Source organism: Ursus americanus, chromosome 28 (assembly GCF_024610735.1).
Source record: "Ursus americanus isolate L20-20 chromosome 28, mUrsAme1.1.p, whole genome shotgun sequence".
Taxonomy (NCBI): Eukaryota; Metazoa; Chordata; class Mammalia; order Carnivora; family Ursidae; genus Ursus; species Ursus americanus.
In genome coordinates this window covers 5,047,078-5,190,057 of record NC_142154.1, presented here as the reverse complement: position 1 = coordinate 5,190,057, position 142,980 = coordinate 5,047,078, and the positions used below count along the sequence as shown (strand labels likewise).

The 142,980-nt window shown below is 47.4% G+C and overlaps 3 protein-coding genes and 1 pseudogene across 3 annotated transcripts in view; 1 reads left to right on the top strand and 3 right to left on the bottom strand.

Annotated features, from left to right (window-relative positions):
• FES (FES proto-oncogene, tyrosine kinase) overlaps nt 1–4,803 on the bottom strand; it is a 9,747-nt gene extending 4,944 nt beyond the window's left edge. Inside the window, exons 1-7 of the mRNA XM_045813109.2 lie at nt 4,522–4,803; nt 3,864–4,079; nt 3,518–3,691; nt 2,069–2,165; nt 1,759–1,942; nt 276–413; nt 83–202 (exon numbers count right to left, since the gene is read on the bottom strand). Coding sequence (XP_045669065.1) covers nt 83–202; nt 276–413; nt 1,759–1,942; nt 2,069–2,165; nt 3,518–3,691; nt 3,864–4,070 — 920 coding nt within the window. The 5' untranslated portion in view covers nt 4,071–4,079; nt 4,522–4,803. The remainder of the gene's footprint in view (nt 1–82; nt 203–275; nt 414–1,758; nt 1,943–2,068; nt 2,166–3,517; nt 3,692–3,863; nt 4,080–4,521) is intronic.
• Nucleotides 4,804–5,520: 717 nt separating this feature from the next.
• FURIN (furin, paired basic amino acid cleaving enzyme) lies at nt 5,521–16,985 on the bottom strand. The gene is made up of 16 exons (XM_045813073.2): nt 16,725–16,985; nt 12,860–13,197; nt 12,371–12,469; nt 12,186–12,281; nt 11,718–11,846; nt 11,533–11,609; nt 11,199–11,287; nt 10,528–10,700; nt 9,932–10,144; nt 9,378–9,478; nt 9,153–9,256; nt 8,947–9,064; nt 8,659–8,838; nt 8,114–8,238; nt 7,886–7,996; nt 5,521–7,687 (listed from the first exon to the last, which is right to left on the bottom strand). Exons 2-16 carry the CDS (start codon nt 13,034–13,036, stop codon nt 7,098–7,100), a joined length of 2,382 nt encoding a protein of 793 aa, XP_045669029.1. The 5' UTR covers nt 13,037–13,197; nt 16,725–16,985; the 3' UTR covers nt 5,521–7,097.
• A 35,653-nt stretch (nt 16,986–52,638) lies between these two features.
• Nucleotides 52,639–138,660, bottom strand: BLM (BLM RecQ like helicase). Its single transcript, XM_045813102.2, has 22 exons — nt 138,564–138,660; nt 113,889–113,990; nt 112,181–112,881; nt 110,926–111,085; nt 107,906–108,024; nt 104,374–104,506; nt 103,381–104,084; nt 101,450–101,641; nt 99,018–99,136; nt 98,004–98,117; nt 94,747–94,845; nt 94,398–94,546; nt 83,054–83,160; nt 81,024–81,184; nt 75,468–75,663; nt 72,298–72,488; nt 68,461–68,608; nt 61,591–61,790; nt 60,942–61,134; nt 58,083–58,205; nt 55,769–55,967; nt 52,639–53,002 (listed from the first exon to the last, which is right to left on the bottom strand). Exons 2-22 carry the CDS (start codon nt 113,984–113,986, stop codon nt 52,825–52,827), a joined length of 4,284 nt encoding a protein of 1,427 aa, XP_045669058.1. The 5' UTR covers nt 113,987–113,990; nt 138,564–138,660; the 3' UTR covers nt 52,639–52,824.
• Nucleotides 118,087–118,577, top strand: LOC123802383 (elongin-C pseudogene; annotated as a pseudogene).
• Nucleotides 138,661–142,980: the final 4,320 nt, after the last annotated feature.

Here is a 142,980-nt window from a genome sequence, read left to right as displayed (position 1 = left end):
GCTCTGCAGAGACGGCGTCCGCCCCTGGCCACCCCCGGCCGCCCCGGCCCAGAGCCCGGCCCAGTGCCCAGCCCGCACGCACGTGTGCTGCACGCTCTCCACGGTCAGCTCGTTGAGCTGCAGCTCCCCCGGCTCCAGCGGTTCGCCCTCCTCGAGCAGGGACTCATCAAAGGTGACACAGGGTGGGATGTCAGGTGCAGACCTTCAGGGGGACGGTGTGCCGTCAGTGAACAGGCCAGAAACCCGGTGCCCAGCAGGAGCAAGGAGGGGCTTACCCATACTGCCGCAGGAAGCCTTGGTACTCGGTCTCGGGCTGGATGCGGGCCACAGCTGCAGCCATCTCCAGGTGAATGGCCGCCACCTCGTCCTGCACCAGGCTGCTAATCTCCAGGTACTCCTGCAGGATCTCCTTCCTGCCCCCAGACAGGAGCCCTGGTCAATGGGGCCTCGGGCTGGGTTGGGTTGGGCGGCACGGGGCCCCTGACGCCGGGTTTGGAGGAGTCAGCCCGGGGGGCGGACCCTCCCCCTCCCCCTCATCATTTGCCAGCCAAGTGACCACAGGCAAGTGACTCAATGTCTCCCTTATCTCTGCTTCCTGGTGTGTATAATGGGGACGCTGGAGTTGTGATAAGGACCCAGTGACAGAACATGGGGTGTACATGAACGGCTCAGTAAATGGGAGCACAGGTGCGCCTGTCCCGGGCAGCCAGCCCCACGGCGGGGGCTCTGGGTTCCAATGTGCTGCGGGCCCTACACTTACATGTCCAGTCCCAGGCCCTCCCCGAGCTCCAGCTTCACGCAGCCACGCACCTACGCAAACGTCCTGCTCGATGTCCCTTAGACACCCTAACTCCATGAATTGAAACACGAACCCCTGTTCTTGTCTCCCGAACCCGTTTCTCCCCTACCTGTCCCAGTAAGTTAGCAGGAACTCCATCTTCCCTGGACTCCATCTCACACCTCACCCCACCTTGGCAGTGCACCCAGGACCTAGCACCCTGGCCCAGCGGTCTGCGGTCTGCACTCCTGAAACAGCCCTCGGCCTGGTCCCCTCAAGTCTCTTCTCAACACAGCAGCACCCACGTCCTCACAACAGCCTGCTGGCCCCTCCAGCACCCAGCAGCACCCCAAGCCCTGGACCCTGCCAGCCTTGCGTCCGCCTCTGCCTTCCCCTCCCCCTGCCTGGGCTACACTGGCTGCGCTGCTGCTCCCGGATTTCAGGCACTCTCCCACCCCAGGGGCTACGCACCTGCCCTTCTCTTTCTGGAAGGGTGTTTCTCCAACCATCCCCCCTCCCCCAACTCGGTTTGCTCTGGTACCTCTGAGGCTTTTCCAGAGCACTCTACTGAAAGCTGTCCCTCCTCCCCGCCCGCCTCGCCGCCCCTGCCTTCCCATCGCCTTTCCTTGTCTGATTTTTCTCCATAGCACTTACTGCCTCACATGTGCTACCCACGGAAGTTGCTCTCTTTTCTCTCTCCAGCACCATGAAAGATCCTAGAGGACAGATGCTTTCGCCTCCATTGTCCCCTGCCGTACCCCAGAGCCTAGAGCGGCGATCCATAAACACAAGGAAACCTCACAATCGGGACCCTGGAATAACGTGACCCGGATAGAAGCTGACAGGCTCCAAACCTTGGCCCAGAGCCCGTTCTCCTGTGACTGCGCGGCCGCTGTCACAGGCCTAGATTTTCTGGACTGGGCCTCTGGGCCCGGCAGGTCTGTGGGGCTGCGGAGGGGTGACCAGGGCAGCACGCTTACAGGATGCAGGCCATCTCCTGGTGCAGGTCCTGCAGCGACTGCAGCAGGCCCGGGAGCATGAGCTGGTGGTGGTGCTGGTGGTGCAGCTGCGCGGCCCGCACGCCCAGCACGTAGCGGTTGTGGTGCGCAAAGAGCTTCCACAGGCTCCGCACGTACTTGTCCTTGGCCTTGTCGCGGTCCTTGTCTGCCCGGGATGAGAGGGGCTGTGGGTGACGGCACAGAGGCCTGGCAGGTCCCTCTCCCTGGGCCCCTGTGGACAGGTCAGGGCTGGCTCGGGAGGCCCTCTCTTCCAGGAAGGGAAGCCACACACCTTTGCTGGCCTCCTGGTACTTGCGCCTGGCCTGGGCGCTGTCCCGCGCCAGGACTCGGTACTGGCTCTTCAGCTTCTCGATGTCCTGGTTGTGGGTCTGGGGAGAGAGGAGGGGCTGGTGTGGGGGAGCGGGTCCCCGGGGGCGCAGGACAATTCTGCCCGAGGTGAAGCCCTGCACGGGTCCCGCCATCTTGGCAGGCCGCGCATCTAAGTCTGTCCTCCAAGAAGCGCCTGGAGGCCTCTGGGGCCCAACCTCTGTGGCTGAAGTGAGATCAGAGGAACTGGCTTAAGGACAGGCCCCTGGGGGAGACAGAGCGGTGGGCTGGGCAGGCTACACCTGGCCCTCCTTGACCTGGAGTGGCATCTGGTGGCAGGTAGGCCCCAGCCTCAGGCATGTGTGGCCTGGGCTTGGTTTAACGCTCTCTTGATGCCATCTTGAAACTCTTCATAATTTTTTGACAAGAGGCCCTGCATTTACACGTTGCACCAAGTCCTGCAAATTCTGTTCCTGGTGGCAGGAACAATGGAGGGTCAAGAGCAAAGTTCTTAACCCAGTTCCCCTGTTTATGCACTGGAATCCTTTGGGTAAGTTCCATCCCTTTCCTCTAAACTTTAGTTTCCCAGTCGGTATAACAACTTAATGGAAAGATGAGATGAACTTCTCAAAGGGCCAGATGGTAAGCACTTTAGGCTCATACAGCCTCTGTTGAAATCACTCAGCTCTGCCACTACAGCTCTGTAAGAGCCACGGGTAATAGGAAAACGAACAACTGGGCATGGCTGGGTTCCAGTAAAAGTACCCCCTAAAAGCAGGTGCTTTTAGGAACAGTAGATGCGCTTCTGGGGAGCGCGCCGGAGGGCAGACAGTGGCCAGCAGGGGCCGCTGTGGGTCCGCGGGAAGGCTGCGTTTGGCGCAGGTGGAAGGGGTGTGGTGCAGGGGTGCTGACCAGCACAGAATCCAGAGGCTGAGCAGCCAGCCAAACAGCTCCGATCACTCAGCCACTAGCCCGAGCAGCAGGGCAGGGCTCAAAGGCAGGCGGGCGGACTTCACACCTCTGTGTCAGCGGGCCACACTGCTGCCTTGCGAGGAGCCTGCCTAGGCCAACAGCAGACAGACTAACCCCGACTCCTCTCACGGGCCCCAGAGCCGGCCGGCGCAGGGTGGGAGGTGGGTCACAGATCCTGCGTGCTTCGCAGACAATGGCTGCATCACTCACCTTGACTCCCAGCACTTTACTTGGGCACAAGGTTAGGTGATAGCAAATGCAAGGAGAGGCCTTGCTACAGGCCAGCCCACATGCCGGGAGGAGGGACGGAAGCTGGGGCAGGCCTGCGGTCAGGGACTTGCACTTCCCCCCGTGAATCCAGGGGCTCTTGTGCAAAACCAGCCCCTTCTGTGTCAGCCTTCGGGCAGCACTGGCCAGGTGGAGCCCAGGGCCGCCTGCCCACCTTGCTGAGCTCCTGCTGCAGCTGCTGCCACTGCTCGCTGTAGGTCTTGCGCAGCTGCTGCCGCTCCCGGATCAGCAGGCCCAGCTTGCTCAGGGGCCCTGAGTTCAGATCCTCCGCGTGCTGCCTCAGCAACCGGCTCAGGCCCTCCGTCTGGCTGGTGATCTCTGCCCAGGACTGTATGACACGGGGCAGGCGAGACAGGGAGTGGGGGACAATGGCTCCCTAGCCCGGGTCTGCCAATTCTCCAACCCTCCCCAGTGGGCTCCGGGAAAAGAAGGGGGCGGGCAGATAGAGCTGACACCACAGGAAGGGGACGAGGAGGCCTAGGGTCCCACAGAAGCCCCACCTGACTGATGGGGCTATTGGGGCTGATGCCCCGGCCTCCGCTGTCCTGCAGGGACATGTGGTGCAGCAGCCCTGCGTATTCCCTGTCGCTCTTGACACGCTGGGCCATCCACTTCCTCATGCCCTCCAAGAGCCGCAGCTCAGCCTCCTGCATCTGCTGCACTGCCCCGTGGCCCTGGGGGCTGCACAGCTCCGAAGAGAAGCCCATGGTGCCGTCCTGGGGACAGAGAGAGGAGAGCCCACCACTGGGGAAGGCAGCAGCTGGAGGCGGAGGGGCCAGCTGGGGAGGCTGGGGGCTGCCCCCCAAAGAGGAGCTGCAGACAGACAGGAGGTGGGGTCCTGTCCTGCTGGAATGCAGCCATAGGTCCAAAACGGCAACTTGGCCTGGGACGGGCCCTCACCGCTTCCCGTGTCCGGGCCAAGGCCTGGCGCCAGGGGACCCCTCCCTCCCCAGGCCCTCCACCCAGGCACCCTGCCCAGGGGCTCCGCGTGCCCAGGACCCTCCACCGGGCTCCAGGCAGCCACAGCTCGAGCCGGGCCCCTGCCCTGCCACGCGCGCCCCACCCGGGGGGGTGTCCCCCTCTCCGCACCCCTGGCCGTGGCCGCCCCCCACTTCCCCGCGCCCGCCCGCGCCTCCTGGGGCTCGGGGCGGGAGTTACCCGCGCAGGCAGCTGCTCCGGGGCTGCCGAGGACGCCTCCGGTACGACTCCGGTCCGACTGCGGCCCGGGCGACCCTGGCCAGTTCCTGCTTCGGCTTCCTCCTGCCGCGGTTTCAGTTGGCCGGCCGGGGCGGGCCCGGCGAGGGGAAGGGGCGGGCGGCAGGGCCGGCGCCCCCGACGCCTGCCGGCCCCCCTGCCCAGCGCGCCGCGCGGCCGCGGAAACGGAAGGGAGGAGGGGGCCGGGGAAGAATGGCCGCGCGGAGAGCCGCCTGCCCGCGCCCCCAGGGCCTGGGCAGCGCCCGGGAGCGCGGGGAAGCGGCCGCGGCGCGGCGGGGGCCTGGCGCCCGGCCAGAGCGGCCCAGAAGGGGAAGGGGAAAGCCTGCTGCAGGCCTCCCCACCCCATCGGATTCCCCAAGGAGAGCTCAGGCGCCAGCCAACATTTGAATAAAATTTCCAAGTAAATATCCCCGAGGAGAGGCCTCCTTCTCAGGCACGGTCTGGGGAACCGGCCACCACTCCCCGGGCCCGAGGCAGGGGCTTCCTGTCCCGAGGGAAGCCGGGGCCAGCGGAGGGGCTGGGGTGGGGGAGGGGACAGGTATGGAGTTTCCTGACTGGACCTCGGCCAGCAACAACCACCTATCTTGGTTCGGTCAGGCCCCGCCATAGACCTCAGCCCTACAGCCAAGGGAGATCCTGAGCAAGGGGGACCACCCTATTGGAGACCAGGCCTGTGGGGGTGGGAGCTCTCTGCTTGTCCTACTCTTGGTGCTCCCACGTTCCACGCCCTGGGGCTTGTCCCCAGCTGCTGCCTCCTTCCACAGCCCACTGCTCCCCCAAGGAGGCCCTAGAACTCGGTGGGAGACAGCCTTTAGAGTCCTGACTTGGGCCTACCTACAGGCAAGCGGCAAGCGGGACATCAACTGGCCCCAATCCCCGCCCCCATCCCGGATGCAGTCCCAGGGTCCTCGGAAGAACAACATCACCACGCTGGAGATCAGGCCTGGTTTGCATAGTCTGCACATTTAATCACTTTAAAACCTCTAACATTATCTCGTGTCCATTAAATAGAACCAACAATGCTGGGCCTGTTTAAATTACAAGAAAAAAAAAAAATCACTGGGCACCAACCCAGTATCTTACAAAATCAGCCAGGCTGGCCACAAGGGTGGGGGGATGGGAGAGGAGGGGACACCCCTGGGCAGGTGGCTGGGTGCCAGGAAGGGCTAGGGGAGAGAAAGAAAAGAGGACTCCCAGATGGGAGGGGACTGATTGTCCTAATGGGAGGGGTGCAAAAGGCACGTCAGAAGAGGGGGACTTAAGGGGGCAGAACAGGTCAGTGCTTTCTCCACAAGGGCACAGTGTTGGAGGGGGCTCAGGGCCACCACCTGCCCACCCCTGGCACTTGGAGAACCAGTGACCCACGAGCCCTTGGCACGATGAGCCCCATCTGAAACACGGATGACAGCCTGCCCCTCCCACCACGATCCCCTTTTCTAGGGCCCACCCCTTGCCCGCCTGCCTCTTCAGGACTTGGGGCTCAACTCCTCCTCACTCCTCAGCAACATGCTGCAGCCCCCCACACCTCAGGGCCAGGGTAGCTGGGGGAACAGCAGAGTGGACAGTGGGTCTGGGAAGGTGGGTGGTCCAGCTGCTACCCCCATTAAAAATACAAAAAAAAAAAAAAATCAGCATCTAAAGTGAAATAATCACAAAGTGAAAATATATCCTCAAACAGCCCCTGAGATCCCCACAGGGGAAAGCAGCATCGGGTGGGAGGTGGGAGAGGCCGGCTGGGCCACCGTCCCTCCCCACCACCCACCCAGGGGCTCCGGGACTGTGAGTGCCAACAGCCCAGGCAGCCCCGGGCTCAGAAAACAGGGACTTGGGCCCTGGCGGGAGGGGAGGGGGCCCGAGAAGGTAGGGTGGTCAGGACACCAGCACGGGGCTCGGTCAGGCCAGCCACGCTCGGCGGGCAGCCAGCTGTGGTGGAGGTGGGCAAAGGGACACACACTTGCGTGCGCACGTGTGCGCACCCTGGAAGCACCTGCCTTGCCTTGGTCCCTTCCTTTGATCACCGCTTCCTCAAGAGGCTCACCAGACGTGGGGGACAGGGTCGGGGATACAAAAGCCCTTGGAGAGGTGGCCTCCTCCTTCAAATACCCCCTAGGCCAGCCTCCCTGCTGCCTGGATGGGGACCATTATTGCTTTAGAGGAACAGGGAAGGGACAAGAGCTGCAGCCCGGGTCAGGAATCCCAAAAGAGAAGGGCTGACCCTCTTCACTCCGCAGGGAACTCCGGCTGGGGCCTGGACCTTGGAAAGCTGCCCTAAAGGTTCCACTCCTTTCTCCACATGGAAGGGGTGCTGGAGGTGGGGTGAGGCCCTCCCCGGTTCCCCAGCTGGTCCTGGGCCCCACCTCAGGCAGCCAGGGGGCCCAAAGGTAGGGTGGGAAGCCGTTTCTGCCCCTCTCGCCTCCCAGCTGGGGTCCAAACCCAGTCCCGAGATAAAAAAATACTTTGGTGAATTAAAAAGTGCCCAAGGAGGGGATGGGCTTGAAGGGGCAGGCAGTAGGCGCTCGTCAAAGGGCGCTCTGGTCTTTGATAAAGGCGGTCCTCTCGCCCCGGCCCTCGTCCTCTTCTGAGTCAGATGGGCACTCTTCCTGCCAGGCTTCGGGGGGCAGCCCCTTGTAGGAGATGAGGCCACGGTCCATGGTGTACACCTTCACCCCCCGGAAGCTGAAGCCGGAGCGCAGCTGCAGGACCAGGAAGACAGTGACGAAGACGAGCACGATGAAGGCGCAGCTGAGGCCGGCCACCACCTCGGGCAGGTGTGAGGGCAGCAGCCCTGCCCGCGGCCGGGGCTCCGCTTCCACCTCTGCGGGCGGCCGCGGCGGCTGCTGCTGGGGCGACTCGCGGCTGCTCTGGCTCTGCCGGGAGCACGTCTGCTCCACAGGGTCCAGGGAGGCATGGCTGGGGCAGCTGAGGCAGTCTGTGGGGGCCAGCCCCTGGCAGGTGGCACATGAGCTGTGGCAGGGCGCGCAGACGCTGGCCCGGATGATCTCCACGTCGTTCTCGGTGCTATAGTGCGTATCGAGGACTTGGGGAGTGAAGCCTGGCGGGCAGTGCTGGACACAGCTCTTCTGGTGCAGGGAGAAGCCTTCCTCGCACACTGCGGGCACGGGGGAGGAGGGGGGTGTCAGCCACGCAGGCGTGGCGGCCCCGAACAGCCTCCAGCCCCAGAACGGTGGTCAGCCCCGGGTCTCTTCCAACCCTGTTCCTCCTAGCCCTGGGCTTCAGGAGAGGTCCCCTCTGTGAGCCATCCCCCCAGACCTCAGGTCCCCAAACCCCAACAGCAACCACTACTGACCCACACAGGCCTGGCTGGTCGTGAGGGTCTTGCAGCCACTGCTCTCAGGAGGTGTGTGCGGCCCCTCAGGGGCCGTGCCATACAGCACGAGGGTGAACTTGGTCAGTGTCCCTATTCCAGGGTGGGGGGAGGAGGCAGGAGTTAGGGAGCACTGGCACCGCTCCTGGAACCCCAGAGCCCGCCAGCTCCCTTCCTTGTCCCCCCTTAGTCCTCAAACATCCCCGGTACCATAGTTGTTGGCTTCGCTGGTGTTTTCGATTTCCAGGACCCACTCGCCAGAGGGGTCCTCATCCCAGGAATGGGTTGTCATGAAGGCCCAGTCATTAAACCCATCTGCGGAGTAGTCGTGTGGCCTGGGGGAGGAGGGTGCCCATGGCTGTCAGAGGCCTCTGGGAGACCCCAGCCAGGGGACACCAAGGCCACAACACGTGGACCATACCCCTCCCCCAGTGCAGAGCCAACCCCACTGGGCTGGAAATGCCTGTAGCTGTTGTTTCCCAGTAGGCCAGACGTTCTCAAGCAGAAGATTCTGGAAACGTGCAAGGTGCTTGCTACATGCGAGAAGGCACACTACTGGCATGTAATGAGTAGAAGCCAGGGGTGGGACAGTCTCTTAGGGCAAAACCATCCCTCTTAAGTGCCAACAGCATCCCCACCAAAAAGAACATGGTGGCCACTAAGACTCAGTGCCAAGTCCAGGAGGTTATGAGTGCACGAATGAATGTGTGTGAGTGTGAGGGACAGGACCAGCTGGCAGGGGAGGGGGCAGGTACCTGGCAGCCAGCAGGGTGGAGCGGGTGCCCATGGGGCTGACCAGGTGGATGGCCAGGTCGCCACGGCGATTGTAGGACAGGGTGAGGCGGGCCTGCGCGTGCTCCAGCCGTGTGATGTGGCTGGGCTCCCCCAGGCAGGCGGTCACCGTCTTCCGCACCTCCAGCCGCTTCCCGATGTCCCTGTGCAGACAGCAGGGACGCTCTGCCACCCTGGCCAGGAGGGAGGGGCCGTACCCCCTGCGAGCCTCAGGCCCCACCCACCCCTCCCAGCCTGAGTCCAGGCCTCACTTGGGTTCAGTGAGGATGTCGATGATGCATTTCCTCTGGGGGGGCACCGTCGTCCAGTTCTGGGCCAGGGTCACCATAGCACCTGCGTCCAACAGCCCGTAGCCATACGAATGGCTCACTGCAGGGCAGGGAAGGTGGGGTCAGCTGGGAAGCAGAGGGCCCCCCACCCTCCCCCGGCCCTGCACACGGGGCCACCCTGTCCTCACCTTTCCGGCCCACACCATTGGTGGCCCAGTCGTTAGCATTGAGGTGGGCGGGCTTTGAGGTCTGTACCACCAGGTGCTGCATGTCCCGCCAGGTGAGGTTCTTACTGCAAAGACAGGAGGGAGAGGCCGGGGCTCAGGCTCCTTAGAGAAAAGCTGGAGGTCAAGGGCTGCCCTGCAGGGGGCGCTGGTGGGGACAAGGTTGCTTCTCAGCCCCCACGGACTTACTTGGCTTCCAGAGTGAGAGCAATGATGCCGGCTGCCAAGGGGGCAGAGGCCGAGGTGCCCGTGTGCGACTCGGTACACTTCTGCCGCAAGTCCGTGGTCACCTACCAGGAGAACAGTGTGTTGGGCCTGTGCTGGGGGAGGGACTAGAGGGCCCACCTGCCTGCCCCTGCTCTGCCCACAGGCCCAGAGCACCAACAGATGGCAGGGGAGCCAGGGCCAGGACACCTCGGCCCAGCTGCTGCCTTGCTTACTGGCTGTGAACAGGCCAATGCCTGGCCCTCTCTAGGCCTCAGTTTCCTAAGGCACGAGGGATTAAACTCCAGGTTGGAACCATTCAGAGCCATGCACATCTTTAGAAAGAATCTGCACTTCTCAGGGGCTTCAGACAGCCCTGCGGCCCCATTCCCAGTCTCAGAGAGCCCCCGGCTCCCGTTCCACGACGTCTGGGACACCATCCCCCAGCCACATGTGGTCCGGGAAGCAGGCCCCCCTGCCCCGGGGGCAGAGCCAGCAAGCAGCCCCGGCTCCCCCTCCCACCCCAGAGCGGGACTCACGATCTGCTTCTCGTTCTGGTTGCCGCTGCTGTAGGTGGTGGCCAGTGTGGACGAGCAGGCCTCGCTGTACCAGGGCACATTGCCGAGCTGCGTGGCGCTGCTGATGGACAGCGTGTAGATGCTGTTGGTGTAGCCGTCACAGTTGCAGCTGTCGTGTTCCCGGCCCCCGTTCCCCGAGGCCCACACAAAGATGGAGCCCAGCCCCCCGCGGCCCTGCGGACAGAGCGGGCCAGGGTCACTCGCAGACAGGGCGCGGGGGAGGCCTAGCGGGAGGGTGCTGCTGGGGCTCCACCCCTAAGGGCCCCTCATCCACACGTGCCGCCCTACTCTGCACCCTGTGAGACCCCCACTTCGTCGGGCACTTGTGCAAGTCTGTCTGTCTGTGCCGAGCCACAGACCCGGGCTGCTAACAAAATGCCCAGACTGGTGGCTGCAGGGGCTGGAACGATGGGTGATTTTCACTTATTTTTCTCTTTTGCTACCAGTCTAGTCCATTAACATTTTAATAGATAAGCCTTGTATAAAATTAAGGTGTAACACAAGAATAAACAGGAACAGAAACACATAGAAGAAACGGCCCGCTCCCCCCCGCACACCTGGCTAACCCCCCGGAAGAAGGCCTCCTCGGCGAGGCGGGCAGGCCCATCCACGGTCTTGCCATCGTCCTCGGGGCCCCAGCTGGCGCTGTAGATGTGGATGTGGTTGGGGTTCAGGCCCAGCGAGCGAGCCTCCACCGCGTCCGTCACCTCGCCGTCCAGCATGCGCACCCCTGGCCGCGGAGGGGGGTGAGGAGAGGGATGCTGCGTGGGTCCAGCTGCCAGGGGCACCCCCCAAAGCATACCCAGTCCTGCCCCCAGAGAATGCGCAGGGGAAGGCAGAGGCCGGTGCTGGGGAGCCCGGAGCCCCTAACCCCGGGCCTGCTTCTGCCTCTCCAGGACAAGGGCCGGAAGGGAGAACGAGAACACACCCTGCCCTCAACCACACAGCCTGGCTTGGAACAAGCCTCTGGGTTCCCTAGGGAGCGTGGCCATCAAGGCCTGCCACGCAAGGACTCAGAGGGGGCGGTGGGGACTCAGGGAGTGCTAAGAAGCCCTCACCCTGCCCCACGGCACAAGTGCCTCAGCTCTGAGTTGTCAAGAAGCCTCTAAGGAACAACCACGTGGCCAAACGGAGCCACGGTGCGAAAGTGACAGGCACTGGCCGGATGGGAGAAAATCCCACCCGCAGGGCCCTGCCCACAGGCAGGGTGGCCAAGGCCCGCACCCACCTCCAATGCGGGCGTTGTAGGCCACGCCCACACCACAGACACCGTTGTTGGCCACCGCCGCCACCTCGCCCGCGCACCGCGTACCATGCCTGCCGGGGCCAAGAGCACAGCATTAGTGGTGGACAGAGCACGGCAGGCGCAGCCTAGCACACCCCTCCGGCCACGACCTCGGTCCTCTCCCACGCTCTCCGCTCTACGGTCAGCAGGGGTGCTGACCGGAGCTGCAGCACGACTACGGGAAAGGCAGCCTACTGGGGGGGCGGGTCTTCCCCGGGCTCCACCCTGCTTCCTCATGGAGAAGGAAGGCAGGGGCCTGGGACCTGCCATCGCTTACCTGTTGTCATTCATCTGTGTGTACCGAGGCTGGGGGTCGGGGTCCTGGTCGTTGACGTCGAAGCTGGCCCCAGGGTCCTGGAGAGGACACGGCCATCGTCAGGAACAGTCTGACCACAGTGGCAGACCAGCACCGCCCTGAGACAGCCCTCACCAGGATCACTGCCTCCCTCCCCACCTCCTCACATAATTGCCTGCCAAGTCTGGGTGGTTCTTCTCGATGCCATCGTCCAGAATGGAGACCACAATGCCATGCCCCGTGTAGCCCTGAGCCCAGGCCTCCTTCACGTTCAGGTCCCGCTGGGTGACGCCGGACTGCAGAGACACCCGCCCCATCACCCCAGCACTTACAAGATGTGGTTGGCTGTGTGAGGTTAGGGGTACCCTGAAGAATCCCTTCACCACCCCCCAAAACCTCTTTCTCCACCTGCCCCTGCAGTGTCGTCCCTGGTTGCCTGGGCTCCATGGGAGCGTGAAGAACTCTGGAAGGGCAACCCCCAGGCTTAGCAGGAAGGGGCAGGGAGAGAGTGCTCGGCAGAGAGAAAGAAGGATGAGGGGAGGCCTCCACGTCAGCCTCCCCCTCCCACCGGAGCCCTCAGTGGCCAGATGGATGCCGCTGGGGAGGAGGACCCATGACCCGAGGAGGCCACGTACCAGGTACCACTGCTGGGGAAATTTGGGGTCCGTGGGCTCCTGATATACATCCCGTTTGGTCCTTCGCTTTGCCACCTGCTGCTCCAGCCACTGCACCTGCGAGGGAGTGAGGGGGAGCCGGTGTGGGTGGAGGAGGAGAGTGGGAAGGGAAGGGTGGCAGCGAGAGGGGCTGGGGCCGCACTCACTTGAGGCTCCCTCTGCAGCCGGCTGTGCCGCGGGTGGTGAGGCGACAGCGACCGCTTTGTCACTGCTCGATGCCAGAAGTGGTAATAGTCGCCGAAGATCTGCAACAGAGCAGGGAGACTGAGCTGGGCTTTCCATCTGTCAGTCCCCGGAGAGGCAGCGGACGGGGGTGGACAAGCGGCTGCAAGGGGAGGCTCATGACGCCAGGGGGTGGTGGGGCATGTGCTCCCTGCCCAGGACCCAGCCAGGAGGTGCAGGGGACGGAGAGGGACTCACCCTCCCTGGCATAGTCTTGTCCTCCGAACAACCTATGTCGGAAGCCCAAGGGCAGGACAAACCACCGCTCCCATTCCCCTAGCCACCCAGAACATGCCTCCTACCCAGATGGCCCTGAGAAGATAAGCCCACGGTCCCGGTCCCTGAACCCCTGCCCTTGCTGACCCCACCCCCTGGCAATGGAGCATAGACCAGCAGGCAGGCAGCGCACCTACCTGGCCCAAGTTGAGGAAGCCATGCTTGCGTGCCAGGCTGTCAGCCACGGCGGGGCCTCCGGGAATGTGCACAGCCCAGGTGTTGGTGTAGACCTTCTGGGCACGGGCGTCGGCTGCCAGCAGGACCAAGGCTCCTGCCGCTGCTACCACCCATAGCAACCAGGGCCTCAGCTCCATGGGGGGTGACAGGTGGCCGGGACCCCGGAGCCCCTGTCTCCTTGGCCTGGTCACAGGGCCTCGGCTCCCTCGTGCCTGCTCACTGCCTGTGGCCCGTGGCTGACTGGCGGGGGCATGGGGCCGAGCAGGGCAGGGCTGTGAGGGGAGGAGTGCCGCCGGCTCTGAGGGGAACAAGGGAGGAAGAGGGGGAGACAGTCAGTCCCTCCCCAGCCATGTGCTGAAGCTGCCTTCCCACCTCCATGGCTCAATCTAGGCCTGAAAAGGGTCCCTGGAAAGAGAATCCAGCCCCCCCAAGGTCAGCCAGCCAGCCAGATGGACCCCCCCTCCACACACACACACACACACACACACACACACACACACGGCTCCTAAGTCTCTCTCCACACAAGAATACGGAAGTGGGATGAAGAGTATCGGGCTTGAGTCATCCAAAATCAGAAACAACAACAGAATAAATGTTCACCACAATCCAAGTAAAAAAGAGATGGGTTATAAAGCAGTATGTACACATGACCCCATTTTGTTTTTAAAGAACTATTTTTACATGTGTATTTATATATAACCACAAAACAAAATCTGGAAGGACACATGCTAAAACGTTAACGATTCTCTCAAGATGGTGACGATTATGAATAACTGTTATTTTCTTGTGTCATTGTATATTTTCCAAATTACCTAGGTATATTTTATAAAATGTTGGCTTTTCAAAGTTTTTTAATGGGTGGTGTCTATGCAGCTCACCAGGGGATCCTGGTTCAGCAAAGCAGACCCAGCCATAGGGAGTTACCTGCCAAGACCCACAGCCCTATGGGAAGAAACAGTGGGTGACCCGAGGAGGGATGGGGCTTTGGGGGCTGAGCATAGAGGATCCCAGGGCTTCACCTCCCTCCCGGGCAGACCCCAGAGTGCTGGCCATCAGCAAAGTCAGGGGCCCAGACTCTTTTTAGGCTGTTTCCTGGGAAACACTGGGGCCACCCAGCCCTGCCCAGGCCTGGGCGCAGGGGCCCCCAGCAGCCCCCCTGCACTCCACGCCCACCAGCCTTGCGTAATCTGAGCCCTGGGCAGCCAGGGCAAACACTGGCTGCTGAGCCAGGAGCGCCAAGGTGAGGCTGAATCAATAGTCTGCGTGTTGTTTTTCCTCCTTCAGCAAACAGACAGCGGGACCTCTCTGCCCGGGGCCACATAACTGTCCCCACATAGGGCCCCTGACTAACCCGAAGCCAAGCCCCTGGGGTGGGGAGAAGCTGGGGGAGGCCCCAGTGGGGCTGCCAGAGGTCCTGTCTCTGTCCTGTCCTGTCTCAGTGCCAAGCTCAGTGAGCAGAGAGCCTGCCCACAGGGCCCCGGATGCCCCCACCGCTCCCAGACCCAAAGGAGGCCACTCTGCCAGACGGCAAAAACGAAGCTTCCCAGCTCACCCAGACCGTGGGCAGCTGGGCAGGCGGGCTCGCCACTGGGAAACCTTGCCCCTCCAGGGGCTACCCTCGGCCACAGCCAGCCTCACTGGCCACTCCTACTGCAGTCCCACCCTGCAGGCTGGGAGGGACTCAACACACAATTCCCAGGGTATTTTCAGTTTACACCAAAATAACCTGACAGCTGATGGCAGGAGGCATCCACAATACGGCTCCTCCTCACCCTGAATGGGGCAGAGTCCATGGGGCTCCAGGATGGGCCCATGATGCCTTGGGCGTCCAAGTTCCAGAAAGCCAGTCTTAGCAATGGCTGGGTGGCCCTAGGGTGTGAAGGGACCCCAAGCCTCTCAGAGGATGTGGGGCCCTGAGGGCAGAGCCACAAAGGAACAAGGCCCCTTCTGCCCACTGCAACAGCCGCCTCTTGGGTCCAGATGGCAAGTAAAGCTGCCCCGGACCACAGTGCTGTGAGCCCTGCCGAAGCCCCCAAATCAAGATGGGCTCATCTGGGTCTAGCCCGGGTTCCGGCACATGGTGAATGGAGCTGCAGCTGCTAGGCGTTAAAGGTGATTAACCAACTATTTAATTACCCTGCTGCACCCAAAAAGAAAGCCAGCTTCAGGCACAACCCAACAATCCCCCAAGAAAGGGCCTGCCTCCCTCTGCCCAGCATCCCTTGCCACGGGGAGCTGTGGATATGGCTTCCGAAGAGCCCCGAAGCCCCCAGACAGCCCTACCTCAGCATCCTGGATGAGGGAAGATTTCCCACCCCCCTCTCTCCCAAAAGAGCAGGCGCTGAGAACAATGAATGAATGGGCTTCTCCCCGCCCCCATCCCAGACTCTGACTCACCCTATGAGTCCCAGTTCAGCTTAACTGCCCCCCCACCCCACTTGCTGTATTTCTAGCCTCCTGTGATGCCCCCTCATATGGGACTGGGCTCTGGGCTGCAGCCACACAGAGAGAGCAGGGAGTGCTCTTCCTGGCTGTGTTCTTAGGCAAAGTCCTTTCTCCAGAGGTCCCAGGAACCTCCGACACAGAGAGCCGCTCCGAAGCCTCAAACTGAACCTACCCCCGGCCGGGCTGCTGAGGGTCTGGTGTGGACAAGACCCAGTCTCTCCTTCCAGAAGAGACACCAAGCCAGGTCTTGCTATGGGCACTGAGAGGCTCCCCTGAAATTCTGATTTCCCCTCTGCTCAACTACTCATGTGCTGGGTGATCTCAAACAAGTTACTTCCTCTCTCTGGGCCTCAGTTTCCTTGGTGGTAAAAACTGCTAGATCTGAGATTTTCAAACTTTTTTTTTAAAGCCACATAATCCTTTTTAAAAAAAAATCAAATCTTACGTGAAAGCCCCATATAGGAAACAGTAAAATTTGGGCTGCTCTGGCTGAGACACGTCAAGCTTGGCTACTCTCATGCGCTGTGTCCACACCTGGCCAGCAGCTGCCCAGCCCTCACTAGGCCACATCACCTGGGTTCCCCTCACACTTCCCAAGTCAAAAATAGAATTCCAACACCTCCCCGGCAGAGGGTCTGCACCCCACCCCCCACCCCGGGCACGCGGATAGCAGGTACAGATCAGACAAGTGACTGCTGTCAGACCTGTCTGGCAAGCAGGGAGCCCCGCAGTCCAGCCACCCCACGGGGGCAGCAGGGGCCTGGGCCAGGCCTCGGCGGGAGGCAGCCCGAGCACCTCCCTGAGCCAGCCTCCCGGAGCCCGGGGAACCCGCACCTGAGTCTCGGTCGCCCAGGTGTGCGGGCGGGGGCGAGGCCGGGCCGGGAATAATCCCCTCCGCCCGGCGACCAGCCGTTCCTCCCCTCCCCGGCCGCGGAGTGGGCGAGCCGGCGGCGGCCCCCGGCGGCGAGGCGGGAGCACCCGGCGCCTCTGGAATTCTCTCCCCATCCCGCCCCCAGCGGGGGCCCCGCGGACGCTTCCTGAGGTCAGAGGGCTCGCCCCGGCCCCAAGCGGAAAAGTACCGGCACGGGCAGGGGTCGGGGGCCGAGCCAGGCCCGGCGCGCTCAGGTGGGCTGCAGGGCGCCCTTCCTGCTCCCCGCGGCTCCACCCTCGGGCCGGCCCCCGAGCCAGTTCCGAACACCGGGCGGGCAGCCGGGGCCTGGGGGCCCGGGTCAGGACGGCCCCGACCCTCCCCCGCCGGGGCGCCGGGGCCGCGGAGCCCGCTCCCGGGACACAGCGGCCCAGTTCGGCCGGCTCTCTCCGGGCCCGGCGCCCCCGCGCCCCGGCGCGCTGCCTCCCCGGGCCGCGCGCCCTCCTGCTTACCCGAGGGAGCCCGGGCGGGTAACTTTTCCAGGCGAGCGCCGCGGCGGCTCGGGCGCCCCTCGGCCGAGCGGAGAGCCCGGCGGCGGGGGGCCTGGGCTCGGCGCCGTCCCCGCGCCCAGCAGCAGCGTCACCGCGCGGAGGCGGGGAGGCGCGGCGGGCGGCCTCGGCCCGGCCCGCGACCAGGGGCAGGGCTCGGCCTGGGCTCCGGCTCCAGAGCGGGCGGGGGCAGCGGCCGGGCCCCGGCGACGCTGCTTGTTTACTCCCGTCGCTGTCAGCGGCTGCGGCGGCCCGGGCTCCTCCTCCTCCGCCGCCGCGCCCCTCCCCCTCGCGGCGCCACCTCCGCGCTCCCAGCCCGCCGCCGCCGCCGCCGGTCCACCGCCCATGCCGCCCGCGCCCCGGCCGGCGTTCGGAGCCGGAGCTGCGCGCGCCCAGAGCGCGGGGCCCCGAGCCCAGGCCCTGCGGCCTTCTGGGGCGCCCGCTGCCTCCGGCTCCCGGTAGGGGCAGGTAGAAAGTGGGGCCGGAGATCCCAAAGCCCTGGCGGCCGCCCGGCGCGTCCCCACACTTCCATCCCCCACCCCCGCCCCAGCCCGGCTGCCCGCGCCCCCGGCTCTAAGCGCCCCGAGCTCCCGGGGCAGGCGGCAGTGGAGACCCGAACTCGGAACCCTCGGCTCTGGCTGCCAAGGGCTTGAGGAGGCACTCCGAGCTGTGTCGGCTGGATTGTGGGGGAGCCGGCCCTCTCCCCCTCCCCCCAACCCCCACGACTGCCCCATTCCTGAGCCAGGAATTTGGGCATGACCCAGTTAAGTGTCCAGGTGTGACCGACCTGGGGTAGCTCCCCCTGAGGACAGACTTCAGGCGGGGCACACCTTCCCAAGGCCTACTGTTAGAGGAGTCACGACTGTTTGCATCTATATAGACAGGTGGATAAGCTGAACCAGCAGCCCACGCCTTTTACTTTTTTTTTACTTTTTTTTTTTTTTTAAACACCAACCGCGAGCCAGGCACCGGGACAGTCACTTTACATTACCTCCTTCTTAAGTACATTATTTAATCCACATAATCCTTCCTAGCTGACATTATTAATCCCATTTTACAGATAAGAAAACTGAGGAGCACAAAGTTAAATAATTTGCCCAAGGTCCCCTAACTAGCAGGCCTCAGAGCCTGGACGAAATCTGGGGCTTTGGCAGAGCCTGAATCCAAGCTACTTGCAATATACCAACGGGCTCCTCTCCCTCCCTGGGTCCCTGCCCTAGAAAACGTCTGTGCTACTTGGCTGAGGCTGCCACTGCTTGAGCTGAGAAAGAAAAGAGGGGAAATGTGGCCAAGAGCTCCCCGGGTTGGGTTATTCCAAGGTCGTAGAGCAGTCTCTGCCCATCCCTTCCTGCTCCCGGTGAAATTACCTGGTGCCACAGTATTATCCTGTGGTGTCCTGATCACTGGGGGTAGTGACAACACCGAACACTGCCCAGGGCTCACCATGAGCCAGGCGTTATCCTCGGCTCTTTCCCATGTGTTAACTCACTTCTTCCTCCCCACAAACCCCCCAGGTGGGTACAATACATTTTCCTGTAGCACCTTTTATGTAGCACTGTCTACATTTTACAGAAGAGGAAACTGAGGCCCAGAGAGGTCAAGTAATATCCCTAAGGTCGCTGGGTGGTAAGTTGACTGGCAAGCCCAGGTTCAGATCCCCGTGGCACTTTTTCATACTCCGCCACCTTAGACAAGTACTTCGTCCCGAGAGCCTCGATTTAGTCCTCAGAAAAGTGGACATGGTCCTCAACGAATGCGATGAGGTACCGCTGGGACACCCTTTCAGATGCTGCAGAAGCTGGGAACTCGGGTTAGAATGTGGGGTCCCGAAAGTCGGGCTGGGAGCTAAGTCTGGTTCGCTCTCACAAGAAGCTGAGACTCCTAGGGGCCACCCTGGGGTAGCCCCACCAGCGGCAGCAGCCACATTTGGGAGAACAATGGCTGTGCAGTCAGACTGAGGCAGGAAGTGAGTCATGGTTCTTCCTCGGTCTATGAGCATTGAGGGGAAATTGGGACAGGGCTAGCCCCACCTAGGCTCGGAGTCCCCTAGTGCCCTTCCCACTTGTCCTCTGGCCTAGAAGAAAGGTCAGTGCAGAAAGAGCAATCCTGGTGGCCTGTAGGTGCCCCACCCATCCCGGAGCCTGGCCCCAGGGGAGCTGCAGCGGGTCTCGGGGAGGAGGGGCTAGCCCGTCTCCGAGGGCCGCCCCCCCCCCCCCCCCCGCAGGCCCGGCCTCTCCAATCCCACCTTCGCCAGGAGGTGGAATTCTTTGCCCTGAGTTGCTCAGAGGCGCATCACTGCAGGGGAGGAGAGGGAGGAGGACTGTGCGAGTGAGCACCTGCCCTTACTTTGCCCAGAGCATCTTGACCTTTGTCCCTCTCCTATTTGGGTGTCACAATCGTACAACAGTTTTCTTTGCTAAAATGAATTTGGAAGCCACTCTCCTGGAGACGAGACCCCTCCTGGAGGAGAGAATCCCACCTTGCCACAGCTGGTGACAGCCCACTCTTCCTTTATCGGCCCAAAACAAGGCCTGGGGGCATGTGTTGTTCTTTTGATCACACCCAAACATTTACATGAGGCCTTAACGCCTGAGGGAGCTAAGCTGCCGGTGAAGCCCAGGCTTCCCCGCCCCCACTTAGGGCCTTAAGAGCCCAAGGGTCTTTGTATCCGTTTATCAGTTTTGCACAGCAGTTGATAAGATGGTGGCACCACGTGACAGAAGCTTGGAGCAGGAAGGCCTGGGGGTGGGGAGCAGGGCCTGATGGGGTAAGGCCCGAGGGATGAAGGGGCTGTGAAGGGGTTCCCACCTTCCCAGCAAGGCTCTGGGAGGAAGGATCCAGCCAGCCAGGCCTCTCTTTATCTTCGAATTGGGGTGAATCTGCAAGTTTCCTGAGGGCAACCACCATCCTGTGTCTACGTCCACCCAGGCCCTCCCATGTTCCCTGAGTGCTGGGGGGGGCGGTCCTCTTCGCCCCAAATCTCTTCCCTGCTCTCGGGCACCTCAGAGCCCTCCACAGCAGCACCCACAACTGGTTTTAATCAAACCCATTCGTGCGTGCATGGAAGGGCCCAAGACAAAATGTAATTGGTACTTTCTCTGAAAGGGTGGGATTTGAGAGCTTTTTTTGTTTTCTTCCTTTTGGCTTACCTGCGTTTTCAGGAATGTCTACAGTAACTTTTCTAATAAAATAATTAAACCTTGAAGCCATGCAAAATTGAATAAAGCATGCCCATACTTCACCAGCGAGCGCCAGAACACCCGGAGTCCATCCTGAGCGCCTCCACCTGCCCACCGTCCATCCTGAGCGCCTCCACCTGCCCACCGGGGCAACAGCCAGGCTCCTCCTATCTGCTCACAGGGCAGGGCCTATCCAGTTCTGGCTAAACCACTTTGGAAAAACCTCCTTTATACGACAGGCAAACCCGGTGTCTGTGGGTGTGGGGAGGAGCCAGAAATGATTGGGTGCTGACATCTGGTCACGCTGGGACAGAATCCCAGCACGGCCAGCCCTCCTCATTTTCCCAGTTATCGGGGTGGGTCTGCGCTTACCTTTGCCTTCTGGTCTGCCCCATGCCCAAGTCATTTACCGGTTTAATGGCTTCCCTTCGCCCGCTTTGTGTCTTCTTCCTTGCCTTCAGTGCCCAGCCAGTGTTACCCACAGTTGGGCAGCCGATAGGTGCTTTGGATGCAGTCTAGCCTGGTAGACATTCATTGAGCACCTGCTGCATGCTCGGGGGGCTGGGGGCCTGGTGCCTGAGTGCTGAGTCCCTTAGAGCTTGTCCTCAGGAAGCCAGTGACCACCTCTGCTAGGGTTGGAAGGAGGTGCCTGTGAGGACACCAGTGTCCCCGAAAATCTGCACCCTCTTGCGGCCTTGCAGCTCCAACAAACCCCTGCCCTTCCTTCTTCCTCTTGATCCAGAAAAGTAAAACAGTCCATTTTCATGACTTCTTGTTGAGTTTTCCAATCAGTTTGTCATCATCCAGAATGGTGTTTCTCAACGTCAGCACTATTGGCCACTTGGGCCACCAGATCATTCTCTTTTGGGGGGGGTGGGTACGGTCCTGTGTATGTAGGATGTTTAGCAATATCCCTGATCTCTAAACACTAGGTGCCAGGAGCACCACCGGCCCATCATGACAACCAAAAAAAATATCCCCAGACATTGCCTAATGTTCTGGGGGGATGGGGGCAGAGTCGCCCCCAGCAGAGAGCCACCGGTCCAGAGTGAGGAAGGGAACGGTGCAGAAGGCAGTGGGAGCGCCTGGTGAGAGGCAGCAGGAGATGCTGCGGGAACTATGCACCCAGACAGCAAGCAGCAAGGGGGAAAACAGCCAAGCCCCAAGCCGCCGCACGGCAGCGCAACAGTGGGGCCAGTTAGTGTCGGGGGCAAACAGTCCCAGTGTCTCTGCAGCATCTCTTCCAGTGACATTCGTGATAACGCCGAACACAGGTAAGGAACCACTGCAGCGAGCACACTGCTTCCTAGGGTCAGGGAGGCAGCTTTGCCTTAAATACATATTTAGAAACAGACCTGTAGCTGCTTGGGGAGGAGGGGCCGGGAGGGGCGGGAGGAAACTTTTGGGAGCGATGGACAGACTTCTTCATTATCTTGATTGTGTGGAGGGTTCATGGGTGTGTACAGAGGTCAAATGGATCAAGTTGTGTCCTTTAAATACATGCAGTTTATAGTGTGTCAATCATATCTCGATTCATCTGTTTTTAAAATGTATTTGTTTAAAGTGTTAGTGCTTGAAAGGCATTATTTTGAAAATTTACTAACATGCAGTAGCCTGTTTCTTGACTGTGACAGATAAATTGGGGGTACTTAAGATCAATGTGGTACTTAAGAAGAAAACAGAAAAAGAGAAGAGGATCGAGGGCCTCAAGGCCGGCCTAAGAAAGGAGGGAAAGCCCGCGTGAAGCCCGCGAGAGCCACTCCCCCGGCTCAGGGGAAGCGCTGGAGTTTTCCCTTGGATGATGTGATCAAACCAACGTGTCTGGAACCGAATTATCAGGGGCTTGGGGAAATGAAATGACAAATGTAGTGCTGGCTGCCAGGAAGGGAACAGATGATTCTGGACCTTACAGGCTCCTCCACTAACTTTAATCCCTAAAACAAACATTGCTGGGGAGAAAGTTAATACCGGAGGAGGGCGGGCCCTATCGCTCAATGGCGCACAGCACACACGGGGAGCAGACAGCCCTTACGGGGGCCACCTGCCCACTAAAGGCACCAGCGCTAGTGCCCAAGGGGGTGCACTTGGCAGGGTGGGCTGCTGGAGATGCCCAGGAGGGAGAGCCTTTGCAAACAATGAGGGGCTGCAGAGCTTTTTAGCTGATGGAGACATCCAACCAAGGTTTCGAGAACCTGTGAGTGAGGCCGGGGAGCGAGGAGAGGACTCAGGTGAGGCTAAGGTACTGGGACCATGAAACCCTGTTTGTGGAGGGTTTACTGTGCACCAGGTGTTCATACATTTGTTCCTTAGACATCGATCGAGCACCTGCTGGTGCAGGACCCCCTCCAGTGCTCTAGTTGTGGTAAGGGAGGCAGACAGCAGGTAGGTAAGCCAGGTTATAAGACAAGTTCAGATCACTGTAAGTACTCTGGAACACAAATAATAAAGAGGGTAATGTGGTAGTACCTGGAGGAAGGTGACGGCTGCTGTCCCTAGGGTGGTCAGGGAAGGCCTCTTGGAGGAGGTGATATTTGAGCCAAGGTTCAAGAATGAGGCAGTGATGAGGAGATCTGGAGGAAGGGTGCCCCAGGCCAAGGAAACCGGGAGGTCACAGGCCTGGGAGTGAGCTTGTGGGCTTGGAAAGCAGACACTTTGGGAGTAGCCAGAGCAGAAGAGATGAGATGGGAGGGGAGGTCAGGGCTAGGTCATGGAGCACGGCAGCAGGCCAGTCAGGGTGTTGAATTGAATTCTCAGAGCACTGGACAGGTTTCGGAAAATGTTACTAATTTACCTTTTTGCAAGGTTCTCTATGATGGGGAGAAGACATGTAAGGGGTAAGAGTGGGAGCCCCACAAAAGCCCTATGCGGGAGGCACCGTGAATGACCCTCCCATGTTACCTGTGGGGTAGGGGACTGCCTTGGGGAAGTTGAGTGACTTTCATAACTTGGTAAGCGGGTCTGTGGGCTCCTCACCTTGAGAAACCAGCACCCCTGCAGGCCAAGAACTGGCCAGGGTTGCCAGGCCTGGGGTCCTACTGCCGCGCTGCTTGGGTGGGCTCAGGTACATCTTCCCAAACCGCACCTATGTGGGCGTCCTAGCAAGTGACTGGGCAACAGGGTTGCTTTGAGTGAATGCCTGAAAGCCACAGGATGCTGGTTCGCTAATTCCGTGATGGGGCTAAGCGCTTTGTGGGCGTTGCTTGATTTAGGCTCGGAACACCCCTGAGGCAGGCTCTGTTATTATCCCCATTTTACAGATTAGGAAACTGAGGTCCAGACAGCTTGCTGGGAGTCACAGTTAGGAAGAGGGAGACCCACGAATTGAACCTGGGGACCCGTAACGGAAAGCCCACATTCTTAAACCACTCAGCTCTCTGCCTCTAGGAGAGGGCGAACCACGGCTGAATCAGAAGCCAGTTCCCTCAGGCGTCATGCTGCAGGCTGCTGGGCCGTGATTCACCTTTGACTCTTCCGTGGACAAGGCCACTCGCCCGCATCCTCCCAGAAGTCGTTGATGCCGTCTCTGTAACGTGCGCCCTGCTGCACCGCTGACCCGCCCTGCCCCCACACACACCTTGCGGGAGGCCTTCCAGGTGTGCTGGTTATCCGTCCAGATCCAGCTCTGAAGGCCCCCTGGGCAAATTACGTCACCTCCTGGGGCCCCAGGTCCCTCCTCTGTAAAATGGGATAAAAATCTACCCAGCGCATCAGGTGATGCCCGTAAAGTGCTCAGCACGGCCGGAATCGATTGCCTTTGTGATTAAGTGGCCTCCTCCTTCCTTCCCAGGCAGGAATGCTTTCCGGATGTTACCACACTGGCCTAAAACCAGGCCTTTGGGCACGAAATCTCTGCCCTCACTTCACCTCTTCTGGGGCTGTCAGACTTTTTCTTCTTCCCTAGACAGGAGAGTTGCTAGCCTCCTCGCACTGCTGTCTGTGCTCAAAGCAGCCTTGGGTGTGGTCTGGGCCCTGGGTGGCCCACGAGGTGACTTGGACCCATTCTGCAAGCTACCTGCTCCTTTGACCTCTTATCTCTGGGGTCAGAGACCGGCAGACAGTCTTCCTGACTTGTTCACATCATGACACGCAGAATATGTGGGCAGCCCGCTGGGGCAAATGGACCAGGCTGATTGGGGCTGGCGGGGCCTTGCTGGCAGCTGTCACCCCGCATCCCGATGCCTGCTTGGGGGCTGGGGGCTGTAGGAGCCATTAGGCACACTAGAGGACAGAACTTTCTAAGGGGCACCTGGCGGGCTGGCCACATGGGGGACAGGCGGCTACACCGTCTCCCGGCACCGGCCACGGCATCGTGCTTTCTGGGATCGCTCGTCAGAGAGCCCTGCCAGGGCTAATCTTCCTGACCTTCTCGTTGTTTAGACAGAAGGAGTACTTCCAGATAGTGTTCTAGGAAGATAGTTCTCCTGGGAAGCAATAGGGCTCGTTATCAGCAACAGTGTGCCTCGAATCCGAGCCTTGTACCTGCCCTTTACGGGAGACAGACGCTTGCGGCCTCCCCAGTGCCGACTGAGGTGTGCTATTTTGTTCTATTAGGTGTACGTTTCCTGTCGCAGTTCTTACGCAGCCATCCACCCAAAATGATTCAAAGGTCAACACTATACAGAAAAATACACACAAAGCGATCCTACCTCTGCCCCTTCTGTACGGCCCTCCTCCACACCTGAGCACCAGTTTCTGTTAGATCTGATTCATCCTTCCAGTGTTTCTTTCTGAAAAAAAAAAAAATAGACATACACATACACGTTCATCTTTCTTTCCATGTGTATTCTTGTATTCCCCCCTTCTTATCAAAAGGTAGCATACAATTTGTTTTTTACTTAGCAATACATTCTGGAGAAACATAATAAAAACAAACAAAACTACAAACCCAGTACAATTCCAAATGAACATTCGTCTTAAGGGAAGGATGATGTTGTCTGGCTGAAACCAATCACCGCTTGCGGGGACGGGGGACTGACCAATGAGAGCAGCGCTCCTTTCGGGTTTGAGATGCCTCCGCGCGCTGCCATGTGCGGGGGATGACTCAGTGCTCCCACTACTCTTCTCTATTTGAATTACTGCAGTACTTCTGTTTACACAGTGGGCTGTTACATCACTCGGCCTTCCCTTGGCTTCAACGCATCATTTACGCATTAAATCCGCCTCTGTTCTTTTCTTGTTAGCCAGCAGCAATTAAAAAGGACTGCTTGATGCCAACACCGTCATGAACACAAGTGCAAACTCGGGCAGTGAAATCCTGTGTCAACAGTAGATTGTAAGGTGGTCAGGCTGACAGTAACCATGATGAAAATAATCACAGTGGCCAACACTTACCGAGTACTTGCTGTGTGTTCACGGTGCTAGTGCTTTTACATGCGGGGTCACTTGTAATCCTCCAAACAGCTCTGTAAAGGAAGCACTACCCATTTTAAGATGAGCACATTTGGTCCTACAGGGATTAAATAACTTTCTCAGGGTCACATACATGTACAGGAAGTGGTGAACCCATGTCACTGACCCCCAGTGACCACTCTAAGGGCTGGAGGCCAGGGCAGGGACCTTACTAAGCTCTTTGACATCAGATCCTGGCCATAACTGCTCACCTTGGCCAGACCCTGCTGGGCTGGGCTAGGCAGGATATGCCAGAGCTGGAGCAGAGGGCAAAAGGGGAACATGGGGGTCACAGTCCGCGGTGGGACCTGGACTCCCAAGGGACCCTCTCCCGGAAGTCCTGGGTAAGAACGTGTGCCGAGCCTGTGACCCTGCTTCCTCTCTCTCAGTATGAAAGCGATCCAACACAAGCCAAAAATACCATTTAGAAGAAAACGATCTATGTCTGTGACTGTAACAATGACACGTTGTCAGGTCCTGGCGGAGGACTGAGTTCTAAATGTTCCTGTGGAGTCCCTGGCCAGCTCTGCTGGGCTGGGGCACGGCTGGGGCCAGGCAGTACTTAAGATAAAAGTGCAGACTCTATGGCCATCACCTCCCCATGGCCTTCTATTTACCCCGACTCCTGCCCTGCCTCACTTCACCTCCTACCCCTCTGCTGCCTCACTGCCTGTTTGTTCTTTCCGTGTCCTGGGCCTGACCTTGCTCACCGTAGCCCCGGGTCCAGGAGAGAAGGTGGTCAGGTTGGCCTGGAGCCAGAAGCCTCCGCCCAAGCCTAGGGACCAGGCCACAGGGCATGTCTGAGCAGCACAGGCTCCCTGGCAACAGGCAGCAATAGTCTGATGATGAAGAAGATGACCCAGTGGAGTCCCCTCCTCAGTCCCCACCCAGGGTGGGTGGGGGTTTGGCCCTGAAGGATCAGGACCCTCAGGGCCAAGCAGGCTGCTGGGGCTGACTCACTGGAAGGTTCACATAATGAAAGCCTGGGCCCTCTCCATGTCTAGGTATTCCCACTGTCTGCCCAAAACTCTCTTCCGGGGAGGGTCCTGGGAGGCAGCCAGGGAGGGTACCAGTCCACGCCCACCTTTGCACCCATCCTCAGATCCAGGCCTGAGAACACGGACACCCTCCCCAAGTGCCTACTAGGCCCAAGGAAGCCCAGCCCTTTCTGTGAAGCCTCTTACCAAATTACATAGTAATTTGGTTTCCATTTTCCTACATCAATACAATTGCTTATAAAACTAAGTTACCCTGTCTCTTCGGCTCCACGTGACATGCCAGGCACTGTTGGAGTTCCAGAAATGTCGGTGCCATCATCAGTTCCCAGCGTCGTCTTCACTTGGCTCGCCATCATTGGATCTGGGTGTTCTTTTCATCTGGGTTGGAGCTTCTGCTGGAATCCAACCCTTTCCTTTTTAAAAAAACTGGCTCCTTGCATTACCAAAGCCATACGTCTGCAAGCACCATCTACTCTACCCCTGGGCCTTCCTGAGCCCGTCTCATTTCCCATCGTTCTCCACCCGGCTCATTTGGCTCCAGCACACTGGTCTCCCTATTTCTCGGTCCCTCCAATAGCACTGCTATCTCAGGGCCTTTGCACTGGCCATTTTACCTAGACTTCTCTTGCAAGACACCCACGTGCCCTGGCCTGGTCGTCTCGTGCAGGACTTTGCTCAAACATCGCCTTCACTGCCTGCACTATGTTAAAATGCAAATGTAACACTCCCATCCCCCTTTCCTTGTTTCATTTTTTCCTCCATAGCACTTCTCAACATCGGACAGACTCTGTCTTCTCTTTACGTGTTTGTTTGTTGCCTTTTCTCCCCCCATTGGATTGTCAGCTCTACGAGGGTGGGATTTTTGTCTGTTTTTGTTCACTGTTTGTCCCCAGTGGCTACAACAGTGCTGGCACGTAGTAGGCACGCCATTAATTCGTTGAATGAATGGTTTCACTGTAGGAAACTTGAATCTACATAAAGACACAAAGAAGAAATAAAAGATGCCTTGAATTTCCAATCCTTCCAACAGAGCTCCTCGTCTTCGGAGGCATTTAAGTGGAAACTGAGCATCTGTGTGGTGAGGAGTTGTGGAAGGGATGTGGGCGCTGGGTGGAGGTGGGACTCCTCCTCTCAGGAAGATTTTGGGGATCCTGCAAAATGCTTTCCACCACTCGAAGGCATTCTCTGCAAATTTAGAGCCACTGAGCAGCGCAGGACTTTTCCTTTGGTCCTCAGCACTGGGTGGGGAGCCCTATGACCTAGAAGGCTTGGGGAACAGGGTGGAGTGGAATCACCTATCACAGCCAAACAAGACTGTCCCAGGAGGAAATGCAACAGAGACCTGCAAAACAGTGACAAAGGTGGGGTGAAGCCAATCCAGACACTGACGGGCCTGACTGATTTGAGGAATGTCGGGCTGTCCCTACATTGCCAGACACGTCCCAACTACCAGCCACAATGTCTGGAGTTCCATCATTAGAGAGACTTAAGTTTCTGCTTTTAAAATGCACTCCTGGGAGGGTCACGCGTTCTGCCACGTCGGCCACGTAAGCCAGGTCCAAGTTTGCACGTCAGCCCCGAATGGGTCATGAGGCAGTGTGAGATTTGGTCATGGGCACATTTAGAAGCAGGGGCGCTGCCAGGAAAGAGAGCAGCCTGAAAGCCCTGTTCTCCAGGACAGGAGTCCCCAGAATTGAAGAGCTCAAAGACAGCAGTGTGACCTCACAGGTCACCCCGGGTGCAGGTACTGGAGTGAGTTATCTGGGACAGGAAGTGGCTATGAGAGGCAGGAACCAATGCAAAATCCCCTCTCAACAGCTGCGTAATTTCTCCAAGGAGTTTGTCTTCACAGAAATGGGGTTATTGGGGCACGTCACTTGTGGGGAGCATTTGGGGAACTCCTTGAGGGCTCACTTGGGACAAGACACTTGGGGGATCACAGGTATGGCAAACACACAGCACTACCACTGCTACCACTGCTCTTTCCTTGCCCATGGCAGACATTGCTAATCCAGCACCACCCAGCTGCGGAACCCTCCTCTCTACCGTGGTCCAGACAGTCACTGCTAATCTATCGGCAGTCACACATGAGGTGAAACGTAACAGCTATCGCTGGTGGAAGGGCCATCCCTTGGGTGGGGGAAGGTGGGGAGCAAAAGAAATGTCTTCACCATGCCTGCCCCTTGAGATTCATAGGATTAGGATTCCTCAGATGAGGAAACCAAGGTTTAGGGAGGAGTGAGACCTGGCCAAGGTCATACTGGACACTAGTAGGGAGAGATGGGTCTGGAGCTCTGGTCTCCCGGCTCCTCACCTGGAAGCTGTCATCTGTGACTGGACAGTTGGTCCAGGAGACAGAGCGCACGCATATGTCCCCATGCTCACATGCCCAGCGAAAAAAGCTGTTCTAGCCCGTCATGTCACCCAGTGCAGAGAATGTGAAATCCCCGGGTGCTTAGGTTGACCTTATAAAATCTGGACTTTCTGGGCAGATGCTGGGGAGGGCCCATGCCTGGAACATGGCTGCTGTCTGGATAGGTCCATTTGAGCCTTAGTCCCTGGCCTGTATCTGGGGCAAACTCCCCAGTACCCTCAGGCAGAGGGAGCTGGGCCGCGTCCAGGGCACAAGACTTGCTTTAGGATGGTTGCCGTCCTGAGCAGACCATCTCTGCTCCCTTGGCCTCGGATGCCTGATCCATCAGTGAGGACGCTGACCTGTGACTTCACTTTGCCGAGGCTCAGTTTCTTCATCCATTAAATGGGGATAATGATACCTCCCTCCTGGGATGTCATAAGAAAGGGATGAACTAATCCTATAAAGTGCTTGGCACAATGCCCTGCACACAGCAGGTGCAGAGGGAGGGCAGCTGGAATGACCTGAGGACTTTTCCGGCTGCCAGAGCCCAGCCCGTGACCTACACCTTCCTGTGGGAAACAGGCCATCTCACACTGGCTCTGCGGTCACCAGAACTAACACAGCTTGGCCAAGCTTGGAGAGTGAGAAAATTGATTTCTTCTGGACTTGGGGAAGGGCAAGAGGGAAGACAGTGCCTTCTGTCTGCAGGAGTCCCCAAACAGCTGGCCCAGGTGCCCACGTTCTGTGGTGGGAGCTGCAGACAGAGGGCCCCTTCCATTCACGGAGGGAACTCCCGTGTGGCCGAATGGCTGGGGACTGGGCAGGCAGATCAGTGAATCTCCTGTTTGGAAGCCGGTTCTGGCAAAGAGAGGGTGTCACTCTGCCTACCTCTGACTTCCCAAGAGCTCGTCCCCAGTGACCTCACTCCCGCGTGCCCACCAACATCATACAGGTGATGCTGGGGGATGGGGCCTTGGGTGCCACTGGGTGGAAGAAGGAAGAGCTGGGTTTGCCATGTCGCTAGTGTTTGAAAACACAAATGTGGCCTGTACCGTAATTTTCAAAGAAAAAAAAGGACCTGGTTATAAAACAGTACGTGTAAATGAAGTTTACATCCTCACACTGAGCACAACTAGAAGGGAATGCGCCGACAGGCTGAGAGCGGTTGTCCCAGGTGATGGGCCAGAGGCTGGATTTCTAGCTTCTTCCTGGTGCCTTTCAAACTTTTTGACTGTGAACATCAATTGCTTTTATCGTCAGAATAGCAACAACAAACCCCAGTACCGTGAAGTGATGTCACGAAGCCTATGGTTTAGGCCCCGGCAGCGAGCAGAGGGCAGACTTGCTCAAGCAGCCCCCTACCCCCAGGGAGCTGGGCCAGGTCGGCTCCTTGGCTCCTCGGGGATGGTGAGATCTGTTCTCTGGCCCTCAGGCTGGGGGGGGGGGGGCAGAGCGCACCTCCTCCCTCTTGCTTGGGGATCAGATCCAGTCCTCTCTCATCCCCCAGTCCCGAAGGTGGCAGAGGTCCTGCCAGCCGCTGATCTGGCTCCCGGAGCTCTGGTTTTGGCCCACATCCACCAGGGGGCCGGACTCCCCGCCTGCCGGGAACTGGGCCAGGTGGAAGGACATGGTAACAGGCCCCAGTGACGTCTCCCCCACTTCCTTTTACCTGCCCCACTGCGTTTGCTGCTGAGTCAGGGTCCCTTTCGGGACTGACCAAAGGATGTGGCATGACACAGCAGGATGTGGCGATGCTCTGGGCGGTCCCGGAGGGCTCGGCAAGACGTCCCAAGGAAAATGAGAGCGAGAGCAGAGACATGGGGTGCCTGGGCAGCTCCGTCGCTGGGTGGCTGCCTTCGGCTCAGGTCATGATCACAGGGTTCCCGGATCGAGCCCTGCTTTGGGCTCCCTGCTCAGCGAAGAGTCTGCTTCCCCTCCTCTCCTGCCCTTCCCCTGGCTCATGCTCTTTTCCTTTCTGTCAAATAAGTAAAATCTTTAAAAAAGAACTCAAGGACCTTGGCCACAGGTCTGCTCCCCAGACCCTCACATCTGTGTGTGCATTGGCCTGAGCGTTCCCCGTGCTCCTAGCGCAGCCCGTGAGGTAAGTGTTGGCAAACGCCAACCCCTGTTTCCAGCTCCTCCTGTTTCCTCGCTTCTACTCTAGAGACCTCAACGAGCTTCCGGAGGTTTTCAAAGGGAGTTAGGTGCTCTTGGCATTGTGAGGGGGTAATTCTTCATGTACAATTGTTCCCTGCGTTGCAATGGCCCCCTTCCACCAGATGCCCAATCACTGTGACGACCTGAAATGTCTCCCCACCCTCCATTTCCAAACACTCCCCAGATGCTTAACCGACTGAGCCATCCAGGCATCCCATGAAGAGATTTTCTAAGAGAAGGGACAAAGATCCTCTGTCTGAGCTCCCAAACCAACACCAGCAGCCACACGCATCTGGGCTTTTCCAGATGAGAAAAACACAGCTACTGTCCTGCCAGAGCTACTGAGGGTTGGGTCCTCCGTTACCTGAAGACTAACGCGTTCCTAACGTCTGCATGTGGGGAAACAGAGACACAGAGAGACTGAGTCACTCACCCAAGGTCTCTTGCCCGGTAAGGAGCGGAGGCAGGATTCATACTGGGACACAGGTAACCACTGAGCTAAGTGGACTCTGAGTGCCCCTGGGACTTTCGGCCTCAGTTTGCACACACGTGCCTGAGTGCACTTTCTTTTCCCTGAGGGGAGGGTTCATTGTTTCCATCAGATTCTCAAAGGGTCCACAATTGAATGAGAGCCCTACTCCCTTTATGTTTTTGTCCCACTCATGTTACAGGTAATAAAAGGGAAGCCCCAAGTAGGAGAGTGACTTGCCACATTGGCGACCAAGCAGAGATGATCAATGGACCTCACCAGAAATTCTGTCCCCTCCCCCTGCCCCTCGTCACAAAGGCTTAGACTAGCGCAGCAGCCTCCCCGTCCGCCTCCCTGCCTCTTGTTCGCCCTGCACGGCACACGCCTGAGAGGCTCCTACCCAGTGCCTGCCGTGACTCTGCCCCAACTCATTCCAGCTCAAAATACTAGTATTTTCCTATGCCTACTGTTGACAAACGGCCACAGAAGTCTTTTCAGTCGCACGTGGTCTGAAACCTTGCTGTGCCCCACAGGTGGAGGCCATGTTCCTTCTCCTTGAACCCGAGCAGGCCTTCGTGGCTGCCTTGACAAAGAAGCCTGGGTGGCAAGGGTTGCTGCCCTGTGCCTCCACAGCCAGGTCATAAAGATGGTAACACCTCGGCCTCTCTCTCTCCCGCCCCCCCACCCCTCCTCAGTCTCTCCTGAACTTTGAACCCATTGCCACGGTGCAAGGAAGTCCCTGGCAGGGCCTCGCGGAGACTCTGGCCAAAATCTCTGCCGATCGATCAGCCCACGGAAGCGAAGGGCCTTCAGGATTCCAGCCTCTGCTCACGAGTCTTCCAGCTGAGGCCCCAGGTGTGGTGGGGCAGGCAGAGCTGTCTCCTCTGGTGGGCCCTGTCCAGATTCTTGAGGCCAGTAACAGTTGTTACTCCCTTGAACAGGAGACCCCTGCAGGCTTGGGCTCAGGAGTCAGGAGCCACGGGGGCTGTCGGGGGCTTTGGAGTAGGGGAGCGCAGTGACCACGGCGCTGGCCAGGAGAGGAGAGGGACCTTCCCGATCTCCTACCCCAGCCATGTCTGAGGATGGGGTCCACATGGTAGAGGCAGCTTTTTTGTTTTTTGAAAGAAGGGGGGGTGGAGGGAGAGGGAGAAGCAGGCTCCGCTCTGAGCAGGGAGCCCAACATGGGGCTCGATCCCAGGACCCTGGGATCATGACCTGAGCTGAAGGCAGACACTTAACTGACTGAGCCACCCAGGCACCCCTTTTGTTTCTTTTACTTTCTGCCAGTCTGAGGGGGGAGACAGAGTATCTTGCTGTTATTTCAACTTGGATTTCTCTGGAACTAGCAAGGGAGAACATCATTTCTTCTATGGTCATTGGCCTTACCGGTTTCTTTTCCCGTGAGGTGTTTGCTCACAGCTTATGCTGAATTTTCTGTTGGGTTGGTTGTCTGTCTTTTTGATTTGCAGAAGTCCTCTACGTATCCTGGACACCAATCTCCTGCTGGTTGTATGTATGGCAAATACCTCCTCCCAGATTGTGGGCATATCTTATCATCTTGGTTATGGCATATTTTGTCGAAGATTTGAATGTAAATGTTATCAGGCTCATTTAATATTTTCCTTTACGGCTGATACTTTTTATACCTGGGATTTTCTTCCTCATCAAGAGGCACCACGGGACTTTCCAAGTTGCCGGCTGTGTCCTATTTCTTGGCTCCAGCGCTGGGGACAAAGCTGGGTTCGCTTTGTGAAATGCTACTGACCTGGGCATGCGTGATGTGCACTTTCCTTTATGCACGTTATAATTAACAAAAAGTTTATTTAAAAAAAGAAACCATTCCTTACCCTGAGGTCATAAAAATATTCTCCTAGATTTTCTTCTAAATGTATTAAACTTTCGTTATTCACAGTTAAGCCTCGAATCCACCTGGAGCTGTGTGTGTGGTGTTAGGTGGGGATCTAATTTTACTTTCTCCATATGGGTCACCACGTGTCCCAGCGCCATTTATAAAAGTCTCTTCCCCACGTGGGTGACGCCTCTCTGTCACGTAGCAAGTTCTCATTGACGCACAGTTGTGTCTCTGAGCCCTTCTTCTGTTCCCTTCATCTCTTCGTAGCCTGATGCCGAAGCTGGTTTAACAAGCTTTAGTATCTGGTAGGATCCAGTGGAGGACGTGAAGGCAGGAAATGGTATAGTCAGTGAGACACGGTGACAACGACCTCCGAGGAGTGGAGCGTGGATTTTAGAGGCCAAGGCCGCAGGCTTAGGAGTCTGGGTGCTGCTGCTTTGGTGTCCAAGCAGGAGGGGAGCAGCCTGGCCGTGGGTGGGGGCTGGGAAGTGGGCTAAGGTTGGATGTGTAGGGGAGGTAAGCTGGACAGGATTTGCTGTGGATCAGAAATATTAGGATCGAAGACGACGCGTTAATTTTTGGCCAGAGGATGGTGGTGCCGTTTGTTGAGCTGGGAAGGGCTGGGGTGAAGCTGACAGGTAGGCCTTGGAGAGAGTGCCCTGATGAATGGCTGAATGAAGGTGGGAAGGGTGGGGGTGAAGCCGTCCCACCTCCTGCGACCTTTGCATCCTCGGGGAGGATGAAGGACCACCCTCTTTGTTTTACACAATTTGCTGTTTTAGGGAACCTGTGTCATAACTCCTCAAACACTACTGTCACCGCTGTTGCGGGGGAGAGGGGCACGTTTCCTACCTGTGTGGTGGTACCTCCCCTGCAAATTCCGGCTCAGGGCCGGGCCTCCCAGACTTCTGGTCCCAGGACACTGGCTCTTGGAAGGCTTCCAGTCCCACAGAGGCCCGAGGCGGCGTCGGGGAAGGACAGGAGCAGGCCCCGGTAGGCTGTGGGTCTGGCTCCATCACGTGCCTCCCTCCTCAGTTACAGAGGTGGCCTCGGTGCTTCTCCAGGTTATTTTGGGAGCCTGTGCTATTTGCCGGGAGGAAGCAAGGAGCCCTTGGCTTCACCTGGGTGTGAAGGAAGCAAGCGCCTTGGTGGAGAGGCTGACGGCCTCAGAGGCCCTGTTCGTGGGTGGGGGCTCAGACCTGGGCGTTTTCAACCAGATCATTGCTCTGTTTACAGTCTGCTGCTGGCTCATCGTCCCCAGCTGTGATGAAAACACCTTTAGTTCATAAAACGTGGAAATTACATCTGAGCACTCAAGCTGAGTCACTTCTCTGAGCAAGCCTTCAGCTGGGGCAACATTTTTGGCCAGGCCCGGGGTGGGGCTCTGTGTGGGTCTGGGTTTTGCCCGTGGACAGCCCCAGGTGGCCTGGCAGGTCCGCTCAATCCTCAGAGCACGGGCTTCCTTCACTGAATCAAGGCCCGTTTTAAGCCCCTTCTTTGTTTTGTCGCCAGGGTGGCTGACTAGAAGGGAGGGACCCCTGGGGCCTCAAGTCCTCAGGCAGCTCAGGGAATATACAGAGTGGTGAGGCCTGGCACGGAGGACAGGGGTAGGGAGGACCTCAGCTGGTGGGGGAGAAGGCCAGGCTGGGTCTGGGGCCAGCCTTGTCCAAGAGCCGGGGAGCCCTCGGCCTGAGGCGCTGTCCTTCCCACCACAACCAGAGGTGACTTTCAGACTGGAGCCCTTCATGGTTTTTGGACGGGAAGGAGGAAGGAGGGCGGTACAGAAGAAACCAGTCTTTACTAAGCACCTACTTCATGCCAAGCCCTTGGCTAGCTCGTTCTTCCGCCTCGTGGCTGGTCCAAGAACCTTGGCCCCTTGCCAGCTGCAGGACCTTGGGCCAGTGACTTCACCTCCTGCGTGTTCTATCCTCGTCTGCCTTATCTTCCTCTTCCGGCCTCAGAGCCGCTGTGACGGTCAAGCGAGATGGTACAAAGACAAGTCAATAAATGGGTTTATATAAATAAATACTGATATGGCTCACATTTATTGAGTACGGACTGTACCAGGCTCCATGATGCACATTTTTCTCGCAGAAACTCACGGAACCCTCCCAGCAACTTTGAGCTGAGCTCTCTTTTTAGTCCCACTTTACAGATGAAGAAACTGAGGTACAGAGACATCGGGTCACCTGTGGAAGGCCACGGGCGCTCTAATGCCAGGACTAGCACCCTGACACAGGCAATAGTAATTTATGTGATATTACATAAACCCAGGCAGGTGCTTTAAGTTGGTCTTTCTCAATGTGAATTCTCTAGAACCCTCATTTCTTCTTCATTTGGAAAAGTTGCTTCACCGGGGTGCCTGGGTGGCTCTGTTGGCGAAGTGTCTGCCTTCAGCTCAGGTTGTGATCCTGGGGTTCTGGGATTGAGTCCCATGTAGGGCTCCCTGCTCAAAGGGGAGTCTGCTTCTCTCTCTGCCCCTCCCCCCTGCTCAGTCTCTCTCTCTCTCTCCCTCTCAAATAAATAAAATCTTTTAAAAAAATAAAAAGTTGCTTCATCATCAGATAAGCATGGAAAACACTGGAACATTGCATTCTCCTTCTAAGACATTCACTGGGAACTTTGATACAGTAAAGGCTCCCGGAAGTGCTGCAGTTAAAAGGCAAAAAGCAGACAACCCGTTTGTGTTTAACCCAGCATTTCTGAGCTTGTTTGCTCTCAGAGCCTTATTTCTGAGGAGCCCTTATTAAGATCAAGCCTGAAACCTAAGCATTTATTCCCTAAGCCTGCATGCAGGCCTTTGCCTGTCTTATGGGGGCACCCCACAGACCACCCTGCTTCCAGGGCCCTGTGTTTCTCCTTTGTTCTATCATTCGTTCACCTATTTCACATGCCTTGACTTCTTCTTCTTCTTTTTTTTAAAAGATTTTATTTATTTATTTGAGAGAGAGAGAGTGGGGTTGGGGGGAGAGGGGCAGGCAGAGGCAGAAGCAGGCTCCCCGCTGAGCAAGGAGCCCATCATGGGGCTCGATTCCAGGACCCTGGGATTATGACCGGAGCCGAAGGCAGACGCTTCACCGATGGAGCCGCCCAGGCGTACCACGCCTTGACTTCTCACTGGCATTATGAGGGTAAAGACGTGACTTTGGCTTTAAGAATCTTATTAAGACGGACAGGGGAGACAGAACAGTGTGATCAGAAGTTCAAGGGCCTGTGGGGGGGGCGGTGCCTGGGTGGCTCAGGTCAAGATCCCAGGGTCCTGGGATCAAGACCCGCATCGGGCTCCCTGCTCCACTGGGAGCCTGCTTCCTCCTCTCCCACTCCCCCTGCTTGTGTTCCCTCTCTCGCCTGGTGTCCCTCTGTCAAATAAATAAATAAATAAATCTTAAAAAAAAAAAAAAGTTCAAGGGCCTGGGGAAACCTGGTGGATAGCACCCACCCGCTCTGGGAACTGGGGGCGGGGAGGTGCCTCCTGGACAGGATGTGGGCTCAGTTGCCAGGTGAAGGACTTTGGGTGGTCAGGTCAGGGATGCAGGAAAACATCTGAACATCTGTGGAAAAGCGATGTGTTATCTAGACTCTAGGGGACACCTCCTGGATTATCTGATTCCATTCTATGAAGGCTATTTTACAACTCTGCAAATTGTAGATAAGTGATGCAGAACTATTCTTATCTATAGGCCTGAGGACTCTGACTCGTCCCGGAGAAAACCAACCCACCTCCCGCCCCCGTTTTGTCTTCATTTGCACACTCCTGATCAGTAAATGCATCTGTTCTTCAAATTCTCTGTGTACTGGTAATAAATAATATGTGCCTGGTTCTCTCACTGATTTAGGAGTTTAATAAACTTTTAAAAGATTTTATTTATTAGACAGAGAGCGTGCACAAGCAGGGGGAGCTGCAGAGAGAAGCAGGCTCCCCACTGAACAGGAAGCCTAACATGGGGCGGCTTGACTGGAGGACCCCAGAATTATGACCTGAGCCTAAGGCAGACGCTCAACCGACAGAGCCACCCAGGCGCCCCAGAATTTAATAAACTTTAACACATGTTCATTTATGTATGACAGCCATGATTCTACCTCTTTTTAAAAGGGTAGTAAGAGGCTCCCTGGGCAGAGAGATGCATGTGCCAAGACCTGGAGGCTTGCTCTCAGCACCATGCATTGAGTAACAGGTACCCTGACCCGGATCCTTACCAGAGCAGACAATCCGGAGCCCCTAATTTTTCAGCCCCTACTCATGAAGGGTGGCGGCAGCTGGGGTAAAATGAAAACAGCTGGTGATCAATTGTCAGGTGCTGATGTGGCTATGCCCCTGGGGATGGCATGACTCGGTGTCACCTTGATTGGTGTGTTTACAGGGGAGCTAAATGCACTTTGCCGTGGAATCTATCACATCACAGACACTGCAATTGAAGCAGGTGCTCCTCCCTAACAGGGAGCCCAGAGGGAACCCCTCTGCTCCCCAAGCTCTGCTTCCTTGTTGGATTTGCATGACCACCCACCCAGACCTGCTATGTGCCTTCTGCAGTTAGAGCTGGAGCCCAGCACTGCCCTCCCACCCACCCACCAGCCAAACAAAGCTCCTGGCAAAAGGAAAGCCTGTTGGGGTTCCTGGGCAGTCTCTCCGGGGAATCCACACTTGGGAGCCCACTGGCTCTGGAGGGACGGTTTGGGTCCGTCCCTGGCGAGGGGCCCTCCTTGAGTGAGGCCCAGCATCCCATGTGTGGGGCCTCGCAGAGCCCTTGGAGGGTTTCTCCTACCCATGGCCACGTGCAAAGGGATGTAGGACAAGGGCAGCCCTTGCGGCCCTGCTTGGCTTAGCAAACAGCTGGAAATAACCTGCGTGCCCAACAGTCGGGGAGCAGTGATCCTGGGCATCTGTTCAGTGGAGTCCCCAGAGCCCTTAGAAAGAACGAGGAGGTTCCTCGGAGGGTCCTCATACAGGAAGGGCAGCTCCTGCGCTCCCCCCCAACTCTGGTGCAGGCACCTGGCCCATCCCCCACCCCAGCCAGGTGCCCCGTGTCCTTCAGAGTGCCCCCTCCAGCCACACTCAGCGCCCCTGGCCTGGCACTGAGGTGGGCCAGAGAAGTGAGGTGGAAGATGGCAAACTGCGGAGCCGGGGGCGGCTACGAATCCCAGCTGTGTGGCCTTGAGTGACCCAGCCACCACTCTTTGGCTCAGTGTCCCCCTCTGTGGAGTGGGGACGGTTTACCGACCTCGAAGGTGAGATGAACACCTGGCCCGCACAGCAGGTTTTCAGTAAAGGTGACTATGACTTGAGTTCTGCCCGGTGGGAACTATGGGGGTGCAGACTCGGGGAGGTGCCCTGAGTCGTCTGCTGGGAGGAGACATGCCCTGCCTGTCACGGGCTCCGTGTGAGGGTTCCGGGCGTTGAGCTGTGGCTCCCCAGGCCGCCCCCACAGCAGACGACGTGCCCCTGAGAGGAAGAGTTCTGCCAGTTTCTGAGGGAGGAGGCGCATCAGGTGACATGGCGGTTGACAGCCGCAGCCCTCACCCTCGCCTGCCCTGAGATTCACCCGGCCCTGCTCGCGGTGGGGGTGACCTCAGCTCCCCACGGGTGCTGAAGTCGCTGGCTCCATGAACCGACTGTATGATCTGGGGGAGTTCTGCGGGAGCTGGTGGACACTGGGGCCGGGGCCTCCTGGGCTCTGGGGGACGGGGTGGGGGGGCTGAGAAGGGGGCTCCCGCTGGGCCTGGCGGCAAGGGACCCAGCCCATCCAGAATCCTCAAAGTGCGTGACCCCACGGCCCCCCCAGACTTTCAGCTGGCTCCACAAACCTAGGCTTCTTTTCCAGTTAACTTTTTATTACTTTCCTTCCCTTGCTGACGTGGTGATTCCTCCTTTCACTTCCCCATGCCTCTTCACACTCACTGTCATTCTTTGAACAAACCTTAAAAGTGCATACTATGTTCTTTATTCCTTTCAAGGACCCCATGAGGAAGAGTTTACCATGTCCCTATTTTTTGGATGAGGAAACAGCCAGTGAGGACAAGAGCCCTGCTGGTAAGAGGTGAAGGCCCAGACTCACCCGCATACCTTCCTGCCTCTTGTCGCCGGGCCTTCGCAGGTCACTGGGCCGCAGGAATGAGCAGAGCCACACTGGCCCGTGGGGCGTTCACAGCCAGTGGCAGGGGCCTGACCTGTAGGGTTGGGAGTACGTCAGGAAAGGCTTCCAGAGGAGGAGACCTGGGATCTGGGGTGAAGGAAGGAGGGTGGGAAAGGGATTCCGGGGTCAGTGGGGCTAGAGTGAGGGTGCAAATGGAAAACGGCAGGAGTCAGGGCTCTGCTTAGGTGAGAGTAGATGAGGGTGTTGGAGTCAGCTGGGGTTCAGGGGCTTCCAAGGCAGCAGGGAGGAGGGCTTTGATTGGCAGACATGTCCCAGACACTTGTCAAGGCTAGGCTGGGCCCCCAACTGCCTGGGTCCAGTGCCAGCTAGAATGCGCACCTGTCAGGACGCCTGGGTGGCTCAGTTGGTTAAGTGTCTGCCTTCGGCTCAGGTCATGATCCCAGGGTCCTGGGATCAAGTCCCACATTAGGCTCTTTGCTCAGTGGAGAGCCTGCTTCTCCCTCTGCCCCTCCCCCTATTCGTGTGCGCACACGCGTGCTCTCTCTCTCACAAATAAATAAAATCTTAAAAAAAAAAAAAAAAGAATGGGCATCTGTCCCACGGGCTTAGGATCCCACAGCAGGGACAGGAACCCCTGGCAAGGGGTACTTGGGAGACAAGCTCAAGGGTTCTTCCAGGCAAGAGAGGCTGAATTCCTTGGGGAGTGGCTCTCCTCTTCAGCTCTTCGCAGGATTCAGCTGCCTGGGGTGGGACCTGCAGAGACTCTGGGTCCTCACACTGCTTCCTGAGAACCTTATTTATACTAAAGTGTCAATGGCTCATATGAAATGTAGCAGTACTCAACTCTGTCTAGAAGAATCATCTGAGAGGTGTGTGTGCTTTTATAAAAATAACACTTGCTCATTCTCAAACAAAACAAAACGAGTGATACAAGAAAGTACAAAGAAGGAAGCAGCAACCTACCCACCCCCATTAGAAGGGCAGCTTCCTGAGGGCAGGGTATTTTCTGTTCTCTGCTGTCCTCCCAGCGCCTAGAACTTCCTGGCACGAAGTGGATGCTTAATACAGCCCACTGTCCAGCGCTCATATCTGGGGGATGCCATCTATACACACAGAACTTTGGAGAGGTAAAGAGCTGTCGGTAGACAGAAAGGTAAGTAGGTCCAAATAATTTTAAAAGATGGGATCGTACCACACCTGCTAGATTTAAAACTAAAAGTAATTTTACTTGAGTTGAACAGGAAAAAAAAAAAACCTAAAAAATTGCTGAATCTTAGATAAGTTTTTACTTTCCACAGAGGTATTCGTTCATGATGAATTTGTCTCATGTTAAGAAAAAAAAAAGATGAAATTCATCAAGAGATTGGAGTCTTGGGGAAAAACAAGAAATGCTTCACTTGGGCAGGAGCCCTCATTCCTCGAGATGAAAAAGGTGATCACCTGCCTTACCCGTCTTCCCTCCGTTCCTAACTCTGACTCTAGTATTTTCCCTTTGTCAAGGTTTCTAACGCTCAGATTCTGCTCTGCAGACACAATTCTCCTAGTAGCTCATCTTAGTCCTGTATTCCAATGGATTCCATTCCTTTTTAAAGCACATTTTGTCCTGGATTTTGCATTTGGAGTCATCTCCTGGTTGTACCAGGAAAAGTGGGGAAAGACTTTGAAATGGCACCCCCGCCCCTGAAAACAGCCTACGGGAGGGAGGGGTCCTGTATTTACGGACCTGTGACTTTCATCATCTTGGAGCAAGTCTAAGTTGTAGAAAACTTAGGGCAACGCAAATGGTTCTTGTTCAGAGACATGCAAACAAATTTTGTGCTGTGGATTGCCGCCACGTTAGGGCAACGCAAATGGTTCTTGTTCAGAGACATGCAAACGAATTTTGTGCTGTGGATTGCCGCCCGTGGCTCTTGTCGGTTATGTACGTGTATGTACATTCATTTCGGGACTCCTTAGCTGCCTGTTTATATGTACTTGTTCTAATTTTCATTTAAACCAGTTGGAACATATTACTTGTTCCCTAATTACTTAACGAGTTAAATAAAATTTTTGACATGTGTTCATTTTATGTTGTAGGAGAGTCATGATTTTACCCTTAAAAAAAATGGACCCTTTTAACTTTCGGCTAGATTTTCATTGCTGAATAGTTTTTTCTTTTTTTTTCAAAGAAGGCTCACGGGTGCTGTTTTCCCTGATCCTTTCCGTGTTGTCTATAAATCCCAACAACCTCACTGGGTGTAATATTCTCAGTTTCCCCCTTTCCGCACAACTTTGAAGACTAAACTCCCTTGTCTTCTGGAATTGAATGTTGCTGGGGAAAAATGAGAGGCCAGATTGATTTTTTTCTCCCCTTGTTCATGACTTGGGTTTTCCTCCTGGGCACCTGAACGCTGTTTTCTCTGTCCTTACAGTTCAGTAACTCAGCCAGAGAAGGCGTGTTCCCGACGGTGGCCATCCTGAAGCCCTCTCAAGCCCTCTCCATCTCTAAATATTCTTTGGCTTCAGCTGTTGGATCGTCTACTTCAAGGGGCCAATCCCTCTTAGGTTGGAGGCTCTGGGCTCCCTAATGACCATCTTCTTTCTAATTGTTTGAGTTTGTCCTTTTCAGAGTTCCTTGTGAGTATTTCACCTTTTTCTCCAAAAAGTGAGTTTGCTTTTCAGATGTGCGTGCTATGCTGTGATTCGGTTTCTTAGATGTGCAGTGGTCCCGTTTGGGTCCTCCTGTCCACGAGCTGCCTCGGCGCGTCCTGATGTGGTTTCTTGACTGTCTCTTCTTGGTTCTCTTCTTGTATTGGATTTGTATTCTCACGCACTTTCCTCCGTCCTGGGGCTGCTGGTTTTCTGGAAGCTGCCTTTGATCCTAGGCCCCTGCTCCCTTTCAGCTTTCATGACCTCATGTGATTTCCTTCCCTTTCTTGGCAGTTGGCAGGGTGGTCCTGCAAGTTCGCTTCATCTGCAGGGTTCGCTGAGCACGTCCTGCCGTCATCCTACTCATGGCTGTAACATGGGAACCAGCCTGTAACCCCCCAGGACGGCTGCAAGAGCTGCATGGTTTTCAGCTCCCTTTTCGGTAGCCCGAGTGTGAGGGGACGGAGCCCTCTACAGAGGCCACCTGGCTCGGGGCTACAGGCCTTGTCTTTCCTGCCGTCCCCTATCCACTCTGTACCCAGGCCCCCCCCACCCCACTGTCCAGCCAGGGGGTGTCCTCCCACCACAGTGCAGCCCGGGATCCGTGAAGATGGAAGGTCCTGGAGGCCATGGCTGTGGAGACTCTTCTTGGTTTGTTGGTCATTCTTTTCATAAACAATTTGTCATTGTTACTCATTTCATCTGTATGGGGTAGAGGAGACCGAACACTTCCCCTCATTCCGCCCCCCAAAGTCTGAGCTCCTCTCCTGGGCAGCCTCCTAAAAATGCCAGTGTCCAGGTCCTGCTGCCTGGAGGCACTGAGAGACTGCTTCTGTAGGTCTGCATGGGACCTCTAGACCTGGGGGCGAGAACTGCTGAGTCATCTACCAGGGCTATTTGCATTTTGGTCACATTAAAGGAAGGCAGCTGTTTATGTGAAATCACGTGGTTCTGAACGGTTCAGTTTTGGAATGTCTAAGGTGGGCAAATTGGATCATTCATTCTATTGGTGAGGCCTCGGAGGCCCAGAGAGGGGAAGTGACTGGCCCAAGGTCATACAGCAAGCCAGCAACAGACAGGTTTGAAGAACTGGAAATGCCAACCCCAGACGTGGAGACTGGGGATCAAGGGAGCCCACCTCTGAGGGCAGGAAGGTCTTTGTCGGTGGCATAAGGAGCCCCCCCTTCCCATCTCCTGGCCTCGAAGAGGAAATGGTTGTGGCCCTGCTCCTGGGGAACTGTGGTCATGAGCTTCCTTGGGGGAGGGTGGCTGCCCCAGGAGGCAGGCTATCAAATCCCAACCCTCCCGGAAGGAGTGGCCCCACTTCCTCTCACACCTGCCCCCACCCCCTCCACCTGCTGTCCTGGCCGCTGTGCTTTCAGCACGAGCCCAGGGCCTGGTGACAACCCGGGGCCAGGTGGCAGGTGGAGCAGTCCTGGTAAAGAAGCAGCGACGGAAAAGGCAGGGAATCTGGGATTAGTGCCGGAGAAGGCTCGGGTCAGGCCTTTCTGAGAGGGTTCCCCATCTGCCAGTGGAAGGGGCGCCAGAGCCGTTGGGGCCCTGACCAGGCAGTCGGACTGAGCCGCTCGGCGTCTCCTGGCTATTTGTCGGCCCCCGGCTCTGCTCTTGCCGCGCAGGCCATCAGCCTGGTGACACTGGGCGGCCCCAGGAGAAACCTGGGTCCACCCCCTTACTCCTTCCGCGGCCCTCCACGGTTCAGCGGGCTCAGGAAAATAACAGGACCCTCTCCACAGGGTTGTGGCGAGGATTAATTCCTGCAAAGGCACACAGGAAGCAAGGCTCTCGGTAACGGAGCCACTGAGCCCAAAATAGATCCATTCCACAAGGTAACAAGAAATATTTCACTGGAGTTTTTGTGAGGTGATGGGGAAAAGGAATCTCACTGTTCACCACAGAGCTGCAATTTAATTTCTCTCTGGGGGCATTTCTGATCTTTCTCTGCTAAATTCCCCCTCCTCCTCCTCCTCCCCCACCCCCCACCTAGTTCCAGCATCCCTTCTACCGCTCAGTCCCAGCTCTCTCACCAAGAGAGGGGGGCTGCCAGTGGCCCCCCACGTGTGTCCCGGGGAGTGTGTGAATCACGACAATGGCTGCAGCCGGCGCCAGGCTCTGGCAAGTACACGGCAGGGACTCTCTCGGCCCCACCAGACACAGGAGGACCCAGGGAGGGAATGCCAACTCTGGCCTCAAACTCAGGCACCCAGGCCCCAGCTGCTTCCACAGCAGACTCGGAACACGGCCCCCTATTCGCGGGCTCCCTGGCTCTTCACAGCAACCCCGGGAGGAAGATGGGCCAGGCAGCCACGGCCAGTTCTGGCCCCAAGGAATTCCATTTTTCAGATGAGGAAACGAGACTAAGAGAAGCTAAGGGCTCATGTGGCTGACAAACACAGACTCCGAACGCCCCTCCACGTCTGATGGTGCGGCCGGCCAGCCATCCCGCTGAGCGGTCATCTGCTGGGTCTGTGGGGGGCAGGCCTGCTCGCCTTTCATGGGGCCCATCTCCCGGACGAGGCCGCAGACCACCTTATTATTACGACCAACTGTCGCCACACATTTTTGCCTGGGATTTTACCTTCCTCATTTGCTCTAACCATTTTTACTGTGTTGAGTCCTCTTCCCACTTTGGAGAAAGCCTGGCTCTCAGGGAAGAGCAGGCAGGGCTGAGGGGCTCCCATCTCTGCCCCAAGAGGTTGGCTTGGGGGAGGCCCTGTGTGTTCCCGGGAGTGGCTGTACTGTCCGAGGAGCCTGGCGAGGACGTCAGCCTATCTGAAGCCGGGTCTCTTAACCTGTCAGGGGTGCTGGCCCCTTTGACAACCTGAGACTCGTGGCCTCTTTCCCAGAAATCTGCACAGACTCACAAACATGATATACCCTCTGACCTCTCTCCTCGGGTTTCCCAGGGGTTCCTGGTCTAGACTAAAGCCTCCTACGGTACGGGGTGCTATCTGCCAATCTCCAGAACCCCAGAATCTGGATGCTTATGTCTGGATAGCTGGGTGTGGCCATGCCTAAAGCAGGCATGTTTTTTTGAGAGAACAGTTTTATGAAACGATTATGTTGAGAATGGCTGACCTCACTGAGTGAGAATGATGTCCAGATTATTGGACATTCACACAACTTTCACACAGATAGAGGCCACATACAACAACACGTATATAGAGTGGGTCTTTGCTGGAGTGACAACCGCCCGTGTTCAGAGAGTGCGAGGCACTGTGCTGCACATGGCTCATGTGTTATCTTGTTAAATCTTCCTAACAACCAATCCCATGGGGTCATGCTATTCTGATCTCTGAGGCAAAGGAAAGTTAAGTAAGTTACTCAAGGTCACGCAATACATTGACCCAACTGGCCTTTGACCTCAAGTACTCTGACCCAGGAGCCTGTGACAGCCTTCTTTCCTGTGAGCGGGTGACACTCAGAGCCAGGGGAGGCCGGCCCCATTCTGTTCTGAGACAACTCTGTCCCCAGCTCAGTTGGATCCTGTTGGGTCTGGGCAAAGAGAGCAGGCGCCAGGTAAACACCGAAATGGCGTTTTTCTGGAAAGCCTCTGTAACACATTGGCGCCCCGGCCCCCTTGTCTAAGAGTCCCCGATGGACCGTATCATGAAGTGGCATTTGCCTGGCCTGGCGGGGAGACAGAACTCTGCTCTCAAGCAAATTTGGCCGGTAATGTGATCCCATTTGACCCCACAGGCTGGCAAGGCCTGGGAAATGTCAGTTTACACTCGTTTCCACCGTTTCCGAGGGGGTTTCCTTTGCCCGCCGGTACGCTCTGCAATGCGCCCACTGGGAACAGCGGGACGGCGGCTGCTTCCCTGCTGCCAAGCCACGGGTGGAGCTGTCCTTCGGTGCTGGAAGGGGCTGCAGAGCCTGGCTCTCCTGGGACACCAGACCCCCCTGCCTGCAAAGGGCCCCCACTGAGCAAGGCTGTCCCACTGCCACCTTCTCAAACCCCCTCCGGACGCTTCTGCCCCACCTAACAGGCTCGTCCAACATCGTGGACGTGGACGGAGGGAGCTTAGTCATCACCAGAGAGCAGGGGTGAACGAGAGGAGCGAGAACGCCTTGCCCAAGGCCCAAAGCTAAAAGTCACAGCAGCTGAGGTTTGTATTCACCCTGAAGGCTGACCCCGGTGCCCCTTCCCCTACCTGAGGTCAGGGGTTCTCAAAATGGGGGCTGGGGGTGACTGGCGGCACCAGCCTCACGGGGGCGCTCGTCAGGACTGCAGACCCTCGGGCTCCAGCCTGGATCTTCTGAATCAGAAGCCGTTCGCACTAGCCCGGTAGTGATGTCCAAGCTGTTGAGAACCACTGCCCTAGGCCTCTGCCTTCTTGGCTGCGATGTGAAGCCCTGTACAGGCAGGAATGACTCACGTTTGAATTCCCACCCCTCCATGCATCTTGGTCCCTCCCTGGGACCCCTCCCCCGCCCCACAACATGATTCCATGTCGCATAGAACAGGGAGCTGGAAGCAGATGCCGGTGATCGTACGGATCTTAGCACATGGCAAATGACGCATCTCCAAATCAATAAAGGGGGAAATCAGCTAGCTCTCTGATAACCAAAAACGTCAGCGAACACATACAAGAAGGGATCTAAGCGAACAAGGCCAACCAGAGGGCAACTTCCACTTGCCCTCATGAAGCCAGCAGAAGTGGTGAGGGAAGCAGCCTGGAGGGACGGGTCTGCCACCACACTCCACAGCTCCTCACCGTCTCCTGGGCTGTGGGATTCCAAGGTTCAGCAGGCCCGAGGCTCCTGTCCCCAACCTCCTACCTTGTCCTCCCATGAAGAGGGCAGTCTAGGCAGATGCCTTTACAGTGGCCCTCTCCACCCACCCATCCATCTACCCATCACCCACCCAACAAACGTTATTAGGCACCTGCTGTGTTCCAGGTTCTCCCACCACTATCCCAGTCTAAGGACTGTGGAGGGAGTGATGGGACTTGTGGGGTGGGGTCCTGTAGCCTGGCTGGGGCCCCCCTCCAGCTTCCCCTGTGCAACACGTGCTCCTTGAGAGGGAGTTGCTGCTGTGCTCCTTGAGGTCACCTAAGCAGGTAAACCAGCCCAGGGTGCTTATCCCCTTGAAGTGAGGAGGGTGGTCGGGTGGAGAAGGGTCACTTTCTTCTCAGCAGTGGGTTCCTGGGCTGGCTCTGTGATCCTCTTACCCTTCCCAGAAGGTGAGGAAGCGAGAGCCAGTGGGGCTGGATGAACCCTGGGACCCCTGGCCTGAGGGCTAGGCAGCTATTCCAGCCTCCCCTGGTCCAAGTCCAACCCCACTGGCGCCAGCGGGCCCAGCATGGCCCTGGGAGGGGGTGGGTGCCCGTGGCCCCACAGCCCGTTCCTAGTCCACAGGGTTTCCTACCCCACAGCCCTTCTGGAGCAAAGCTGAACCCGAGGTGGCCGAGTGGCTGTCTCCTTGCTTTATTTGATCATAAAAATGATACAGACCTTGCCGTAAAAGTCAATCAATTCAGCAAAGTAAGAACCACCTCAATCCTGCCACTTCTACTGTTTTGGTCAGCAACCTTCCTACACACACGCGCGCGCACACACACACACACACACACTCTCTCTCTCTCTCTCTCTCTCTCTCTGTCTCTCTCTAGTAGCCGTGCTGTTCTACAGCCTGCTTTTAAGAAGAAAAGAGCTGATGTTTACAAGCTGTATGACCAGCGAGCCCTCCCTGCAGCCGTGTGGCCCGGGGTTCTGGGCTGGGCGGTGTGGCAGCAGGGACTCACAGGGAGGCGGCGGCACCCTTCTGCTCCTCAACCACCGCTGTGGGGGATTCCCCAGGCCAACAAGCAGTGCATTCACCACATGCTCTTCAATAAAACATAACTTAGCACAGAGTTGGATTTTTTTGTGGGGGTGTGTGTGGCCTTTGAGGGATCACTTGCTGAGCTTGGGGGAGGCGGCGTAGGTGAGAGAGAGAACACGTGTGTGCGCGTACACACACGCACCCACTCCGCACGTTGGGGGAGATCCTGAGCCCAGGGGGCTGCACCAGGGGCTCCAAATAGACCCTCCAGGCAACAGTGACCTCCCACCGGGGAGCGGTAGGGACTGTTGGCATCACTCAGGCAGACACGCCATCTCTCTGGGGCATCATCAGAGCATGTCAGCAGCCCCAGGGCCTGCCCATTTCCCCTCCTTGGCCAGTGGGATTGGTCTGCTCCTGTTGCCTGTGACCCTGAAAGGCGCCACAGTCTCTCCCTGGACAAGCAAAGGCCCACTGCCTGTCTGCTGGCGTCCAGCTCACCTGCTCTGGTCTTTCCTGACCATGCGGTCGGGGCAATTTTTCTAACACTCACATCAGATCATAGCTCTCTCCTGCTTCAGCAGTGTCCCTGGGCACAAGTCCATGCCTCTCAGCCGGGACCATGTGGACCCACTTCTCTACTTCCCCCAGCTTGTCCTGAGCCTGGGGAGTCCCCCTAACGGGCTGTGCACTGTCATACCTCCAGCCCTCACCTCTGTGGTTTCCTGTGGCCCCCTCTTCTTGTTCTGAGTTCTTCCTCATTCTTCAGGGCTCGAACTTCCCTTCTCGTGCCCCCCAGACTGGACTAGGCCTCCCCGGGGGCTCCCATGGCACCCCGAATCCTGCTTCTGTTCTCCTTTTCCTGGGGTGTGAGAGCCTTTGCCTCCCTCACTGACTGAAGCTTTCCGAGGGTCAGGGCCACGCGTGAGTCTCCGGGTTACAGGCACCACAGGTTTGCGCAGTACGTGACCACAACGGTGCCCACGCCACTGCGGCATGCAGGGACCCGGTGTTTCCTTTATTGTGCGGATAAGAAACGGAGGCTCAGAGAAGCCATGGAGCACACAAAGGTCACTCACCTAGCGTGGCAGGCGCCGGCGGTGACAGAGGGACCGTAGTCCCTGCACTCTCAGTGCACGTGCAGTGAGTCGCAATGGGGCTCGCGTGGGCGACTTCTCTCTGGCACTGTTAAACCACAGCTGCCGCAGACGTTCACGCTTCTGTCTTGAGGTTAGAAGGGTTACAGCCTCCCGAGGGTCACGAGAGGCGCAAGGCCCCTCGCTGGGGAGGCCCAAGGGTGCTGGGTATGGGCAGGACTCCAGCCAGAGGTCTCGGTTTCTGAGATGCACTTCCTTCCCAGCTGGGATTCAGTCTCATGGAGGTTCCTCAGACACTTCCTAAATTTGTGAAGGTCAGCTGGGTCAGGGTTCCCAGCTCTCCACCCTACCTTCCACTCCAGGGTTCACTGCTCTGGGTTCTGCCCCACGGAGAGAGTTCTCTCTGTGGGAGGCAGGGACCTGCATGCTCCGCTCTGACCCAGAGTTGGGCAAAGGGCCAGGGTCTGACCTTTGTGGGGCCTCAAGGCTCCTGGCAGGAACTGAGGACATGGGCTGGGACAGGCTGACGCCTGCGGCCTATGTGTGTGCCAGGCCCCGTGTGGGACCGAAAGGGACAGAGGCCCATGCAGGTGAACTCCAGCATCCTGAGTAGGCCTAGGGGCCACCTAAGTCACCGATGGTCGCCAGTGGTCACTGAACCCTCTGTGGGATGGTGGAACCATGTAGCTAAGCTGTGAGGACACCAAGACCCCAGCCTCAGGCCCTCATCCCTGCTTGAGGGATGCCTCCCCTCTCCAGGGTTCTGTGGACTCAAGTTTGGACTTCTGTCTAGCCTCTTATCCTGTCCTCTGTCCTCCCCCAACAATCGGGAGAACAAGGGCCCAGCAGCCACCCCAACCACGGGGGAGTCTCATTCCCTCTCCCTTCTCTCCCCCCAGCAGGGGACATGGGTCTGGCGAGGAAAGCCGATCTGGGGGTGGGAAGAATAGGAGAAGGAGTGCTTTTTGGAAAGCAGGAGCTTCTAAAGGCCAAGGGTGCTTGTCCTAGCAGCTCCAGTGGTGCCCTGCACAGCTGCAGACGCTGAGGCCAGGCCTCACAGCGAGAGGGCGTCTGGTCAGGGCTGGATTCCTCTGAGCACGTCCCACCAGCCGGCTTGTCCAAACCATCTATGAGGCCACGTGGGGGCTGTAGCAGCTGCACTGAGGGAGAAGTGGCCGCTGGAGCCTCCTGGGGACTCCACCCTACTCTCACAAAGGGCCCACAAGGCCACCGTCTCTCTGCCCGGATGTCTCTGGCAGGGTGGGAGCCCAAGGCTGGAGATGCATGGCGGCTGCTCAGAGTAGGAGAGACGGGGCTGGGGCTCTGGGAGACCCTCCCAAGGGTAGGTGGGCCTCGGGGGCTGGGAGCAGCTCCAAGTCATAGGAGAAATAGTTTCTTAAGAAGAGCAAGGGGGCCTGGACCACAGCCTCCACTTCCTCTTCTCCTGTTCTGGAGAAAAACCGCAGCTCAGCTGTGCTGGTGATAATTCTGCGGCTGGATCCCTGGATCCTGCCCCCAGGGGTCTGATGTTTTAGCAGGTAGTGGCAGGTGGCCCCTGGGGCTTTGGATGGAAAAACGGGGTTGGGAGAGGAGGCTGGATTGTCCAGGGAAAGAGCACAGACCTGGATTCCTTATAGTCTATTGTCTAAACTGGAGCACTTTCAGGAATGAAAGGTAGTGGTCTTAATTACTACACCCGGACAGCAAAGACAAACTAGGGCTCTTCAGGGCGAACCAGGACGTACGTCACCCTACTTATCACCACTTCCTAGCTGTGCGGATTTGGGCAATTACATAACCTCTCTGAATTGTGGTTTCTGCATAAAAAAGGCTAATATCATGTGCCTGCCTCCCAGGGCTGTTGGGAGGGATTAAAGGAGTGAATTAAATTATGTGAAAATTCCTGCAACAGCCCTTGACAGAGTGGGTTTTGCGGGTTTGTTCTCCTCCTGTGAAGAAGTGGGGTCCCTGTCCTTAAAAGTAAGCAAGGACCTGTCGGCTTATTGGAGTCCTGGTGGTGGGAGAGCCTGGCGAGCATGTGTCAGATTCCAATCCTTCTTGTGTCCCCTATAGGGTTGATGGGGGAAGGTGGTAGAACCCCAGCCCCCAGCCCCCACCCTCAGGCCTTCCTGTACCTCGGGAGGGTGGCCCAGCAGAAGGTCCTAGGCTGGAACTCAGGTAGACTTGTCCCCCACCTCCCTTCCACGCCATGGCGATTTCTGTGCACACAAAGGCCCCAGCAGGGCCCGGTGGCTTTGCTGTCACTGGCTCTCTTTGGCTGCCAGGGGCACAAAAAGAGAAAAATGTCCATGTGCTTCTGTTGTCCTGAGACTGCTCCACGTGGATGCGATGCAGCCGCATTCCACCCCCAACCCCCCTCCCCCGTCCTCCAGCAGGGGGATCTGAGAAGGCTGGAGGCTGAAATGGAGGAGGAGGCCACTTATGTTTTCTATGCCTGTTCCTGGGGGCTGATGAATTGACCAGAGCCTGTTCCAACCCAGAATTTCTAAAGAGGTGGGTGTGGGGCCCTACTCTGCCACTGGACCCTGGGCTGGCTCCAGGTATCCAGGCCTCAGGTTCCTGATGTGAGGTGGGGTTAGGGTCAGATTTGGCTCCCTCTGCACCGCCCCTCTCTGCCCCCGCCCCCCTCCCGGCCCCGGAGGCCCCTGGAGATAGCGAGCACTGCCGCAGACATAGTGGTCTCCAGGATCTGGACAAAAGAGGCCTCAGGAAAGGAACAAGTGAGGTTGGAGCCAGGAAGTGAACCAATGTCTCTGTGCAGAGGCCGTACCCCCATCCCCCAAAGCCGAAGCTGTCACAGGTGGAAGGATGTGACCTCCTGCCAGACGCCCTCGTGCGGCGCCAAGATACTCGAGTCAGCGCTTACTGGAAAGATGGTTTCTTTGAAAATGTCAGGTCTGGAAGACATCTTGAGAGAGCAGGGCACAGGGCTCAGCAGACTCTGTCTGGCCAGTCTCCTTGGTTCAGTGTGGAGCCGCAAGCCCCAGGTGGCAGTCAGGGAAGCAGGACATCGATGTGCAGCGATGGGCTGCCCCTCAGGGTGGGTGCAGGCTCCATGTCAGTACTGGGCCTCCAGGCAGGGCCACAAGGCTTCCAGCCAAATCCCACCTCAGGACTTTTGGCCCCGGGCGGGCCTCCTGTGCTCCATGCTCCTGAATGAGGTCCAGAAGAGAAGTGGGACGCCAAACAGGTCACCAAGGTTGCTGACAGCTAAGAAACAAGACGTCTCCAAAAATGAGGTACGAAAGCTCCAAAAAGTGGTGCTAAAATCCCACGTTAAGACCTTCTGGCCCATCAGCCTATTTGCGGAAGGTCTTGAAAAGTGAGGCCTCCCTAATTTTAAACATAAACAGCTCCTATATTCCCACCAGTAGAATGTTTGACCATCCTTTTGTTGGCCCCAGATTTTGGGATATTATCCAGTGTTGACAACTTAAGAGGCAGAAAAATGGCATCTTACTGTTCTAATTTATATTTGTAACTGGGGAGTTTGGGCGTTTTTCACATATTTGTGGGCCATTTGTACTTCTTCTGGGAAGAGCCTGTCACAGCCTCTGTTCGTTTTTCTACCGAGCCGGTTTTCTTTCTTTCTTTTTTAATGATTGGTCTAGGTACTCTGTATTATGGATGTTAATTCTTCATCAGATATTTTTCTCTGTTTTCTCTGTCATTTGTCTTTTACTTTTGTTTATGTCAGCTTCTGCAGAGTTTTACAGCTTCACAGTGTCCCATGCATGTCTCTTCCTGCGGCTTCTGTGTTTCATGTCGTGCTTAGAATTTCTCTCGCTGAGATGATTCAGCTGCTGCTTCAGACGTTCTGAGAAACGACGGCCACAAGGCTTGCAGTGGCAGCAAATCATGCTTATTCAAAAGAAAACGTTTATTTTAAAAATAAGAACTGTCACCCCAAGCATTTATTTAAATATTAATAGTTAACGGGTAAAAATTATAAATGGTATAACAAAACTAACAGCTTTATATTCACAGATGGTGAGATGCTGACAAACAAGAAATAAGATCTATGTACATTGAAATTTGGTTGTTATGAAAATGCATATGAAGGCTTAAGAAACGGTCTATTTATAGGCTTTGGCGGAGCCATAATGCCCAGTTTCCTAGTGGCTCCTGATGCTGCTTGAGAACCAAGCACAGATGAACGGGGTCCAAATATGTTGGAGGCTTTACTTTTAGAAGATGTCCTTCTGCACGTGGTGGACCCCCTAAACGGTGACAAAGAAAAGAAAGTTAAAATGTTAAATAAAATCAGAAGTGAACAGTGTTCTTGCTCTCAACCTGCGCAGGGCTCTGATTCGTCTGCGATTTTCCTTGCTCTCCTGCGTCTCTGTGCATTTCCTGCCTGTAAAGCCCCTGTAAGTTTCCTTCACAATTTAAGGAATAAAGGACTGATGCCCTTTGCACAATTTTGTCCTCAATTTGCCTTCTTAAAATGGCAAGGGCTGTTTCTTAATTTTGGGACTTGAGACAGAGCCCCCTGTGCTTGCTCCCCAGCCACGCCATTCATGGCTGATAATCAAACCCCTCCCTCGGGACAAAAGAGCCCAGATCCACAGTCTTCAATCTATTCTGACCAAATAAAGGAAGGGACAATACCTTGACTTAAGGGCCCAGATGCCTGGATAATAGACACTGTGGAGTTAAGGAACTTGCCCGGCTGGGGAAGGAGGCAGATGCGGCTCCCCCGGGGAGGCGCTTGGGTCTGGCGAGTGTTGTCAGGGCCATGTCCCCGTGGTTTGTAACCCGGCTGAGTCCATACCCAGAGTTAATTCTGTAACGTCAGGGCCTGCAAGTGGCCTCCTGTCTCTGAATGTAGAAGCCAGGGTCTCAGGGCCACCCATCTGTGCTAAAGGTATTTTGCTGGGCCGGGGGAAGAGTGCTTTTCCAACATTTTAAAACTTTTGCTTGAGGGCAGTTTTACTGCAGAACTGGCAAAGATCTGCTATACCCAGCAGAGAAGCAGCCTTAAATTTCCCTACGCTGATTTCCTGCTGAGAAATTAAGCCCTGAGTGAAAACCTGCTGTTTATGTTGATTTACAGAATGAATCTGCCAACCTCGGTCTCTGCCTCACCCGAGCCATCCATTTCACACCCACTCCCAGAGCCCAGTGCACAACTGGTTCATTGTGTTATTGGGAAGATGTGAAGCTTGGAGGGTGGGGTGGGGAGTTAAGGTCTCTGGCACAGAGCCACTGGTATTCTGGGGCTGCGCAGACTCTCAGCCAGGTGAGCAGCCTGGAAGCTGTGGGGACCGGTCACAGTGGTTCAGCAGGAAGGAGAATGAAGCCCGAGTACAAAGAGGCTGCTACAAGGATCCAAAAAAAAAAAAAAAAAGTTACAAAACTCCCTGGTTTTGGCCAGAAGGGATTAGAAAAGAATCCCATCATACACACGTAGGCTAATTAACACTAGCATTCAAATTGGTACTGGCTTTTGGAGAAGTGCGAGTTTTACTACTTCTTCCGAGTTGAGGTCCTAACCCACAGGGCCAAGCGCTTCACTCTTACAAACAGAAGCTGGAAAAACTGCAAAGGGAGCCAAGGGCAACGAACACTGAAATATGGTGTGCTTTGTTCGAACACGTAAGAATGGGAAGATCGTCATCATGTGTAAGGGATCTCCACGGGCAACGTGCAGAAATGAGAGCCCCCGGGCAGGCGTGGGTGAGCCAGAGGCCGGTCCTACCTGGGAAATTGAAACCCAGCTGGGAGAAGCCTCACACAAGCCTTCCCCAGGCCAGGCCTCAGCTTCCTCATCATAAACCCCAGGGGGCTGGACCAGATGCCTTTTAAATTCTCCTTTTACTTCGTGAGCTCCTGAGGAAATGAGTAGTTCCCAAAACAGAGGAATAAATGAGGAAAATAAGAAAATGTCCCCACTGAAGAACATCTGCTGGTCACTTGCGCACTAAAAACCACAAAATTAAACTAACATTTACTAATGCCTTTAATTTCTGTACCCTGGCAGAAGGATTAGCACATACAAGATGTTTGTTTATGGACTTAACAAGAAAATGACAATTTGGTAACATTTGCCTTCCTTTCTCTTCCCCCACTCAATTTTTGTTTTTTTATTACCCAGAAGGAAAAGAGGTAGAAAAACTGCAAAAGAAAAACACAACAGCTTGCAAAAGTTTACTGAGGACTTGCTTCCTTTTTCCTGTAAGCATCTCTGTTAGATGATGCGGTTACTGGGGGGCCACACTCTCCAGCCTGACGGGATGGTTCTGATCCTGCCAGACCTTGCTCACCTCCCAGGCAAGGGCAGTGCAATTATGAAGACATAAGGACAACACAGATCATCAGCCAGGACCTGACAGGGCCTCGTTCCCCCCGCCGGCGTGCAGGGAGCGCCTCAAAGCTGAGCATCCCAGCCCCGGGGCCAGGCAAATGTGGGAGAGGGGAGGTGGGAGCCATTTGCACAGCCCCTAGAGGCCTGGCTTAACTGACCTTTTGGGTTCCTCTTCTCTGCTACCCTGCACAGGGTGGGAGGTCAGTTCTCCCAGGTCTTAACAAGGGGCAGGGAGTTGGGGCAGGGACAGGCCCTGGAGGTGGAGGCCCACAGATACCGCAGCAACGAAAGCAGGTACTGATGGCGAGAGCGATGGGGAAACAAAACCCCTGTGTTTACTCACAGCTAGTATAGGATTTATAACATTTTAGGTGGAAAAGTCCCTCAAGAAAAGCAATTGTAAAGAAAAAACATTTTTTTTCAAAGGTAATGTCAAAACCGGAGACATGTTGGCAAAGTAGAAAACTTGACTGATAATCAACTTAGAAGTAGAGATTTTAAAAATCTGAAACAAATGTTTCTGTTTTGGATTCAGTCTTAATCATCACTCCATTAACTAGAGAGGCAACATTTAACAATGGCCTATTTTAATAAACGCTTCAAAGCGAGCCGGGCCGTTGCGCTGCTGTACTCTCCTCCCCGTGCACCCACCGCCCGCTGCCCGTGGGGCAGGACCTACCCTTTTGTCTTGGAGCCTCCAAAGCTGGTTCTCCTCCTCTTAGGCCTTTGGGAGGCTGACATCCTTTTCCTCTTTCTTTCGTTTTTGGTTTTATTTGCAAAGTAGTGAGAAGCTACGGGTGTTTCCTCATCAAACTCCTCGGGGGCGCTTCTGGTGGCTCTGCTGCTGCCTGGGCTTCTCCGCGGGGAACCGTCGGCAGCTACAAATGAACAGTGTGGACGTTTGTCCCTGATGCTGTGCCGGCCCAGGCGCTGGGAGCACCCATGTGGAGGAACACCATCAGCCGTGCAGTTGGGCTGACACCTAGCTGCTTTCCCAGAGGCCTCCGGCCACACGGGTTCAACAATTCCACAAGAATGGAATATTTTTTTACGTCAGAGCCCCAAAGTCCTCAATGGAAATTTACTTTTAAAGTAAGGGAGATCAGAATTTATTAAAGAAACCTGTGATACTCTTGCTCTCTCTTTTTTTTTTTAAAGTAAGCTCTATGCCCAATGTGGGGCTTGAACTCACAATCCTGAGACCAAGAGTCACGTGTTCCACCACCTGAGCCAGCTGGGCGCCCCAGAAATTTGTGAAACTCTTTAACTTAACTAGAGACTTCAGGTTTAGCTCATGCTCTGTTGCGCATGGCCTGTGTCCCTGTTATTGTTTGGGCAGTTAACCCTGCTAAGCTCTTTGAAAAGCATAAAGTGCTATATAAAAGACAATTTTATTTACCATTTAACACATGCTGAAAAAAAAGCCCAATATAAGAGAAACATAACAAACTATGCGCCGCACCTCATCTCTGAGCAATAGTAATAAATGCGTGCAGTAGTAAATGCGTGCCAGAAAACCCTAGACCCTATTACGCTCTTCAAAGACAAAAAACACTTCCTCACGTTATGGTTGTGAACATTCACATACTGTATATGCAGGAAATGGGTCGGTATGAAAGCACTAGTTTGCAAAGAAGGTGGTAATTTCCGTAAGCACTGGCATCCTAAGGCACCTGAAAAGCCCGAAACCTCCCTATGGGTAACGGGGATCCCAGCTCCATTCTCCGAAGGAAGGCATTTCTGGGGTGGTCTGGCTCCCCCTCGGGCTCCCCTATTGCCTGGCAGGAAGGGTCCTAATCCATGGGACTCCTCGTCTGTCCCACACTGGTTCACACAGGGAGGCCGTGCAGCTCGGGCAAAGCTGTCATCCCGTCATCCTAGCTGTGGGCCTTGGAAATAAAAAGGCTGTGAAATGGGGTGTTGTGAGGACTGAATGATACAAAACAGGCAAAGCTCTTGGCACGGCGACTGTCCCTCAGTAAGTGGGAGCGATTGTCACCACACTGCGCAGTTTCCACAGAGCAGCCCGTCTTATGTGGGCAAGAACCCTCTTCCAAACAAGTTACTGCACTGAACAAATGTGAAGTTCCTACCAATATTCACAGCAAGGATCTTAATGGAATAATTACCACTCAGAGGAATTTATAAACACCCTACTTGTCAGCATTTTGTTAATGGGTAAAAAACGGAGAAGGAGGGGCAGAACTTGAAAGAAATGCTCACTCATTCCTCATTCTGCTTACCTTTCCCATCGGCCTTGGAAAGACACCCCTGCCCTTTGTTACAGAAACAGGAGACACACTGAACTTGGCTTGTCTGCTGCGTCTTACCGCATGGCAATATGCGGGAGGAGGGCAGGGGACCTCGCATCTCCTCCAAGATCTTTCTCTGTCTCCATCTTCTCAAAGTTACCGCTGACTACAGCTCAGTGATGAGGTTCACAAGGAGGGGCTACATGATGGGCCCACTGTAACCCTTGGGACTGTCTGCTAACGCGCTCCCTTGGGCAGATTCTTTCTGATAACGATGATTATCTAGCATTCCAATTGCACATTCATTTTCCCAAAACATTTAAACTCCACTGTTAAATTTTATCTTTAGACATGCTTGTCAGATAACATGTTCCTCCCGCAGATAAGGAAACCAAGCACAAAGAGGTTATTTGTAGTCTGCCAAGGATACCAGAGTCTACATGGGATTCCTTGGGCACTTGCCTTAACAGAACTCTAACTCCTGGGCCCAAAGGTCCTTCTCTGGGTCCTACTAGCAGGTCCAGTAACTGGCATTCCCGGGGGTGGGGGTGGGGGCTAAGCACCAGTGTCCTCTAAGAGGTGCCTGGCACAGCACCGGGGCTGCTCTGCACTTGAATGTCAGTGTGACAAGGTGGAGGAAGCATTAACACAACCCAGAAACCACAAAATTCTAATCCAGTGAGATGCATTGCTCAACATTAAAACGGGCCTTTAGAAAACAGAGTTAGCTGTATACCGAACCTGGCAATGTCCACTCGGAGTATTTCTGTAATATTGGAATCACTTCTGCACCGTATTTTTCCAGTTTATCTTCAGTAACACCATCAATTTGAAGCAAAACCTCAGGATCAGAAGATAAAGATTCTGTGCAGGGGCATAAAATTAGGAATTTAAATTACCACCCATAGAAAACCCACTGAATTCATGCTCATTCACTCATTCAGCCCATGCCTGTGAGGTGCCAGCTGACTGCAGGGCACCAAGCACCCGGGCCAATTTTCTGAAAGGCAGTTAGTGCCGGCAGAGGCGGCCGACAGGCCCTGAGGACAGGAGCCCATCCGGCAATTCCAGCAGCAGAGGCGCGTAAGTCAGGGCAGAGGGGGGCAGACACCGAAGGGCGCGGGGGTGGGGGCGACCAGAGGTGGGTACCTGTGCAACTTGTCTCAGAGTTTAACCAGACTTTTCTCTCGCCTGCTGTTCTCACAACAAAGACTTGTCTATCTGCCACACTGATGCTCCCTGTTTTCAGAGAATGCCCGCATTTGTATTTCCAGCTCCAACTGCTCCCCGCACTCCAGACATGGCTATCCTCTTCCATAGGCCATAATTGAATTCTTACTCCGCCCCTGACCCAGACCCGTGCTTCCTCCAGTCTCTCCGCATGTGGGGTGTAACAAGTATTGGGACTTGAACAAGTGGGCCATTAAGAGTCCTCTGCATACAGACGGCCCATCAGTCTTGTAGCCAGACAAGCTAGTCATTTGAAAGATCGCTCTGGCTGCCGCCTGGAAAATGAACTGTCAGGGAGAGAGGAGACTGGGAGCCTGGTGGGAACCCCTGTGGGAGCAGGCAAGGATGCCATGAACTACAACGTGGCAGCGGACTTGGACAGAACAGAGAGATCCAGATACATTTCAGAGGCTGGGTCTGGAGGATTTTTGATGCTGTGGCTCTGAGGAGTGAGGAAGTGATAATTCCTACTATTTGAGCAAAGAAAGGGCAGGTCTCAAACCTGTGATTTTCGCATCATTTCTATGTTTAGAGGAAAAGGGACAAACCTGTGGGACAGACCAGCGGGTTTATGGGGTTAATGGGAGACGAAGTTGGAAACGCAAGCAGAAATCTCTCTCTCTTCGAGAAAGCTGCTGGAGTTTTAGTGGACTTTGTGGAAGATTAAAATGTGTCTCCTGTTCATATCTGGAGTTAGAGACCAGGCAAGGAACTCACTAATCACCTAGGAACAAAACGCTGTATTTCATTGATTCTAAGAAACACACTTTTTCTACACTGCCATTCCTGAGGTCAAGATGCGCCTGACAGGTGCTGCTGGCCTAACGGCCACCACCACTTGTGTGTGTGAGGCCTAGTCGCGGCCGTCCATGCTGCAGGCACGTCGGCAGTGTAACGGCCACGCTGGTGGGAGTTTAACTGCCACACGAAATGTTCGTCAGAAGATGAGACTGTGAGAGTGCTGGACAGTGACCGTGATGCAGAAAAGCGCAGGGTCATGGGGAATAGATCTGGCACGAATAAAGCAGACACCTGCCTTTGAGGAAGAAGCCGCAGTTCCGAAACTTCTTGTGAGCCACAACCAATGGGACCCAAAAAGGACGCCTAGAGCTGATGGGACAGCATTACATTTGTGTCCCCTAGAGATGCGTGGCCTCCTGCTTTCTGGCATCATCAGGGAAACACCAGCATCAAGTCAGAACGGCTGACGTGGGGTTTGATTACAATGCCAGGGAAAAGAGTGGACCGCACTAAAAAGGCTGTGTCACTAACATTCTCAATGACATGAGGGAAAGACACAGCCAGCCAAGTCCAAAAGTGACTCCCAATGAATTTCTATAAGTACCCAAATCAACTTGCTTTGATTTTATGCAATTTTCACATATGCACAGAGTTATATACAAAAATCTGTATTTAAATAAGTCAGAAACAATTCTCTCCATAAAAGCACTGTGTCACTGTTTAATCAGCAAATTTTTTTCTTTCTTAATAGTCCACAAAATAGCAGTGTCTGAAAACAGACAGCATCCCAGAGTTGATGAGACGCTGTGATGACCTAGGGCGGGAGGAATGGAAGTGGAACAGAGACGAGGTGTGGATCACGAGATTTTATGAAGAAAGAATGCAGAAGGTAATGTGCACACTAATCAGTCAACTATGTGAGGGACTTATTTTATTTTCCAGGGGCTTTCCTATTAGGATTCTGGGTTGAGCTCTCAGAAGCTATGGAAATAGTTCAGGTCAGCATGTATTTTTTAACTCAAGATAAGCAGTGTGCTAGATTTGGGTTCAAAGAAGCAAGAAGCATAACATCTTTTCATAAGGAAAGTAGTTCCTCATTGCAAAGACATTTGTACTTAACATAGCCAAACATCATAAAGCAGGCAGATAATAAAGACAAAATCAGTGAATGACAGCTGGTATTAGAGATCACAATTACCCACATCCTAACATCCAGTATTAGAGGGAGGAGTATAAAATTAAAATTATACTGTGTGTCCGAATAACACAGTACTATCTATATCTTACTATTTTTTAATGTTTTTTTATTATATTATGTTAGTCACCATACAGTACATCCCTGGTTTCTGATGTAATGTTCCATGATTCATTAGTTGCGTATAACACCCAGTGCACCATGCAATACGTGCCCTCCTTACTACCCATCACCGGTCTATCCCCTTCCCCCACCCCCCTCCCCTCTGAAGCCCTCAGTTTGTTTCTCATAGTCCATAATCTCTCATGCTTCATTCCCCCTTCTGATTACCCCCCTTTCTTCCCCTACCGATCTTCCTAGTTCTTATGTTCCATAGATAATTGTCTTTCTCTGCTTGACTTATTTCACTTAGCATTATCTCCACCCATGCCTACCTGCAAGCTTCTTGAGAGTGACGGTATTAAAAATATTAAAGTAGTGGACACCAAAAACTTTTCCCAGAGATTTACAGACTTCTGTTAGTTCTCCAAGACACTTCTTCACCACCTCTTCCCTCTGAGATATCTTTGCCACTAAAGCTTTCTGTTTTTTCACACTGGTGGAATTTTCCGTCTCCATAAAGTCTACCTTTGTGAGAGAAAATGATCACAGGAGTGGGTACCCACGCACTTGTATCCAAATACAGTCTTCATTTAATTCTTAACTGTGTGTGTGTGAGTGTTTTGTATTTCTGTTATGCCAAGCACCTACAGCAAGCCCCTCGGGAACAGGGGCTGTGCATTCCTCTCTTTATATCTCCAGTGCCTGGCACAGAATGGCTTCTTGATAAGTGTTTACCTAATGCATGTTGAGGATTCAGAGACCGGACGACCCGACTGAATTCACTTTGACAGGTACTACATTACTTGGGTTCGATTTTAAGATCTCTTTCCAAATTAAGAGAAACAGAATACGTTCATATAGGACAGTATATATAAATTCAGTATCCATAAGCTTTGGAGAAGACCCTCTAATTTGCAGTAATATATCTTTGCCCACTCACTATAAGATAATTAAATAAAATAAACATTTAAAATATCATACCTTTAAATGCCCACTTAGTACAGTTTGGGCTTTATTTCCTGGCATCACATAGGCAATGGGTTGGTCATTGGCATTGATATATAAGTCTTCATCCAAAATCTTGTCAAGTATCAATTTTTTAAAAAGTCTTTCAGCATTGTGTCGTGAATAAGTAGATCCCTTTCCAAATATTCCTGACTGAATTTTTGCGCTCTTACTCCCTGGTAAGAAGGCCAAAAGAGTTAGGTTAGTGAACGTAGGTACGTCAGAAGCCTCTAGTAGGAGAGGCTGCAAAAGTCATTTATGGACAGGTCTGGATAAATGGAATAGATAATCTGTTCCACAGGAAAGCCCATGGCAAAAAACAGACACCCATTTCCATAAAATGAGAATATTTGAGTAGAACACTAGAATTTCTATGGTTATCTGTACTTTTCCTCATCTTTTTATAACATGCATTGACCAAAAACAGCAGCAAAATAAAGCTTATCACTTTAGGACGCTGCACTTAAAACTTATAAAATTACATCAGAGCAAAGAAATCAGAGAGAGAGTTTACATAAACTTTAAGGACTTCGCATCACCGTGCTACATTAGGATAACTGTGCATTACTGATCTAGTCACAAAAAATTTTGGACGACTATTTTCACAAATACTATCTCTGGTCTGGTACTGGAAGCACTACTTGTGTGCTGTCCAATTATTTAAGCCTATACTTTCTGTGACCCTCACGGAGGAAGCCTTTATAGCCTGTAAGACAAAAACACACCACTCCAGGAGACTGCATCCTTCCCTACTCCTCCTACTGGCTGAGAGCACCACACTGGGCTGGACCTTTGGTCTCATATCCAATCTGCTGTAATTACTAATGTCTTCATTGTAAGCCAACTTTATTATAGCAATCTACTTAAGAGGTCTTGTGAGGGTGCTTATAATCAGAATTAACAGTTACTTTGTAAAGCTTTAGTTCTATTTTAAGAGTTCCAGAGAATTACATTATTATGTCAGATGGCTTCTGGTCATACATGACCCATGATTCAAGTTTTTCTTCCTTCAAGTGGTTTGTATCCCTGAAACATCACATTACAGGACTAGCCCTAGTGCTGGGGATAACTAAGAAAGCGGGAAAAATAAATAAACGTAAAAAAAAAAAGTCGGGGGGGGCTGGTTGTGAGTTTGAGCCCCACACTGGTTGTAGAGATTACTAAAATAAATAAATAAATAAACTTAAAAAAAAAAGCTGAAACACAATTTTCTTAAAAACATGAAAGAGCTAATGAGAAACAATATGTCAGAAAGATGTTTGATTTAGCAATCTTTCTAGGAATCTACATGAAAGGTGCAATCAGAGATGCAGTTGAAGGTGTATTTAAAAGGCCATTTATGGGGCGCCTGGGTGGCTCAGTCATTAAGCGACCGCCTTCGGCTCAGGGCATGATCCCGGAGTTCTGGGATCGAGCCCCACATCGGGCTCCCTGCTCTGCTGGAAGCCTGCTTCTTCCTCTCCCACTCCCCCTGCTTGTGTTCCCTCTCTCGCTGGCTGTCTCTCTCTCTGTCAAATAAATAAATAAAATCTTAAAAAAAAAAAAAAGATGTACTTTCTATTTGAAAAATAAATAAATAAATAAAAGGCCATTTATCACATCGTTACATATAATAGAAAAATATGTCCTTAAATAAGACTACTCAAATACATCTCATCAAAATGATAAAATACAAATTACTAAAAACTACTTTAGAATAAAAAAACTCAGAAATGCTTATATTTTATTATATAGAAATGATAGAAATTATATGTACAATATGATAAATATGTTGACTGTGAACAAATACACATTAAAATATTAGCAGTTTTTTCTGGAGTTACTTGTATTTTCTACATACTGCAATGTGGAGGGATCACGTATCACTCTTATAATACATGATTTTATCTGCAACCCCTTGTTCCTCCTGACCCCCAAAAGAGATCCAAACTCAAAGGCAAGAGTCCAGAAAGGGGGGAGGGGTGCCTGGGTGGCTCAGTCAGTTAAGCATCTGCCTTTGGCTCAGGTCATGATCCCGGGGTCCTGGGATTGAGCCCCGCATTGGGCTCCTTGTTCAGCGGGGAGTCTGCTGCTCCCTCCCTCTGCTTGTGCTCTCTAAAAAATAAATAAAAACTTAAAACAACAACAAAAAAGAATCCAGAAAGGGAAGACCAGCACTAAAAGTTGCTTTTGTCTGGGAGGAAAGAGCAGATCCAGAAGGAACAGTTGAGGAACCTGAGTAAACCATATTCCTATGCCAATCTAGGCTATTAATGTTTTAAAAAACAAATGCACCTATTAATTGCTTTATCTATTTTATTTTATTTAATTAATTTATTTTTTATTTATTATGATATGTTAGTCACCACACAGTGCATCATTAGTTTTTGAAAACTAAAGTGAGGCATGTACATGGAAAAAATACAATATAGTATACAGAAAGGTTCAGGATGAAAAGCAACATTCCTCTGTCCCATCCTTCTCTCCCCCATCCTCCTCTCTTCTGGAAAGCAATCACATTTGTTTGTTTGCTTTTTTTCAATTTTAATTTTTAGTAATCTCTACCCCCAACGTGGGCCTTAAACTCATGACCCTGAGAACAAGAGTTGTGTTCTTCCTACTGAGCCAGTCAGGCACCCCAAGGCAGTCATTTTAAGATTTTATTTATTTATTTGAGAGAGAGAGCATGCGCGCATGCAAGCACGTGCATGCAAGCATAGGCTAAGGGTAGGGGGAGGAAGAAGGAAAGAATCCCAAGCAGACTCACGAGCCCATCTCAGAACCCTGAGATCATGACCTGAATGGAAACCAAAGAGTCGGATGCCTAACTGACTGAGCCACTCAGGCACCCAAGGCAGTCCTGTTTTAAAAAGCTTTTGTTTTCAGCTCTTCTGGTGGCCACCTCCACAAGGAACCCAAACCCTTGCTGCTATTGCACTAGCCAAGAGCCACTACCTGACGATTACCTACTGACCCCCCACTGTGAAAGATGAGGCTTCATCTCATTTAGACTACTCTCTACACTTCGCCTTGCCCCAAATCTGGCTAGTTACATAACATCGGCTCATCTATTGATTATTTTGTAACTTTAGTTTTATTTTTTTAGATTTTATTTATTTGACACAGAGAGAGAGAGAGAGTGCACAAGTAGGGGGAGCGGCAGGCAGAGGGAGAAGTAGGCTCCCTGCAGAGCAAGGAGCCCGATGTGGGGCTCGATCCCAGGACCCTGAGATCACGACCTGAGCCAAAGGCAGACGCTCCACCCAGGTGCCCCTGTTTTGTAACTTTAGACAGAACTTCTGGCTACTCTCTCTACCTTCTACATAGGAGGTTATTAGCACCCCAAGCCTTCCGAGTACTCCCCTTCTTTTGTTTATTGTACTTTTATTTTTACATCATCAAGGTTAACACATTTTGTCCAGTTCTCTAAACATATTTCAGTTTATACGTTGACTCTGTTGCAGCTCATCAGCAGCGTTTATGACAAGTGTCCTTCCCTACTTAGAAGGTCCTGACTGCTGTGCAACCCCCAGGAGAATGTCTACTGCACCCAGACAACCGGATTGCTTTTTGTACATCTTATCAATTACTCAAAATCGTTAACAATTTCCTTTGTTTTACATTTGACCTTGGCTCTCTTTGTATAATCTTTCCCATGGAATTTCTAAATGTCTTCCTCCTTCTGTTGAGAATTAACATTTGCATTCTTTACTATCATCAAAAAATGTCATTTCTTATTCCTTCTCATATTGCTTGGGACCTATTTTTCTTGACTTTGTCACAATTTGCACAGACTACTTACTGGACCCGCTGCATAGCTGTGGACCTGGACTTTCTTCTCCCTGGACCCATGGGTCAGCTCCCCTGCTTATGATATCAGAATGAGTGCACTCACTTTCTTTGCCCTCTAGCCTCTAGGGTAGCTGATATTGATCACCAGACTGGCTTTGGTTTCTTTCTTTCCAAAGTTTTCAGGATTATCTCTGAAGGGGTCCAGAATATGCCACTGTGGCATAAAAATTATTTTGAGCAGAAGGCATTTGAGTTCCTGAAACCTTTTTTTTTTCTTTAAAGATTTTATTTATTTATTCGACAGAGATAGAGACAGCCAGCGAGAGAGGGAACACAAGCAGGGGGAGTGGGAGAGAAAGAAGCAGGCCCATAGTGGAAGAGCCTGATGTGGGGCTCGATCCCATAACGCTGGGATCACGCCCTGAGCCGAAGGCAGACGCTTAACCGCTGTGCCACCCAGGCGCCCCAAGTTCCTGAAACCTCTTATCTGCAAAAAAGCAGAGACCCCCCCCAAAAAAACTCAATTGTCATAAATTCTCTCCCTGGGAGCAACCAAAGACGACTGATTCTTATCATTGGAGATGAGAAGTCTGCATACCACTCCTAAACACTGTCACAAAACTATCCTATCTCCCTCTCATCTATTCTCCTAAGGGCCCACTTATCCTTCCAAAAAACCATTTGTTTTCCCATAAGTGTTCTTTCCCCCCTCCCTCTCCACTATTAAGATGGTATATAAGCCCCAATTTTATTGGCCCTTTGAGTCACATTTTGATGAATCCTGTCTTTTATCAGTTTAATTCACAGGCCCCCAACCACTAAATCTAACAGGATGGAGAAGTTTTTCCTCCCCAACACCACTTTATTCTTGGTATTCCCCAATTTCATAAAGCAGCTCCTTTGGCTTTTAGTGGACATTTTAATCTGAAGGTTTTTTTCTCTTTCACTCAGGGAAATTTTCATATATCATTGATTTGATAACTCCCTCTATTTTCTATTTCAAAAATTGTCAGATTTCACATCTCCTAAGAATTAATCTATACTTTTTCTCTCATATTTTCCATATACATTTTTGCTCAGGTCTTAGAAAATTTTCTTGACTTTATCTTTCAACATTTCCACTAAATTTACTTTGTCAATCATTTAAAATTTTTAACAGCTCCTGGAGTGCCTGGCTGGCTCAGTCGGAGGAGCCTGTGACTCTTGATCTCGGATTGTGAGTTTGGATATAGAGATTACTTAAAAATAAAAAATAAATAAATAAAACTTTTAATAGCGCTTTCTCATTCTTTGTTTCTTCTCCATAATATTCTAACTTAAGTCTTTGTGAAGATTCTAAATTAGGCGTTTCTCCTCCTATCTCCCTAAAGCTAGTGCTTATTTTATAAATTCTCACTATCCCCAGGGTCAAATACTTACTTGGTTTCTCTTGATTGCCCAGTTGTATCTAATCTTGAGGGAAAGGTTAAACTTTTGAGGGGGGTTTCCTCTGTTATTTAAAAAAAATTTTTTTAAAAGATTTTATTTACTTATTTGAGAGAGAAAGAGAGAAGCGTGAGCGCACAGGGGGAGGGGCAGAGGGAGAGAGAATCTCAAGCAGACTCCCCCCTGAGTGTGGAGCCCCACATGGGGCTTGATCTCACAACCCTGAGATCATGCATGACCTGAGCCAAAACCACGAGTCAGATGCTTCACTGACTGAGCCACCCAGGTGCCCTTCCTCTGTTATTTTGTATCTATTTCCCCCTCAAATTCCTCCCCTGAATGGGAATATCCAGGTTTGCTTTAGGGTAAGTGGGTGGGCTGGGTGGTCCGCAAATGCCACTTAGGGGCTCTGGCTCCTAACCCAGCTGCCTTTCTATTTCTCAGGCTGTTTATTTTTGTTCTAGAATCAATTCCAGGCTGGTATTTGATGCAGTTCTTTGTGGGCAGACTAACTGCCCCCTCCTATTTCTGGCTCCCCTGATTTTACTCCCACCCCCTGGACCTACAGACCAGTCTGAGGCCTCCTGATAATGGAGTTCTTCCTGATCGATAGTCCCCCCTCTTCTACGACTCTCGCCTTACATTCATTTTGCAGGTGGCTCACTGTATTTCATTCCACTTCTCACTATGCTTCCATCCATTTCCTAAAAACTTTGAAAAATCTTGAATCTGATGAGGGTCTCTCTCTGGCTCTCTATGCCCTAGTGAACTGAATCCCCATTTTATTTCCTATTATTTTAATAGGACCTCAAACAAACAAACAAAAAGAAGACATACTTTTGCCCAGGCTGCCATCTGGAACTGGAAGTCACTCAACAGTTAATTCTCAAAGCAAGTTATAGCCCACTCAATTCAGATGAAATTGTATATGCTTCAATATTTTCTTTGTATTTATTTATTATCATTACTATTATCTTTATTAACGTATAGTTGACATACAATATTTTATCAGTTTCAGGTGTACAACACAAATATTCAACGATTTTATACATTACGCTATGCTAAGCATGATAGGTGTAGTCACATTATTACAATGTCATTGACAACATTCCCTATCCTGTACTTCTCATTCCCATGACATATTCATTTTATAAATGGAAGTTTGTATCTCTTAATTCCCTTCACCCATTTTGCCCTATTATTTGCTTTTCTGAATGTGAAAACCTCACTTTAGTAACATATAAATTCTATACAAATAATTGGTATAATTCATTAAAGCTGACTTTTGTTCGTTACTCAAAAAAGCTTTATTCTGAAATCGTTAATTTCTACAAGACAGACAAGAGAGATTTTTTCTATGTACTTATGATGAATTCTTTAGATGTTCAATTTTATTTTATTTTTTAAAATATTTATTTATTTGAGAGAAAGAGAGCGTGTGCCTATACCAGGGAGCACACAGAGGGAGCGGCAGAGGCAGAGGGAGAAGCAGACCCCCGCTGAGCCGGGAGCCTGATGCGGGGCTCGATCCCAGGACCCTGGGATCATGACCTGAGCTGAAGGCAGATGCTTAACCGACTGAGCCACCCAGGTGCCCTTAGATGTTCAATTTTAACTGCTATAACTCAAACAATAAAACAGATAACTTACCCAAGAAAATGTCGACCAGCATATTCATAGTAAATCTCCCAGAAGGACCTGGATGGTTTTTATTTCTTGTTCCTTGTGATGAACTATGTTCTTGAACAAATCTCACAATATTTTTTACATCATTGGTCACATCTCTTGTCTTATAATCCTATGAGTAAAAAGAGATTACCTTCTGCTGTAATTAAGATGATAGTTAGATTGCTAGGGTCTCATACGACTATAGTCTCGTAACAAACCATTTCCACACCAAAACCAAGATCCAAACCCAAATTTCAAATGCTCTTTCTTTTCTAAGCTCTTACATTAACCTCGTGTCTAGAACATTAGCACTCTACCACATCTATGTTATTACTGGGTTACGGACATACCTCTCAGTCTTTCAATTACTCGACAGCATGCTGTGGGTAGGAATATCCTTTCCTCCTTTTCAAACCCTTCACACCCCCTAGAACTGTGCTCTGTCACTTGGATGGTGACTTCTAGGATCAAAAACACTGTCCAGCCATGCAAATCTGTGAGTTCTGATCGCTTTTGGGGCTTTGGTGTCATAGTCAACCCTTTTAATGATCGCTTGTCAGTTCCCTTTCTCCTTCTCCTCACTGGTCTCCAAACTCGGCCTACTTTTTAAAGCCCCCTTTATTGTATGACCTGTCTGCTTTCATCTATCCTAGATCTCCAAACTAGCAATACTAACCAGCCACTGTTCTCGAAAGCAGCATCATGCTTCTGGCCTCTGTCAATGCAGCCTCCTCACCTTCTAACCCTTGTTCCTCTGCCACAGTCTCACAACCTCAAGACAAACAGGTTTCTTGTCTTATTCTAACAGTTGGTAGTAATTCTGAGGCTCTATCTAGAACCATCATGAAACGATGTTCTATCATTCTCACCAACATCATTCCTGCCTAATTCATGGTGACTCAGCAGACAGATGGTCCTCCCATCTTGGCCTCTGGCATCTTGACCTCCTCCGTCCCAGGGACCCTGTCTTCCACGTATGCCAGCCGCTTACTCCTTGGTCACACTTACCACCTCGGCCTCATTAAAATCAGCAACCCCTTCATCCTCTGACCGTCACCTCATGCCATCTAGTATATTCTGACTCCAATAACCCACTGAGCCTGCCTACCCACTCATTCCCATCCTCCGATGATCCCTTAACGCAGCTTAAATTCCACAGACCCTCATTACAATACTACCTCATGTACCTTCAGCTCCTTTGCCCTTAGGGCAATTCATCCCATGTGTTGTTTGACGATACACACTAGATCCAACTCTTCGCCACTCTGCCTAAACCTCAGTAGCTGATCTTGGCTGGAGAAACACATGCAACCATGTTGAAAGTCTGCACTTTCAACAAATGGCCACAAACCTCAAGTGGACCCTTCACACGGCTAGGTAATCATCACACATCCTTGGTCTCGCACTCCTCGGTTCTAGAACAGGAGTTAGCACACCATGGCCTATGAGCTGGATACCTGTTTCCGTACATCAAATTTTATTGGAACACAGCCATGGAAAATCGATGTAATTTTTGTTTATGTCTGCTTTTGGGCTAAAAGAGCAGAGTTGAGTACTTGTGACAGATTCCAAGGCCCACAAGGCCTAATGTATGCACTCTGGCCCTTTAAGATAAAGTTTGCTGACCGCTGTCCTAGATGACTAGACTACTTCACTTTCTCCTTTCTCTTCAATCCCCTCTTATCCTGACTGTCAGCTGAGGACCTGGCCTGCTACTTTACTGAAAAAGCTGAAGCAACCACAAGAGAGCTTTCGCAAACTTCCTTCACAACATGTATCCCCAGCAAATGCCCCAGTCTTCTCCTTCCTTGTGCTCTTACAGATGAACTTTCTCGGTTCCTGCCTGAGGCCAGTCTCTGGACTTGCGCACTAGATCCCCACCCCCGCCTATTCAAGGACATTGCTTCAGAGGTTCTCCCCTCTCCTTACACATCAGCTTTTCATCCTGTGCCGGTACGTTCCTATCAGCATAGACAGATGTTACTTCTCCTGTCTTTTCCTGACTCCACTTCCCCTGCCAGCTGCTGTTTGATTTCTCTGATCATCCTTGAAGCAAAACTTGAAAGAGTTCTCTATATTCGTCGCCTCCAGTTTTGCCCCACGCTACTCAAACTGTCCAACAAACCCAGCCACCACGATTCCTGCCGCACTAAATCCAGTGGTGTCGTCTCAGTCCTTTCCCTACTTGGCTTTGCGGCAGCACTGGAGCCGTGAGTACTCCCTCCTCCCTGAAATGGTTTCTGTATGGATTTTGCTTTTCCCCTTACCTTGCTAATTTTCTTTCTTGGTCTCCTTTTCTAGTCCCTCCTCTTCTCCTTAAACTCTTAATGTCTCAGGACTCAGTGGTTTGGTTTTCTTCTCTTTGGTATAACCTTATACCCCTGAAGATTTCATCTGCTCTTATAGCTCTGAATACCATCAGTATGCCAACCACTCCCAAACTGGCAGGTACCACAAGCCTCTTTTCAGAATTTCTGAATCTAACAGATACATCTAACTCGAAACACCCCAAACTGAACAGATCCGCCCTGCCAAACGGCCATCCCCAAGTCACACCACGCTCCAGCTGCTGCTCTGGCCTGCCATTTCCTTTCCCTAATGGACTCTTAGCCCTGCTCAGCTACACGGGCTCCCTTGCTATCCATCAAATGCACAGGCATGCCCCCCACACCTGGGGCCAAGAACGCCTACATCGAGGGAGGTGCTCAGCTCACTCCCTTTTCAAGCGTCCACTGCTTGGGGCTCTGCATCTCTGTTAGAAGCCTTCCCTGGGCCACTGCGCCTGATCCGGCAGCTTGCATCCCACCCACTACTCCTGGCTCCAACACTGCTGTGCTTCCCGTGCCCTGACATGGTTGGTACTCAGCCTCCCTTGGCCAGAATGGAAACCCCACAAGGGCAGGGATCTTCCTAGTTCGTTCAGTGATGCATCCCAATCTCTTAGAACAGGCCTGCCACACAGCAGACACTCAACATACATCTGTTAAACAAGAACTGACACTCATCAGCAACATCCGCAGGGCAGGGCGTGGGCGGTGGAATCTGCAGACCCCACCCTCTGCACTCACTAGTGCCGCAGACCTGTGACTGTGCTTATCACGCGGCATTACAATCATGTGAGTACGTGTATGTCCATCCCCCTCCAGTCTATGAACTGGCCCATAACATGTTCACTTCTAAGTCCCCAGCACCTTGCACACAATTTCAAATAATGTATCAAATGTGAAAATGCTCTGTAAACTGTAAAGCACAGAGACATTAAAACACAGAATTACCATGAAAGGTAAAATTAAGTACCTAATGATTGAATTTAACAAATTCTCAAGGTTATTTTTAGGACAGATGATAGCAAACTCATCTAGAGGCTATTACCATTAATTCTTTATAGTTTTTAAATAACCAATTTATAGTATAATGTAATTGACCTGATTCAAACACACAGTACACCAGTTATTATAACTCTTCAGAATGAGAACTTCAGATACATATTGGGATTGAATCTAAATATTCTACCTGCCCATGTTGGAACTTTTTGGATATCTACAGATCAATATTTCTGAAATATCTTTTAGTACACATATATAACATCAATATTTTGGATAGGTCCAGGATATTTTTTCTAGGCTTCTAATTCGAAAGCTATTCCACAAAATTACTATTTAATGTTTCTATTCCAAATTACTACGGGGAGGGAGCCATCTTTCTCCAGTTCAATCCTTGAGGGCCCACTTATGGTAACCTAACTTGTATCTAATTTTGCTAAATTAAAGTCTTGGCAATTTCCTGAATTAAAAGGAATTTAAAACTTCCTTATTTTACCTTTGTTCTACAGCAATTATCACAAGAAACATCTGGGTATTTCTTACAAAAATCAGGATTAAATCCCTTTTCACCAAAGTAAGCCAAAAGCTGTATTCTCCTGCATTCTGTTATATTTTCACAGTAATGCACCATACTATACAAATTGTTGAAGTGAGTCTCTCTGGTATGATGGTTTCCTTCTTTTTCCACTAAAAGAGGAAAAGAACAAAGTAAAAATACTTATTAGAGTAGGAAAACAGAAGAAAATATCATAGAAATATTTAGAATAGATTCATTTAACTTTAAGTAGCAAATGAAATAAAATTACTAATAGTGTTATATATCAGTACGACATCATTCTATATTATGACCAACCATATATTTATGTTTATTCCTCAAATTTTCAGTTTTATAGGAATAAATGAAGATTGTCATCAGGAGTAGCTGAAATTTTTTTTCAAATCTTCATGATTCCCAATGATGAAGATTTGAATCAAATTTACTGTATTTATCAGACAAGCATGTCCTTAGCTGGATCCGAAGTTGGCACAGCAGGCACCTACGGCAGCGGGCCAGGCACCTCCCTGGGTATCTGGGGTGAAAGCAGTTAAGCCAGTGGTTCCAAAGCCGTGGGCCAAGGAGCCCTGCGGTGTTGCAATGAACTCACAGGGGTGTTGGCAGGGTATTTTATTTTTTTAAAGATTTAATTTATTTATTTGACAGAGATAGAGACAGCCAGCGAGAGAGGGAACACAAGCAGGGGGAGTGGGAGAGGAAGAAGCAGGTTCATAGCAGAGGAGCCTGATGTGGGGCTCGATCCCATAATGCCAGGATCACGCCCTTAGCTGAAGGCAGACGCTTAACGACTGCGCCACCCAGGCGCCCCTGGCAGGGTATTTTAAATTTAAGGGAAACACAGCAATATTTGAACACCACACTAACTGCTAGTTAGAGGTCATGGTGAGCTTACTCCTTCCAATGCCATCTTTGAGAAACTGAAGTTTTGGCAGTGGTTGTGATATATACAAGTACCTCCAGAAAATCCATGTGGAACAGGAAATAAGGGTGGCAGTGTCTAATCTAATTTCAAGGTTTGAGAATCACATGCGCATACTTTCCGTTTATAAGCAATCGAGGTTAGTTAAGAATGAGAATAAAATGTTTTTTTCTAGTTTATGAGCATTCTTTTTTTCAAAATGTTGTGTTTGAAACTTTAATGCTTACTGAATTATTTGGACCTAACTTAATATAGGTTCTGTTTAAAAACACAAATGGTCACGCTAAGTTTAAAAGCCTCATTTTTTTCACGGAGAATCTTTATTTTTTGAAAAGATTTTATTTATTTATTTGAGAGAGAGAGCACGAGGGGGGAAGGGTCTGAGGGAGAAGCAGACTCCCTGCTGAGCAGGGAGCCCGATGCGGGGCTCCATCTCAGGACGCTGGGATCATGACCAGAGCCGAAGGCAGACGCTTAAGCGACTGAGCCACCCAGGTGCCCTCAGAGATTCATCTTGGTAGAGTGCAAGGGACACAGACTTTGGGGGTCAGACAGACCTGGGCCCCGTCAGGGCTCTGCCACCTACTAGCTCTACATCTGCCGTGCTCTTGGGTGAAATGAGGAGAGTTACAGTAGTGCCTCACAGGCTGTGAAGACTGGATGAAGGGACATAATCAAGCAGTTAGCACATACAGCAGGTACTAAGCAATGTCATCTATCAGCATTGCTACCACTGTACTCCCCCCCCACTTCTACCTGCTGCTGCTGCTCATTAGTGCTCTTGGGGGCAAGTTACAAAACCCTGAAGTTCCCTTTTTACCGTGGGATGATCTCTACTTCAAAAGCTAGGGATTATGGGCACAAAAGGTGACCCGATATTTGGCACAGTGCCTGGTAAGTGTCATATCCCATGTGTAGTATTTCTGGAAAGATCCATTCAAAAGTGGTCTCAAAATAGCAAATTTAGGGGCGCCTGGGTGGCACGGCGGTTAGGCATCTGCCTTCGGCTCAGGGTGTGATCCCGGCGTTGTGGGATCGAGCCCCACATCAGGCTCCTCCACTATGAGCCTGCTTCTTCCTCTCCCACTCCCCCTGCTTGTGTTCCCTCTCTCGCTGGCTGTCTCTATCTCTGTCAAATAAATAAATAAAATCTTTAAAAAAAAATAGCAAATTTATTTAGGAAGTGTATTTAACTATCACAGCTTAGTAGAAAAATGGGCAAAGGGCAAAATAAGATTCTAAAATATGGGGGCGCCTGGGTGGCACAGCAGTTAAGCGTCTGCCTTCGGCTCAGGGCGTGATCCCGGCATTCTGGGATCGAGCCCCACATCAGGCTCCTCTGCTATGAGACTGCTTCTTCCTCTCCCACTCCCCCTGCTTGTGTTCCCTCTCTCGCTGGCTGTCTCTATCTCTGTCAAATAAAAAAATAAAATCTTAAAAAAAAAAAAAAAGATTCTAAAATATGTATTCACTTTGACCTGGCAAGTCTAAGTCTGGAAATTTTATCCTATATAGACAATTGCACAAATGCCCAAAGATACCCGTAAAAGATGCTCAATACTGCACTGCTGATAACGGTGAAAAACAATAAACAGTCTAGGTTTCTATTCCAGGAGGACTGGTTAAATAGACACGGAATTCTATGTAGTCGAACTACATGTATCAATTGGAGTCATAATTACATCCTACTGTAGACTGAAAACATACAAAAAGACGTATAATATAATCCCAAGCACAAATGCCAAAATCTATGCATTTGGCAGGGGTAAGCAGCACATATAAGATCCTGCTTCGCTCTGATGGGGGAGTGGAGGGCTGAGGTAGGAGAGGGATATATGGGGGGGTTTATTCCCTAACCCAGTGGTATGTGAGGATTTGTTATTTTTCCCATCCTACCTTTCTGCATGTTTGAAATATGTGTTACATGCAAGGACGCACGCAGAGGTTGGATCTGGAAGGATACGCAGGAAGCCAACAGCTGGAGTTATTTCCTAGGGCAGGACTGTATGCAAGGCATGGTTTGGGCATTTTCTGCCATGTATATGTCTGTATACACACGTCTGTACCATTTGAATTCTACATGACAAGCATGTAATACTTCTATAACGATTTAAAGAAACTGGAGCAAAACCACCACCATGGCAGGAGCAGGCTCCATAGGGAGACTAAAGAGGATAGGGGCTTAGCTCACTCAGTATGAGTCTCTTCAGCCGGGTCACATCGTGATAGGTATAGAACAGCAGGCAGTGCGATATCTCCCCATCTCTCCCAGCTCTGCCGGATTCCTGGTAGTAGCCCTCCACAGATTTAGGGAGAGACGCGTGGATCACGAACCGCACGTCGGGTTTGTCAATCCCCATTCCGAATGCTATTGTTGCACAGATAACCTGATGAAAGAGCACAAGCCTCTTAGACTCATAATAGATGGAAAGGAACATTTTAGTACCACGCGCCTCTAAAAGCTCTACCTTCTATTTTAAAGTGTACTCTATATAGCAATCTAATACCTTCACTTAGTCCCGTTATTTAGCATGACAAATGTGAGATCTTCCTATTGATAATTTGCAATTCTATGAAGACCTGAGAAGGTAGAGAGGAGCTCGTGGTGGCAGGCACTTTCTCGTGTGATTTGGCGTTTTCATGGAAGGGGCCAGAATCAAGAGCCGTCTGTCTTGGTGGGCTGCCACTGCTTCCTCTCTTCCATTTCTGATATGAAGGCATGAGGGTGCTGTCCACATGGCCATGACATCCAGCTCCACGGTCATGGACGAGCTCCCACACGTTACCTCTGCCAGCTTCTCTGATGCTTGGAGCAATGGCATTGTCACCTGCCACCATGCTTACCGTCCCTGTTCCCAGGGGGAGCAGCTGATGGATCACACGCCAGCTCCTTTTCCTCAACAGCTAATTTCAAAGTTAAAAACTTGAGAAATTCTTATTGGAACTCACGTGGGTAAAAGTCTGAGAGGTGTTTATACTAGAAAAAAAAGACTGGAGACTGTGGATCTTGGCCTATGCATATTACTTAGGACAAGCAAGGTGACAGTTAAATTTCAGGAGCTTCATAAATCCTCTTTTAGTTAAAAAAAAATCATTTTCTAGAATATCCATTTCAGTTACAAATGTAGGACTTATTAACCCAGACAAAAACATTACATTTCCAGGCAAGATTATATTATACAAATAAAGCTGCAAGACTTTTTTTTTTTTTTTTTAACTCCCAAGAAAATAAATAGCGGCTGCAAGAACAGTATTTGAAAAGCAACTGCGCTACCTGGCAGCCAGACCGAGGCTGAGGATGTGGTGTCGGTGTCTGCGCACCAGAGCAAGCACGTCAGGCTGCGGGGAACGTGGCCACGAATGGGAGCGCTCGGGGGCACCTCAGCTACAGCCCGTCAGCCCTCTCATTGTATGGCACTTTGATGGAAGGGAAGTGTCCTTGAAAAGAGAAAGTCTGCTGGAGCCTCTAGTGGTGGAGAGCAGGTGGAGAGGCTGCGCAGGGAGGTGTAGCCGCCCGCGGGCTGCAGCGTTCTGAGAAGGGGCGCGGCGGGGGGGGGGGGGGGGGGGGAGGGCGGGTGCGGCTCACCAGGTCGAGTGGGCTCCCGGTGAGGCAACCCCAACGCCAACTCCCCCCTGAAAGCCTTTACTTCGAGTCCCTGGGAAGACTGGCTTAGTCGAACTGTTACTTCCTTATTTCTGTGTTGCTTTCGAAACTTCACGCTATAATAATTTCTTTGTGAGGAAAAACAATGAAGTTTTATTCTATCTTACAAATCTAACAAGATCAAGGTTGTCCAGTGATTGTATAATTATACCTTGACTGTGAGGATTAGCTAGACTGAAAACAGAAAAAAAACTCATCCATTTTTTTAAACTACAGTTTTGATTAAGGTGTTTTATATACATGTATACAGATACATATATGTGTGCACGGGTACTGTAGAATACTTATACTATACATAGAGATTTAAAGAACTTGAAAAGAATTGGCTTTTTTCTCATCTATTTTTCTTTTTCTTTTTTTTTTTTAAGATTTATTTATTTATTTATTTATTTGTTTATTTATTAGACAGAGAGAGACAGCCAGCGAGAGAGGGAACACAAGCAGGGGGAGTGGGAGAGGAAGAAGCAGGCTCCCAGTGGAGGAGCGTGATGTGGGGCTCAATCCCGGAACGCCGGGATCACGCCCTGAGCCGAAGGCAGACACTTAATGACTAAGCCGCCCAGGCGCCCCCTCATCTATTTTTCTATTCAATTTTTTAAACAGATTTATTGATTTATCTGAGAGAGCGAGAGAGAGCAGTGGGGAGGGGCAGAGGGTGAGAGAGTCTCAAGCAGACTCTGGACTGAGTGCAGAGCACAATGTGGGGCTCGACCCCAAGACCTTGAGATCACGACCCGAGCCAAAACCAAGAGTCAGACGCTTGACTGCGCCACCCAGGCGCCCCTCAATTTTCTTTTTTATGGTTGAGATTTTACATTTTTAGGTTCTATTTCTCTCTACACTTCTCCATCATTGACATCTGAACATTTTCATATCATTATGAAATTCTTCATAAACTATTTTCAAGCCCAGGAATGCAGTATGATGTACCCAGTTGCTCTCTTAGGACATTTAGGCTACTTACTATTAAAAATAACACTACCATACAGTCAATGATACTGTAATAACCTGTATGGTGGTAAGTGGTTAGTAGAATTACTGTGGTGAGCACTGTGTATCGTATAGACTTGTCGAATCACTGTGTTGTACGCCTGGAAGCAATATAATACGGTATACATCAGCTATACTTCAATTAAAAAAAACCATAAACAAACACTGATGTAAATTCCACACATGCGTTTCAGATCTGAGGCTCCCGTAACAGTCTGCCATATTCTTTTCCAGAAAGGCTCTCAGGAGCATTGCAGGAAATCACCTCTTATAGCACTGTCCCCAACAGTTAATAAAAGTTTGCTAATACAAGAGGTGAAAATGGTCTCTCACTCTTTTAAGTTTGGATTCCTTTAATAATTAGCAAAGTTGCACTTTAAAAAGCAATTCTACTTAGCCTTTTGTGGCTCCTTCTTTTCGATGTCTCTTGACAGCCTGGGGTAATTTACTATTTGAGACTCATGTTTTCCTTTATCAACGCTCTGGGATGTTTTAGTTGTAGAAGACATTATTTCCCTAGTTGTTCATTACTTGCTATTGCCTTTAATTTTGTTCATTGATACAGAAGTGTTTAGTTATTTAGATTTTTAATCATTTTTAGCAATTATTTCTTTGAGATCTTCTTAAGCCTGGGTTCTCTTCCAGCCAGAGTTCATACATTTAAAATAACAATACCTTTATTTACCTATAATTAATTTTGATAGGAGGATCCAAAAGGATTCCCCCCAGCAGGTAAGCGGTACCACTGGTTGGATTATCCTCCTTTCCTCATTAATTTTCAATATCATCCTTGCCACATATTGTTTTTATAGGTTTTCTTTTTTTTTTTTTTTAAGATTTATTAATTTATTTTGGCAGGGGAGGGGCAGAGGGAGAATCTCAAGCAGACTCCGCCCTGAGCACGGAGCCCCACATGGGGCTTGATCTCACGACCCTGAGATCATGACCTGAGCCAAAACCAAGAGTTGGATGCTCAACCAACTGAGCCACCTGGCACTCTGTTTTACATGCTTTTTAGTCTAATTCAGGATTTCTGTGTCACTGATCTGTCTATAATGTATTGCAAAGCCAGTGTTCAGGTGTTTGCATTTTCTTGCCACATTCTTTCAGTTATTTTAACTTGAATATTCTTCCAGGCAAACTTTAGAAAAAGTTTATCAAAGGAAAAAAAAAAACAAAACACCGGAATTTTGCTTGGTTAAATATACAAATTATGGAAGACTGGCAACTGTGATTACTTGAGTGAAGATAAGCTGGTGATGCGTTTCTGGACCTGACATATCCGAAAGTGCCTTTCTGTTGTGCCCAACATCTGTGACAGTGAGCTGGCTGTGAAATCCTTCAGTCCCAAGCTTCCCTCCTTTGATTCTGAGGACAGTGTGTTCCTGCTTTTGCTATTCAGTGAAATAGTCTCAGGCCTGCCAGCTCTTTGTAGAGCACCCTACCTCTGCATCTTTGTGAATATAATTTCTTTTAGCTCTTTGTAAATCAAAGTGGTGAACTATGTCTACGTGTAAGTTTTCCCCCAGCAACTTTGAGATAATGCTTTTAAATTTGTTAAATATTTGTTATGTATTCTTTTAGAGTACATCTGACTACTGTATCTCCTTCAGCCTTCCTCATTTCCTCCTTGGATACACTGATTATTCTTAGGCTGACATTTTCAAGTTATTCACCACCTCACTGATGCAGATGTCTGCACTGAATCAAACCATTTGTGTCTTGATACATGATTCTACTTGTTTTGCCTTTCGTCCATTTTCTTATCTAGATAAATTGCATTTTTACTTGTGCCCTCATCTCAGCCTGTGATCTTCTTATGGCAAAGTATTTCTAGTTCATATATGTCCAGTATACTGACATCTTTCCAAGGACACTAGGCTAATATCCTCTAAGATTTTCTTCTGTTTTCCATTACAAAATAATTTTGAAAGATATTTTTCCTTTGAACCTTTGGGGTAATTTCTCTTTTTGTGAACTGAAAACTTAATAGGCTAAAAAAAAAAAATTTAGTCATTTTTCTCCAATTCATCCCTGTATTTAGAGAGATCTATCCAACAAGGCTGGCACCTGCCACTGTACAGGATGCCTAGAGCGTTCTTAGCTTCTTCCCTCTTGATCCACTTGGGTGACAAATCTGTCATCTCAGAAATCTCAACACAATTAGTTATTAGGGAAATGCAAGTTTAAATCACAGTGAGATGCCACTTCACATCCCCTAGGATAGATATAGTTAAAAAAAAAAAAAAAGACAGAGACACTGGAACCTCCCACATCACTGGTGGAAATGTAAAATTCTGTAGCTGCTTTGGAAAACAGTTTGGTAATTCTTCAAAAAGTTAAACACAGAGTTACCATATGACTAAGCAATTCCACTCCTCAGTATCTACCCAAGAGAACTGAAAACATGTTCATACAAAAACATGTACACAGATGTTCACAGAAGCATTATTCACAATAGCCAGAAAGTGGGTGCAACTAAATGTCTACCAACTGATGAATGGGTAACAAACTAGGATACATCTATACAATGGAATGTTTCCTGGTGTACAAAAAGAAATAAAGTATTGATACATGCTACAACAAGATACACAGTGTCTTGAAAACATTACGCTAAATAAGAGAAATCAGTCACAAAAGAATATATACCGTATAATTTCATTTATATGAAATGTCCAGAGTAGGAAAATCTATAGAGACAGATTAGCAGTGGTTCCATTCGTGGTTGCCAGGGACTGGGGAGTGGCTGCTGAAGAGTATGGAGTTTCTTTTTGGGATGATGAAATATTCTGGAATTAGTGGTGATGCTTGCACAACCTTGTGAATATAGTAAAAACTACTGACTTGTAAACTTTGAAAGGGCGAATTTTATGGTACGTAAATTACAACTGAATAAAAAAAATTTTTTTTATTTAAGAAAGAAAAAGCAACTTAAGTCTCAAGAAGATCCGTTTTTAAATTTCAGGCTTATTTTGATCTTATTTTGGTGCCTGAAATCTTTAAAGTAAAAACAACTTTCATCCGGCATGTGCAAGTTTGTTCGTATACTGTAAAAAATTATTTCCTTTATTTGTTTATTTAACAAAATGTTACCTGGCAGCCATCCTGATTAATCCACTTGTGCTGTACTTCGTCCCTGGCAGAATCACTGAGGCCGGCGTGATAAGCAAGAGCAGCCAGACCATCTTTCTGTAGAGTGTCAGCCATGGTGTCACATTCTCGCCTGGAGAGGCAGTAGATTATCCCAGAGTCATCTGCCAGGAAACAAAACGGTATTCAGATGTGAGAGCTTTTGACATAAATAACAACACAATTTTCATTATGTTCTTTTTTTTCTTTTAAGTAGGCCCCACAGCCAGCGTGGGGCCCATTGTAGGGCTTGAACCCACGACCTCAAGATCAAGCCACAAACCGAAATCCAAGAGTGGGATGCTCAACGAACTGAGCCACCCAAGTGCCCCTCCTTATGTTCCTAGAAATACACAAACTGTAAGCAGACCTCCATAGTCTTCTTATGGGGGGGGGGTGTGTCACATTGATAGAGTAAGTCAAGCAAGGAGTTCACGTGTACTGGAAATCACAAGATGTGACCTTTTGTTCTGTCCCCTGAATGACTCCTGAGGTGGGCCTGGAGGACTCGGGGCTCTACTTCACACGGGCTATAAACTGGGAGGACACCCTCACTCAAACGCTGGGGAAAGCGGGGTAGCAGGACATAGCAGCCTTAGAAATGCTTCTAGCTTTTGATTCAGTTTCCTTCTAGGAAACTAATCTAGGAAATAAAGTGGTACAAGGACTTCTGTGAAAAGTTTTGTTCCTCCCTTTGAAAATTAGGAAAATTTTAATAGCCAACATTAGGAAATTAAGAAAGGACATTATGAAATAAGATATACTGAAACTTTTCAGTGATTTTTAAGTTTAAAAAAAACCCACAAAAATACTCAAGATATAAAACAGGTTAAGGGCAGAAAAACTGTAGATACAGTACGCTCATGGAAAGAACAATGCACACAGCAATCGCTGGAAGGAAATAAACCCCGAACGGTAACTGTGACTTGTCCTGAGGTAAGTGTTGTCTTTCGCTTCTTTCTTCTTGTTGCTTTCTCGGTTTTCTTCAGTGAGCAGATATTATATGTACTGTTATGAGAATCACAAAATGAAAGGTATAAAAGAAAAAGTCCTCTCTCCGTGGCAGAGCGAAAGGTATGGACAGACGCGCTAACTCTATGTTCTGCTCCTGGGAGAAGGAGGCCGGGGAGGGAGACCGTGGAAGACTTCTTGGTCTATCCTTGCATTGTCTGATTTGTTCAAACAAACACATATACTAATTTTTTTAAGATTTCATTTTATTTTTTAAAGTGATCTCTAGGGTTCCTGGGTGGCTCAGTTGGTTAAGCATCTGCCTTCAGCTTGGGTCATGATCCCAGGGTCCTGAGATCGAGTCCCACATCTGGCTCCCTGCTCAGCAGGAAGTCTGCTTCTCCTCTGCCTCTCCCCCCTGCTTGTGCTCTCGTTCTCTCTCTCTAATGCTCTCTCTCTCTCCCAAATAAATAAAATCTGGAAAAAAAAAAAGTGATCTCTACACCCAATGTGGGGCTCAAATTCACAACCCCAAGATCAAGAGTCGTTTGCTCCCACAGAGCCAGCCAGGCGCCTTGCAAACATGTATACTAGTTTTTAAAAAATGAAACCGAGGTGGTTAACAGAAACAATTCTCTATGGGAAAGTAGAAAAGGGGTTACATGGAAAACTACCAGGCATTTCAGGATCTCGTTTTAGTTAACAGAACTCAGAGGCACTCTTGGGAGAAGGCCCTAACACAGAAAGTGGTGTAATTCATACCAACAGAAGCCAGAGGAGAGACACTGAAACCGCGAATTATAACACGGTGTGTAGGAGGGAATATTTCATATACTTTTTCTTAGGGTTAATTGTTATCAAACCAAATGCGATTTTATAATTTCCAGGATTGAGACAGTTGCAATATTCTGTTCTATAAATAGCTAGCTAGTGCTATTATAACGAGAAAAGAAATGTTTAATATGCACAACGATATATTCCACTGTGGTACTAAAAAGACATTTATTATTTCTAGACATAATCTGTCACATGGCTATACTCACATGGGTGATGCTTTCTGATCCACTCTAAGCAATCAAATGCCACCTTCTTGGGTTTTTTCGGTAACACGTAGTATTTCAGATTATGTCTGTTAAAGCTCATGCTGAACCTAGAAGTCCCAAACACAGAAGTTTGTTATTATAAGAAAATAGAGTTTTAGCCACCTTCACACACTAAACACTGATTTCCACTATGCCAACCTAATCATCAAGCTGTCTCAAGCGGAATGTGGTTACTGGCAGCTTGCATAACAGAACCCTGGAATGAAGTCAAGTGAAGGGTTTGCGGACAGAGCGTGGATAAGGAGCAATGTCTGCGGATGAGATGACACGGAATCAGGAGGGCTGTAGAAGAGAACACGTAGAGAAGACAGGTGAGTCAGGGGCCCGGTCGCCAGGACGAGGTTGAGGATAAGCAGAGGCAGATAAAACATTATTTAAAAGATTAAGAAAATCAGAGAAAACCCACATTTTTAGGCCACCAGTGTTCCCAGGTTTAGAGGGTGCACAAGAGGAGCTGATGGCAGAGCAGCAGCAGGAGCTCACGCCCTACACATCATAGGTCACCGTCCTCTGCTCTGCGCCCCAAAGGGGATGTGGTTGCCTTGGAGACAGACACACTCTCCCTTTGCTGGCCCTTTGCTCTTGGTGGCCCACTTCCTCTCTCCCGCTTCCTTAGGGAGCTTTTCTCCATTCTCTCCTCTCTTGTATTTCAGTCCCTTCTGTGAATTCTTCCCTTTTGTTGGAGTATGTTGTGTAGGACCACCAATCCTAAAAGCAGCAGAAGCTTCCTCTGGACCCTATACTCCACTGCGGCTGGCACCTCCCCTCTTTCTTTCCCTCCCATGGCAAGTTTCTCAGAGGTCACTTAACACCCCCAACCAACCATACATCCAATTTCAACTCTCGATATCTCCATTCTGGTTTTTTGCCATTACCATTCTACCAAAACTGTTCTATCTAGGCTTTTGAAACTAAATAGGGGCACCTGGGTGGCTCAGTCAGTTAAGCGTCAGCCTTCGGCTCAGGTCATGATTCCAGGGTCCTGGGATTGAGCCCCATGGGGGGCTCCTTGCTCAGCGGGGAGCCTGCTTCTCCTTCTCCCTCTGCCTGCCACTCTGCCTACTTGTGCTCTCTCTCTCTGTTTGTCAAATACATAATATCTTTATTTTAAAAAAAGCTAAAGAAAGATGAGGAGATTGTTACGGGGTCCTGGCTCTGCAGGGACCCCCACTACCCTAGGTTCTGTTCTGACATCTGTAGGAATGAGAGGTAACCCTGCGGGACAGTTAAGGTTAGAGCATAAAGACATGTCAGTGCCTGTCCTGATGGAAGAAAAGAAAGACTGTAACTGTAACAACCCATGGTTAAGGAGGGTACCTACGTACAGGGAGTGGGGATCAGAGGGAAGGAAGATGGTGAATAAAACCACTGGCTTTCTGAGATGCCCTTCAACAGATGACTGGATTAAGAAGTTGTGGTCCATATATACAATGGAATATTACTCAGCTATCAGAAAGAACGAGTTCTCAACATTTGCTACAACATGGACGGCACTGGAGGAGATAATGCTAAGTGAAATAAGTCAAGCAGAGAAAGACAACTATCATATGATTTCTCTCATCTATGGAACATAAGAACTAGGATGATCGGTAGGGGAAGAAAGGGATAAAGAAAGGGGGGGTAATCAGAAGGGGGAATGAAGCATGAGAGACTATGGACTATGAGAAACAAACTGAGGACTTCAGAGGGGAGGGGGGTGGGGGAATGGGATAGACTGGTGATGGGTAGTAAGGAGGGCACGTATTGCATGGTGCACTGGGTGTTATACGCAACTAATGAATCATCGAGCCTTACATCGGAAACCGGGGATGTACTGTATGGTGACTAACATAATATAATAAAAAATCATTAAAAAAAAAAAAAACCAAAAAACCAAAAAACCACTGGCTTTCTGTCTTTGTACCTGAATCCAAGGTGGCTGGGTCCAGGTTTTGCTGCTAGTGGTAGGATAAACTCATTTGATTTGAGGACAGAAGAATGCCTTGTATGTGGAGGGCAGCCATACGTGTGAAGGGACTGCTACGCAGGTAAGGCGGCGGCACAACAGGCAGTGGCCCCCTTCCCTCCGTGTGCAGTGTGCACATGGGTCTTTGTCCACCTCACTCTCGCTGACCTCTCCGTCACCCTGTGTTGCTGGCTGTCCTCACAGAAACCCCCTACGAGCACTGACCAGTTCACAGTCTAGGGACTTGCCCCCCTTGCTCCTCTAATTTGTCTCCTTGTCTTCTTCCTCTGCTTACTCCTTAAGTGGGGACCACTCCCCAGCATCCAGCTTTTCTTTTCTCCCCCATGTCACCTTCTTCGGGGACCTCACTCACCGCTTTGAGCAGCACCCCGTGCGGTCCCCACATACCCCAACTTCTGCCCCCTGCTTAGCCTTAGCGTTCCAAACCACAGTCCAACTTCTTTTTAAATCAGTGGTCTAAAACTGGGGTATGCATACCCCAGGGGTTCACAAAGACTTCCTAATGGTACACGAGCAAAGACAACTATAAAGGAATCAATCTGCAGATCCTTCATTTTCATGTGTACTTTTTCCCAGAAGACTGATCTGAGAGTGCTCCTGCAGTCCAGACATCCTGCTTGTCAGCCCTGCCCCGCCTCTCCCTTTTACAACTGTCCCCTCACTTTCTAAACACAAACAAAGAAACCCTACTTTTTCACCCATTCTGAACCTCACAACCGAGCACTGGTCTGGCAGTAAAAGCCTCCAGGACACCACACAGAACAAACTGAATACAGTATGCATGCAGCTGTTTTCTTCCTTCCTTCCTTCCTTCCTTCCTTCCTTCCTTCCTTCCTTCCTTCTTTCTTTCCTTTTCTTTTCTTTCTTTTTTTTTTTTTTTTTTTGAGAGGGAGGGGCGCCTGGGTGGCTTAGTCGGTTAAGCGTCCGACTCGATTTCGGCTGAGGTCATGATCTCAGAGTCATGGGATCGAGCCCTGTGTCAGGCTCTATGCTCAGCGCTGAGCCCGCTTGTCCTTCTCCCTCTGCTCCTCCCTCCACGTGCTCTTTATCTCTTAAATAAATAAACAAAATCTTTAAAAAGAGAGTGTGTGTGCACAAGCAGGGGTGGGGGGGGAGGAAGAGAGAATCTTAAGCAGGCTCCACGCTCAGTGTGGAGCCCAATGCTGGGCTCGATTCCACGACCCTGAGATCATGACCTGAGCCAAAATCAAGAGTCCAATGCTCAACCGAGTGAGCCACCTAGGCGCCCCTGAAACTTTCTTTAATCAAAGTACCAGAAACCCTTGGTAGGGCTTCCTGTCTTGTATGGGTTTTACATATTCCTGTTGGGAGTAACGTGTGACATGAGGAATGAAGTATGCTGGCCCTTGCCGGGATATTCTGATTTCAGATCCATCAAGAGCAAAGTGGTGGGAGTGGAGCTATTTTCACTTACGATGCTGCTACTTGCGTTGCTGGCTACTGTCACAGAATACCTTGCTCTAAGAGTCTTGCGAGACGTCTGTCAACCAATACTTTGAAACCGTCCCTCTTATGCTATTTATATGCACAAAACACTGAGAGCTCTTTTCTGGGGCTGGAAATGGCAGAGGAAGATGTAGTGGACTGTAGCAAGGAAAGGCAGTAGGTAAAAGACTGCTCCGTCTGTGGACTATTTCGATCAATTATTCTCAATTATTTACAATCACTGCCGCAGCAAAGGAAACCATAGTCTTGAGAGAATGATGGTAAAAAAAAGAACCGCCCAAGTGTACAAATGATGTAGATGGGCTGAGGTTGGGAATGGTGCAGGAGTCTCTCTACCCACACGGATGCTGAAATGACTATAGACAAGAATAACCTTGTTACCTTTCCCTACATTTTACACTATGCTTTAATTTCAGAACAATGTTTTACGTCTTAAAAAAAAAAAGGTCTGGGTCAAAAAAGAGACAATAGCATGTGCAGGTGGCCTGAGAAGCCACGACTCTGCTGGTGGGAATGGGAAATGGTACGGCTCCCTTGGAAAACAGCCTGGCAGTTCTGCAGAAGGTGTAAAATAAGAGTCACCCTCCAAGTGCGCACTTCCACTCCTGTGTGCACACCCACGAGAAAGGAAAACAGGTCCACACAAAAACCTGTGTGTGAACATATATTTTAGCATTAGTCATAAGAGCCAAAAATGGAAAACAACTCCAATATTCACCAATAAATAAAATGGGCCACACCCATACAATGGAATATTATTCAGCAATAAACTTTGAAAACATCATGTTAAGTAAAAGAAGCCGGTTATAGAAGAACATGGATCGGATGATTTCATTTGTATGAGATATCTAAAATAGGCAAGTCTAGAAACAGAGGTGGATTAGTGGTTGCCGTGGGCAGGCAGGGGTGTGGGGGAGGGGGAGTGACTACTATTGGATGTGGGTGTTTTTGCAGGGTGAGGAAGATGTTCTAAAATTGATTGTGGTGATGGCTGCACAATGCACTAAAACCCACTGAATTGTACACTTTATTTATATATTTTTTAAAAGGTTTTATTCATTTATTTGACAGAGAGAGAGAGAGAGTGAGAGAGGGAACATAAGCAGGGGGAGTGGGAGAGGGAGCCTGATGCGCGGCTCGAGCCCAGGACCCTGGGATCATGACCTGAGCCAAAGGCAGATGCCCAACAACGGAGCCACCCAGGCGCCCCTGAATTGTACACTTTAAACAGGTGAATTGTATGGTATGTGGATTACATCTCAATAAAGCAGTTATCAAAAACTGGCACAAAATCTGAAAAAAAATTTTAAAAACCTTAGAAATGTTAACTGATTAACTTAGTCAAACAAATTACTAAAAATAATAAACTGACATGAGATTAGGAAATAAAGTTGCTGATCTCAAACTCAAAACCACAACAGACATCTCTACTGCAAAAGACCCAAACCCACTAAGAGCAGCTTGTACACAATTTGCTACGCTGAGAACGTTAACAGTTGCTTTTAAGTTTGTTTACCCGGTCTGTTGGAAAATGGGATGCTTGGAATTACCACATATTCTAGTCAGAGACAGGTCCCACCAACTGATGATTGTATAAACGAACACGGAATGCCCAAACAGTGGAAGATTATTTGGCCAGTACTGATACATGTGGCAGCATGGATGAGCTTTGACAAGACTCCGCTCGGGGAAAGCCGATGGGCACACAAGAGAAGGGGAGCATGGGGGGGGCGACTGCTAATGAATACCAGGTTTCTTTTTGGGGTGATGAAGATGTTCTATGCTTAGATCTGGGGGATGGTTATGTAACTCTGTGAAAAGACAACCCCCCCCAAAGGCTAACCTTTAAATGGGTGAATTTTATGATGTGTCAATTATCTCTTTTTTTATTTATTTTATTTTATTTTATTTTATTTTATTTTATTTTATTTTATTTTATTTTATTTTATTTTATTTTATTTTATTTTATTTTAAGTAGGCTCTACACCCAATGTGGGGCTTGACTCACTACCTGGAGATCAAGGGTCTAACGTTTTACCGATTAAGCCAGCCAGGCATCCCAATTATATCTCAATAAAGATCTTAATTTTTTTTAAAAAGCTTGAGACTCCACTGTATCTTCTCTAAGGGAGTACTGCATCAGCGGACATTAACATGGGAACTATCATTAGGTCCAGGGTGTCAAACTCGTGTCATTTTAAGTGACGTGTCAGGAAATGGAATCAATTTGTGCTCAGCTTGTGTTGCTTTTGAAACTGAGACAGTTGTCATGGGGATGTGTACTAAACAGTTTATGCGGATTGAGAAACAAAGTCAGAATTTTCCTTTTAAATAAATGAAAGTAAGTTGAATTTAGGTGATGGGTTTGGCAATGAACTCTGGCTTTGCCAACCAGCTCATATAGTAGTCATGTCCCAGTATTTGAAAGAGCTAACTGGTAGCCACAAAATTTTGATAAAACTATTATTTAAAAACATATCCCGCAATAAAAATACCTGTCAAAAATATATTAGAAAAGGTGTACTGTAACTAACAGCATTTTGATTTCCCAACTCTTCCAAATATAATGGATACAAGATTCATTTCAGTGAAAGAGGAACAAGAATATTGATTGATTGATTGATTGATTGACTGACTGGAGGGGGAGGGGCAGAGGAAGAGGGAGAGAGAATCTCAAGCAGGCTGCATGCCTGGTGCAGAGCCTGACGTGGGGCTCAATCTCATAACCCTGAGATCATGACCTGAGCCAAAACCAAGAGCTGGATGCTTAACCGACTGAGCCACCCAGGCACCCCAGGAACAAGAATACTTAATGGTCATTAGATAAGTCTGGGTAAAGTATTTTTTTTATACCATGTTTCCCAGAAAAAGTAAAGTGAGTAACTAATGATCTGACTTATTTTGCCACTCAAATAGTTTATAATTCTTTGCTTTCCGCAAAATTTAAAGGACTTAAGTTGAGCCGTCAACTGACACATCATTAAAAATAATTTTTGATGACAGATCATTATGTAATTTTGGCATATACGTCAGAAAAAATTCAGATAATTGAGTGTTACTGCTATAATAAAATGCTTTCCATTCCCATCTACATGTTTATGTGAGCAATGGTTCTCAATGGTTACATCTATAAAAATAAGAAATATGAACTATCTCGATTTGGCCATGGAAGCATCAGCTAATTGAAAAGAAGTCCTAGCTCATTAAATTACACATTCCCAATCAAAATGTATGCTTAAAATTTGAAAAATATGGTTAAACTATTTCAATCAGTTATATATAACTAATGATTATAATAATTCAATCTGGAAGAAAATTTTGGTATGGGAAATCTAAAAACAACTTTTAATTTATATACTAATTTTTCTTGCAGGTAAGTATGATAGAGTAAGCAACAAGACTTCATGCATAAAAATATATTACCTTAGGATAAAAATCTGTGGGGAAACTGAAAGAGAATAGGAGTTCAAAGAGAAAAAGGAAAGATGTAAAATATCTGTTAAAGAAATTTTTGAAGGTATTTAAAGTTAAAAAAAATTTTTTTTTAAGATTTTTTATTTATTTATGTGACAGAGAGACAGCCAGCAAGAGAGGGAACACAGCAGGGGAGAGGGAGAGGAAGAAGCAGGCTCCCAGTGGAGGAGCCCGATGTGGGACTCGATCCCGGAATGCCAGGATCACGCCCTGAGCCGAAGGCAGACGCTTAACGACTGCGCTACCCAGGCGCCCCTAAAGTTAAAAAATTTTAATGTGTTTTTTAAGTGAGTGAAAGTAGGTACAAAATTGGTATTATATTTATATTCTACTGAATACATTTAAAAGGGCTAGGTAACAATTTTATTCAAAAATGTTATTTACAACAGACCACATTCTCTTTATTTAAAACTCATGCTGAAAAATTTCTGGTGTCAGGTTAGAAATACACAAGTGGTATAGTTTTCCAAAATTCTTTCAGGAGGCCCATATGGTCAAAGAAAATTTATGAAGACTGAGACCATGACCATCCCTACCCACCCCTTAAACATCTCCCACACCACAGATCTAAAAATCAAACTCATTGCCCACCCCTCCACCCCTGCTCCTCTCCTGCACGTCCAGTTACGGTCAGTGGTGCTGGTCACCCGCACCAGAAACCAGTATAAACTTCCATGAGATCCGCCTTTCTTATGCCATCGGCTGCCAGTCTTACTGATTCAACTGTGCTTTCCCCCGACACTGTCCTGCGTCCTCTGCTGCTGCTGCCACCATCAACACCTCTCTCCTAGAACGCTACAGTGGGCTTCCTGGGAGCCTCGTGTGGCCTTTGAGCTCTCATTCCTCAGCTCCACCTTCTGTTCCACTGACAGGGTGATCATTCTACCGCAGGGTTCAGGTCAAGCCACTTCCCAGGTCAAGCTGCCCACAGAAGTCCAAATACTTCATCATAGCGAAACGCAAGATCCCCGCGATCGGGCTTCAAGCCGCCTCCCCAGGGCCAGCCCTTCTCCAGGTCTCCCCACTCATCCCACGGATTACTCTCTGTTCCTTGGAACCAACTTGTACTTTGAGGCCTGAAACTTCAGCCCTGAATCGTGAGTGTAAGAGCTATTCTCACGTCACACCCACTGGGATGAGTATCATCAAAAAGACACACAGTGACACCGTTACCCTCACATGCTGCAGGCCACAGCTGCTTGGAAAGCCACCTGCAGTTTGGATGACCCAACGACGCCACTGCTGGACAGATGTCACCAAGAAATGAAAGCACCTGTCCACACAACAACTTAGACACAAAGGCTCAGAGCAGTATTCCTACTAACAACAGCCACAAAATGGAAACAACTCAAATATCCACATGATAAATGAACGAATAAAATGTGGACAGTACGCATATGATCGTGTATTTTTTGTCAATGAAACAGAATGAAGTGCTGACACGCCTATGACACGAATGAACCGTGGACACGTGATGCTACGTGAGAGTCCAGTCACAAAAGGCCATGTTTTGTAAAATTCTATTTATATGAAATGTCCAGCTTAGGCAAAAATCTATAAAGACACAAAGTAGATTAGTGGTTGTCTACGGCTGGAGAGATGGGGGGATAGTGGGAACTGACTGCTAATGGGTATGGAGTTTCTTTTATAGGAGACAGAAATTTTTTTTTTTTTTTTTAAGATTTTATTTATTTATTTAACAGAGATAGAGACAGCCAGCGAGAGAGAGGGAACACAGCAGGGAGAGTGGGAGAGGGAGAAGCAGGCTCACAGTGGAGGAGCCTGATGTGGGGCTTGATCCCATAACGCCGGGATCACGCCCTGAGCCGAAGGCAGACGCTTAACCGCTGTGCCACCCAGGCGCCCCGAGACAGAAATTTTCTAAAATTAGATAGTAGTGGGGTTGCACAACCCTGTGAATAAACTAAAAAAAAAAAAAAAAAAAAAATCATAGAATTGCACACTTAAAACAGGTGAATTTTAAGGTATGTAAACTGTATCTCAATGCAGCTGCTTACAAAAAAGACTACTCATCCTACAAAGCCCGCTTTCTCTATAAAACCCTATCCGACCCCTCCTCATTAACCACTCGTTGTTATTTTGGGTTACAGTCAATCTTGCCTTCCTGAGTTCCCGCAGTCATAATTTACAGCCCTAATTACCAATGACTTCATTCTGCAATTTATTAAAAAGTATTTAAAGGGTTCTAAAACCAGACTGTTTGGGTTTAAGTCCTCCCTCCAGCACTCGCAAATCATATGACCTTGTTTAAGTTATTTCTCTGTGCCTCCGTTTCCTCATCCCAAAGTGAGGAAAATAGGACTACTTACCTCATAAGCCTTTTGTGTGGAGAAATGAGTTAATATACATAAAATGTCAAGAATAGTGCCTGGCACCTTGTACAGGCTAAATATGTAACTGTTAGCTCTTATTATTGTTGTATTACGATATTATTGTTGTATCAACTGTCTATATGTCTGTCTCCTCTTTCTCAGTTTATATTTCAAGGTCCTAAGGAAAAGGAATAAACTCTCTATTTTATCACCTATCCTTGTATTTCCCAAAGAAGAAGATCACCATAGACTAGCTGTAGGAGAGGAGCGTGGTGGCCACAGCTCCAACCCTAGGGAGGCCTGCCTTCACTGGGGCAGGAGCTGGGTAAATTTAATCCGAACAAGGGCCTATTGGCAAAAGAGATCAGGAAAAAAATGTACCAGAAAGTGTTTGTTAAAATCTTTTACTTCCACTAAGAGATTTAAACTCTCCCAAATATAGAAGTACCAAATATATTAAGGAATCAACAGACTTGCCCAAATTTTCATATTTTACCCACATTTACCAAAATTCCTCCATATGTTCCATTTATTCATTCTTACTGAGTGCCAATTATGCACAGGGTGCCACATGCTAGACTCAGGAAATGTACAATCTATTGCTTTTCCAGGCTGGTCTCCCTCACGTGACTAGGAAAAGATATTAAAGGTGTCTGTCTCTAAATGCGTATGTGCAATGTTTACTCAAACAAAAATGACAAAGTCCATACTTACAAAAAGTTATTCAAAAGGTTTTAACTCTGTGCATTTGGCAATTAATATGACTGGCCTAAAAGAGTAGACTGCATCTCTCATAAATTTGATGGAAAAAAGCTAAAAACATTGCCTAGTTAAAAAAAAGAAAGGCTTTCACAGATCAATGAGGTAGTTATAAAAGTGAATTTCTAGCATGTAGGTGATTCACTAGAACCTAGAGCATAATATGACACTTTAAATATAATGTTATAATGTATAACAATTATGGAAGCAAAATCTCCCCCGGTCCCCAAATTCTACACAAACACCCTTCTGCAAGTGAGATTAAAGTAAAATATTCCATTCCAATTTTTGTGATTTCACACACAAGATTCTGAGGACTCTAAAATTCATGTGCCCAAGAATGCCAGTTTAATTTGCAGAGGTCCCTATAGCTGTCTTAATCTCACGACCCCCCGTATCCTTCATATGGCACTTTTGGTTCTTCCCCTAACCTGCTGAGAGATGCTGCTGTTTTTACTGATGACAATATTCAGAAAGCCAGCTTACTGTCTTTATTTCCAAACAAACAAAAGGTGTGCCTTAACAATTCACCCCAATATATCGGTCATTCCTTCAAGCATTTCTCAAACTCAAAACACCCACTAATAAATTAGAAGGGAAAAGTATTTTAGCTCAGCACACAGCAGCTGTGAAGTAAATATTTGCCGAGTGAATGAACCTACCAGAGAATTCACCTGTCTCTACAAACTCCAGCAGAAGTACAAGACCAGCCAGCAGAACCTAGATATGTGGGGCTATTTCTTTATAGTAGTTTCTGTTACGAGTAATTACGGATTTGGTGGCAACAAGAAGCACATCTGTTGAGATGAAAACAAAGTATAAAAGCTGTTCCACGTCGTTTCTGTACGGTTTTCAACGTCTTGGATGTGAGTGGGACTTCAGGGGAAGATGACAAAGCAGGGTCATCTGTTTATTGCATGATGTAGACTCTAGGATGTATGGGAGCCAGAACTAGAGAAATAAAAGCTAATTTACTCCTGGGACCATCCTAGAGTTAACAGCTACAGCACACACTTTATCCCTACTTCCAAAACAGGTACTGGGATAGAGTTGTAATTTTAGTAAGTGAAAAGCCGCTGGGCCTCAGTTCCCAACTTTTGCTGAACACTGGAGTCATCTGGGGATTTTTAGAACCGTAATGGCTCCCAGCTCCCAAATTCTGATCTGACTGACCGAGTGCTTTTTGTGCCTCAGGACTTTTAAAGCTCAGGAGGCGATTCTAAAGTGCAGCAAGCTGGGAACTGCTGCCCCAGGGTTTTTAAATTCATGACTTTCTGCAACTTACACCTGAGGTTGGAGAATCTTCAGCTGAGTGAGGATGTCCTTCTGTACCCTGGGATTAGCTGTGGCAGTAAGGGCCATCACTGGAACAGAGGGGAACTTCTGGCGAAGCATATTCATTCTTTTATAATCTTGGCGAAAATCATGTCCCCACTAGTTGGAAAAAAAAATAGTGCTTTTCAGACTATTTGGATCTTCCTTTCATAAAAAGCAAACACCGCTCACTGTATGGAGAGCTACCTTATTCTCCAGCGAGCTAGAATAAGTCACTGACTTCCCTCTATTCTGAAAATATAAATACTGTTGGTAGTACGTATTTATTGATATTTCAAGTCACATGAACCAGTATTTACCTGACTGACACAATGTGCTTCATCAATGACAAAACGTGCCAAGAGCTTCCTCTCATACAGATTCTCCAGAGTGGAAATCAGTCTGTTACTTGCACAGACCTAGACCAGAAATGTATTCATTAGAGATGTGAAAACATTTAAACACCATATCACCTTAAGGACTCTGCTGTCTTTAAGTTCCACTACAACTTAAGCTGTATTAAAACCTCCACATAAAAGGAGTTATTTCAATGGATGAAGAGAATTAGCAGAAGTAGTAGAAAATTCCAAATGAGACCTTCTAGAATATTCACCCACATTTAGCAAGCAGTTATGTATTAGGTCAGTGGTTCTAAAACTTTTTTCCTCCCTCAACATACCTGAGGTTCACCACGTTTACGCTGGTAACAGGGTTACAGATGTACGTTGTGGCAGTGCATGTTATTCGGGGGGGCACACATACACTCGTATGTATGTATGTATGTATGTATGTATGTATGTATGTATTTCATGGTTCTGTCTATACAGGGCCTAGAAGCAATGATGTCCCAGTAGCAAGGACAACATCTGGCATCCATGTCTAGACAGGGACATGTCAAAAGGACACAGAAGCAGTGAGATAGAGCTCTTCTACTAGCCACATCTAGGACAATTAGAAAATCCAAATAAACGATGAGAACTGATTATCGGCCCCTGACAAATTAGGAACCCATGATTTTATGTTGATTTAAATAAATATGCAGGTAAAAGGGAAAGCTCTTCCTTACAGGAGAATGCCAGCTAAATTAGAAAAATCATCATTTGGCATCCATTACAGTAAACACTGACAGGGAGTCATCAATGGATAATAAAGACTCTTGGGTAAAAGTCTGGAGAGTAACAGGATACTACAGTCTCAGAGTACTCCCCAGCAGGATACCTACTAATTACAAAAGCAAGCAATGTACGTTTATTTTTGTAATTATTATATTAATTGCAACAACAACAAAAAAGAAGTAATTTTACAGTGGAGAAATCGGGCAGACACTACCTCAACCAAGTGATCAAAGTTAACTAACATCACCAGTAACAGAATGAAGAGACACCTAGCGCCTTCCAATCGAATGCACTGAGAACATATCACCACCTCTGTGATACTCCTGCCGAAACGAATAACATAAATCTAATCGTGAGGAAACAGAAGATACATTCGAATTGAGGGACAGTCCTCAAAACAACTGGCCTTCACCCTTCACAATTGTCAAAATCATGAAAGACAGAAAAACTTTAAAGAGACATGACAACTGAATGCAATGCATAATCTAGGATTTTCTTTTGCTATAAAGGACATTATTGGGACAACTAGTGAGACTGGAATAAGGTTTATAGATTAAGTCATTCTATTGTATCAATAAACATTTTCTCATTTTAATGATCATATTGAGGTTATGCAAGAGAATTTGTTTTTATTTATTTTTAAAGATTTTATTTATTTATTTCGCACAGAGAGATCACAAATAGGCAGAGAGGCAGGCAGAGGGAGAGGGAGAAGCAGGCTCCCTGCTGAGCAGGGAGCCCAACGCTGTGCTCGATCCCAGGACCCTGGGATCATGACCTGAGCCAAAGGTAGACGTTTAAATGACTAAGCCACCCAGGCGCCCCAAAATTTGTTTTTAGGAAATGCACAGTGAAGTGTTTAGGGTTGAAAGGGATATCATGTCTGCAACCTACTCTCAAATATTTTAGGAAAAAAGTAAAGAGGGAGAAGGAACAATAACCAATTATAGTAAAATGTTACCACTTAGAGTTTCTGGGTGAAAGTTATATAGGAATCCTTGTACTATACTGCGTATCAGAAATTACGTCAATGGTGCAGGACTCCTGGGTGGCTCAGTTGGTTAAGAAATTACGTCAATGGGGGTGCCTGGGTGGCGCAGTTGTTAAGCGTCTGCCTTCAGCTCAGGGCGTGATCCCAGCGTTATGGGATCGAGCCCCACATCAGGCTCCTCCGCTATGAGCCTGCTTCTTCCTCTCCCACTCCCCCTGCTTGTGTTCCCTCTCTAGCTGGCTGTCTCTATCTCTGTCAAATAAATAAATAAAATCTTAAAAAAAAAAAAAAAGAAATTACGTCAATGGTTCAGTTGGTTGGGTGGCTCAGTCAGTTAAGCGTCTGCCTTCGGCTCAGGTCATGATCCTTGGGTCCTGGTATCGAGTCCGCATCAGGCTCCCTGCTCAGCGGGGGTCTGCTTCTCCCTTTCCCCCTCCCCCCTAATTGTACCCTCTCTCACTCACTTACTCTCAAATGAATAAAAAATCTTAAAAAAAAAAGATTATGTCAAAAATTTAAAAATATTATGTATTCTAGTGGGCTTTAATGAGACAATAGAAAAATATATTGGTCTCTGCTTCCAGATCCTGGCACAGAGGTCTTGAAACCCTTGTAATTTGCTAAGTGATTAAGAACAGAAGCCTCCCTGGTTCTAATATATGTCTCTGACCCCATCCCTGATGCAGGGCTCCTAAATCCCTTCTAAATTCTTAAGTGATAGGAGCAGCCCGTAGCGTCTTTTGTTCTGGTGCAGTGATTCTGGGTGGGCTCCTGGATGGCTTCTGGGTGGGGGCTGCTCACCAGAGAGACCGGGACATGATCAGAAGCTTGGAATTTTCAGTAGCACCCCATCCTCTAGAGAGGGGGGAGGGGCTGGAAATGATCCTGCCTACGTGAGGAGGCCGCCATAAAATCCTGAGAGTCGGGGGTTTGGCAAGTTCCAACGCAGACAGTGAACACGTGCACACCAGGAGGTCACTCATCCCAGTGCCACAGGGACAGAAGCGCCTACGCTCCAGACCCTCTCAGATCCCGCCCTGAGTTCTATGGGCTGCTCTAGCACATTAATCGAAACTGAGGAGGGGGTCATGGGAACCTCTGACTTGTTAGCCAAATCGGACAGAAGTTATGGGTAACCTGGGGACCTTCTAATTGCCGCTGGCATCTAGAAGGGTGGGAGCCATCTTGAGGGGCCAAGCCCTTAGCCCGTGGGATCCGACACTATCTCCGTGCAGACAGTGTCAGGGTTGAGTCAGACTGTAGGATGCCCTACTGGGGTCACAGAGAGCTGCTCACAGTGAGGAAAAACATCCACACATTTGGTCACCGGGAGTGAAACACTCTAAGTGATGGTAAAGGAGAAAACACAGGAGGGGAAGACTGGGTTTTTCTCTCCTCAGGAGGCAGAACTGGGCTGTTTTTCTAACACAGCTTTAATACCATATTTTAAAATAGTGGTATCAATACAAACCTTCTCTGGAGTAACATATAGAAGTTTTATAATTGGGTCTTTCTTGGATAATTGCAGGTAAATACTTGTCGCTTCTGAGTCAGTCTTATCACCTGTCAGGTATGTAGCTGGAATCTAAGTATAAAAGTAGTAAACACAAGCATGTATTTATCCTTAGGTTCTAGAAACATTTTATAAGTCACATATCAAACCCGGGTCAAAGGAAAGATAATCTCAATGCAGTGAAAGTAAATAATTAGCACATATTTAAAAAAAAAACTTTTCTTAGCCATAACTCAAAATATTTCCATTGTTTATTTCCTTCTCTCTCTCTCTCTTTTTTTTTTTTGCCCTTTTCTTTACTGCCTTTGCTTTTCATATCCGTAAGTAAGATAAACATGAATTCAGTACCCAAGAGCGTTGCATCCTAAGGTATGGCTCGTTTTAGTTTAGGCAAATGTATCTCCAGTGTTTTAAAGCACAGGGATGATGTGAGAGCCATAGCCTCCGGTAGACCACTGGGGATGGGCACTGTACAAACACATTCTTTGGAAGAAAAATCAAACCAGTGGCCTTGTTGAGGGGTAGGGGTTCACAGCCTCAAAAATATGCAGGATTTGGTAGAATACGTTCATATACGTTCTTAACCTCAGCCAGGAGGAAAAAGGACGCCCGTGTGGGGGTGCTCCTGTGTATACATTTTAAGATGTGAAGGGAGTGGGAACTATGCTGATCTCGCAGTAGTAAGAAAAGAAATCCTTCCACATTAGTAAAAGAAATTCACATCAGCAAAATACAGGTTAAAACTTCTTGCTAAATCACATTTTTTCTAGAATAAAATAGGACTGAACTAAAGAAGGTTATCTGTATCAGAATTCTTGAAGACTCGTACAACTTAATGAGACTGCTGTGCTTTATTCTTATAATTCATGAACTACTTAATAAAAAAGGTTACCCAGAGTACTGAAATATAATTCTTTTTATGTCTTTATTGGTATTTTTTATTGTAATTGGTAGTGTTTTGTTTTAACTTACATCTAAGGAAGTCAGCTTTTGGACTTGATCTACTATGAGTGATCTCAAAGGAGATATGACAATAGTGACGCCTGGAGAGACACAGGCAGGGAGCTGATAACACAGACTTTTACCACCTCCTGAAAGGACAGAAAAAAAAAACCAAACAAACCTGTCAGGTTCTATCTGGAGAGTATGAAGGCAAAAGTTACAAAGTAAATCACGCAGTAATATTTAAAAGCAATTAATAGGACACCAAGTGACATTTCCCACCGTGCCAACAATTTGCCATATTTGAACGAGCCAAAATATTTAGACAATTTAAATGTGTGAAAATTACCTTCTAGGACATCTTATGTAGGCATACATGAATGCAAAAGCAGGAATCAGGGCAGGAAACTTAGAGGCAATAGAATTGCTTTAAAAATCTACTTGGGAAACCCAAATGCAGTACAAGGGGTATTCTATGAACAGTATTAGGGTGAAAATAATTACTGTGTATAATATTTAATTTTTAAAGACTTAAAATGTGATACATTATACATCACGTAAGACCACAGTGAACATGGTTTAATATTTCTTTGATGATCCAGAAAACACATGCAGGATCTCACTTTTTTAAACCTCTAGTATGAACCTTTCAATGCTAAATAGCTGTGCTTTGACTCCCTGTACTCTTACCAATAAGGAAATATTCCCAATCTTCCTTTGAGATAAAAGAAGGGTAGAACTACCTTGGTGTGTGCTAACAGAAGATGAAAAGAAAGGCATTCTGAGATGCACCCCCATCTCTCCATGTAACTCTAATGCAAAATGTTAAGACAATCAGTACATATTTAATGATAACTAAAATGATTAGTCTCTAATTTTCAACTTCTCCCATTCCACTAGTGATAGAAGCTCATGCCAGGCAGTTTCTAGGACTTTGACTGTTTTTTTAAAAAACTATACATCACATTCTACCTTTTTTGCATGTGGGGTAAGTACATTTCATTTTGGTACATATATACATGTAAATGCCAAGGAAAGATTGGGAAGCTGTGTTTTAGTTTCTGTTCCACTACTTAATAGGCTGTCTGACTTAGACACGTCAGCTAACCTTACCATGCCTCAATTTTATCACCTGCAAAATGTACTGATCGGTGTTTTGTTTTTTGGGGAGGGGAGTTCTGAAAAAAACCTTATTTGGTATCTTTATCTGTATAAATCAAGAGGCTGAAATTGGGGTGGGAAAACCTCAAAAAGCCCCCCGAAGTCCTAAAGGACCATGAAAAGTCCTGAAACCACTGAACTAGATCATTGTCAGGATCTCTTCCAGCTTCTGTTCTGAAATACCAAACCAAATCAGAGCAGAAGACAGAGTGAACGACGAGTTCATAAAATATGAAATGCTGATTATTAAACCAGTGTTGTCTAAATTCTAAAATCAGTTTCAAAAAGCTCAGATGCTTGGTCACCATAATTTAATAACGATGGCAATAACTAATTGCTAACGTCACAGCAAGGTGAGTAGAAGGCAGAGGGAAGGCTCCATGTAAGTACTGCAACTCGGACTCCTAGGCTCCCTACCCTCACGGCTGATTTACTATTCGTACTCGGATGACTGTGCGCCATCGGACAGCTGTTGCGGACTTCATGGCACAATGGATCTCTTCAAGACTGAGGCCAAGAAAGCTGGGGCTAAATGCCTTCTGTTTCATCCTCACGACACTCTGTGAAGGAGGGACTTTAGTATCATCCTCGCTGTGCTCAGGAGGAAGCCGGCGCTCGGGGTGCAGTGCCTTGCTCAAGGTCACACTGCGAGTAAGTGGCAGGGCCGCGAGCTGAGGCCAGGCCATCGCTCCAGAGCCGATGATCTTAACCACTCTTCAACACTCGACTCTACCAAATAAAGTGCCAGAGACGGGCAAGGTCTCTGACGGTAATTTTTTTGTTCAAGCTCCAGACTAGTTTAGACGTAAAAAAAAAAAAAAAAAAGAGAGAGAGAGAGAGAGAAAGAAATTTTAGATCGATTCAACACAACAAGCTTTGAGTTGAAAATCTTAAAGGTCGGGGCGCCTGGGTGGCACAGTGGTTAAGCGTTTGCCTTCGGCTCAGGGCGTGATCCCGGCGTTATGGGATCGAGCCCCACATCAGGCTCTTCCGCTATGAGCCTGCTTCTTCCTCTCCCACTCCCCCTGCTTGTGCTCCCTCTCTCGCTGGCTGTCTCTATCTCTGTCGAATAAATAAATAAAATCTTTAAAAAAAAAAAAAAAAGAAAATCTTAAAGGGCTGTAAGTGTTATCGTGTCAACAGAGGACGTGAGGTAACACACTTTCTCACTCTGGCACGGGAGGTTCAGAAGTCCCTTAATGATGGAAATACTATGTGGGTGTTCGTTTTATTTCTATTAAAGGGCTTTCATTTAACATCTGCCAATGGACTCCTGCCAATTTACATCTAAAAATACATACCAGTGGGCATTAAGATAAAACAGTCTTCACCCAGCAGCGCAGCATTGATCGCCTCTAGCTGATTAGTTCTAAAATTATGCAGGCCAAATTTTTTATGAAAAATCTTCATCATTTCTTTTGTATGAGGAAAACTCAGACTTTGGAAACGCTCGTGTTTCAGATTTCTGGATGCTAAATTTTGCGCCGACTTGTCTGAGAAAATAATCGATGTTAATAAAAATCAGTGCGTTATTGTTAACGAGTCAGGTTTGGCGTTTACCCTTCGCCCCACAAAATCAAAGGCATACATGTCCCTGCAGCACATGTTTCTTTAACCACTTATCAGGGTTTCATCCCTGCCAAATGGCAAAGCTGCCAGAGACTTCCTGAGGCCAAATTCCAGTCTTTGCCTTGATCTTTCTGCAGCACCTACCACTATTTCATTTATTCCCTTCTTCCTCCTCTTTTGACCTTCAAGACAATCATGGGTTTTCTTCTTAAATTCTCTCTCCTGGCTCTACTTCCTCCACCTGCCCCTTACACTTGGGAGTCTTCGCAGACACTTGAGACATTTAGCCATTCTTTGTTTGGAATTCTTATTCCTCTCATCTTAAACATCACCTCTGTGCACAGAATGCCCTTTCGTAAGGCCCCACTGACACCTGCCAAAGTTCCGGTCGTGTGTGCGTCTCCAGATGTCTGCAAGACATTTCTACCTGAATGACTTACCAACACTTTAAGCTCTACAAGTCTTAAAATAGCCCTCCTCAGCTTTTCTCCCAATCTGCTCTGCCTCCTGACTCCCCTGCTCTGCTAATGGTGTCACGGATTTCTCAGTCACCAGGTCTGAAACCTCGGAGGCATCTCGGCTTCCTTGGGCTCTTCCTCCACCATGTCTCTCTCATCCACCCCCCTGCACCGCATCTCTGCTCTCGCAGCCCTGGTTCGGCACACAGAACAAGGGGTGCTCACGCCAGCTCTGGCAGTCTCTCTAATCCCAACACTTGACTGTCTCAAAGATAATTGCGAAGATCAAGTATGACACATTCTAATGTGATACAAAAATAAATCCATTAATGGTTATTCTAAAGGTCAACAGCGTTAACTGTTAAGAACAACCTCCACGGTATTAAGTCATCAATGGCAAAAATAGGGAAGGCTGTACTTTATAAAATCTTACACACAGAAACTTGTTTCAGTTAAAAAACACTTGGCAATAACTTTACAGGGTTGATGTAAGGTTTTAAAATTAATTTTGGCTTCTCTCTGCAGCCTTTCCAGTGGCTAACTGCACTTCTCCACAAACTTCTCCTACTAAACTGTGAACTTCAAGAGGACAGGGACTGCCCGGTACTCATCTGTCTATGACCAGCACCCGGCACAGAACAAGGCCAGGAGTGTGCACTCCATAAATACCTGTTGAATGAATTAAAAGGATTTTAGGCCCAAAGAAATAATTTGTCTTAAGAAATTTCTGACTTCATGTCTTTCTTAGACTGCCCTGCATTTTAATATTTTAAGACAGAAAACATGTTTTTCTACTTTATAAATTGATCAGTTCTCATCAAAAAATATGTACAATTGCAGTTTTAACATATAAATTCAGCCTTGCTTTTACTCATCCCCCAAATCATTAAAAACTTGGTCCTCATGAGCTTTATTGTTTTAGGGACTAAAAAATGTTAATTTAAAGGCAAAGCACATTTGTAATGACTTTAGAGCTTTACTATAATACGTTATAATTACTCATTTTATAAAACTACAGCTGCTACAGAGACAAAGAAGCAACTTGCTTTTGAAATTGTGATTTGTAATTCATATTATCAGCAGGAATTTGCATAGAAACAATGCACTTTTCAGGCAAGGATGATTTGCTATCGGTTTTCTTACACAATTCCGATTTTGGACAGTTATGTTTTCATATAAAATATAAGCATTTATTTTAAACTTACCAGTGTAATTCTGAATTGACTCTGAGTTTTTATCTTGAGCAGTAGATGCCACTGGAAGACAGTTTGTCTTGGCTGAAGAAATTCTTTCTGATACTGGCTTAACTGGCCGACCTTCCTTAATAGGTTGACAGGCAGCTGTGGAAGATTTGCTGGCTGCTAAATTATGCATAATATTTTCCCAGTCATCATCATCATCATCATCAAAGCCATCAATGTCAAAACTGTCAATGTCACAGGCAGTCTGGATTTCTCTTTCTAAGTCGTTTATTGGAGCAGCACGTTTATTCTGATCTTTCACAGCCGTGCTTGTGAGAACATTTCCCGGGAAGTAAGAGCTTTCAGTTCTTTTTTCTATCCTTGGTGTTTCAGCCCAGTTGCTACTTACAAAGGACTTCTGTAAATGGGGACTGAATAACGGTCTTTCAAAGGGATTCTTCGGGGTGGCTGAGAATCCTGCCTTTCCTGGGGTAGTAGCCAGTAAACACTCCCTAGTGGTACCGCGATGTGAGGGAAGGTGTGGAAAATTTAATTCCTTAACAGAACTCCATGCAGGACAGGACTCGCCCTTTGGAAATGCGTCGGGAGCGGAAGCAGACACCGTATCGTCCACAGGGCTACCAAGCGAATCAGGCCTGCATCTCCACATGGAAGCAAGATGATTGGCATCACTTGTATTGAAGTTGGCGTCAGCCAGGAGGTTCCTTCTGAAGAGGAAACAGACCACCACACGAAATGTGAGGACACACAAGTATGTCTTTAGTTTTCATCCCAAACTGTGGCAAAATATATTCTCTTTTCCTCAGTCTCAAAATGTGAATACAAATGCTAAAGGGGCAGTTTGAAAAAGTAAATAAATTTCAAACATAAAACACAGTGACAATTATCCTATTCAACTTCCTGGCCAGAATGCCTGGAAATTCTGCCCCATACGTTCTGACTTAGGTCAGTCGAAATGTAATCAGATATATTCCAGAAGAAGAAAAAGTAAGATACCTTATGTCCCGCTGCTGACGCAGTTCATCCCCACAATCCAGAGCCTTCAGCTCATCATCAGAAATAGTATCGACTAATTTACAGATCTGGTCCATCACATGAATAAGCTGCTGCTGCAAACTTGTCTGTCTAGCTATAAGGTATTAGTTCGTTAATATTTTTCCTTGAAAAAAGACTTAAAGTTTTGACAGTCATGCATGTAAAATTGGCGTTAATTTAACAAGATTATAAACTGTATATTGCCCTATTATCTGCCTATGAAATAATCTGAAATCACGTTATCTCTACTCTATATCATGAGAGCCTAAAGCTGCGTTATTAGCATTTCATTTCATGTTAATTTTCAATTATTTCTCTTAGGGTAACCAATGTCATTGTAATGCAAAGGTTTATCAGTTTACTATGGTAACTAACTTCCGGGGTAAATCTCACCTTGCCCACACAAGGTTTCATCCAGGGCTGGCCAGGCAAGAAGCCCACCCCACCTGCGGTCCCAGGCTGCCCTGCACCCACGCTTCCTTCAAGCTAACAACACAGCACTAAGACTTTCTCTTTGGAGACACCAGGCCCCTAACCTCAGTGGGCATCTGATGTCAGGCAACTCAAGGAGAATTAGGTCTGGGAGTTTTTTGACTGGAAAAGACTTCTCTTTTCAATCAGCTGGACAGGCTGCTGGTGGCCGCCCCTGCCACCACCCTGAGAAACAGCTTGAAAATAAGACTCACACAAGGGAAAGCAGAAAAGAGAGAAAGAAAGGAGCAGGGAACTGAGATGGGGACCGGGGGTGGAGGAGAGAAGAGGAGACAGGTGTGAGAGAGAGAAATGCCTGATGATGATGTTTGCATATCAGAATCCAGCCAGCCCGCTCCACATTTTTCTAATTTATGTTATAGAACTAAGACAAAGAATGTCAAAGGAGGTACATGAAGGAAGAAAAGAAGGGGTTAAGGTAGTAATGGGGAGCAAGGAAGATGCCTACTCCACCCCGAGGGCCTAAGGGACATGGAAGAAATAAACGGTTGAGGTGGGCTGCCGAGGGAACGATTCTCAGGAGACAATATGAGAGCTAACAGCAAGAGAATGAGGTTACCAGGAAATCACTGGAAGAGGGCAGCCCATCGTAGGGTCCAAAGGGCAGGAAGGAGAGGGAGAGAGGACAGACAGGGGGTCGGGGGGACAAGCGTCTGTGTCAGAATGAGTTGGGAAACGTGGACTTTTACTGTGACCGGCACGGAGCAGGACGTGAGGTCGAAGATGGTGAAATGGAATTGCTGAATCCCCGTTTTGCCTGTTTTCTCTACACGGAGAACAGGTATCAGATTGAAAAAGAGGAGAATGAACAATGGTCTGAATGAAATGAAAGCCAAGATAGGCTTAGAGAGAGATACAGCTATTGAAAAGGAGCTCAAGTCTCCTTGTCTAGACAGATTACACCTCAGAATACAAAGGAAATCCACAAAGAAGATCCCACTGATATGTGAGGCATCCAGTGAACAGGACAGTTGATGCAGGAGTGAAGACAAGTGAACACTGTTCTAATTTTCAAAAAAATTCTAAACGGATTGCCAAAAGCTACAGGCTGGTGCTTTGGATGTTAATTCAAGACAAAATTCTAGATCATGCTATCAAATGGTTGCTTTGTGAGCTCTAAGAAGGAGAGGAAACAATTATAGAGTTAGCAAGAGTTCATATAAATAAATCGGTAATCTTAATGTATTTCCTTCTTCGAAGGGATTACAAGACCCGCAGATAACAATAGCTACCATTTATCGCAGGCCGACAGTACACTGGGCACTTTACCATGAAGGCGACCAATACCCTGCAAGGTAGATGTTATTCTTCTCATTTCATAGAAGGAACTGAGGTTCAGAGAAGCATCACTGATTTGCCATAGTCTCCCAGACAGGAGCAGGAGACAGGTTTGTACCTGGGGACTGCATGACTCTGGAGCCCATATGTCCCCCCCACCCCCACCCCGTTCCCTCTTACTGCCTCAGACCCTGAACCTGTGGAGTCCCGTGGGTCAGGGAGAGAAGCACAGTCTCAAGGCAGGTTTGTGACAACACGATGTCAACTGAGAGGGAGACCTCTGATGACATTCCGTCCTTGCCCCTGGCCTAGCCCACCACTTGATCGGTGAGACCATGCCACACACGCAGCAGAGCGTGGGGCTACAAGCGTAAACTCGGGAGCCCGCACACCGCTGGGTTTCAATCCCTGAGCTGTTGTCGTCAATTCTGTGAACACGTGTAGTCCTAGTGAAGGCTCCTGCGCCTCGATTTCCTTATTTGTAAAATGGGGATAAAAGAAACTACCTTAAAGGGCCACTGAGAGGATGAAGTTAATAGCATAAAACACCTAGAAGAGCGCTGAGAATATCAGGTGTTTCACGGATATCTCTAACAATAAATTCAGACACCAAAATAAAGAAATGGAAACAGAAACAACACACATATGCTGTGCACACACACCACACGTGCATGCGCACACACGCCTCACTACACATGTGCCTGTGTGCACACACCCCACTACACGTGACATGCCCACTGTGCACATACATGAGGACACACACATACGACTACACGCGTGCGTGTGCACACACCACGAATACAAAACCCATTAAAAAAGACCAGAACATGTTAGGAAATATTCAGAGAATGAAAAAAGAGCTCTTGGGAGATGGTTGATTAAAATGAAAAATCCCATAGACGAGTTAAAGATAAAATTTGGTACATCTCCCAGAAAGCAGAGAAGCAAGAGATGGAAAATAGAAAAGATAACTCATGGAAGTCTAATATCCAAGTAACAGAAGTTCCAGGAAGAGTGAAAGAGAAAAGAAAACAAACAAAAAAAGAAAAGAAAAAGAATTACTACCAGAAACCTTTCCAGAATAGAAGGACACAGGCCTTAGGACTGACAGAGCCCCTGCGAAGTAGAAATCAGGAGCAGGAAAGGAGGCTGCCGCTTTCCAAATTCTTGTACTGCGGCTACATTATTTATATTAGATATTTAACAGAAAGTTTAAAAACGAATTAGAAACAAATCAAATAAAAAGTATTAAACTTTGCATGGACATCAAATCATACACCCAGAGTACAAACAAGGGAGAGTCAGGCGGATGGAAGGTCTAGAAACTAGCAACTATAAAGAAGAGTTAAAAGACCTAACAATATGAAGTCCTTAAAAAAAGCAGCCGGGGGCGGGGGGTGGGGGAGAAAAGCCTCTAGGAGCTTTAGACTTATCTCACAAGGATTAAAGTTCCAGGAAGGCAAATTCTGGCTCAATGTGAGAAAAAATTTTCTAACAAGTCATGTTTTCACAATGGAGAATGGATTCTCTTGCGAGAACATGGGTCTCTGAGTTGTTTGAGTAAATGCTGGCTAACCAGTGCCCAAGGGTGGTTCTGTGTTAGAGCTGAGAACTACAAGTCTGCTATCTTACGCTAGAGAGCCACAGGTTAAAAATACAACCGTACTTTGTTTTCAAACGTTAGGTGGTTAAAGTATGTGCTATGTCGAAATATTTTTTGTACCGTCACAGTCTGTGCTGGCCTCTTGATCCGGCTGCGTCACCATCCCCTCGGGAGTCGGCAAGTCCTCGGATGTGCTAGGACCACCCTTTGTGCCAGAGCTGTCAAGGTCCTTTAACATACTGCAAATTAAAAAATATAAAACCAACCATAGTACAGACTTAGACCAAATGTATAATTTTTCCTCTCATGTTTTTCCACAACTGGTCAAACAATACGTAACAGAAAAGAGAAACATGTTTTTTTTAATCTCTGTTCTAGAAACTTTTTGATTGGCCTTCAAAGTCTCCCAACTTCTGGCCCCAAGAGAGCTTTTCAAGTCTACCTCCAATTATGTCCTCTCAGTAACCCCATGTGGTGTCACAGGGCACGACTTACATTCCTCACAGGAGTCCAGCGTGGTCTACTTTCTCTACTTGAGGGATTCCGCCTTGCTCTCCTCTCAATTTGGAAAACCCACCATCCAAACTCTTCTGGCAATTTATCATTTTATACAAAAATTATTAACACATATAAACATGGTCAGCCTGACTGGATATAACAAATACTTTAAAAGTAACAAAATAAATGAACACTAAAATGAGTGTTAGAAAGAGGGTACCAAACAAAGATAACATGTCTTCTGGAACTTGAGAAGGCTTTGCTAAGGAGGGAGATTTGAGGAAGCCTTGAATGACAGGTATGGGAAAAGTAATGGACCATGAAGAGAGACAAAAAACAAATTCTTTACTTGATATCAACTGTACTTGCCTAAGGCAGGATGTTGGAATGCAACCTTCTAACTTAATTGAACAGTGATGAATAACTATGCTTTATATAGTCTTAAAAACTGATAATATAATTAAAGAAAAGCCCTTACATTTTTAGCAATGTTTTCTATCTTTTTTTAAAGATTTTATTTATTTGACAGAGAAGGAGAGAGCACGCACAAGCAGGGGGAGCGACAAGCAGGGGGAGCGGCAGGGGGAGGAACAGAGGGAGAAGCAGACTCCCTGCTGAGCAGGGAGCCTGATGCGGGTCTCAATCCCAGGACTCTGAGATCATGACCCGAGCCAAAGGCAGACGCTTAACTGAGCCACCCAGGTGCCCCACCAATGTTTTCTAGATTGTCAGGTTGTCTTTTTTGGCTCATTGGAGCTTAGGGTTATCATAAGGGCACACCTGGAGAAAGAAATGAAGAGGTAATTCAGGACCTGAAGATGGAGGACTTTGAGGGCTGGCTCGAGAGGCTGGGGGACACAGGAGATACACAAACATCTTTCTCTTTTCTGTTCTATATTACCTGACTGTTACACATCTGAAATTGGTCCAGATGTCACAACCAGTGTTTTGTTTTTTTTTTAAAGATTTTATTTATTTATTTGACAGAGAGGGACAGCAAGCAAGAGAGGGAACACAAGCAGGGGGAGTGGGAGAGGAAGAAGAAGTCTCCCAGCAGAGGAGCCTGATGCGGGGCTTGATCCCAGAACGCTGGGATCACGCCCTGAGCCGAAGGCAGACGCCTAACGACTGAGCCACCCAGGCGCCCTGAGAAGTCATAACCAGTGTTTTAAAACAAGATAAAGTACAAAAAAAAATTTAAGTGTGTACTGTACGTAGCAAGAAGTATCATTTATGAAAATTCTATTTCAGTTTTAAAATATATACAAATATGTATTTGAGATTGCAATGGAAAATATATAGAGAGAATCTACTTTGGGAACAACCTTGGAAATAAACATTTTCCAACTGCTCAAAATCTAGGTAAGGTTAACCACGGTATGACAACTCAATAAATTAGGTAGCCATTAAAAAGAATAAAAATAAAGACTATGTATGAAGCAATATGGAAAATGTTTTAAAAATGTTAAGAGAAAAGCAGAATAAAAAATTATAGTTACATGTTGATTACAGCAATGCAAAAATCACACACATGTAGAGAAGTAGCAACACCTAACACGGGTAAAGAAAATGTCTGGTTTGTTGGAACTGCAAGACTACAAGCATCCTGGTAAATTGACTGCAAGGTTACAACTGCAACACACACTTTTTAATAAACAGAGCAAAACCCCAGATGCTCAGTAGGAATTGGTATGGTCCAGGAAACAGCCCTACGCTGGACCTCAGTCCATGTGCCGTTAGCTGGACCACCCTGCTCCTCTCTGGGCTTTGGCCGCCTCTCTGTTAAATGAGAATCTTGTCTAGAATCCATACTCTCTATGCACTCTAGCTCAGTTCTTTCACTTTTTATAATCGTGTCCTAATTTCTACGGGGAGGGAGGAAAGGGCAGCTCCTGTAGTGTACTGGTTTTGTCATCAAATAGTAATCACGCTCCGACCTTTCCCTCCTCTTTAAACATCCTAACCCACCTGTTAAAACACAACCCCAGAGAAATGAGCTTATGCAGGCAAACACCTCCTTCCTGCCTGCCTTCCTTAATTAAGGCGGTATACTAGAGAGACATGTTTCTCATCAAAATACGGGTTAACAGTACAGTAAATACTCCACCATTCAACTGGACCGTGATCTAGACTGGGTCAGAGATGGAGGTAAGACTGACTACTAGTATTTTAAGCTATTGATGGGTCATCCCATAATACTGCCAATTAACCACAATCATGTCACTGATTTACTAAAATTCAGTGAATGACAAATACAATGGCCAATTCTATCCTGCAGGGTAAAGGGAAAAGAAAAGGACATATTATTTACTAAGTCACTTCCCAAATGAGTTAGTTTTGTGTCATTTCAGGTCTAGGAGTTTGGAAATATAGTATTTTTAGGAATATATTCCACACGTCAAAATCAACTAAATAAAACTGGAGGTCCCATGTAATTATCATAATGTAATTTTACAGCTTTAGAACACAACAATTAAATAAAATGTATAAATAGGGGTTTTTTTGATGCTTTCGTGTGGATATAAAACTTTGTAGAAGCATGAGACAAATCTATACAGAAGTGATACTACCTAGCTAAACAGAATTATTTCAAATATCCCAGAAATAAACAAGAATGTTCATTGACTAACTTGCTGATTTACCTAAAACATTTTAAGGAGGAAGAAGAGGCAGAAATCACTTCTTCTTCTGGAGAAGGTGGAACAAAGTCTGTCTCGTAGTCGTCGTCGTCAAGTTCAACACACGGAGACTTCACAATTGAATGTAATTCCGTTTCTCCCAAGTTCTTCTTTTCGCTACCATCTGAAGTAAAACCGTGGATAAACACAGGTTATTTTCATTGCTACTGAGACAGAAAATGCAGGGCAGGAGCACTGGGCTGGGTGCTCTGGGAGAGCCGTCCCCAAAGCCAGCACTCCCTGTGTGCTCTCCTTCCACACGTCCGTGCTGGGGGTTTCTTCATAAATCATGACTGAGTCACCTGGAGTAAGTCTAACGGATGCGGGAACGAGGCTGAGGGTCTGCTTAAGGATTTTCAGGGCGGTCTCCAGTTCAATTATGAAACCCATACTTAGTATCAGCACTTCTGTTTTTCTAAATTTCACTCATATTTCAGTAAGAGCGAAGTACAACAAATGAGTTTGATAATTGTACAAACACTGTTAACTTTATCCCAAAGGCACCCTAGCTACCGAAGTCCACCACATTCAGTGTCTCTCTCTTGACTATGCGGGATAACAATGCCCAATGGTTGCTTTCTAGTTTATCTTTGACCCAATTTTGGCTTCATAAACAGCCACACATTTGATTAGACTACAGTTTTGCTTATTATCAATCACTCTTCTGTCCCTTCTCAGCCCGTAGTAACCTTGATGGGATTCGGGTGTTTAGAAGTGTTAGTCTCACATGTACAACCACTTCGTAAGGCGGGTACTTCCACACATGGCTAATCTCAGCTGTGAGGTTCTGGATACCTAATAACTAGGAGACCTAAACAGAGAATGATTTGAATGTCATGTCATACTTTAACAGCATAATCAGATCATATCATACCTACACATTCAGTGGGAGCAAGCCATAAACAATTACAATGGAAAGGCTTAGTTTCAGGTCCCCATTCTGCTACAAGCTAGCCAGCAGGCCATCGAGAAACCATTTAACCTCTATGGACCTTAGAGAGTTAGCCTTGGTGTTTATATAAAAATTATATTAGCAGAATAAAATCTTTCATTTCATCCGTAGGTCCTGCCTCAAGAAAGTGGCCAACAGACTGTGCAACAGGTCCCTCCACAGAGCCCAAGGACAAAGGCTGTATCTATTTCCTATTGTTCCCGGTGCCTAGCTTTGAATAAGTTAATACAGTCAACACACTGAAAGGAGATAAAATACCATTTTTACCTCTTTCTTCTCCCAAATAAGTTTTTAAAGGCTGACTCTCCTGAGCATCTCCATGGATAAGCTCTTCAGGATTGGGGTCATCGTCAATGCAAATGACATCGTTACTGAACCATTCTGAGTCGTTGTTCTGTTTCTTAGTCAAACATGCTTGCTTGCTTTCAGAGGAGGATGGAGTCAAATCAGCCCTTACTGTATTTGCTTCGGGAAGCTGTGCTTTCCAAAAGTTTCTCTTAGACTTTTTCGATTTCTGAGCAGTGCTTACTCTCACAAAGTGATTTCTGCATGGCGTAACAAATGCTTTTGAATTTTCAGAAGTATCAAAGTCATCCATATCATCCCAATCGTTGATGGTAACAAAAGAATCTGATGAAGAACTAAATTCTAATTTCTTGAAAGTAGCATTACTGGATTTCTTTACAGTCGGTGTGTTTTGGGTATTACCTAAAACTCCCCGTTGAACCTGCAATACATCTGGCGATAATGGTTTTGAAACAGCTCTCCTGCTTTGCTGTCCTGCTGGAGCGTGTCTGAAGTCACTGGGCCTTGTCTGCTGACTTGTGGTGAGGGGCGGGGGTCCACTGAAGGAAACGGCCTCAGCAACATTAACATCTTTATCATTTAACACAGGTGTTTTCACTACTGACACGCTAGGGACAGATACATTGTTGGCTGACGTTATTTTCTTTTTAAAAGTGAAACCTCTGAAAGAGAATTGAAAAACGGAATTAGACTGATTAGTTTTAACAAACCCACCAACTAGACAAAACTCTAAAATCTGTTACTGATTCATACAGCAACTCCTTCACTGTATCACAAACGAGCAAAGAATCTCCCTCCCTCTCTGGTTTTAAAATTTATATGGAACTTAAATTATACTTCGTATGCTCTGATCTTTCCAAGTTAGAAGCGAATTATTCAGTTTTGAGAATGTCCAGGCCATTCGCACTACTTTATTTCTCAGGCACGTTGTCCTTAATTACTAGCACCTCTGGCGGGAGGGGACAGCATAAAAGAAAAAGAGAAGAGACTCAAATGTGGTGACTTGTTGTCTCTCTGATACAAGTTCTATGAGGAAGAGAGTTGACAACTAACAGGCTACACTGGAATCTGAAGGACAAGTAAAAGGGGCAAGTGTCCTGGATGTCTGCTGGCCTTGGTGACATGAAGTTCAACGGTAACTTTAAACTCCAGCACCCAGAACAGTTGGTAAAGTTCTAGAAATTATTATTAAATACATTATTACTATATTACACATAATTAAATATATTATTATCAAATAGAATAGAAATATTTGTTAAAGAATAGAAATTATTATTAAATATCATCATCAGGAGTTTGGAGTCTTGCTTGGGAGGAGAGAACAGAACTGGAGAGCTACAGTGTCCTTATAAACTGTTTTTGGAATGGATATAAAATTATATTAAAATATTAAAAATATCTATTTGCCCAAATTTATAAGAAGATTCATTATTCATTCATCCCACAGCTATTTCCTGAGCAAGCATCACACGCCAGAAACAGGGCGAAGGTACTGAACATTTATTACCTGGACCTGCTAACGCACGCTCTACCGTTAATTTGCAAAGTGGGAACATCACTGACCCCTCAGCTTCATTTCCTCATCTGCCCAGTGAAAGGGTTGAAAGGGAAGATACTGCATTTGTAGGATACTGTGGGTCAGTGCCTGTATACCAGCCAAAATACTTACAAAGATTTCGGTTTTGAAGGACTTAATTTGTTATTAAGTTTTCTGGCCGAATGGCGTTCTAGTTGCTCCTGTAGATTATTCTGCGGAACAGCAGCCATGATCCTGAACGGTGAGGAAAAGAACTATCAGTGGAGTTATGTACTTTGCATTAATCATAGTATTTCGCAGGCGGTGGAGCACTGTTCCAACTGTGCCCAGATGAATCAGGGTTTTTATTGGTCAATGAATTGTTTGGACATTTTTTCACAACTTGATATTTGAAGTATGTACCCTTTAACTCACTGAAGGCTCACTTAAATAGCAAAATGACCTGGTTTCCCTCAATGCTAAAATAAGCACAAAAGACATCAGAGAAGAGATTATTGGTAAAGGGTTTGGAGAAAAACAGGACCTGAGTTGGGTTTGAAGAGAAAACGGAAGCTGGATAGGAGGGAGGTGGGGGCGATGAAAGCACATGGAAAAGCCCAAGAACAGATGAACGGAAAAGAAGGAAGGCGTCACCAGTGAGAACCATGGTTTGCCAGCAAGATGCCGCGCTTCATAATCACCAAGTCTCTGCCTGAAAGAGTATTTTCACCAAGCACATTTACACCCCTCGTGCGACGTGTAATAGTGCCGAGTGACCGCACAGGATAATGCATGCAGAGTCTCGGCCACCTTAAAATTCCTGAGGCTGAAGGAAGACAGGATAGCTGATATCTATGCATAGTCAAAAATTCTCATTCAGGCTGATAGTTACAACCCCCTTTCCATTTTTACCAGACATCTACTTCTATTTTATGCCATGTACCTTAAGAGGAAGGGTTAACAATACTAGATGATATTCATGGAAATACGAAGTTTTACATAAGTCATATTTCACTCACTGATTATTAAAATAATCTGTTTAACAACTGTTTTACTTGATTTTTTTTGAAGTTTATTTATTTTAGTAATCTCTACAACCAATGTGGGGCTCAAACTCTCAACCCCAAGATCAAAAGTCACACTCCTCCAACTGAGCCAGCCAGGAACCCCTATTTTACTTTAGATAGTAGTGAACAGAACTTGGAAGAAATGGAATTATATTCAGTTGAGAAATTTCCATTGTCCAGCTTGATGAAGATGATTATAATATAAATTTTGTTCCACATTCTCCAGAAGGAATGATTTCTGCCTCTTCTTCCTCTTTAATATGCTTTAGGTAAAACAGCTAATGAATTAATAAACACTGAATAATTCACACTGATAATGTGAATTATATCTTAATAAAGTTGTTACCAAGATAATCATAAAAAAGTAGGCAGAAGGGTTATAATGAACTCCTACATACCCGTCACCCAGAGTCAACAATCATCAACTCATCCAATATCCTTTCATCTGTACACACATCCCAGTGTCCTCACTTTACCATTCTGGAAGTTAAACTCCTCAAATGATATATTTTAATCCTGTTTTCCCTTCTGGATTCATTACCTGGAATATTTCTACCAAGAGAAGCCTCCTCTGATCTATTTTGTTACCTAGTATAGTACAGTTCACACAGGAAAGACAGGATAAAAGTTAGATTCTTTCCTTTATTTATTAATTTTCAAAACAATGACTTGATTTTCTAACAATACCCAACGGTGGTCAATTTTTTTTTCAGTATTATAAACTCCTAGGTTAAACATATTAGGTATATTTTAGTCCAATAGTTATCATCCTTATTGATTGTCCAATTATTTCATGTTTGGCCAGTGGAGTCTCCTTAGTCCTTTTGACATAACTTCAGTAGTCTTTGAGAGCTCCCTCACTATCAGGAATGAAAAGATATTCCAGGCTAATCTTGTGCATCTTTTGCCCCAGACTTAGAATCAGCCATTTCCCCAAAGAGCCCTGATATTTTTTTCATGGAAAATATGTGAAAACCACAGTCTCCGTGTGTCCAAAGGCACCTTCCCATTTTGTCCCAATGTGGGGCTTGAACTCACGATCCTGAAATCAAGAGTCGCATGCTCCTCTGATTGAGCCTACCAGGCGCCTCGGCACCCCCCCCCCCATTTTATATCCAGTATAAAAGGATTGGTCTTTTGTTGAAATACGCTCTCTCCAAGGTCTGTCTGGGGTGGAAGTCCTTCACAGCACAAATGAGAGAGAGTGCAGCCATGCTGCTGCCTCTCAGAACGTCAGCCTTAGCAGCTGGTACGGAGCTGGAGGCACCCAGACCTTCAACCTTAAGACACTAGGCAGAACAAAATGGTCCATGGCATCATCACTTAACTTCTCCCCATATTCCTTCTAAGTTTTTGTAGTTTATATCTTATCCTTCTATGAATTTTCCATGTCTTATGTCTTTTTGGATCAAAGCCAGCCATGGTACTCTAAGAGATTTCCAACATCACTCCATAGCACAATGGTATGGGTATTAAGCCACCTCCATAGTACAGATGTTTGATTACGCATTTCACAACTGCAGTGACACATTATGCATTCATAGTCAGCATGCAGTCATCCTTAACCCTGTGGCACTTTTCCCTACTTTTAAGATACATGACTCTGGTTATTCCCGGAGGGTAGCATCCTCTAGCCAGAGACATATTCCAAAGCATGGTAGCAAGCACACAATTCTCTACTCGATATCCTTCCGTGGGAACACTCTTAAGAAGTTGGTAAGTGGTGAGAAGCAAAAAGATGTCTCCTTTGTACCTACTCCATTAAAACATTAAATGGTTTGACACACAAAAATTGTTTACTAACAACAGCAAAGATCAGTGATATAAAATTAAAGGAGGAAAATAAATTGAAAACAGAGACCAGTGAAAAGTTTCGTAATACCAGAGAAGAGGAACAAAGCAATAAGCCCAGAAAACTTAAAGTAAAATAAACCTCTGAATTAGACTCACCACAGGAATCACAAGTATAATTTGGAAAATGATCAACAATTTTCTCTTACTTACAGGAGGGAAATCATTCTTAAGCCATGGTAATAAGCAAAGCATTGATTAACAGTGAGAAAAAATTTACTGAACAAAACAAAATAAACCACGAAACCATATCCGTGCATAGAAAGAACAAATGAGTGAAAAGAAGGAATGAGAGGATGATAACAATCGAGCTGGAAAACAAAACACATACCCAGTAAACGAGACTTCTTCAAGTCTTTGTAAATTAAAAGAAACCAACGGCAAAAAATACATGATTAAAGGGGTCCTAGCTGCACAGTATCTTGAATAAACAAAAATAGTTTAGGCCAGAAACAGATGACCTTTACTTAACAAGCAGGCTGTGATACTAAGAAGTAGTCTAATGACATTAAACTAAAAGGGAAAAAAAAATTTAAGTAATCTCTACACCCAACGTGTGGCTTGAACTCACAACCCCGTGATTAAGAGTTGCATGCTCCACTGACTGAGCTGGTCAGGTGCCCCTAAAAGGAAAAATTAAAAAAAAAAAAAAATCCTACAAGTAGCTAAGCAAGAAAAGCATCACATTTGTAGTAATAAACAGAACTACTTCTGACTACTTGAGGGACACAGCATTAATAAGATCCTCAGCATAAATATCCAAGCAACTTTCATTCACATGTGACAAGAAGAGAAATATCTTTTTGGAGTATTTTTTTTTTTAAGATTTATTTATTTATTTGAAGGGGGGGGGAGAGCTCGTGGGGGCGGGGAACAGAGGGAAAGAGAATTTCAAGCAGATTCCATGCTGAGTGTGGAGCCTGATGGTGGGGGTGGGAGAGGAGGGCTCAATCTCACAACCCTGAGATCATGACCTGAGCCCAAACCAAGAGTCAGAGTCAGATACTCAACTGACTGCATCACGCACGTGCCCCTGGAGTTTTAACATTGTAAGATTCAAGCCTTATCTCCCAAACTGGCTGTTAAGAAATGTTCAAAGTAGGGGAGCCTGGGTGGCACAGTGGTTGGGAGTCTGCCTTCGGCTCAGGGCGTGATCCTGGCATTATGGGATCGAGCCCCACATCAGGATCCTCTGCTGGGAGCCTGTTTCTTCCTCTCCCACTCCCCCTCTTGTGTTCCCTCTCTCGCTGGCTGTCACTCTCTGTCAAATAAATAAATAAAATCTTAAAAAAAAAGAAATGTTCAAAGTAGATGGGGCTCCAAGCTCAGCAGGAAGTCTGCTCCTCTCCCTCTGCCCCTCCCTCAGCTTGCACACACGTGTATGCTCTTTCTCTCTAAAATAAATAAATCTTTTTTTCGTAAGGGGTGGAGAAGAGAACACCTATGATGGCTGTGAAGGCCCTGACGCCATGGATGTCAAATTGATGTCTTCAGATGGTCATGAACTTGTTGTGGAACGAGAACATGCACTAACATCCGGAACAATAAAAGCCACGTTGCATGGCCTGAGTCAGTCTGCTGAGGTCAATTTCAGAGAGAGCCCTTCATGTGTGCTATCAAAAGTACACGTGGGGGGCCTGGGTGGCTCAGTCGATTAGGCATCTGATTTGATTTTGGCTCAGGTCATGATCTCGGTGTTGTGAGTGCTCCACGTGGGGCTCTGCACTGGGCATGGCACCTGCTGGGTATTCTCTCTCTCCCTCTGCCCCTACCAACTGCCTCTCTTTAAAAAACAAAACAAAACAAAAAAGTACATGTGTATTTTACCTACAAGGCTCACTACACTAACAGCTTCATGGAAATGCCTAAATTCCCAACTGCATCTGAAATTGTGCTAGAACCGCTGGTGGCTGCGAACTTATAGATTGTTAAATTTGATAAATTATAATAAACTGTTAACTTCTTTCAGTGTTTAAAAATAAACCAATAAAAATAATTCTAAAAGTTTGTGGAAGGAGTGGCTCATCTGAGTTAACCAGGTCTGAGATGTGTTCTGAGAACACTAGCGGGAAAAGGATCGTTTGCTGTGAAACGCACAGTTATTATAACAAAAGTAAGGTTAAAGACTGCAGAGAAACAGAAAGACGTAGGACAAAGAAAGCAAAGTTTTCTTCCTTTTTTTTTTTAAAAGCAGAATTCGTTTTTTTTTTTTTTAAATAAATGAGACTAAAGTTATTATTTTGGGATCTATCACAATCAGTACTACCTTCTCTCTGGGTCAAGCCTTTCTTTTTACTCTTTCTGTTGTCTTAGGATGGCTACTTCAGGACATGGGGATAGACTAGCCAAAAAGACTGCTCTTAAGAAATTCAGTGGCAACTACACTCAGGTATGTCTTGCACTGCTTCCAGTTTTCTGCTGGAGGTGGAGGTCTCAGGGGTGAGCTCCACTTGGTCACTGTTCAAAGGGAGGACTATCTTTCCTGGGGCAAAAGTGAGGGCCAATCATAACCTTACAAACCTCCACTTCTCCTCAACGGCGCCCCAGGGACAAGCATCCTCTCTCTAATCAAACATCAAGCAAACACAACTTCTAGACGAAGAGAGACTTTTGACTAGGATTTCATAAATGTATGTTTTCTTCATTTATTGTCATACATAGTTTATCTTCTGCAAAGAGGCATATCTGTGTGAGTTACCCAAGAAAAGCAGAGCTGTCAAAATGTGGAATCCGACTATATCCCACAAGAAAGGGAAATTTATTAATTAGTGGGTATCAGGTGGTTGTCAGGTCCATTTTCCCAAAGATCTTCTGTATTGCTATTTTCATTACAAAGGTTTTAATTAGCTCTTTTTCATATCCATAGTGAAAATGTATTTAAAGTAATTCTCCATCTTTTAGACTTTTATTTAACTTCCAGTTATATTTAATAAGTAAAATTAAAACAACGGATTAGGGGGCGCCTGGGTGGCACAGTCGTTAGGCGTCTGCCTTCGGCCCAGGGCATGATCCCGGCGTTCTGGGATCGAGCCCCACATCAGGCTCCTCTGCTATGAGCCTGCTTCTTCCTCTCCCACTCCCCCTGCTTGTGTTCCCTCTCTCGCTGGCTGTCTCTATCTCTGTCAAATAAATAAAATCTTTAAAAAAAACCAAACCCCCCCCCAAAACAATGGATTAGAGCTATAAAAAGAAAGAACCTACACGTTATATCAAAGAAGAGTCCAAGGCAAAGGGAATGAATAAAAAAGTCACTGCAGAATGATAAAAAGCCCAAACTACACTTAATCTCTATGACCCAAACAACACAGCAAGAAAATGAATAAAGCTAAAACTTAAAAATGCAAGGAGAAATAATGGAAAGAAACAGAATTGTAAGGAGGTCAGCATCACTTTACTACAAAACACAAAGACCAGTGGGAATGAGAAATGTACTAAGAACCCAGCGTCTTTGGTCAATCCCACCACAAATTCACTGTGTGGCTCGGAAGAATTCATTTACTCTCTCTAGCATCCTCATTTGTAAAATAAGGAGGCTGTGTTGGAGAATTTCTGTGTCTCCTTCTAAAATTAGCCTTCTATGATCCCAGAACTAAATAGGTATTTGGCAGGAATAAAATGAGAAGTAGAGAATATAATCTTTTTTTTTTTTAAAGATTTTATTTTTATTTATTTGACAGAGATAGAGACAGCCAGCAAGAGAGGGAACACAAGCAGGGGAGTGGGAGAGGGAGAAGCAGGCTCCCAGCAGAGGAGCCTGATGTGGGGCTCGATCCCAGAACGCCGGGATCACGCCCTGAGCCGAAGGCAGACGCTTAACGACTGCGCCACCCAGGCGCCCCGAGAATATAATCTTTTTAAAAATGTTGATGAGCAATAAAAAAAACTGTCAAAGAAACAACATATACAAAAAAGTAGAGATTACACAGTTTTAAGCTGGAGGCACGAGTTAATAAAAACAAATTAATACAGAAAATAAAAGCAAAATTTAGAAAGTTTAAATTATGGTCTAAGTAAAACAACTGGAGTTAATAAAAAATCTCAATATTATAGAATGATACTATTTTTAAACAGTGAAAATTAAAACACTACATATTGAACTCTTAGTTGGCAGTGGTTCTTAGCATTTAGGTCATAGATTCTGGTAACAATCTGATGAAAGTAATGGACCCTCTGTCCAGAAAAATGAACACAATTTTTAAATAAGTTTCAGAGGGTTCTGAGTCCCACCAGAAGCCCATACCCTTGGTAAGAATATGCTTTATTTGAATATGACTGAAGGAGAGGAAAACAAGGAACTAATTATACATGTGTATAATCTTAGACAAAGCACAGAATAACAATTCAAAAAAATTTTTTTAATTTAATTTATTTATCTGACAGAGAGAAAGAGAGTGAGCACAAGCAGGGGAGCAGCAGACGGAGAGGGAGAAGCAGACTCCCCACTAAGCAGGGAGCCGGATGCAGGGCTTGATCCCAGCACTCCAGGATCACAACCTCAGCCAACCAACTGAGCCACCCATGCGCCCCTCAAAAAAAATTTTTTTTAATGGTAAGAAAAATTATAGGAACTGATAACACCCAGAGGTTGTTTCTAGAGCACAATAAAGGGACAAATAGTAAAACAAAATATGAAAGGACAAAGTAAAATATAAAAAAAGAAATAAAACATAAAGAGAAATATATAAACACTAAGTACTAAAGTATGATAGTTGATTTGAAAAATCTAAATAGACTTTTCTGGAAAAAAATATGTCCTCAATATTGATACAAGAAATAGGAAACCAAAACGAACAGTCAAAAACAGAAAGAATACTATAAAGTTTCTCTAAAAAGCACCAAATTCATTCTGCAACACAAGCATGGTCTTGACCCTAAAACATCATAAGAATGAAGTAAAAAACTTGAGTTCATGCTCACCAACCTCAAATGGGCCTGCAGCTCTGCCAGGGAAATGTACATTTCTCTGGTCAATCCCCTCTCACCTTACTTCCTCAAACTTCCCACTCCTCTCTCTCAGCAGATGACTTCCTTTCTACATTACAGAGAACATAGAAACCACCACAGGAAACTTCCTCACTTTTCTGCTGCCAAACTTGCAAGCCCCCCCCCAAGCTTTATGTGGACTCAACCTACTCTCTTTGACAAGGTCAAGTTCTCCACCTAAAATTTTAGATCCCCCTACACATCCTCCACCTTCCCAAAAAACCTTACTCTATTTATTACTAATTTTCTCTGTCTTGCATAATTAGTCCATCCTTTTCAACTGCCATCCCTTTACCTTTTAAACATGTGAGAGCCTCTCCCATTCAGGAAAGAAAACCCCAAAACACAATGCTTATATGACTCTGTATCTCCTTCCCTGAAGAGCCAAACTTCTTTTTTTAAAAGATTTTGAGAGAGTGAGAGTGCACACAAGGGAGAAGCAGACCTCTTAGTAAATGACATAGTTGACTATATGCTCCTTCTTGAAACAGGAGCCTTTGATCAGACCCTCCTGACACAGTTTACTCCTACTCCTCCTTCAACTGAATCATTACTTCCTTCAGGAAAACTCCATATTTGGGGAGTAGCGTAAGAGGTTAAGAGCATGGGTTCTGGGCCAAAGTACATGGGTTTGTGCCCTGGCACTGCTGCTTACTAGCTAGGTGCCCTTGGACATTATCATTTAACCTCTTCTGTACCTCAGATTCCTCATCTATACAATGCCAGCCCACCTCATGTGGTTGTTATGTGAATTTGAGTGAATGAGTATTTGTAGTGTTCAGAATGGTCTCCAGTAAATAGTAAGCAATATATGTGTGTGTGTGTGCGTGTGTGTTTGATAAAGAACAATTCCCCTATAATACACTCTTATAATAACAAATACCTCTCAATTGCAGTTCTTATCACGGTTGTAACTCTACACTCATTTTTGTAATTATTTGATTGGTTATTTCTTCTACTAGGTTGTAAGTACTATGCAGCTTGGGCCATTATTGGTTTTATTTTTTTCTTATTTATTTAAGATTTTATTTATTTATTTGAGAGACAGAGAGAGAGAGAGACAGCGAGAGAGGGAACACAAGCACGGGGAGTGCGAGAGGGAGAAGCAGGCTCCCTGCTGAGCAAGGAGCCCGATGTGGGGCTCGATCCCAGGACCTTGGGATCGTGACTAGAGCCGAAGGCAGACACCTAACCACCCAGGCGCCCCCATTATTGGTTTTATAACCCATAGCATCTCTAAGTACCTAGCACTTAACTAATACTTATTAAATGAAAGAATAATTTATTATTTTGAAGATTTATTTATTTATTTATTTGAGAGAGAGAGAATGAGAGACAGAGCGTAAACATGCGCACAGGGTGGGGGGAGGGGCAGAGAGAGGGAGAGAGAAACTCAAGCAGATTTGGCTCTGAGCGTGGAGCTGAATGTGGGGCTCAATCTCACAACCCTGAGATCACAACTGGAGCCAAAGCCAAGAGTCAGGTGCTTAACCAACTGTGCCACCCAGGCACCCCTCAAAAGAACTTTAACTGTGATCAACTATGGCTTATCCCAAAAATGTAGAGCTGGTTTAACATTAAGTAAAACCATTAATATGATATGTCATCTTAACAGTTTATTTAATAAAAATCAGTATGATCAGATCAATAGATTTTAAAAATACATTTCTATTGGGGTGAAACATACATGCAGTAAAGTGCACTGGTATGTCTTTAAATGTATGTCTCAATATAGTTTTACTTACATATTCAACTATATAAACATTCAAATCATAGTATAGAACATTTCTAACACCTCAATACGTTTTCTTGTTCCCTTTCCCAGTTAATATACCCCAGATATAACCACTGACTCTATTACCAATGATTAGTTTTGCCTCTTCTTGAACCTCGTCATTTATATATATAGAATTATACAGTATGTACTACCAATGCATTTTTGAAAAGCCATCTGATAAAATTCAAACCATTTCTAATAGATTGAAACACAGAATTAGAAGTTAAAATTAAGGCCCACTGTAATATCTTGTATTTTACAACAGGGTGAATCCATTAAAATACTGACAAAAAGCAAGGCTGTTCTCTTATTTTCACTCTCATATTGGACTTTTTTGCCAATGTGAAAATATTCAAAAAGGAAAATACTAGAAAAGAAAAGATGAGAATATCGTTACGTGCAGACAATATGATTATATACCAACACAATCCAAAGGAAATCAGTCATAACAATAGATAATTAAAACTTCAACAAAGTGGTTAAATAAAAGATAAACAGAAATCCACAGAAGTCAAGTGCCTTCTTGTGTAGTGGTAATAACTAACTAGAAAACACAATTTTTCAAAAGCATTCAGTTAACAATAGTAATGGAAACTATTAAACTACCAATTAACCTAACAAAAGACATACATCTTCATGATATAAAGAAAATGACCAAATATTACTGGGAGTAATAAAGAAAAATCTGGAAAAATATTTCACAGACAAATGTTTCATATTCTTCAATGAAAGGTTTAAATATCATTAACAGTTTTTGATAAGTTAATTCATGAGTTTAACAAAATTCCAATGAAAACACCACAAGAACACTTCACAAAACTCAACAAAAATGCTTCTCAAGTTCATTTGACAAAAACACAAGACAAGAATACTAAATAACATTGGGAAATACAATTACGTGCAACATAACCTTAATTTAAACGGCATGGTACGCATCATTAAAAAAGAAAACCTAGTCTCCAAAACATAATGTTTAATGTGTGGTGAGAGAAGCACAACAAAATAAGGAAAATAATCAATACTTAAGAAGCGTTACTGGCGTGTTCAGCAAGCAATATACCCTAGATCGGCAGCTGGCAAACTACGACTCACCGGCCAAATCTGGCCTGCAGACAGTTTTCGTAAACAACGTTTTACTGAAACGCAACCATGCTTATTTGTTCACATACTACCTGTGGCTGCTTTAACACCACAGTTGGGTAGTCATGACAGAGACTATCTGGTCTGCAAAGCCTAAAATATTTATTATCTGGCCCTTCATAGAAAAGATTTGTTGACAGTTGCTCTAGATTAGTGTTGGGTAAGAAAAGGAATTATTAAATATATCAAATCTCTGACAAGAAGTTAAAAAAAATTATCAGGCCAAAATCTAAATGAAAGTGGGCCATCAGAGAGTTATGGAAAGCACTGAAATTGCTTTTGTCCTAAGACAGATGTCTCATCCTGAGAATCTGCACATTAATTTTGATAGCCTTGGAGGGAAAAGATGGACAGAATGAGAGTTAAGGCCTAACCAGGGTGGGAAATGTTCTCCTATAAAACCAGCATCCCCAATGGCTATATCATTTGGGAAAAGGTAAACCAAAAATAAACCCCATTTCTATCCCTGGTGTCTGTAAGTGAAGGGAAGTTACCAGTTGCTGAGGGACTAAGTGGACAGAACCTGAGACCACAAGCCCAAGAATATTTTCAAATCAATTTTTACACCTGAGTAATTTCTTAAAACTGCAAGTCGTGAATTTACATTAAAGTTATCCTAACTCCAAGGCACTTGGCAGAAGCAAATGCAAAAATGTCCCTGGAGAAATACACCTTTATCTTAGGGCTTAAATAACTCCCGTAAATAATTTTTCAAGACACTGTGTAGCAAACACAGACAAAAATAGCCAAGTGCACAAGGAAACAAAGCACCAGGAATGAGAACTAGTTGTAACAGAAAAACAGTCGAACAGTATTAGGCATAAAAGTATAAAGCAATTAAACTTATTATGTTTAGAAAAATCAAAGACGAGCTTGGAAGTATCCGCAGTAAACAGAACACTATAAAATGATTTTGCCAAGAGAACTTCTAAAAATGAAAAATACAATAACCAAAATTAAGAATTCAATGAATGGATTCATCAGTACATTACACACAACTAAAAAGATAATTAGTAAATGTGAGGGAAAATCAGAAGAAAGTGTCCAGGATCTGTCTCCAAGGATTTCTCATATTCCTACATGGTCCAAGCCTTTTGAGCAAAGGACATGTGAAGTCTTTTGCAGCTAGACATAGCATGTCCCTCCAGAGAGATCTATAGTCATACCTCCCCAGACACATCCCACAGTAGTAAAGACAAAGCTGTCTCCTTTCCCTTCCTGGAGACATTTCCTTACATTTCAAGATAATAAGTGTTAAGGCACCTTCCCCATCTCACCGAGGGTAGACCTGCCTACATCCTAGGGTAACGATCTCTCTGGAGGGAAGGATGTGCAGATGTGTCAGCAACCCTTAAGTGCTCATGTTTCTGAATTTTGGAATTCCTTTCCTGTGATGCACTGAACTGTATGTATGCACAGGTATCACCTCACCCTCATCACCTCACCCTGTGGGAATAAGGGCGTGGGGAACTCATGCAAGATATTGCTGGCTGTTTTTGCTGTAATAAATTGCATCTCTGATCCAGGGGTCTTGGGTCTTGTCAGTACATATTTAAACGTGCATTTATGCATGTATAAAAAACTGTTGACAGGCTAACTTACTAGTCTAAAAGCAGGGCAAAATCTAAGATCCTTCATGGTTTCTGACTTAAATGCATACACAGAAAGATAAAGAAAACAGGTGCAAAATATAAGAAGTTAGAAGACATGGAAGATACAGCAAGAAATTCTAACAGAAATTAAACAGAAATCTAGTTCCAGAAAGAGGAGAAACTGGGGCAAAACGAATACTTAAAAAGATAACAGCTGGGGGGCGCCTGGGTGGCGCAGTCGTTAGGCGTCTGCCTTTGGCTCAGGGAGTGATCCCGGCATTGCGGGATCGAGCCCCACATCGGGCTCCTCCCCTGGGAGCCTGCTTCTTCCTCTCCCACTCCGCCTGCTGTGTTCCCTCTCTCGCTGGCTGTCTCTATCTCTGTCAAATAAATAAATAAATAAATCTTAAAAAAAAAAAAAAAAAGATAACAGCTGGGATGTTTCCAGAATCAAAGACACTAATCTTCAGATTCAAGAAAGCAAACAAATTCTGAGCAGGATAGATAAAAAAGAAATCCACATCAAAATATATCATTGTGCAACCTTTGAATAGAAAATTGATTTCAGCAAAAATGAAAACAGAAGATATTAGAATGATATTTTCCATGTGCTGATAGAAAATAACCTAGAACTCTTTTGCCAGCAAAAATATTCTTCAAAAATGGAGACTGAACCATATTCTTTAAAAGTATGAATTTTGTGATATATGAATTACAACTCAGGAAAGCTGTTACTTTTAAAACTGACTATAACAAAAGCAACAGAATAATAAGTGTTGAGGATGCAGAGAAATTAGAGCCCTCATACATTGCTGTTGAGAGTATAAAATGGTGCAGCTGTGTTGGAAAAGTCTGGCAGTACTTCAAAAGATTAAACAGAGAGCAATTTCACTCCTAGATATATACTCAAAAGAATGGAAAACATGGATTCAAACAAATACTTGTACCTGAATGTTCATAGAGGCATTATTCATAATAGCCAAAAAGTAGAAACAACCCAAATGGCCATCCACTGACAAATGGAAAAATAAAACATGTGTATCCCTGCAATGAAATATTATTTGGTCATATAAAGGAATACAGTACTGATTCATGCTACAATAATGATGAACCTTGAAATATGCTAAGGGAAAGAAGCCAGTCACAAAAAACCATATATGGTATGATTCCCTTTATATGAAATGTGCAGAATAAACAAAGGTGAATAAAGAAAGTAGGTTAGTGACTGCCTGGGGGTGGGGGTGGTGATCAGATTGGGGGGTGACGGCAAGGGGTGTGGAGGTTCTCTTTGGGTTGAGGAAAATATTCTGAAATCAAACATGACAACGGCTACACAAGTCTATGAATGTAGTAAGAGCCACTGAGTTGTACTCTTTAAATGAGTGAATTTCATGTTTTGTGAATTATATCTCAAAGTTGTTATTTAAAAAATCAAGGTGATAAAAACATATCAGATCATCAAAACCAACAGTTTGCTACCAGCAACTCTCATTAAATGAGATTCTGAAGGAGGTACTTAAGGTAGTAGAAAAGTGAGCCTACCTGGAAGTTCTCAGATGATAGCTAGACTGAAGGAAGTCAAAAAAACGGTAAATATGTGGCCAAATCTATGAAAGCCTTGACTGCACGAAGCAACAATAATAATGTCTTGTAGGGCTAAAATAATTGTTAAAATACCCAACAGTAATGACACATAAGTGAGGTAAAGAGAGTTAATGTGCTCCAAGGCCTCTGTGTTGTGAGGGGTGTATGGTGTTATTTAGCTTTAGACTTTGAGAGGACAAATACACATGAGGCACTTTCTAGGCACCTACTGAAGAATAAAAGTCGAGTAACTTAAAACTGTTGATTTTGGCTCAGGTCATGATCTCAGAGTGGTGGAATGGAGCCCTGCCTCGGACTCCATGCTCAGCGGGAAGTCTACTTGAGATTCTCTCCCTCTCCCTCTCCCCCTGCTCACATGCTCTCTCCCTCTCAAATAAATAAATCTTTAAGAAAAGCTATAAAAAAGGAGAAAAAAGGAAAAATATAATACAAAGTACAAAATAAGTTAGATTTAAACCTAATTATTTGTTACAATAAATATAAACTGACCAATTACTTTGACTGAAAAGATTATCAATCTGAACTTAAAAAATGAAATTTAACTACTATATTTTCTGTTTGTCAGAGACATGTCTAAAACACTAGGTATCCAGAAAGGTTTAAAGTAAGATGAAAAAAATATGTTAAAACTCACGAGAAAGCTGGATTGCTATATTAATATCAGACAAAATAGATTTTTAAGACAGAAAGCCTTCCTAGAGATAAAGAGGGTCATTGTATAATGATAAAGAATTCAATTCACCAGAAAGATATAACAACTTTAAATCCATACGGCCCATAAAGTAACTGCAAAATACATGAAGCAAAACTGATAGAATTACGACAAACAGAAAACGACATTATAGATTTAAAATTAGCTCTCAGTAATTGGTAGAACAAGTAACTAAACAATCAGTAACAACCCAGAAGATCTGAATAACACAATCTTTACAACTACAAAACGTGCATTCTTCTCAAAAACAGATGCTTACAGAAGCTGACCATGTACTAGGCCATAAGGCAAGTCTCAACAATTTCAACGGATTGAAGTCATAAGATGTTCTCCATCCAAATGTAATTATGCCAGAAATCAACAATAAAGAGATAACTGGAAAAAGTAACTGTTTTAGTATCCATTGATGATTCATGCCTGAAGAAATAATAGTATGACTGTAAACAGTAGGATTGTGTAATGATGGCTTTCAGAGCCCCATCCATCATTCTTTGCAGTTGGCACCATCATTCAGTAGTTGGCATACAACTGTAAAGAACTTTCCTTCTCCCCTATTTGCTTTTTATCAGTAAGGATTCTTAATGTATTTGGTGGGTTGTAATCCATTACTGTCATTATTTTCATGCTCAAATGCTTTCATATTTGATTAGTGCAAATGGAGCTCCTTAAAGCTGGCTCCTGTATTCTTATTTTTAATTGTGCTAAAATACATGTAATATAAAATCTACCATCTTAATCATTTTTAAGCATATGGTTCAGTGGAATAAAGTATATTCACATTGTTGTGCAACCAACTGCCAGAACTTTTTCACCTTGCAAAACTGAAACTCAATACCTGTTCAACAATAACTCTCCACTTCCCCTTTCCCCAGCCCCTGACAATCACCATTCTTTCTGTTTCTATGAATTTGACTACTTTAGTGGACCCATACAGTATTTGTCTTTTTGTGACTGGCTTGCTTCACTTAGTATATTGTCTTCAAGGTTTATTCATGCGGTAGCATGTGTCAGAATTTCCTTCCTTTTTAAAGCTTAGTGATATTCCATTGTATGGATCTAACACATTTTGTTTATCCATTCTTCTGTCCATGGACATTTGGGTTGCTTCCACTTTTTGGTTATTGTGAATAACGTTGCTGTGAACTTGTGTGTACAAATATCTCTGAAACCCTGCTTTCAATTCTTTTGGATGTATATCCTGAAGTGGAATTCTTGGATCCTATGGTAATTTTATTATTTTTAATTTTTGAGGAATAGCTATACTATGTTCTACAGTGGCTGCACCATTCTATGTTCCCACCCACAGTGCACAATTTCTCCACATCCTCACCAACACTTGTTATTTTCTGTTTTGTTTTGTTTTTTATAGTAACCATCCTAACAAGTGTGACATGATATCTTGTGTTCTTAATTTGCATTTCTCTAATAAATTAGAGATGTTGAGCCATCTTTTCATGTGCTTTTTGGTCACCTGTGTATCTTCTTTGACAAAATGTCCATTCAAATCCTTTGCCCACTTTTAATTGGGTTGTTATTTGTTTGTTTTAAGGAACTATAGGAGTTCTTCATTTTGGAATGGGGAGGGGAGCATGAGGGAGGCAATACAAAGTGGTATGAGGAAACTTTTAGGAGAGATGAATATGTTTATGAACCTGACTGTAGTGATGATATCTCCTATCAAAACCGACCAAATTATACACTTAACAGGGGCACCTGGATGGCTCAGTTGGTTGAGCAACTGACTCTTGACTTTGGCTCAGGTCATGATCTCTGGGTCACAGGATCCAGCCCCATGTCGGGCTCCATGGTTAGGAAGGAGTCTGCTTGGGATTCTCTCCCTCTCCCTCTGCCCCCATCCCACCCCACCCCTGCAAAAGACTGTACACTCTACATATATGCAATTTATTGTAGATCAATAAAGCTGCTTTAAAAAACACAAAACCCGAAGGCATCTAAAAGACTGAAAAGTTTTGGGGAAATTTTATTTCACTTTAGCCCTCAACAACTAAAGACAGATGACTAAACCAACAATTGTAAGAATACAAAGTAACTAATAAAGAATTTGGAAGTTTTCCTTCATTTCCTATGCTCTGAAACAATGTACTTAGCACTGGGATTATGTGGACTTGAAAAATTTTCAATAGATTTTCTCTGTGAAACCATTTAGAGCTAGTGTTTTTTTGTGTCCAATGGGACAGTTCTTTCATAACCTTATTCTATGAAAATTGAGTTATTTAACTTCGAATCTTTGCTGGCGTCAATTTTGGTAAACTGTATTTTCCTAAATAATTTTCCATTTCATTTGAATTTTCAAATTCATTTAACACAGAAGTATGCAAATTAATATCATTAAAAATTTTTCCCACTTGTCATTTGTTATTCTATATTTGTGATTTCTCCCAATGTTCTTAACTTAGCTATTAGTTTACCTGGTTTGTTAAATGGTTTAAGATCTAAGATTGTGATTTCTCAATCAGATGTTTCTCTGTTCTCCAGCTCACTAACCTCTGCTTGAATCTTTATTGTTTATTCTCTTGTGCTTTATTTTTTTTGTTTTACTTTGTTCTTTTTCTAACTTTCTAAGTTTGGAATTTATTTCATTTGTTTTCCTTCCTAAATTGACAATGTGTGTAAGGAGATAAATTTCCCCCCAACCACTACTTTATATGTATCTTATAGAAGCTGATGTTGTGTTTTCATTTAATTTTCAGGAATCCTTTATTTCAATTTGTAGTTCCCTTGCATCCAATAGTTCTTTAACTGAGGATTTAATTTTCCATATGGACTGGTCTTTTGCTTTTTTAAAATTTCATTTTAAATTTCTAGTTTTGTTGTATAGTGGTAAGGACTGTAACATTTCTACTTTATGGAAACTACTAATCTTTTCCTTGCAACCTAACATATGAACTATTTTTTATGAATGTAAATGTATACTTAAGAAGAAGATAATGGGGCGCCTAGGTGGTTCAGTCAGATAAGCGTCCAATTCTTGGTTTCGGCTCAGGTCATGATCTCAGGGTCCTGAGATCAAGCCCCGACTCAGTCTCTGTGTTCAGTTCGGAGACTGCCTGTCCCTCTCCCACTGCTCTTCCCCGTGCCCCCGATCCCTCCTCCCTCTACTCGAGTTAAAAAAAAAAAAAAAGATTATTGTACTAATCCTGCAACTTTTCCAAAGATTTTTAATTTTTCAAAGTAAAAAAAAAAAAAAAAAAGAAATATAGGAATCTCCACATTTAGAAATAAACACACTTATAAACAAACTGTACATCAAATAAGATATCACAATGGGTACTGGAATATATTTGGAACAGAACAATAATGAAAGTCCATATATAAAAATATGATATGCAACTAAGGAGGTAGTGACCAGGAAATGTACAGCCATAATTGTTAGAAAAGAAGGCAGAAAGTTAATCAGCAGAAAGCATCTATCTTAAGTAATTAGAAAACGTAAAACAAAGCCTGATGAGAATAGAAAGGAGACAGTTATAAACAACTAAAAATAATAAACAAATGATAGAGAGGATCAATAAGCTAAAAGTTTGTTCTGTGAAAAGACCAAAAACAAGAGAAAAGACACAAATCAGTACAGGACTGAAAGAAGAGACTTAACTACATATACCATAGACATTAAAATATCATGGGGCGCCTGGGTGGCACAGCGGTTAAGCGTCTGCCTTTGGCTCAGGGCGTGATCCCGGTGTTATGGGATCGAGCCCCACATCAGGCTCTTCCGCTATGAGCCTGCTTCTTCCTCTCCCACTCCCCCTGCTTGTGTTCCCTCTCTCGCTGGCTGTCTCTGTTTCTGTCGAATAAATAAATAAAATCTTTAAAAAATAAAATAAAATAAAATAAAATAAAATAAAATAAAATATCATAATATATCCTGAACAACATTGTGCCAATAAACTTTAAAATTTAGATGAAATGGACAAACTGTTTAAAAATTAACATATCGAAGTCACTCAAAAAGAAACAGAAGGGGCACCTGGGTGGCTCTGTTGGTTAAGTGTCTGCCTTCAGCACAGGTCATGATCCTGGAGTCCCAGGATCAAGCCCCACATCAGGCTCCCTGGTCAGCGGGAAGTCTGCTTCTCCTTCTCACTCACCCTCTGCTCTCTCTCAAATAGATAAATAAAACCTTAAAAAAAAAAAAGGAACAAAAACCTGTAGCCTTATAACCACTTAAAGGAAATATCTATGGTTAAGACTTGCTCTGCCAGACACAAAAAGACTTAATAAAAACTTTAAAACCTTAGCAGTGATGGGGCACCTGGGTAGCTTAGTCAGTTGAGTGTCTGACTCACTCTTGATTTTGGTTCAGGTCATGATCTCAGGGTCGTGAAATTGAGCCCCACATCAGGCTCTGCACTGAGCATGGAGCCTGCTTGAGATTTTCTCTCTCCCTCTCCCTTTGCCCCCCCCCCTTATAAAAAAAAATTAGCGGTGACGATGTAAGGACAGGCAGGAAGACCAGTGGAAGAGTAAAATGACCCAGAAACAAACCCATACACAGATAATTTATAACAATTTATGACATTTATCACTGCAGTACACTAGAGAATGAGTCTTTTTGGTAGTTGGTGCTGGGACACTGGATACCTACATGGAAAAGAAATGAAGTTTAAACCCTACTTCATTCACTCCATACACATAAATCACTTTCAAGGGATCTGCAGATTTAAATGTAAAGGGCAAAACAATAAAGTTTCTGGGGGCGCCTGAGTGGCTCAGTCAGTTAAACATCTGCCTTTGGCTCAGGTCATGATCCCAGGACTCTGGGATCAAGCCCCACGTCAGGCTCCCTGCTCACCAGGAAGTTTGCTTGTCCCTCTCCCTCTGCCATTTTCCCCCATGTGTGCATGCATTCGTGCGCGCTCTCTCTCTCTCTCTCAAATAAATAAATAAATAAATGAAACCTTTTTTAAAAAAAAATAAAGTTTCTAGAGAAGAATACAGAATAACTTCATAACTTCTGAGAGATTTCTCAGGTAAGATACAAAAAGCACTAACAAAAAAGACTGTAAAATTGAATTACATTTTAATTTAAGAATCTTTTATGTGACAAATAACCTAAAACAGCACCAAGACTTTTGATACAACTGAATATAAAGAAAAGCAAGGTAATGACTACACAAAAGTCAGGATAATGGTTATCTTTGGGGTGGAGGATGAGACGGGGCAGACACGGGGCCTCTGAGGGTGTTAGCTATGTGCTTGCTATTTCTTACTAGAGACATAGGTACAGGGGTATTTGCTTTGATAAATAGGTCATTAAGCTATTTTGGGGGTCCCCAGAGACCGCCCCCTCACGCTCAGTGATTCACTAGAACAAGTTACAGGACTCAGCATATAGTACTACTCACAGCTAAGATTTGGTACAGCAACAGAGAGCAGGGACACAGACCAGACCGGCAAGAGGAAAAGACCTAACAGGCAGAGCCTGTAGGACTCTGTGCTCACTGCCTCCCATGAGAGCTCACTCTCTCTCAGGGAAGATGCACCATTTCTGCCCCAGGAAACTCAACATCTAGGGTTTTTACTGGGGCTGATCACAAAGGAACCCTCTACCCACCAAGAATTTAGACTATCAGAATGAAAGCAGATGTTAGTGTCCCAGGCGGCAAAACAACCATATTGGCTTATGAAAGGTTTCAAAAGCCAAGTTCCCATTCACCAACCAAGAACCAATCTTGCACGCAGGTCTTTCTAAAGATAAGTCTCAGGACTACTATGTTAACTCATTCTTGCACAGCTTATATAGATGTTTTTTGCACTTTACGACATTTCACAATAAAAGATGTTTAAAAATGGTAGATTACAATATATGAAATCTATGTTTAAAAGTCACAGAGACGACATTTGCAATATATATAACTGACAAATAAGTAGCGTATGGGATATTTAAATAATTCCTACCAAATAATGAGATAAAGGCAAGACAGCTGCAAAGAAAGACAGAAAACTTGAACAGACACTTTAAAAATAAGGAAATAGTCCATAAACACAACAAGGCGCTCAACCTCACTAATAATCCAGGGAATTAAAACCACAAGAAAATACTACTACATATATACCTACTAAATAGGCAAAAATTACAACACGATATCAAATAGCAAGACTGTGGCGCAACGGAGAGTCTCACACGCTGATGGCAGGGAGTGCAGCCACTTCTGAAAAACAACTGGGCCTTATATAGGAAAGTAAAAGGTACACACACTCTTTGGCCCAGCAGTTCTCTGAGTTACATATACAAACTTACAAACACGTGCACCAGGACATATGGACAAGAACATTCACAACAACATCAACAGCCAAAACCTGAAAACAATCCAAATGCCATCAAAAGCAGGGTGGGTAAAAATAAACAAAAAAACCCAGGACGGATAAACTGTGGCACAAACACACAAAGGAATATTCTACAGCAATAATATAAATTTTTATTAAAAATTACTTTAAAATTTTAAAAAATCCTGTATCCACCATATGGAAGAATTTTACAAACATAATGTTGAACCAAACAACTCAAAGTAGAATACATATACTCTAGATCTCAAAACCAGGTAAAACTGAACTACATTACTTATGGATGCATACACAGGGTACACTATGAAGATAAGAAAATTATCGTAAAAATCAGAATAGTTCTCTCTAGTGTGGGGAGGAGGTTATGATGAGGGAAGCCATACACCTGGGGCACCAGGAATGTCCTGTTTCTTGACCTGTTTGATGGTTATGTGTAACTATAATTTTATAATCTTTATGTTTATATAATTTTAATGTATAAACTTTATAATTTTTAAAACTTTGTAATTTCTAAGTAATTATTCTTTAAATTGTGTGTGTGTGTGTGTGTGTGTGTGTGTGTGTGTGTGTATACTATGTACTTCCTAAGATACTATGTATCTTCTTTCTCAAAAAATTTCTTTGAGAGGGGCACTGGGTGGTTCAGTCAGTTAAGTGGTTAAGCATATGACTCTTGGTTTCAGCTCAGGTCTTGATCTCAGGGTTGTGAGATGGAGCCCCAAATCAGGCTCTGCACTCAGCTCAGAGTCTGCTTAGGATTCTCTCTCCCCCACCCCACCACCCGCCCACCTCCCTTTGCCCCTCCCCCCATGCATGAGCTCTTTCTCTCTAAAATAAATAAAATCTTTTAAAAAAATTTATTTGAGAAACAAAAGTTAGCAAAAACAAATAATTAGTATAAAGACATACAAAGAATACCCAAGTTCCCATGAACAAATGATCAGAGTATAAACACAGTTCACCAGAATACACAGACAATAAACTTACAAAAAAACATTTTCCTTTCTAATAATTAACAGCACGAAGCAACACTGCATACCTATTAAACCAAGAAGAGTGCAATACTGTGATAATTTATAAGATAAATGACAACCATGAAGACTGAGTAGCTACATGGGATAACTTTATATCGGAAAAACAAAAAAGTAAATTACAAGCACATTATGCTAAGAAATCTGTATAGCTAAAATTTGGAAAGGACTCGTGACAAAGGAAAATAGCTGATGTGGTTGAAACACAGGATTATGGCTGCAATATTTTCCTTGATATTGTGAATGGGTTTCATTAAGATACAGGAATTTTTAAACAAAGTAAATTCAATAGTTCCTTGCAATGTTAAACAACAAAGTCCATACGTCATAACCCCAAGACCTTTCACAAGCTAACTTCAGCGTGTATCAGGCACTATGCTGGGCACTGGAGTAGAGACAGGCAAGACATAATTACTCCCCTCAATGAGCTTCTAGGCTGGCAGGAAATGGACATGTCAACAAATAATCACAACTTAATGAAGTAAGTCCCACAAAAAAAAAGTCTCTTCTTAAAAGTCTCTGACTTCCCACAGAAACAGACCCATAAATACAGAGAACAAACTGATGGTTGTCAGAGAGGAGGGGTCAGAGGATGGGCAAAATGGGTGAAGGGGAATGGGAGGTACAGGCTTCTAGTTATGGAATGAGTAAATCACAGGGATGAAAGGTACAGTGCAGGGACTACAGTCAATGGCATTGTCGTAATTTTGGGTGGTGACAGGTGGTAGCTACACTTGCAGTGAGCACCGCATAAAGTCTACAGTTGTCAAATCACTATGTCGTACACCTGAAACGAATGTAACATTGTGTGTCAAATATACTTCAATTTAAAAAAATGGGCCAGTGTGGAGGTGGGGGCGAGTCTATAGCTTCCCAGGTAAAGAGAAAAATCATAGAGAAGCTTTCAAAAGAATACTGAATTGGATCTTGAAGGACAGGTGAAAGCTTCCAGACAGGGTGGAGGTGTGAAGGGTAGTCCATGCAGCATTGTGCCAAGTCTGAGATAGAACAGCAGGTGCTTGGAGAAGGAGACTGCTTAAAGACCTGGCAATGGAGACCCACTAGGGCTTTTAGCATTTAGTTCCCAAGAGTACTCTGCAATTACCTTGGGCCTCTTTGTTCTATCCTTTCTTTCCTCCCTTAAAAGACGTATATAAAAGTATATACAGAGAATATGTTAGAATAAGTATATATTTAGTTAAAATTAGTATTAAAAATATGTTTAAATTTTATATATCATATATTTCTTTTACTTTAAATATTTCAAACATACAAAGAAAACATGATACCCATGTACTCACCAATCAAACTGAAGGAGTCAACTCTCTTTCAAAGGCATAAAATGTTTCAGATATATTAAAATCGCACTCACTCCTCTTATCTCCTTTTCCCCCCTCCCTCATGGATAATACCGACTACCCCAAAGTGGATGAATATGATTTCTCTGCATATTGGTCTTTCCCTACACATCTAACACTATGGGCTTTGCCCAGTTTTTAAACTCTGGGTTTCCTTATCAGTAAAATGAAGGCAGTAGCTACGTCTTCCAGTTACTGGATTAGAAATAGAACATATATGGTGGCTATCATGGTGACTGGCACTGAAGAGAACTCAAGACCCAGAAAGTTCGTTCCCACCTAGTAGACTATAAGATACTTTCCAACAGCAGCCTTGCTTACAAAATATTGGTTCATTTGGTTCTAGTTACATTCCCCATAGGCAATACTTCTGCATCTCTTTCTTCCCAATTTCTGACCTTTACGCCAGTCTCTGCCATTACTGCCCCTTAACCCTGACAGGAACACTGAAACGCTACTTATCTACACTGGTGGCACTAGGGGCTGGCAGGTGCCTGGTCCATCTCAGGCCATTAAACGTCAAAGTGCTGAGTAACCCGAGGGCAGGTGAGGGGTATGGGAGAAAGTCTGGTGTGGAAGATGCCTTGGAGTCAGGCAGCTCTTTCAACACAAGGACAACCTCTTGGTGCTTCAGATTCTCCTTGTCAAAAATCAGGAGAATTTTACCTACTTCTCTGGGTAACGGTGATAACAGAACCCTTACTATGTACCAAGTACGCTTTGAACCATTTATTGCATGTATTAAGCCACTTAATCCTAACAAAACCTCCAGGATGTAGAAGAGATCATTCACCCCGTATGACAGAAGGAAATCGAGGCAATGAGTTTAAACGACGAGTGGACAGTCACTGCGCTAGTACGTGGGAGAGCCGGGATTCGACCCAGGAAATGTGGTGCAGTCTGTGCTCTTAACCACTCCCCTTCGCGGACGTACTGTGGAGCTACACTTGTAACATAATGGGCCCCAAGCACGTGGCACACAGTACACCCAAAACACAGTAGCCCGGCACGCAACCGTGGAAGGGCGCAGGAAGAGTACCGAGTTTTGGTCTTCAGGGGGGAGGTGGGGAGTGCCAGAGGGCTGGGCTGGGTTCACGGTAGGCACCGGAGTGTACACGAACAAGAACAGAATGGGTGCTGGGCCGGCTCTTCCACCAACGTCCAGGGCAACCCTGGCTCCACCCCCGGGCCTCTGCGGGTCTGCGAACATGCGTTCTTTTCTGCTCTCCTCTCAGACTACTGGCCGTGACAGAGGAGGGCTCCGCGGGCCTAGCCGAACCGGGCCGGGCAACGGAGGAACCGGCAAGCCTTCCTCTCCGGCCCCGGGACCGGGCCGCCGGGAGCTGGCCTGGGCAGGGCCAGGACTCGGGCCCGTCCGCCCGTATGTCCGAGCGCGCCGCACTCACCTGTCCCGCAGGCTCGCAGCGGGCGGAACCCCGGTCCAAACTCCCCGCGCCGCCTCCGCCGCCCCCCACGCCGAGCGCCAGCTCACTTCGCGCCGGAAATCGGGCGATCCCGATTGGCTGCTTCCTGAGGAAGCCGACCAGTGCCGTCGCCCCGTGGCACCTGTCCCCGCCCCCGGGGCCTGCTGGGGCGGGCTGTTCCCAACGCCCAATCAGAGTCCGGAAGTCGAGGTCACATGACCACGGTTGCCCGCCGGGCTTCCGGCGCTCTCCGGAGCTTTGCTTTGTCTGTATCTTAGTGTGTGTGGAGGCTTTAAGTACAGGCTCCTGAAACCGAGCTGTGGCGGGAGTGAAAAACCCCGGGGTTTGAGAGGAGCCTGAGACTTGACAGTTTCCACAGGCCAGGCCGAGGCTCTTGCCCGCTGTCGCTGTGAGGCTTTGGCGGATTCTCCGCTCCACGTGCTTGTAACGCTGGCCTCTGCCCCACCGGAACTCCCATGCGCGAGCGACTGTAAATTGTCATTGACGGGGAAAGGGTTTGCAAACTCAGATGCCTCGGGGAACGTGTGCAGTACCCGAGTGAGAAGCCACGCTGCTGTTCCGGCTGATTGTTGCCACGCGGGACCGTGGGCCTTAAGATGCCCGATGTTCTTTTCCTTCCCTCCCTTCCCCCTTCCTCTTTTCCTCCTTCCCTCCCTTTCTACCTTCTTTCCTTTCTTTAAGAAAAATTGAAAATGTGTTTGTGTGAAATCTGCCGGTTTTAAAATGCTACAAAAATAACACACTGCAGTCAAACAAAACACTGGAAAAAAGCAAAAGCAGGTTAAAACAACAAAATGGCCAAGTAGCAGGATAGAGACAAAGTACAAGGTGTGGAAAATCTACCGAAAGAGAAAGCTCCTAACACTCGGACTCAAAGGGTGCTACCAAGAATCGTCTCAGAACTCAATGAGGGGTGACACTCAGCAGAAATCGCCTGGGCCACAGGCTGCCTGAATTCTTGAGCTTTTTACTCTATTGTCCTTCACGTTTCCGCCTTCCCTAGTGCCAGGCATTACTATGCTCTTGAGAACTTTCTCACCCGGCGCATAGGGCGTTAGACTTGCACATCGGTGGCAAAAACGATAGGAACGCTGCATTGATGTTTTGGGAGCACCCAGGAGGGACACATACACAGATTGGCAGCGTTAGGTAAGACTCTGAGAGATGAGTAAGAGGTATGATTTGGAGGCAAAGTCCAGGAAACAGGAAAGACCACAGTAAGGAAATGTCAGGAAAATGAGCGAGAGAGAGAGATGACACGAGAGGAAATGGGGACCAGATCTCAGTTTGGGCTTCACCCTAAATATAAATGGCAATTGTTGGGGGATCCGGGGACAAGTGGGATAGGGAGAGCCTTGTTCACTAATTTTAAGTAAAATCAATGATTTTACATATATGTGTACATATATGTATCTCCAACACCCAAATCAGGGTATATACCATTTCCAGCACCAGGTAAGATTCCCTTGGGGAGCTTCCCATCTCACTGTGTCCCCAGCTGGTATCACACAGTGTACACTCCTCCATATCTGCCTTTTTGGCTCAACATAATGTCTGTGAGCTTCATTTATATTGTGTGTACCAGTGACTCATTCTTTTTATTACTATGTAATGTAAGAAAATTCGTGAAAACTTTGAAATGGTCCCCAAAATATTACTTCTTGTCCAGTGAAAAATACGGTGTTGTCTAGCACACCCTCGGGGATATCTGATTCTATGTGGGCTCTACACCTTTCATTGTCTTGGATATAAAAACAACTCTCAAAAAACGGTTCTTGTCTAGAAAAATGCAAATTGTGTCCAGTGGAATGCATTTAATTATTGTCGATTCCATCAGCCCTGCCAATTTTTCATCTCTTTGTAAAATATTTTATTTTTTCTCATTTAACTACAGTATATATGTGCGGTACTTTGAATTTTCCTTTGAATCAGTTGTAGTATCTTTCTGGATCTCAATTAAATAGTTAAATAAAACCTTTGACATGTGTTTATTTTATATCTTTATAAGAATCGTGATTATACTTGATTTTAAAAATTATTCTTTAACACCAATATGCTATTGTATGAGCATGCCACCATTTATTTATCCATTCATCTACAGATGAACATTTGAGTTTTTTCCCCTTAGCTATTATAAATAAAGCTGCTATGGACATTTTTGTGTAGGTCTTTTGTGATTGTATGCATTACTTTTTCTTGGGTAAACAGTATCTAGGAATGGGATTTCTGGGCTATAGGGTTAAGTGTATATTTAACTTTGGTAGAAAGAGTCAGTTTCCAAAGTGGTTATATCATTTTATACTACCACTAACACCGTGTGAGTGTCCCATTATCTGCATCCTGGCCAACACTGAAATCGCCAATCCCTTTTGTTTTAGCTGTTCTGCAGGGTGTTAATAGTATCTCATTGTTGTTTTTGTTTTGTTTTTAAAAATATTTTATTTATTTATTTGACAGAGAGAGCGAGCATGACCAGGGGGGAGGAGCAAGGGGAGAGGGAGAAGCAGGCTCCCTGCTTTGCAGGGAGCCTGATGTGGGACCGTCCTGGGATCATGACCTGAGCTGAAGGCAGCCACTTAACACTCAGGCGCCCTCACTGTTGTTTAATTAACCTTAGAGGGTTTTCAGGAGGGAAGTAAGTTGAATACATTTTAGAAAGCTCTTTTTGGTTGTTATGTGGAGAATGACATTTGTATACCAGCGCTCACAGCAGTGTCCTTGATTATGGCCAAAAGGTGGAAACAAACCAGGAGTCCATTGGCAGATCAATGGATAAACAAGTGTGTTCCATACATGCAATGGAGTATGATTCAGTCTTACAAAGGAATGAAATTCTGACACATGTAACAATATGAACCCTGAAGACAGTAAGCTAAATGCAGTCAACCAGGTACAAAAGGACCATTATTGTAAGATTCCACTCATATCAGGTACCCAGAATTCAGAGATGAAAAGTGAAATGGTGGATGTAATGGGGTATAATGAGGAGTTACTGTCTAACAGGTAGAATTTATGTTTGGGATGATGGAAAAGTTCTGGAGATGGTTGTTGGGGATGGTTGCACAACACTGTGAATGGAATTAATATCACTGAACTCTGTAGGTAAAATGGTGAATGGTAAATTTTATGTCATATACACTTTCACATGCGTGAACACACAGATACATGAGCCTGGTATTCTGGGTCTGAGAACTGGCTCCTGTCTCAATTGTACCTGCAAAATTTTAATTTATGCAAATGACTGAATGAGGACACAGAAAGAAGATTTTATTACTTAGTGTTTCCCGAAAGGAGGAGGCACACCGCACAGGGCCATGTGGGGAATAACAGGTTTGGTCAGGATGCAGAAAGGAGCAAGGGAAAGCCTAAGCCAGAGCCCTTATTGGGGTGTGTGCAGGCAAGGCAGGCCAGGGCAGGGAAAACGGCTTAGGATTGGCTAGTGTGAATAATCCTGGTGGGCTTTGGGGCGTAGGGGCTGTTCCCAGATGTCTAGTACCTGGCCCTGAATGGATTTCATCCAGGGGAAACACTGGCATGGTGTGTGTGAGTCAGATAAGGAGGTGGCTGTGGTTATGGACTGGAGATTGGAGGCGGGGTTTGTAATATGACTTTCTGTGCTTGAAAAAGCAGGATCACAGACTAGCTATTCATTTGGCTGTGTGGTTGAGAGATGTCAAAAGGACAATTACAGAATTGAAAAAAAACACAGAACAGTTGGCCCTGTGGCTATCTAGCATCATTTCAAGGAAACTTTTGGGTGACGATAGTGGAGACTTTCAGGAAGTAGGGCCTAAGTCGCTCCATACAACACAGGAAACGTGTCACTATGAGCGTGAACTGGAGGAACAGGTGAAGTATATGGAGTCCTTCTAGGCCAGCCCATAACTAGGCTTTCCATTTATACAGACTTTGCCGGAAGAACACTGGAAATTTTTGGAGGCTCTAACATTTTGGTCGAATTTGTAAAGTGTATTAAAAACACGAGTTTGACAATAATGTCTTGGTGTATTTCTCAGGTCAATTTGTACCCTCAGGTCAGGTGTATTTCTCGGCAGTTATGCTGCTGGAGGGTATGAGCTGATATTTATAAAAGCACAATGGATCTGGAAAGTCACAGACTCAAGGTCTGTGAGAGCCTCTATTTCCAGGAAAGCCCAGTGTGTAACCAGTTATTTGTTGTTTTAATAGTGTATAGCATGAGGCTAAGAGAGCTAGTTTCTTGTATCACAAGCACTTGGGCAACTTATGGCCATCCTAAGTAGTCTAGAAACTCCAGGAGGCATAAGAAGAGGTTGCCAAAGACTACAGTGAAGGAGTTTCTGAGGACACTAATGGGAGTGCCTGTTGATTTTAATTTGGAAGTAAAATCTGTAAATGA

What these genes read in the sequence shown, in the direction of transcription:
- FURIN (XM_045813073.2), bottom strand. Translation starts at nt 13,036, where the DNA reads ATGGAGCTGAGGCCCTGGTTGCTATGGGTGGTAGCAGCGGCAGGAGCC. An exon ending in GGCTGCAGAGGGAGCCTCAA is followed by an intron (nt 12,282 to 12,370) that starts GTGAGTGCGGCC and finishes ACTCCCTCGCAG; the next exon opens with GTGCAGTGGCTGGAGCAGCA. An exon ending in CTACAACGCCCGCATTGGAG is followed by an intron (nt 10,701 to 11,198) that starts GTGGGTGCGGGC and finishes CTCCGCGGCCAG; the next exon opens with GGGTGCGCATGCTGGACGGC.
- BLM (XM_045813102.2), bottom strand. Translation starts at nt 113,986, where the DNA reads ATGGCTGCTGTTCCGCAGAATAATCTACAGGAGCAACTAGAACGCCAT. An exon ending in GGCCAGCACAGACTGTGACG is followed by an intron (nt 104,507 to 107,905) that starts GTACAAAAAATA and finishes AATACCTTATAG; the next exon opens with CTAGACAGACAAGTTTGCAG. An exon ending in TTTTATCTTAATGCCCACTG is followed by an intron (nt 99,137 to 101,449) that starts GTATGTATTTTT and finishes CTGTCCTTTCAG; the next exon opens with GAGGTGGTAAAAGTCTGTGT.